Raw genomic sequence first — 105053 nt, forward strand, 5'->3', positions numbered from 1 at the left:
AAAGATTTTTGAAAGTGTTTTAATTTTGGAGAGCTAAAATGCCTTGATCAGGTTGGTGAATAGCTTTCTTTACCGAAGCAACAGAGTAAAAGCCATCAGAGTTGAGGACCCAAGTAGGTGTGTCTCTGCCATTTTCGCAAAAACTGGCATTTAGAGAGTTTTTTAGCTCGGCCCACAGAGGAGATTCCCAATCCCTCAACTGTCTTCTTGGTTTTAGATCCCAATCCATGAAAGTTGAGTTCCACATGTCTTTTATGGAGCTGTCCTGGTTTGTAGAGAGAGCAAATAATCTGCGGTAGTGTAACGAAAGAGGACTATTTTGATGCCAGTGGCTGTGCCAAAAGGAGAAGTTTCTTCCATTTCTAATTTTCCAGGAAACCTGCCTTTGAAACCAATTTCAGGCCTTTGTAGATGGAGAACCATGGGGAACGGCTGCTGCTGTGATTGCATACACAAGGAATGTCTCCTTGAGTTTGGCTACTATATTTTGCATTTATGATTTTCTTCCACAGGGGGGTGTCTTCATGAATGTATCTCCATAGCCATTTTGTTAGAAGAGCAAAATTTGTATCTTTCATACGACTAATGTCCAGCCCCCCTTTCTCTTTTGGAGAGGTGATCTTTGCCCAACTAACCAAGTGTAGTTTGTGGGCCTCGGTTCGGCTCTTCCAGAAGAAGTTCCTCCAAGATTTCTCAATGCTTTTGTAGATTGATGCAGGGGCTTTGAACACTGATAATTGATAAGTAGGAAGACTGACCAAAGTAGATTTAATCAAGGTGATTTTCCCACCTTTGGATAACATAGAGTATTTCCAGCTGGCGAGTTTTTTGTTGATTTTTTCATCAATGTTCTTCCAGAAAGCCTTTGTTATTGGTTTACCTCCGATATTTATAGGGGAGATGGTGGACTTGTTCAGATTGATATTTAAATCCGAAGCTAGCTGGAAAAGATTGACGATATTTTTTAAATTTTGTAGGGAGGGCTCATCATCTTCTACAAAAAGCAGAATATCATCTGCAAAAAGTAAGTGAGTGAGGTTAATGTTGTCTTTCATTCTCACCCCTTTGATGTTCTCACAAATTGAATCCAGCATCCTGCTTATATAGTCCATTGCTAGGACAAAAATAAAAGGGGAGATTGGGTCTCCTGGTCTGCCATTGATGATAATAGAGTACTGAACACTACTGATACAAGCTTTTATCCATCTCCTCCATTTAATGGGATAGCCCTTTTTCATAAGCACAAAGTCTATGAATCTCCAATTTAGCTTATCAAAGGCCTTTTCAATATCCAGCTTAATAACAAAGCCTTTAATTTTCTTTACTCTCCAATAGTTAATAGCTTCATTTGCAACTAAGATAGCATCAATGATTTGTCTTCCTTTTACAAAGGCCATTTGATTCTTTACCACCGTTAAAGGAAGAGTTTCTTTAAGTCTTTCAGCAATGACTTTGGCAATAATCTTGTAAATGGAAGTCGTTAGACTAATAGGTCTGTAATCCACTGGCACCACACATTTTTCTTTCTTAGCAATCAGGGCAATATTTGTTACATTCACTGCTTTATTGATGATACAGTTGATGTAGAAGTCTTTGAATATATTACAAATATCATCCTTGAGGTCATACCAAGTTGCTTTGAAGAATTCCATAGTAAAGCCGTCTGGGCCCGAGCTTTTATTGTTTGAGAAAGCAACAAGGGCTGAATGTATTTCCTCCTCCGAGAAAAATGAGCATAAGTTTTGAGCTTGGGATGAGGGTATAGGGGACCAAAATTGAGATTTTCAATAAGCCAGAGGTTGTCCACACCACCTTCATTGTAGATTCCTTCAAAATGGTCTAAGAAGGCTTTGACAATGTTTTCATTTGTAGTACAAGGGATTTCATCATCTGAATTAATATTTGAAATGATACTCATTCGTTGTCTAGCAGAGCAAATTCTGTGAAAGAAGGAAGTGTTTTCATCTCCTTCAGTGTTCCAAAGTCTCTTGCTTTTTTGGTGCCATACGTGTGCTTCTTTGAAGTCATACATAAGGATCTCAGCTTTTATTTTTGTTCTGCGAAGGCTAAGCTCTTCAGATAAATTTCCTTCAGCTTCTACTCTGTCAATGTTATCAACTTCTTTGACCCAAACTCTCTTTTCTTCATCATTGTAACGGTTATTCCTTTTTTGTTCATCCCTTATAATGATGGATAAATTTTTTAGCTTCTTCATGATAGAGAAGCCTGGATGTCCATCCTGTCTCAAATTATTCCACCAACTTCTAAAGTTGTTTTTAAACCACGACTCTTTTAAATGTACATTTATAAGCCTGAAAGGTAGAGGGCCCCAACTAATCGTGGATGATTCAAGGATGATCGGGAAGTGGTCTGATGTAACTCTGGAGAGTGTTTTTGAATAGTGGGCAGTGAATAAGTTTTCCCAACCCACTGTATATAAGAATCTGTCAATTCTGGAGAGAATCGGCTGAGCTCTGAGGTTTGACCATGTATATTTTGCATTTGAGAGGGGTGGGTCAATAAGATTGCTGTCAGAGATGAAGTTGTTAAATTTCCTCATACTGTAGTGTCTGAGATTTTGGGCAGATGTCTCAAAGGAGAATCTCACTACATTAAAATCTCCCGCTAAAAGCCAGATAGGAGAACATTTATTTTTGAGGTCCAGAAGTTCCGCCCAAAAGGAATTTCTGTTTCTGCCACCAGCAGGCCCGTATATAGCCGACAACCACCAGGCCGAACACGGAGGCTCATCAGGGATGTTTATTTTTATGGATAAAGAGAAGGAACCTTCAATGAAGTCAGAAACATTGAATCTGAGATCGTCCCACATGATAATGATGCCCCCCGAATTACCATTTCCACTTAAAGAAACACCACTTTACACTTACCGAATTACTATGATAATGATGCCTCCACAATGATTTAACAATTTTTTTTGTAACAACAGTAAGTTTAGTCTCAACTAAAATCACAAAGTCAGGAAGATAGTGGGAAAGAAGATTTTTTATTTGAACTCTTTTTGAGGGAGAGTTTAACCCTCTAGTATTCCAGCTTACAATTTTCATTTAAACAAAGTATTCCCCTTTTCAAAATCCCCTGCTGGAGAGCTTCCCTTGAAAACATTTGAGGCCGTATTGATGTTATTGTCCCAGTCCACCGGAGCTAATTTGAAGTTATTGGTCTTTAACCAATCAATCAATTTTTCCTTGAATTTTTCTTCATCAGTTTTCTCTTCCCCCTCTTCTTCTTCAGTTTTTTCTTCATTCTCAGAAATTAGTAGCTGCTCGATACTATCTTTAATGAGATCAGAATGTGTTGGTGATGTGGGCGATTGAGAGATGGATAATTGATCTGGGCTAGATAAGAATTCGTCTGAGAAGGGAGATAAAGGCCCAAGGTCCACTGTGAGACTGATGGAATTATACCCCTTTTCATCGCCAATGGGCTGAATTTTTAGCCCACTTCCTTTTGTCTTTTTCTCCTTTTGAGTAACGGGCTTGGAGTTTGGGCTCTTTATTCTATAAATCTTTTTGCCTTTCCCTTTGTTTTCTTTTTCGAACTTCTTCATTAGTTTTTTCTTTGGGCTTTCTAGTGGGCTTTTTAACTTCAGAAGGGTCTGTGGGGCACTCTTTGGGTCATAAAGCAGCGTTTTGGACTTCGGTGAGTCGAACGAGACTTTTCTTTTGCCTCTCTTTTGCCTCTCTTTTGCCCAGCTGACTTTGAAATTTCCCTTTTATAAAAAATTTCCCTCCTTTTTGGCTAATCACTGTCAGCTCCTCATCTTCTATCTCCATCTTTCTTTTCTCACTTGAGTCGCTGTCGCCGTCATAATTTAAAAAATCCATCATTGCGCCCAATTTTTTATTATTTTCAGGAATTGGACCGTTTCCCTTCTTTTTCCAATCTTCCTTTCCGATCACCATCAACACTGCTTTTTCCGGCGAGATTGCGAGATTATCTTCAAAGAAGTATTGTTCACTGTTCAAATTAAATTCATCAAATCTTCTAGCCGCCTCTCTAGTAAAAGTACCATGGATACTAGGATTTCTTTCCAGATGCCATTTCCCTTTTGTTTTGACTATTACTTGAGTAATGAAGCTACGTTCTTCTTTGTCAAACAGTTTGATGAACGCCGGGATGAACCCCGAGTAGTTATCTTTAACTCTAATAGAAGCTTCTATGAGATCAGTGAGCTCCCTAGTTTCTTTTGCCACTTCCATGAAACCACCACAGGCATCTCCAATTTGAATAAAACTTTCTAAATTCCAAGCATGCAGGGGCACACCTCGCACCTTAATCCATCCACCATAACTTGGAATAACTTTCGGCGATGCATGAGCTTTCTGGTTCCATTCTTCGAACTTGACATAAAAACGACCCACTGTAGTCCAACCTTTATTTTTACATATCAAGTTTGCTTGCTCAACGTTTTTGAAACATATTAAAGCTTTATCAGTGTGAAAAGGCTTGTACCTTACAGTGGTGTCAAGTTGTTCATTAAGCTTCTCCACTATTTTCTCCCAATCGTCATGGAAAAATCTTCTAGTAAGGACAACTGTTCTTTCCCACTCAAAAGAGAAGTTTGTGAGGATTTTTCCTGTTTTCTTAGTTTTTGTGGACCATGAGTCTGTTTCCTCGTCAGATGAGCTACCTTTGATAACCGCTTCAGCATAGGATCTCCTCTTTGTATCGTCCCCTGACTCAGAGCTGGAGAATCTGTCTTTCAATTTGGTACTCAGCAGAGTTTTGTAATTTGCTTTTGTGGAAGCATCCTTCTTACCATATAAGAGACTGACAAATTGTGCCCATCCTGACTTTTTTGACCCTTCAGGGACTAGAATACAGCATTTCCTCCCTCTGTCGTCCACTCGATAAATCTCAGCAATGTAACCTTTTCTGTTGTATGTTTTTTGGACCCATAGGCAATATTCCTCAAATCTCTTTTCCAAGAAGAATTATGGTCGTCCGAGGAGTATCCAACAGAGTTTTGAAAGACGATTTAAGCCATTCCAAAGATTCCGTAGTGACAGCAATAGAGAAAGATTTGTATGGTCCCACCTCCGTAATAATTAAGCAACTTTAAATCTCGTGATCGATTGTCCAAAGATAGGACAAAAGCTTTTTTTTCAACGGTGCAAGAACGAGGGAGCAGTCGCAGTGAAGCCATGCTGCAAATGGAAGCAAGCAAGAGTAGGAAACAAAGAGTGAGTGGGAAGACTACTGTAAATGTACCTTAATAGCCTCCGATAATCGAAATCTTCGCGGGAGTATCAGCTGGAATAAATTTGGTTGTTGAGCAGAGTAAATTTCGAGTAAATTTCTTCAAGGGCAAAGGTTTTCCATGGCACTTGTTTGTGTTTCTCTGAAGTTTGGGAGCCGTAAACGCCGCCGGCTTGAGGAGTTGAGAGAGAAGCTCTGCCATCTCTCTAAAGGGCAATTTTTGGATTAAATTTTAGTTTACAAGTAAGTAAAAATTAACAGCCAAATATTATATAAATAAAACAATATAAATAAGAGACAGCAGAAATAACAAACCTAAATCAGTATAATAAACAAAGTCATTTTAGTTTTAAAATGGCTATCTGACACAATGGTACGATGCTCTCCAATTCCTGGTTGGTCTCAAGTTTTCTTCCTTCTCCATGTACAGTTTAGTCTTTAATTTTTCAAATTTGCATTTAATTAGTTTGTGAACTTTAAAAGGGTAAAAACTTTTAATTCGTGCGTATTAAATTGTGCTTACTTCAGTTGTGGAACACTAGGTACTTGGCCAAAGCTTAAACATTTCGAGTACTCTTCACTACCTCCTCTCTTTCCAATATAAAACTATCCTCATCAGTAACTCCATGAGAAAGTCCTTCAACATTTGCTATTGCACCAAAACCACATTTCCTCTTCCATTTTGGCCAACTAACCACTACGAAGTAGATGACTGGATTACTGGATTAATGATAATCGTGTCTTAGGTACACGACTTTACAACACCATTTTTTAGATTTTCTGTGGCTAGTTTTTCCATTATTTAAAAAAATATACCCTAACCCTATCCTTCAGCTTTCACCTGCACTTCACAGATTGACAGGAAAAATAAAGAAATGAAAAATAAATAATTTGGGTGAACTATAATTTATTTAATATTACTTAGAAGAAATGATTAAAAATTGTGTTATGAAAAAAATTAGTAGAGTTTATAATCACGTGGTGGAATCACAGGTGTGTGAGTGACAGCCTTTTATGTCAAAGAAAACATATCAAATGTGAAAACAAATTCAAATACACATAACATTCTCGAAATGGAAACAAAATATATAATTTATTCTATAGTTTAACATATTATATATAATATATAATATATATCAAACTCCAATAAATATATTATTATTGGCATGGATGGAGAGATAGCAGCAGCACGTGGTATCAGTTTGAGTTTGCTTGCGGTGTGTGATTAATTATTATTATTATTATTTCAATAAGTAAGATAAACTTCAAGAGCTCCTCAAAATTAGTAAATATCAACATATACTCTCAGTTTTAGGAATTAAATTTATATCAACTACCCATTCGTTAAGCTTACTTTGACGATTTTCCGAGAGAGAAAGTATATACAAACCTATCCAAATTCCAAATTAATGAACTTGAAAAGCTAGTTTTTTCTAACAATAGTGATGGTGTTATAGGTGATCATGGACCGAAATGTGTAATTGTCACAAAACACAAATATAAGAACGACAAAGTTACGAAGAGACCAGTATGATATATGCCAAAAATGGCAACATTTAAGAACTAACATGGGCCTAGGAAAGGGGGTTGGTTTGGGGGTTTCCAAAGCCAGTGATCAGTTCGACCTCCTGGGGTTGTAGTTACCAAATACCTAACTTTGCAGAGTTTATAGAAATGTTCTACCTCAACATATCAGTCGTTTTAGGCCCATTTGTTTAGTATTCAGTTTTGCATGAAAATAGAAATCCCTTGTATATAGAAATGAGAACGCTTCCAGGTAACATAAGTTGAAAACTATAAAATTAAACAAACATGGAAATTGGATATTTGTGTCAATTTTCATGCTTAAATCGTTCCAACCATACGAACAGGAAAAGTTCAAACCAAATAGAAAAAAGAAAGAGATGATTTATGGAGTAAGATGAGGCAAGATTGTTGGGGTGGCAATGCAATGGTGATAATTATGGCCATTGATTCATTCAAGCTCGAACAAACTCCTTCAAGGTGGGTGTGAGGTGATTGAATTTTGGTCGGCTGTCATTTTCAAATTACCAAATTAGGTAGGGATTGAATGTGAATGGAGATTTTCAATTACCATAAATGCAATGCCACACTAGCGTGGTCCAAACAAACTACATGGCCTTTTGTTCATAACTTTCATGAACTGCAACATTTTAGTCACGGTGATTATTTAATCTACGTAAACTGAGACTAGTTTAGATTGATTTAAGAAAACAATGTACTTAAAAAAACTTAAAAACTATTTCAATTGTTTGTCAAAAGACTCTAATTCCAAATACACTCTAAACGTCCTGTTTCTGATGCTGTAGTTGAGTTTACACAGTTAGAATTTTGAAAATTGCTTCGATACCTAAACTTCAAATACATTTATTTAATTTCATCGAGTCTTTAATGTTTGTTATTTAAATGCAGACAAAGGTACCCATTCCTTTTGTGACACGAATAGCTTTGTTAGGTTAAATTAAATACCCATTTATTAGTTCCTTTTATGTCACGCAATTTCTTAAATTAATTAAAGAATTTTTCGTATATTTGATAAAATAAATTTTAAAAATTGGATTCATGTCGCATACTAATTATTACTTTTAAAAATTATTATAAAAAAAGTTATCAGAAAAGTAAAGTTATAGATACACGTACATCATATACTACTAATATACACTTGATACACTACTAATATACTCAAAGTTTTGATGTCTTTAAATTGCACTATTGATATACATTTGATACACTACTGATGTATACTTCATATAAAAATAAAATTGTCTATTTCGGTTAAGGTATATGGATTATTACAATTACAAAAAGAATAATAGAAGCACCAACCAATGAATTATCATAAAACTAAAATGTTTTACCGGGCTGTAAGTTAGTGGTATGCTTCCATTTGACCATTGTATCTATATACATTAGGATCCGATTCATGGATCTCTTGGTTTGAGAAATCAAAATAAGTTGGTTGAACTATTTTTCTAGCCCTTATTCATATTTTATTATAGTTCTATGATTCATAATATCATTTTTTATTATTGGATCTCTTTGAATTCCATTTTTCAAGTTGGGGTCGAATCTATTCGTTAAAAAGAACAGAGTCAATACATTTCTTATGTACCGAAAGGTGTTATGTTGGATTTGTATGTTAATGACCAAATAAGTTATAATTTATAAAAAAAAAAATTATACTAATTTCTTTTATAAAAATCAAAATTAACAAATAAGTTATTTCATCATTTTTAATATAAAGTTAAAAATTTCATATTATTAACCTTCGTGTAATACTTTTATGCATATATTCACAATCCACTCCCTAATCATAAAACAAAGGGTTTTTTTAATAAGAAGAAGAACCAGATGGATTGCAGAAAGAAGGAGAAGAAGAAGAACCAGATGGATTGCAGAAAGAAGGAGAAGAAGAAGAACCAGATGGATTGCAGAAAGAAGGAGAAGAAGAAGAACCAGATGGATTGCAGAAACCATATCATATTGCATCCAAATATTTAATTTTCATTTTATCAAGATGAGATAAGATATGTGTGGACCACGACAATCCAATTTACTTTGGTACAAAAATGGATATACTTTTTTTTTTTTTTTTTTTTTGGTAAGAGATAGTAGGGTTTGATTGGTTTGAATGACCCTACATTACATAAATAAAAAATGAAACCCTTCTTCCGTCTATAAATAGTGTTAAGGCAAAGCCACCCTCTTACGTAGAAACCTAAAGAGAGAGAAGTCCAAAGGGAAGAAAAGTGAGAAGAAATTAACAATGGAGATGAGTAAGAACACAGTTGGGTTTTTTAAGTGGAAAGTGATGATTATGATAGTACTGCTCTTGGGGACTTCAATTTCAGCCAACAACATGGTGGACGCAAATGCAATGGAAGTTGAAGAAGGGAATGGAATTTTTATGTTGCCAAGAAAAATGATGAAAAATGGATTACTCATATTTCAATATGGAGTTTGTCCTCTCATTTATATGCCATGTAAACAAGACTCCGACTGCTTGAAAGATTGTGTTTGCAAACAAACAGGTATATGCGGTGGAAAATATTGGTGACCTCAATCATATCATCTATTATATGCTTCCTTTCCTATTACAATTGCAGTTCCTTTTTTTTCTCTCTTTGTAAACTATGTGATGGCAGTTTTTACCCTTTCTTTCCATATGAATAAATATTAATCGAGTGTCATGTTTGTATGAGTCTAGTGAACGGTAAATTTGTTTGATTGTGGTTGGTCGACCTAATGCCTAAAAAACAAAATAATTGTGTGTCACAATGCAATGCCCTGCCACACATAGATGTTATGTATTCTAATGCTCGAGTTAGTATCAAGTTTATGTGTGTACGTATAAACTTTTTGTATGTTGAATCTTTTAAGTATGAAAATCAAAAGGTAGTTTTTCTAACAATAGTGATGGTGTTTATATGTGATCATGGACCGAAATGTGTGTAATTGTCACAAAACACAAACATAAGAAGGACAAAATTATGAAGAGAGTATGATACATGCCAAAAATGGAAACATTTAAGGACTAACAACAAAATCAGACCAAATAGGAAAAGGAAAGAGATGATTTAAGGAGTAAGATGAGGCAAGACGATTGTTGGGGGTGGCAATGCAATGGTGATAATTATGGCCATTAATTCATTGAAGCTCGAACAAACACCTCCAAGCTGGGTGAGAGGTGATTGAATTTGTCTGCTATGTGACTTTCAAATAACAAAAAGGGGGTAGGGATTGAATTTGAATGGAGATTATGAATTACCATAAATGCATGCCACACCAGTGGTAATAACAATGCAGGGGTCCTCATCATCTTTTCTTTTTTCTTTTTTCATTACAAACAATAAATATTGATAATGAAAAAGACATATCTCTTAATATTCAAATTCACCAAGTTTTTTACATATAGTATACCCTTTGAAGAAACGAAAGGTTCTTTTTAGTTTAAATAGAACGAGATTAAAGAAACGAAAGGGAGAAGAAAGGAGATGAACGTCAATATATAGTAACAATAAATCTAAAACATAAGCAAATATATAGAAAAGATAACATTTTTCTAAAAAATAATAAGAACACAAGGAAAAAGGAAATAAGAAACACAATAATTATTTTTTCTTATACCCCTTTTCTTTCTCTTTACGTTGTCTCCAAGAGAGAAGTAAATAAAACAAAGTAATCCTTGCATGCGTTTGATCCTCTGAGAACAATATTTTCGTTATCGATCTTTAATTTAACTACTGATACAACTTGACCCGTCTGCTTGTGACTATGAAAAGATTTTGGCACTTCAAATTTTGCCTAAAATTTCTGCATTTGAACGATAAGGGTACTTTTTCAAATTCTTCACATTTTAATGGTACTTTGTTTTAAAAAAAAAAAATAATAAGTTCACAAATGTTTTGATATAAAATACTAACCATTTTCTTCCAAAACTAACCTAACAGTGAATGTATTCTTTGATTCTTCTGAAAATTTAAGGATGTTCTTACAACTTATCGAAAGTTGAGCAAAAGTATAAAGTTTTTTTCATAAAAATATATATGTACTCTCTCTCCGATCTATAATAGGAGGAAGCTAAGATAAAGCACAGCCACCACTATTAGAGTCATGAAAATTAAAGATAATAATACCTAATCTTCAGAGATAAAAAAAAAAAAGGCATAGAAAAAAATGAAGTAGGAAAGTTGGGTGAAAATAAAGTTCATACAAGTGTCATTTATTGATAGTCGATTTTTGCGGTTCAGTCTTATTCCATAGGTTCCCGAGCGGTATTCAGTTTGGTACATTAATATTGTGGACAAGAGATTAATGGAAGGTCAGTCGATTACCACTTAGTTAAACCTATTTTAGCAAACGATTCATGAAACACAACTATATTATATTATTAAATAACTAATTGTCAAATTAAATGTTCAATAATTGGTTATATAGTACAATAATAATATTAAATTTTTGTCTACATGTCTATATTTCTAACGATATTCTTCACACATTTCCATTTTCCATAGATTTAAAGTCAACATAAAAAGTGAATTGATATTTTAGTTAGAAAAAATCATGAAACACAAAATAAACACAAAAAATCACTAATATATAATTAACGGACAAGTCAACTTGTTTGAAAATCATATATAAAATGCTCATTTATTAATTCAAATCTACTTTGATTTTTTTAAAATCTAACATTTCTATCAAAATTTTCATTAAATTCACACTTCGACATTTTCTATCGACGTAAACGTGACAAACTTTTGTATTAGTACAAGAACTAAGGAAAAAAGTTTTCACATTTGATGGCAATATTTAGAAACTTATATATATGAAGATGAATTTCCAATAAATTAAGCAGCATTGAATGAAAAATAAAAGCTAATTTAATGAAGTTGGTTTGGATTGGTTAATATAATAAATGAAACAAAGTTACCCAACTAAAGAGACAATACGTTTTTTGTATGTTGAATCTTTCAAGTATGAAAATCAAAACCAAGTTGGTTTGGTTCACATTTATCCAAAACAAAATACCAAATTCTTTTGGGATGTTTTAAAAGAAATCAAACAAAAGTTGAAAAATCACTCAAAGATGATTTGTGATTCATGTCGTCGTTCTCAAAATGAAGATCTAAATTTCTCAAATTTTGAATACTCAAGATTTGGAAAGTTCATATATGAATAAACTTTTCAATACCTAGAGTCTATACGATCAAAGTTTGAATATCCCAAGAATATAACTCTTTCTTTAAGTTTTAAAGGTCAATTTTCCAAGAAAATTATCAACAAGTCCAAAGGTCGATCAGTCACGAAGATCAATAAAAGCTAAAGATTGATTTTGGATATCGAAGTTTTCCTTTCTTAAGAGAAAACATAGAAAAAATTCATGTCGTATATTAGATGATATTGTACTCAGTAAATTAAAGAAATTAACATAGTAATACAAAATTTAAATTTCTAAGAAAATCTAGTCGGACATAAAAGTACTTCAACTAAAACCAAATGTATTTTAAGATATATACCAAAATTTGTATTTTGTTTTTACAAAATGGACTACTTTCAAATTTAAAATTTTATCACAATTCAAACGTGATTTTAATAGTATGAAATGAAAACCCTACCACGAAAAGAAATAAATAGAAGTGTACAACAAAGTTCATAATGTTGTAGGTACGAAAAGAAATTAATGGAGTACTAATAATTTGGTGAATAGAAGACAATTCAGTAGCGACGTGGTATCACTGTCCATATATGGCATTTATTAATTGGTGCTACTGCTAACTGCTAGTTGGCATCTATATATATTTCTCTCTTTTATAATTTCACCCACTCTACCTATAACTTAATTAGGGTTTAAATTTTGGTGTTGGATTAGATTAGATTCACAAATTTTGTTTGCAAAGTCTTCTATAATTTAGTAAAACTAATTTATAAGTGAGTAAATTTGAAATTTCATGCATTTATGTACTTGAGGAAGAAATTGAAAAATAAAAAAACCATACGACACGTTTGGTTCGTGATCCAAAAATGTTCTGTTCGATTTTTAAATTTGAAATTTGAATTTAAAATTCAAAATTTGTGTTTAGTTGTGAATTTGAAAATACAATAGTATATATAAATATATTTTGAAAAGAAACAGCGAAAGTCGGAAACCTAGAACTTCTCAAGGAAGCCTAAGCTAGAAACATGAAAATGCAATATTATATTTCATGTTCATGATTTCTCAAAGCAAGATCTAAAAACAAAGAAAAGGACGATTTAATGATTTTGAAAATGAGTTATTTTGCGTAATTTTAAAAAACAAGCATGCCAAACATGTGCTTAATTTTTTTTTTATTTTTTTTTTTTTTGTATCTTTTGTTTTTGAAAACGTAAAAATTAAAATGAATCACAAACCAAACGGGGCTTTAATGATTTATTGAGGTTGAAGCTTTAGTAAGAAAATAAACGAGAAAAAATCTAGAAATAAAGTTGAAAAATCACTCAACATGACTCGTGATTTATGTCACCACATGGTGTTTGAGATGACACAAAGTGGTCAACGTCCTCAAAAGCTTAAGATAATGAATAAGGGTAAATTTAATATAATATATAATACTTTTTTTACTCGATTTTATAGACTTTAGTACCGTATGAAGCGGAAGTGTTGAGTGTGCTATGGGGTATCCACCTAGTAAAGATGCTCGAACATATACCCAACTGACCCATCCTATCCATTTTTTAAAAGAATACTTTAACACCGTAATAGATGAACATTAAGAGAGTTTTATAATTAATTGAAACAATAATATATTCATATTTGTTTTAAAAATTGTGAGGTCCAGATCTTTCCAACATATTATCCTGATGAATAATACTTTTTCTTATATCATCCCTTTCTTGCTCACACCATTGTACAATCAGTATCCCTCACACCTATAAAAACAAACACTTTGAACTAAAGGATCTACATCATACTCAAAATAAAAAGATAATAACAATAATTATATAATATATATGAAGATGAGAAAGAAGATTGGTTTGTTAGCAATGGCGATATTGGTGGTGCTGATGGCCATGTCAGCTCAAGCAGCCTCCTCCGAAGTTGGGGAGGTGATTGAACTCCCGTCCGATGAGGTGACGAAGGAGGTCGTGACTACAGATATGGAGATGTGGCCGAGAAAAATGATGAAAGACGAAGGAGGAAAGGGCCGAGAAAATGCATGCTTGCTTATAGGCAATGCATGCAGCAGCGATGCAAATTGCTTACCTGGGTGCACCTGTAGAACCACTCTAATACTAAAACTCGGCTTTTGTTCTCCATTTTGATTATGAACATCAACTTATGTATGTTTTTCTCAATCACTAATTAAGTATTACCAATGTATGCTTTGTCTAAGTTATTGCGATAATTGTATCCATTTTCTATGTTCCCATGTGTTTTCAAGAATAAAGTGGAGCCTTTTCTCTCTTCAAACTTCAAACCCTAAATAATTACCAACTTAACCCAAAATAATAATAACAATAAATAAAATAATTGCAAATTTAATAATTAGATTCAAAAAATTAGCGTATATAACAATATTTTTTAAAAATTGTAAATATAACAAAATCTGTTAGAGTTTGTATATTTTCAAACTTGCAATAACGACGAGTTGATCATAAATATTTTTTTTATAAACTATAAAAATTAATTATATAATAAAAGTTTAAACAAATTAAATTCAAATGTTCTTGGAAGAGATTATATTGTTATAAATTCCAAAATAGAGATATTAAATTATTATTTATTAAAGTATTACATATTAATTTGAAAATATAAGAACTAAATGATTACCATGGAAAAGTTTTTGAAGGATCAAAAAGTGGTTTTTAAACTTCCAAATTATTGTAATATTTTGATGATATACTTAATAGTAAATGGTTTTTTTCTTTTTGAAAATTATTATAAATGTTAAAATTGTTGAAAATATTTACAAAATAAAGTAAAATTTTAAATTTTATCAATAGATTTCTATCTATATCAATCCGTATCACTATCCGATCCATCTGCGTCTATCAATGATAAATTGAAGTTTTGCTATAATTTATAAATATTTTAGTTCATTTTACTATATTTGAAAAAGTCCAGATTTTTTTAACGTATAGCAAAAAAAAAAAAAAAAGAGAGAAAAAAAAAAGAAAAGAGCTTAAAATAGCTATAATATTGGTAGAAAATAAAGTTAAATATAAAATTCCAAAATAAATAAATGAAGTTAAATATCCCTAGCTTGTATACTCTTTCATTATTTTTATATATTAATATGGTAATCAATGATATAATTACCAAACAATGTACTAAAAAGAACTAATACAAACAATTTCAACACTTAATTCCCTCTCAACATTCAAAAAATAAAGGCATTCCCAATAGCATTCAAAAACAACATTTCTTATAGCAATCCATTCAACATTAATTCCCTCTCAACATTTAATTTTTTGAAGATGGAAGTCTAAAATTCTAAAGCCCTCAAATTTTGAAAAATCGAGATCAAAACCTATCAACGACGTCTAGAAGTGTCATATTAATAACCATGTTTTGAAGACCCTAAACTCCTATAATCAAAGTTTGAATATATATCGAGAATGATGAAAATGTTAAGGAGATATCCACCTAGTATAGATGTCCGAATATACCTAATTGACCAGAATATATTCTATTTCAGAAAATATATATATATATATAAAAGAACGCAACTCTCTCTAAAAGTTGTGTAAGAGATTTTAAGAGAAATAAATAGAATCAACCTTTTTTTTCTTTTTTTGTCTTTTCAAAAGAAATTAATGGAGTAATTAATACTTTACTAAATAGAAAACAATTGAATAACCATATGGCATTTATTGCTGTGGTTGTTTGTTAGCGTCCATACTTATCTCTTTTATAATTTCACCCACTCTATAACTTTGGATTTAAATCTTTCTTCCCATTCAACTTTTTAGTGTAATATCATATTTATCAAATTTTAACTCAATCTCAATTCACTTATTTTGAAGTTGGATGAAGGTTCTAAAATCTTTTAATTTTACTTTATATTTGGAAAAGAATCTACTTTCTTTTTTATCCCAAACTTGATTAAATTAGCATCCAAACTTGATTAAATTAGCATAGCAATATATTCTTATGTAAGATTGTTGGATCGGTAATCGTCTCTACATTTTGAAAAGTATGTTTATTTAACGATTTCCTCAAACTTACACTCATTTCCATCTACCACCACTTTTTCAAAAGTATTATTGTTTATGGCTCACAAGGATTAGAATACAAGGTTAATTTCTATACCACATTGAATTGATCATCGATGATAAAAGCTTAAGCTAATTGGTAAAAGAAAAATCTTAAGAGTACGAGTACTGTTTCAAGCGGGATAAAAAGGTCGACAATAAATATGGATCCAAAGGGAAATGGTTGATTCACACCTAACTATCTAACTACACTTAAACATAAGCTTCAGCTTTAAATTGACCAGCCGGGAAAGGGGGTGCTTTCACACCTAAACTAAAAAACCTAAGAACTTAAAACGATGCAATTGGAAATTTACAAAATGCATAAAATATCCCTAAATTGCTAATGGATTTTGTAATAAACATAGTGGTATATACATTGATGCTTATTATTTTTTGTGTTTCGTAGACTTTTAAATAAAATGTTGGTTTATCTCTTGTTTTGATATCAAAACAATGGAGATGTGAAAATATGTATATCCATATGTCAATGAAAATTCAAAACCCTATAATTTGGAATAGCTTTGAGTTAAATTAAGCCCTTTTAAGACACATTTTTTTCAATAATTTTTTTATCCTATATTGTTTAAAAAAGTGTTCACAAAAATACAACAATTTCTTCTATTAATTTAAAATGTGTGTTTGCTTTTCTTACTACCTATTTTAAATTATTTCTTGTAATTAGTAATCTATTTTTTCATGTGATTCTTGAAAATTAGTTTCTAAATTAATCTAGATTTTAATAAAATATAAAATAAACATTTTTTTATTTTTTAAAATATTTTTTCCAAAAATTGTGTACGGTACACTTAAAAAAAATATCAAAATTTGAAAACTTAAAAAGCCTAGTCCTCAATAATGTGCTTTTTTTTCTCTCTCTCTAAGAATTCAACTTTTCTATCATAAGAAAGATCAAAATCAATGTAAGAACGTAAAGAGTATGAAATAGACTTAATTTAAAATATATATATATATATATATATATATATCATATATGGTTTCCTAAACATTGGTCCTAGTAATGTCAGTTGTGTTGGTGATAAACGTTATACATAGTTATTTATTTTAAATCTTTTCAATGTAGAAATTCTCAAAAACATATAGCTCTTTCTATGTTAGATTGTACTGATGGGGTCTTATTATTGAATACTCTTGAGTTTTTGTAGACTTTAATACCGTAACAGATGAACGTATGAAGTTTTTTATAATTAATTGAAAAAGTATAGTGTTCATATTTGTTTTAAAAATTGTGAGGTGTAAATCTTTCCAACATTATCCTGATGATGATACTTGTTCTTATACCCCTTTCCTGTTCACACCATATTATATAATCACTATCCCCCCCCCCCCCCCCCTATAAAAACCAACCCTTTGAACTAAAGGATCCATATACTCAAAAAGGAAAAAAAAAAGATCATATATGATGGAGATCATGAGCAAGAAGGTTGGTTTTTTAGCAATGGCGGTCCTGATGCTCATGGCCATTTCAGCTGGAGCCACCTCCTCCGAAGTTGATGAGGTGATTGAACTCCCGTCCGATGAGGCGAACATGGTTGTGGCAACGAATATGGAGATGTGGTCGAGAAAAATGATGAAAGAAGGAGACCGAAAGGGATCGGGAAATGGACTGTGCTTGATTGTGGGCACTCCATGCAACAGCGATGAAAACTGCTTTTCTGGGTGCAGGTGCAAAACCACTCCAATATTAAAACTGGGAATATGTAGTCCCTTTTGATTATCAATTTATGTATGTTTTTCTTAATTATAACTAAGTCCTCATTACCAATTATGTGCCTTTGTCGAAGTTATTAGAATAACTTTGTACTCGTTGTTTTCTATGTTCCCATGTTTTTCAAGAATAAAGTGGAGGTTTTTCCCTCTCAGTATTAAATTTGTTTATAAACACATTGTATTAAATTTAAAACTCAAGAATTGTTAGGAACTTACAAAAGAAAAAAAAATGTGACGCATCCTTCAAAAGTTGTCTCAATCATTTATGATCTCAAATAGGATAGCATTATTGATCTTAACACTCACATCAACCTTCAGACCCACATAAGGAAATTTGTTACCACAAAAAAGAGCTCGTACAGAGAAGGAGAGAAGGAGAGAAGGAGAGGATGGAGGTGAGTGTTTTAATGTAAAGCAAAGACAAAGACAAAGACAAAGAGGATGTATTAAAATATAGTTTAAATTAATCGATCAAAAATGGATTTTGAAAGTCAAACCATCAAGTAAGTGACGAGTGATTGAGCTACTTCGTTTAAGTTGTTAATCCCACTTTGTTATTAATGCTAAGTGTCAAAATTAATAATGTTATTAATTTTAGCTATAATTAGATTAGGGTTAACTTGATTAATGGTTAATGATGATTATCATAGTGGAATTTGCTGAAATTTCCTTCATAGTCCCAACTCTCTCTCAACTCAAACTTCTCCAAAATTTAACACAAGTTTATCCTACATTCAAGAGTTCTAAGTTCTAAGTCTTAAGAACAGTGGAGAAGATCTTGATGTTGATCCTTTCTGTTTTGTGATCAATCTCAACAAGAAACTCGTGGTGAATTATTGAGCTTCAAAAGTATGAACACTGAAACTCTATTTTTGTAAAAATTTTAAAATATGTTTAATCCTTAATTAAAATTAGCTTAATTAGGATGATATTAGATCCAAACATACTCTTTCACTAGAAGCGTCGTCGCTGATCACTGTGCAAGTGTCGTTGAACGTCTACATGTTGAAAGGGAAATAACGTAAAACGTCGTGGATTATATTTCTCATTCCTATAGAAGAAGATGAAGACGATCAAGAAGAAACGTCATTGTTGAAGGAACAGTAGAAAAAACGCAGAAGGAGCTGAAGCTGCAAAATGTGAGAGGAAAATGAAAAAAAAAAACAAAAAAAAACAAAAAAATTGTTTGAGATTGAAAAAATGGTTTTCAATTAGGTTTTATAATTTCGATTTGCAGCCTCACTAAAAATGTACATTTAATGTCAGTCTAAAATTGACACTACAGATTCATGTTTTATTTTTTCACCCCGATGATGTATTGTACAAAGGCCTAACTTTTGTTGCAGTGACAGTGTTACCTTCTTGTGATGCTCTTATGAAGAAGCATATGTAAGAATATTTGTCACACTCATGGCTAAGAGAGGAACACCTAGTGGCACATTTGAAGAGTAGTACACTATGTAATGAAAATCTATTAAAGAAAGAGATATTTCATCTAAGGATGAGTAGGAAATAGTAAATATTATCATAACAAAGAGAAATATGAAGTAGTAATATTGTAGTTAATTAATATTATCGTTGTTGAGTTTTATGTACTAATTTAAAACTCGTGATTTGTGAATGTCTTAAATTATTTTATATTCGATTAAAATTGTTATTGAGGTATTGTTCAAATAAATAACCTTGTTTTATTTAGATAAGATTCGTACCTAGGTATCCACCCTAACGCATCGTAATCACAAATCAAACAATTATATATAGGAAAACTATAGCAAATAATACAATAAAAAATGAAAATATAGCACAACTTTAAAATATTTTTAAATATAGCAATTATTGACTAGTCAATTTGTAAATTTTTTTAAAATTTTAAGTTTCCTTCTAGTGCACACATTTTCATCACTGACAACAGTTATTATGATATATATATAAAACACATTTCTCAAAATGAAAGCTATCTTTAAAAGCAGTTATTCATTGATAGTAGCCACTGATGATAACAATCGGTAACACATTTCATTTCCCAAATTGAAAGTTATTGTTGATATCGACAATCACCGATAACAACTATATCAAATATAGAAATTGATAGCATATTTCTCAAGTTGAGAGTTATCGTTGATACCGGCTATAAGTGATATTAAGAGTAAGGAGGACATCCCTCTCTAAACAACTTCAAACAAGTTCTTGCAAATTTCGAAAATACTAGTTTGTTATGGTATTTATCTTAGTTTTTGTTTGCATATATTTCATAGGGCAACAAATTCAAAAGAAGAAAAAATAAATCTTCCCAAATTTGGTAAACATTTTTGTAACCCAAATATATAAGATTTGTTGCAAATTTTGGAATAGTTGGCCCACCCCTTGATATCATTATTTTGCTACATCTTTTTTGAACTTTTTTCACAAATACACACACACATATTATTGAAATTTTTTTAATCTTAGTAAATTATTTTATGAAAGTTGAGTTGTACAAAAACAACTTCAATTTTAAAATTTAAAATAAATATTTTAAATTATATATATATATATATATTTTGTCTAATTTAAATCCTTTTTCTAATAAGTCCATAGAGTTCATTTATGTACCTATTAAGTGAAAATTCAAACTATATATGTTAAACTATATCAGTTTATTATACACAAAAATCAAAATTTAGAGCCATGTTTATGAACCATATATATCAAGTGCAATTATACCAACACTAATATACTAGTTTTCATTAAAATTCTGCAGCTAAGTATATTTGGATGAAAGTAGTACTAAGTTGAGTGATCATTTGGAAAATCCATATTCCACATGCATCTAGAAAATTGAAATTGAAGTTCATGTGAAAGTTTTGTGTAATTGCAGGTCTCTATCATCAAGTTATGGATTCGTATGAAAAACGTTTTCATGGTCAGCAAATACCATAACTCTAGTTAATTATATACCTCTCCACATGATCAAACTAAAATTCCATAAATACAAGAAAGAACTAAAAAGAAAACCCATCTTTCAAACCCAAACCATCCACTCCACAGTATAGCCAAAGAAAAAGAGAGAGAGAGAGAGAGAGATGAGCAAGAAGGCGCTTGTCGTGTTAGCAATGGCGTTCGTGCTACTCGTAGCTAATTCAGTCAGAGCCACAGACATTATCACCATTGATGAGGTGATTGAAGAAGTCAATTCCGATGAGGTCAACAGAGCTGGTTTAGAGAAGATATTTGCCCCAAGAAAATTAAAGTTGAAAAATGGAGGGCCTAGGCTTGGAGTATGTCTGCTTGTAGGCAAGCCATGCATGAGTGATGCAGATTGTCCTTCTGGGTGCTATTGCAAACCTGTTCCACTACTAGATATTGGGTACTGTGGCTTTCTTTGATTGTTAATAATTTATGAAGATGATGATGATGATGTCCCTCAAGAATAAAACGGAGGAGCCCTATGTTTATGAAGATGTGAAGAAATAAGAATAAATAATATGGTTGAGGCCAAGTTGGGATCTCTCTCTTATGTGTGAGATTCTATGGTAATCTCTTTTTCTGTGGGATTTAATTTTGTATTGCTTGTGATTAATACTACAAATGTTTTGGGATTTCTGTATGAGACGTTCTTATTTTAGGATCTATGGTTGAAGTTTGTCATATTCAAAAGTTAATCGGTTTCGATTCTTAAGGGATGCATGTAAACTAGAACTGTTAAATTGAGATATTCCAACCAGGTTGAAACATAGATGCATGGGACAAGAAAATCAAAAGTTTAAACGAAGATTTTGTGCGGATGGTTTATTTTGAGGAACCCAAATGAAAAATGACCTACTCCTAGATTTTCAAATTTACTAGAAAATCAAAAGTTTAAATAGTAACCTCGCTTTTCTCTGTTTTTTTTTTTTCTATTTTTGTAATGAACTTTCATAGATCAAGGACTCTTGACTGATAAGCGTGTAATCATATCTTTTGCTAGATATATGATGCAGGAAAATAAACTACATGCCATTGGCCGCTCCTTAGTTGTCGACCAATAATTTGTACATACAAAACAAAAACTTTCCAAATTCAAGAACTAATATTTCTCAAATAATAGAAAGTTGAGCATCCTCAAGCACAAACCTAGGTATAATTTATCCACCTGACTCGTCTAGAAATACAAATGTGAAAAACATTTATCAACACCGAAGACCTAGTTAATGACCTCGCCACATAAAAAGAAAAGAATTAGCACACTGCGGTCCTACAAGTTCGAACTACAAAGAAAAAAGAAGTGCCAACAAACAAGAAGTGATAATGGAGATGATGAGGAAGAAGCTCATTGTCTTAGCAATGGCAGTCTGCGTGCTGCGGCCACCTCCGTTCAAACTGATGGCTTCAGTTTGAATGAGGGCAACCGAGTTGATTCAAACATGATATTCGTCCAAAGAAAAATGTTAAAAGATGGAGAACTTGGGCTTGGAGCGATGATGGAGACTGTCTCCTGGTTGCCGTTGCAATCCTATTGTGAAAATGTGTAGATTCTCTGGATGTTAATATAATGCATGATAATGAAGTAAAAGATAGCGCAAGTTTGTGTGAAAAAATAATAATAATATGGTAGAAACCAAGTTTGGGATCCCTTTTACGTGTGTGATCCTATGGTGAATCTCTTTTACTGAGTCTGTACTTGCTCAAAAGAAAAAAAAGGAAAATTTGCTTTCATCCCTACTCTATTAGCCCTACACTGATATTTGATTGTTTGAACGTTCCCAAATGGAATAACCACAAATTATCATCACTGGGACGCATTTATGTGAACTGTCAAAAGATGTAATATTGTGTTCTTCAAGCCTAATAACATCTTTCCAGGCTAGTTTTCCAACTGCCCAATGGAAATGAGCCTTGCACATGAAAGAACAGTGAACTCAAAGTCAACCAACGTTCTAATGAAATACTAATTTGGGTTGTAGAATACGGCAATTCAATTACATTGAGATGTACCAAACAAGAAGCAAGAGAACAAAAAGGAGATGATGTCATAGAAAAACATAACAAAAGCTACGTCATTTCAAATGCACTAGGCTTGAGAATATTTTTGTCAAATGCGTATTCACTAAAGACTCAATAAAATCAGATGGCATCGTTGGCCAATTCCAATCTACGAAGAAAGAAGAGCTTCAACCTTGGCAATTTGATCCTCTTCATTCTTTGGGGTTGGACTCCGGTTAGCTTCGTGAAACAGGTCATGCTTCCATTTCTCTACACGGGTACCACTGGTTCGATATCCTTGCCGCCCACCGAATCTGTCCCTTCCCCTGTAATTTCCACCACCACTTCCATTGCCATATCTTTCTCTCACTGGATAGCCGACTCTCTTCATTTCATCCCTTTTGGAAGCCATGTCTCCATTGGCATGCTTATTATTAAGTTTTTCAGAATAGCGGGTGTCGCGGCCTCTTTCTTCTCTTCGTTCCCTTCCCTCCTGAATCTGGTGCATATCACTTGATTTCTTACTCTCTGGTACCATTGCCACTTTCTCACCATCTTCATTGTCTACTGTAATCTTCTTCTCCCTAAATGCAGGCCTTTTCCGAGCAGGAGTAAGTGCATCAACCTCCAGTTTCGACGACCCTTCATGGTGCCTATCCTCTCTCGCAGCTTGTGATTTCTCATCTCTTTGCTGTGACTTATAAGTTATTGTCTTCCTATCAATATCCTTATCTGGATCCTTTGAATCCTTCCACCAACCACGCTCTAAGAGGGAAAAACAAGGCAAAACCAGATACAAAATCATTAGAGAATCAAGAATGGAAAGGTTGAACAGATACTCTAAATTTTCTCATGCAAGACTATTCTTAAATAAGAACATGATCTCTGGAAGATTGTATGTTGAAACGTTGACATGTCAATGCCTTCATTACCAATGATTTACTACAGAAACAGGCACATGCATTTACTACAGAAACAATAGTTTCTTTCTTTTTTTTCAGAAGGATATTTTATTCATAATATGAAAGAGGATGGAGATACATCTGAGATCCCAAAATGGAGTTGCAAAGAAGTCACAACACTGTAATTATTAAGGAGAGGAAGCCATTTACACCAATACATAGCCATAGGTAGAACAGTAATTAGAAAATATCCAAAAGTAGATCTGGTCCCATTAAGCTACAAAAATATAATATCTATAGTTGCTCCAAACATTTAGAATAATATTTATGAAAGTCAAAATAATTATAATAATCATATGAATAATAACTTTAATAATACATGCATAATAGTTATGATTAGTGATGTTACAAAGAGTAGACTAAAACATCATGGCGTTGCACAAGAGAAAAATAAGAGAACTCAAAAAAAGTTGGAATTATGGCTTAAAAGGAAGTAACGAAACCCACCACTAGTTGTACTCCGACCAAAGCTTCGACCAACTTGCCCGGCATTACTGCGTTCATCGTGCTGTTATAAGACATGCACAGGCAAGCCTAAGAAGTTATATACACGGATGCACTCGAAGGCAGGGCTGAACAAGATTCCAATTACATCAGCCCAGCAAAATGTTGGGTAATCTCAGTTGCAACAAAGAATCGAAAAAGGAGAAGGGAGGAGCAAGAAATGCAGAGAAGTGGAGAGAACTATTACTGAGCCGAGCAATTTAATTTACCAATATTGATGATGAAATTCCACAGCTATCTAAATTAAGATCTCAAAGAAAATAGAAATATATGTTTGACCCAACAAACGTGCCCTTCATAAGCCATAAAACCATGTCACAACATACTTTGAAAGTGAGAGTGTCGCTGGAGCACCTTACCTTGCACCTCACTGAGGTGACCCACCTGAAATTGCATGCCTTAATCTCTATTAAGTTATTTTATCAAGGAAGAAAATGCTCTGGCTGAGATGCCTACTTTAACAATCTCTTCAAAGAAAAAAAAAATCTCTCGTTTCATTTCAAGAAAACATTGACTACGGTCCATACCTAGTATTGTATCCTACATCGTTAAATGAAATATTAAGTAGACTATAAATTTAGTGAAATTCAAAGGAAATCCTCATACGGATTCATTTATATCTGCAAGGATAAAACACTAGCTCCAGGTAGACCCAGTCAGAGAATTTTTATGCCCATATCTTGCAGGGACTCGATGGTTCATATGAAAAGCTGTGAATATTTAAATTACAGCTAGATTCAAAATAAAAACACAAAACATTTGAAGCTTCCAGCCTTATTTTTTATCAAACACGGTATAAGTAAAAAATATAAAAAAAAAAAATCTGATACTAAGTTGGGATTGAGATGACAGATTAAAGAATGGAAAAGCATATCAATAATGACCTTTAAGATTCTGCCAATAATTCTTGAGATCAAGCCATGAAATTTGGATAAATAGTGGACAAGAACAACCCAAACTGAAGTCATGTTAGTTTCCAAAAACAAAATAAGAAAGAAAATAGCAAGATTAATTGGAAGAAATCTTCAATGTAGCACAAACCTGAAAATAAGATCTTGATCGTGGCACTTCATTGGGATTCACTGAATGTTTAGTCCCTCCATCTCTCCCATCACTGTTCCTGTTTGCTCCTGTGCCAGCTCCACCTTCTGGTTTAGACTCAAGTGCTAATGAAGACTCATGCGGTATCATGTCTTGCCCCACAAGACGAAGCTCATGTTTCTGATCCCGATCTTTATTATCTTCAACAAGAGAACTAGAGTTTCTAGATAACTTCTCCTCTAATGTTTTCCTGTCCCTCTTTGACCTCTTGGGACTAGTAACAATGCATCACGTATTTATGCCATATTAGAGTTCCATGATTAAACATCGCATAATAAATGCATGGATTACTTATTCTATCTTAAATATTATTTTGATTCAATTAGACGATAAAGAATGGAGTCATCTTGTTGCATATCAGCAACATCTTTAAGAGTGACTTACGGGCACACTCTAACTCCTAGACCACTTATCTTTAAGAAGTGAGCCCTAACTCTTGTATAACCCCATCACTCAACTTGTGATGCTTGGGGACATATTTCCATAGTGGCTTAAATTCATCTTCAACATTACAAAGCAACCGAATAAATAGGAGTTGATCCATTCTCGCTAAATGAAGAAGAAATCATCCTAACATTTTAATTTAAATAATGTGAGTCAAAGAATATATCAAATAATCAAGAAGAAAGTTATATTTTGATTAAAAATAAAAGAATTAAATATATATACATATATATGTTGTGTTCTGTTAAAAAAATTAGAATAATAATAATAATGTTTCTTCAATTGTTTTAGTTTGGTGTGGGATATAAGTCAATTTGTTTAGAGAGGGAGAGGAAATAAACCTCCCTGTATTTGTCATCTCTCTCCTTCGATTCTCTGTTACAATTCCAGTCAAAGAAATTCTCTACTCTCCTTAAACCAGTTGTTTTGAAGAATTTATGGAAACTAACTTGATTTTCTCTGTTTCTATGTGCACAATTTTAACCAAACAAAAGCAACTATCCCTCTATTTATTTCATCAACTCTTTCTAGGGTGGAGGCACTTGATTCCTCCCTCTATCTGCAATCTCAAAGGAAGAAATGTTTTAGATAGAAATTAGGCTTGTCATTTGCCTATGCCTAATGGAAAGTAGATGTGTGTGATTTGATATAAGTGGTGTCTTTCTATTCTCTTCCTTTCAGCAAAATAAACAATAAAAAGTGGGGTGCTTCTATCTCCGGTTGGATACAACTGTATTTGGACATGACTGAAATTACCAAAGAAAAAAAATAAAAATTAGGATCGTAGATTTGGTGTGTCAAAGACATGTCCATCACTTGTCCAAACGTATCCCCATGTGTCCATGTTTCCTAGCTAAGAACAAACATTACGCTTGCAAATAAAATTTTCTATCTCAAATTCAGAGTTTTTTATAAATGTCTCTCACGTCATTAGCGAAACATAATGGAACAAGGGCTCAAAGAGGGTCCAATCAACATAAGATGGGAACTTATAGTACATAGTTTCATCTTCAAAAAAAAAAAAAAAAAAAAAAAAACTCCATGAACTATCGTCCTGACAAACAAAAAGAACTAACGAACGGATACTATTTATAGCTAAAAGTTACAAATTTTTAAAAAGAAACTCTCACACCATAGTGAGAAAACAGTGAACCAAGAGCTGAAAGACACTCCAACCCTCATTAAGAAGGAATTAGTAATTCACTATTCGTCCTCCCAAACCAGAAGCTTCATAAAATTGCTAATTCCTCGAGACCCATGTAAACATATACCACATCAACCAACTATATAACAAACCGACAGTCAAATTGAACGACTTTACTTTTCAAACAATGTTCACTTAATGAACACTGTTCAACCATCCCGATTACGATGACATCAAAACAATCATCATCAACAAATTATACTGGAGCAAAACTCCGGCAGTGGTAACGCAATAACAATCCATTTAAAGTGAACAAAGTGGTAATAAGTCAGTAAACTTAGAGACAAGGGGATGCAATCAGAGAAAAAGAGAAGAGGGTACCTGGGTTCTCTATCAAATCGGGAACGGTGGCGCTTGGAATCGGATTCCCGAGCTTCACGACGTGACATTTGGTTTGCGCCGTTGAGGTATTTGTGTGAATGAAAAAAAGAAAGAGAGGGAAGTTAGGGCTTCGTCTCGCGGGAAGGTGAAGAAGTGATATCATATCATTACCGTAATCCTCAATTTGGCTATTGCTTGGCATCTTCTCCACTTCCCTTTTTCTCTCTTATTTTTTGTTTCTCTTTTTTATTAAAATATATTTTTTCTTTTTTATTAAAATATATATTTTTCTTTTTACTTTAATCTTTCTAATTTTCAATTTTTCTAAGGATACGTCCATTTCATATATGAATTTTAAAAATATAAATTTTTACCTAATTCTTTAATTTCAAGTTTCTAAAAGTTAATTTAAAGACTCTAAAATAAATTTTGTTTGATGTTTAAAAATAATTATATGATATTTAAATAGAAAAAATAGTTTTAGAGATATATGTTTTTTATAAATTATTCTTTTTATTTAAAATATCATATAATTATTTAAAATAAAAATCCTTTAATAGATTTAATCTTAAATTTGAGAACTAAAAATGTACCATTTTAAATTTTTGGAGTTTTAATATACATATTGCTCAAAACTTTGAAACCAAGAAATAATTTAAAAAAAAAAAGAAAACTATTATTGGTTTTACTTTCCACCAATCTCAAAATTAATTCATGAACAATTAATTTATGTTTATTCGTACACTAACATTTTCTTTATGAATTGTGAAAAAGTAAATTTGACATGTTTCTTCTTCTTTGCATGAAAATGGGCATTATTATTGTTTAATTAATTTCAATAAAAAAAATTTAATTTTTAAAAGCTAAATTTAAGATTTTGTGAAAATATATATATATATTCAAATTCATTTTTTCTACTCTATTTTAGATGGTTTTTATGCAGATGAATTTCTTTTCAAAATAATTTATTTCTTAATTAAATTGCTCGAAAATGCAATCCAAAACACACTCTAAATCTAGATCAAAAGTTCATTTTACCTTTAGATTTACCTCAATAATTAGTTCTATTTTTTCTCAAGTATTATTAGTTCTTTCAATAAACAATTTATTTACGATCCAACAATAAAACAAGCTCCTCTTTAATTAGTTACGAGAGGGGTGGGTTGGAGCAGAGTCAAAATGCACTCCCCGTCCTTATTCTTTCTCATGGGGAGAGTTGTATTTTCGATCCATCCTCTCCTCATTCCCTTTTTAGGGAGCCAAGGTCGAGGTTGAGAATTGCCTCATACTTACATTAAGTTATATTGTTATTGTTACTTTACTCACACAACTTTTTTTTTCTAATATAGCATCAATTACTACAAGTTTAACCACAATTTTTTAACTTATGCTATGTATCATCGTTATTCTCGAACTGACTTTTAAAAACAAAAAACAAAAAAAAAACAAAAAATTTTGAGATTTTTTTCATTAAAAAATATAAAAATTAACAAGATAGCTAATGTGTAAAAGTTGGAAGACATACGGGGTCATGATTTACCATATCAAACATGTCAAAATCAATTGTATCGATTATTTTAAGAATATCTCTCAAAATAAAATCAATAACAACAAAATCATTTCAACTAAACAACATCAATCATACTAAACAAATAAAATCGAAAAACTCAACTAACCCATTAACAGTACCATTTCTAACATAAGTGTGAACTATGCATACCAATCATATATCTTACTTACAAATAAACAAAATTTGCAAATCAATAGTTGGTGTTTGCCAGCTAAAAATATTACTTCCAAACAAAAGAAAAAAAGAGAACAAGTGAGGATTAGTTTTGTGGGTGAGATGATGGAGATTTAAACCTTGTGCACCATTTAAGTAGAAGAGACTCAATGGGAGCATCCATTCTAGTCCCAATCCCTCCCCACACCACCATGTCTCCAATGTCTTTTAACTTTGAACCACTCACTTCATACATACTCTTGAACCCAATCCTTGTGTAGAATCTAACCAGCTGCCAAGATGTGTCCAATCTTCAATGTCATCACATTTGTTTTGTTTTTACTTTGAAATAACTTTCACAAATTTCTTCTAAACTCACCTAAAAAATTGCTTAATTTCTAACTAGAATGGTAAGGACTGTTTTCCTTGAAAATTATTAAGCATGGCATTCTTCAATCAAATTCTATCCACAAAGATGTAAAAAGTAAAATGAAAGAGATAAGAAAGAAACCTTGGAATGGTAAAGATCGGAGTCATTAATGGCCAATAACTCCGCCGTTTTGCAACCACAATCATACCCATACCGAATCGCAACAGCGCCGATGAACAATCCAAGTCCAAAGATGGATTTCTCCATTCCCAAGCTTTCTCTGTTCAATCGAATCGAATCAAGATGAAGAATCTTCCCTCCCAACCACACTCTCACCAAACCTTCCGCCTTCCCGATCTCTCGCTCCGTTTCCAAGCTTTTCGCTGTTATTCGGAAAAACGGCCCCAGTGTTTGCAGACGGAGGCTCAGATTCTGAGACTCCCCCGCGGCCACAATCTCTGCCATCGTCGGAATGTTATTTTCATTTTGCCCTCTTGTAGTGATTAGGGATTTTGATGGAAGTGGTAACTGTGAATTAGGGTATTTGGATGAGGATGAGGCGTGGATTTTAGTTAGGGTTCTGTGAATTGGGGAAATTTTATGGGGGATTCGAGGAATTGTGATTGTGAATAACTCCATTAATGGCGGGAGTTTTGAAGGTATTGAATGTAGTGAGGAAGCATGGAGATGCAAATTGGGGAAATTCCATCTTTCATCCAACTTAATGCAACACTACCTCTTACAACCCAATCATAGACTTTGACCGATGAAAATTTTTAAATAGGAAGTTTAAATTATTAGTTCATAGGGTTTAATATTTGATTTCATCTAAACTACGATTGGTGTTTCAAATTTGTACAACTTTGATTGCATTTTCTTAAAACTCTAAACCCCTTTATAATTTACCTTTTTATTTGTGCATGTTAACCTCTTATATTGCACTAATGAGAGACATCACAACTACAAATTTGTAAAAATGATCCTTAGAGAAAAGAATAAAATGCATTCTCCCAAGGTTTATCTTGAATCATATTTTCAAAAAATCTAAAAATATATACAAAAAAAAAAAAAAAAAAAAAAAGAAGAAGAAGAAGAAGAAGAAAAGACAGAAGGTGGAAGAGAGTCAAATGAAGTGATTTTTTTTTTTTTAAATTTTAAATAAAACATAAGAAGAAAAGAAAAAGTTTTATTATTACACAAGATCTACGTATTTTTATTTAAAACAAGTGGTCCAAGATAAGAATAGATGAATACAAATTTAAACTTAAACAATTTCTTAAAAATTATATCCACCACAAACATATCAAATTTAAAAAGGATAATTACATATACTTACCAAAATGGAATTTTACCATAATATTCTTCCTCAAACAATATCTAAAATTCAAATTAGCCATTAAAATATAGAAGTTCCCACATGTTCTAAATTCCAAATTGAATATCAAGTTGGTATATTCCTAAATAATCATAAATGTTAATTTTTTTTTTGGTTAGGTCAGTCAGACTCAACAATATTATAATACATTATTTTAATTATTTAACAATTTTAAAACTTCACGTCGTGTCGGGACAACTCGCACCCATTTTAATGCGTTGTCTTTCGTCGGGCTTTAAACGGTGTCGTTCTTCACTTCTTCTTCTTCTTCTTCTTCTTCTTCTTCTCCGGACGGCTCGCTGTTCCACAGCCTTCGGCTCCGGGTCCGCATTCTTCTTCTACGGTACATTAATTTCAGGGAAGAAGAAGAAGAAGAAGAAGAATCTAAGTCAAAGGTTCAAAACAAGGGCTCATCGCGAAAAAGGCTCGTGATTCTTGTTTTTCTTCTTTTTTTTTTTTCCCACCGGTCATTAATTATTATGGCGGACAAGAACATGAGAGGCTCTCCGCCATTCTACAAATTATGGCATCTCATTTCCCCTTGATTTCATCACTTCATTTCTTTTTTAGTTTTTCTATTTATTTTTCAGTCAATGGTGTTTCCCTTTTGAGATGTGTGTGAGATATGGTTTCGATTGGGAGAATTTCGTTGCCGGGTTCTGTACCGCCGTCGCTTCACCACCAATGCTCTCCGCCGTCGGCGATTGGTTTCGCAAGGTTTCCCGATAGAATTAGCTTCAGATCGTCGGTGGTTTTGCGGGATGAAGTTGAGAAGAAGGGTTCGAGGGTGGTGATTGTTAATGGGAAGGTCGATGGTTTGGGTAAGAGTGAATGTGAGACTGAGTTTGATACTGCCTTGGGCAATGGACGTGCTGGGAACTCGGGTATTGCTTCAATTTTGATGTCTTTTGATATAATCTTGAATCTTGATTCGGGGACTTTGATTTTGGTTGAATCGGAATATCTGTTATTTTTAGTTCTTGAAATTTTTAATGATAGTGAGATATGGGAACTTCTCTTTGAACCATCTCATTGAAGTTTCTGGTGTTTTGATCTGTCTTGTTTGATTCGTTAGATAGTGGAAATAAGATAATTGGAAGGGCAAGAACCTTACTGTTAGTATTTATGTAGATATTAGTTATATTGTCGTTGACATTTTCAGTATTTCTCTACACGTTTACAATTTGATGTTGAACTCTTTGATTTATTGGAATGCTGATTTTATTGCAGAATGTTTGAATTGTTTCTATGTTGGCATAAGTTTATATTGTGATGTCCAATTTTTCTTCATCATCTTATGAGTTTATCTTCTGTAGTTTAAGCTGTTCAGATTACTAAGATGCTTTTCAATCAGGAAAAAATCATGGTGTGTTATCCACGGTAGGAAATTCTACTAATATCAAGTGGCATGAATGTTCAGTTGGAAAGAATGAAAAACAGAGCCTTCTCAAACAGAAAGGATGCGTGATATGGTTCACAGGCCTCAGTGGCTCAGGTTTGTCATTAAACCTTTTGTCTTTTGCTTTTAGAGATTAATGGTTTTTGACTTATTATGTAATAATCATGGTTTAGAGAACCTATAGTTTAGATTGTCCTCAAATGAAACCTACAGTTTGGATTATAGACCAAACTCAACAATGGAACATTTGATTTTGATTTTTGAGGTCATTCTTTTAAAAGATTTCGTGAAAAGGATAGAAAATAATTTGGCCTGAAATATTTAAGTTGGGTTTGGGACTTTTTGGACCTGGACCAATTTTTCTAAATATGCTTAGCTAATTTGCAGGGAAGAGCACTGTGGCCTGTGCCTTGAGTCAAAGCTTATGCAAAATGGGAAAGTTAGCTTATATCCTCGATGGGGACAATGTGAGGCATGGCCTGAATCGCGACCTTGGTTTTAAAGCAGAAGATCGTGCTGAGAATATAAGGAGGGTCGGTAAGTTTGATAATCATTTAGAATAACACTCTGGCCTGTTCTGTTAATGATTTCTAATTAGTATACCTCTTCCATAAATTAGGTGAGGTTGCAAAACTGTTTGCAGACGCTGGAGTTATTTGCATTGCTAGTTTGATATCCCCATATCGAAGGGATCGAGATGCCTGTCGTGCCATTTTGCCTGATGGATACTTTATTGAGGTATCTCTTCATTTTTGCGTACAATAGATTTTGAGCTGGTTTCTTACCTTGCATCTGAAATATATTTTACAAAAATTTGCTAAAAATATGTAGGTGTTCATGGATGTTCCTCTTGAAGTTTGTGAAGCAAGAGATGCAAAAGGACTGTATAAGCTTGCGCGGGCAGGGAAGATCAAAGGTCACTGCAACTTGTTATCATCTTCCTTAGATTTACTTGATGATCTTAATAATTGTCACTTATTTTGTAGTGTGATTTGAGTATTACTTTTAACCTTATTTTGGCCCCTAAGTTTCAACTCAAAGACATTTTCAAATAAACCATGCTCAGAAATCAGAATTATCATTTTTCATTTATCAACTGAACAATATCATATTTTTGCAGGCTTTACTGGTATCGATGATCCGTACGAAGTACCATTGAATTGTGAGGTAATTCCAAATTCTGGAGGAAAATGACAACATTTCTTTAAACATTCTTTCAATAGATTAATGCTTATACTACATTGGGAGTAAATCTTTTTGCAACATATGCTGACGGTTAGTTAATTAATGAAGAACTTGTGGACATAACTGGTTGTATTATGAATGAGACATTGTGTTTTGAACCTGATTGGGAGACCCTTTTGAACTTTTTGGGTTTCAGATAGTCTTGAAACACACTGGAGGTTCACCATCTGAGATGGCAGAGAAAGTACTGAATTACCTAGAGCAGAAAGGCTTCCTCCAGGCTTAGCTCAAAACTTTATGAGAAAAGGGGGCTTTTAACAACTTAAGTTTTGGTTGAAATTTATATTCTATTTTAGAGAAAATCCACTTAACTAAAGCTTTGGCTAGGCATATTTGTTCTGTGACATCTAATTTGCTTCTTCTTTGGTCACTTCTTTTTCTGCATACAGATAGGATTGACGGTTTGTGAGGATACATAATTTTTTTTGCTTTTTTTTCCCCTTTTGATCTCTGTAATGTAATATAGGGTTGAATGTTCTATACAAAAAGTATATCAAATATTTTTGTGGAAACCAAGAAGTCAATCACAATCACACTCTCTTTTTCTAGTGTATATATAGGAAAGGAGTGCATCAAACCTACCTTATTTCGATGAAATGAGTATGGTTTAATAACAATGGAAATTGTCATGTTCTTATATAAATGGAAATCTACCTTGTTTGAACAAAAAAGGAGCTTGATGAAAGAAAGTGAGAGAACTTATTAGTGAGTGTGAGTAGAGATCCAATTAGAGAGTGTAGGCATTAGTGGCAATTATTGAAACGTACGTATAAAAGAAACTAGTGGAGATTATTAGGTGGGCGATATCTATGTGTAAAGGAAAAAAATTAGTGAGGAAGTGCGTGTAGAGAGCAATTCATAAAAGAAGAAGGTTTTTATAATTTTCTACTAAATGAATGTTATAGGCATTGTGACAAGTGCCAAACAAAAACAAATAAGTAAATTGTTTTAGCTAAATTTTGAAAATTAAGTTCATAATTATGACTTTTACATGTGAAGTATCTTTCTCCAAACCTAATCATTTAAACTTAATAGACCACTAGAGATCTATAAGAGTTATAATCCCTCACCACACGTGTTCAAGATATAATATAGGTTTAGGATGGTTTGAGCCTCTGTCAGCTTTAGGTTCTTTACACAATATATATATATAATTAACGTGGTATCAATACTATTAGCTAACCTTCAAACCTAGGTTCAAGCTCTACTTCTTACGTTTTTTTTTTTTCCAATTTAATAGTTTTAAAAGCGTCATTGAATCTTAACGGCCTAGTAAAGCTCCTCCTCCTCTACCTCTTTCTCAAGCTTGTGGACCATCCAACACCCCATAGCTCCAAAAGAGACTCCACATATCTAGAAGATACAAAAGCTAAGGTGTTGTTGGGCCAACTTACATTTCCAAAGCACATGGGGTATTACATGACTAACTTGTCGTTGGATACCAAGTGTCATTTTTCAAAATAAAGATAATGATGGTTGGAAACAATATATGTCATGCTCATGTAATAATATACATTATTAGCTACTAAAAATGAATAAGAATTTGGGGAGTTATTGGACTATTGATTATTCCTTCACATCACTCACTCTTAAACAATGATCCTTTGTACTAACTTTTCCAACCAAAAGATAAAGTTTGGTTTTGAGTAATTTGGTATAGTGCTTTGAGTTGGATGTCACCTTCATCACCTATATCTTCCCTCAAACATGAATGGTTAATGCATATCTCATTCTCATCTCCAATTACAACCCTAAACCCCATCTTTTAACTTCCACTATATATACACACATATATATATATATGTATTTGCACCTACTCCATATATATTTTAACAAAATTATTTTATTATTTCTATGTTCCAAATAATAATACCACTAACTATTTCATACATCATATATACTAGAAAGGGTTTAAAACTTAAAGCACTTTTTAGTTGTCCAATGATTAAATTTTAAGTCAGCATAAGCATCGAGAGAGATTCTCATTTTAAAATCTATCTTTGTTATCATGTAATTTATTATAAATTTCTTAGTAATCTTCTCGCTTTCTTTATTATAATATTTATTTAATTTTTTTATCTAATATAAAATAGCATGTACCTAGATACAAACTAATCTATTATATCTCACCTGTTATTAATTATATATATTGCATACTATAATAATCTTTAACTATAATGTTTCACATACTATAATAAAAATAAAAATAACAAATATTTTTTAGATAATTACTCATTATTATTATATATTAAGAGCAATTTTTTTTAAAATAATTACTCATTATTATATATTGTTAATTGGATTATGATATTTTTTTTATGTTTTAATATATATTTAATAATTAATCATTTAAAGAAAAAAAGGTTTGGAGGATAATTAATTAAAATCACTAAACATAATAGATTTTGAGTAACAAAATAGTGTCTCAATTAAATAATTACTTAAGACATCCTTGAAAAATTAGGATGAGATCAAGATTTAAAATGTTGGATGGAAATTTTCAAGATCTCAATCATATGGTAATATCAATAAAATGCAAAAAAGTATTTATAAAATTAACATTATAGCAATTACATAAGTAATATGCTTAATTGTTTACTTCTATAATATATAATTATCTATTGCATTTTGGTTGATTTTTTTATATTTTTTATGAATTCATTTGAGAATTGATATTTAAGATGTCGTATCAAATCTCTATAAATACGTGGAAAGGACATAACAAACATCTAACATGTCACACAAATTTAATGTATCATAAATGGAGTAAATTACTAGAACTTACGCATCTCTTTCTCAAAATTTCAGTACGATTTGTCATAATTGAGTGGATAACATATAAATTATCATCTAAAATAGTTTGATCTCTAACCCATATAATTGTTGAATTTACAGAAAAAAAATATGTTTTCTTTTAGTTTTAACATGGAGTGAGAATTCTATACGAAAACATCTTAGGTGGAGTACACACAAATCTATGCCAATTGAGAAAGTTCCAAAAGGGTTATAAATATTTTTTATCAACATTGATAATTGAAGTATAAATTTCAATAAATTAGAAAATAAAGTTGTCTTATATAGCATGGGATAACAAATATATACTATTTCCTTTAAAATCTATATTACACCAAAAAACTGAATTTCATATAATTCTATATAATACAAATTAAACCTTTTCATAAACAAGTATGGTTGGAACATTATATATATTATTAAAAATTACCATGCATGATATCATACAAATAACAAATGTAAATGGACAAAATTACTACAATTTAAGAAAACCCAAAGGGAGAAAAATTAAGAAAAGTCTTTTAAAATAGCAACAACCTTAAAACAATTTAGAATATATATATATATATATATATATATATATATATATATATATATATATATATATATGAGAGCAAAGAAAATACAGTAATAGTTAAAAAAAAAGTCAACTACTTTCCATAACAATGTTTATGAAATCCAAAAATCAATACAAGTTTTTGTTCTATAAATATATAACACATGGAGAATTAGTTCATTAGGAAGTGACAAGAAAAACAAAGAAACAACTTTATTGTTGTTCTTCAGTTATTTTCTTCTCAAGATATCTTTGGGTTTTTCTTCTTCTTTTTTCTGTTTTCTGAAAGATATGAACATTTTCAAATTCTTTTTGCTTCCATTAATTTTGATATTTTCAGGTTTTTTTTTTCTTTCACTTATCTCTTTATCTATAGTGTGGTATAATTATATACTTTTAATGTAAAAAAATATATCTTTCTTAATGCAGGGAAATTTATTATCACCATCCAAGGTGTCTCATATGATTATTCTGCCACAACTCAGGCAAGTGTAACTTAAAGAGATTTTCAATATCAATTAGTTTAGTTTAGGATATAGATTCAAAACATAAAATGAGTAATAATATGGTATAAATATATATAAAACAGTGTTTGGGAAAGCCAAGAAGGGTTCATGATGGGGGAGGGATGATAGTGAATCCAGAGTTCAACAATGGAATTGAAGGTTGGAAAGTGTTTGGAGGAGGAAAGATAAAGGAAGGATGGTTGAAGCATGGGAATCTCATCAACACCTTCATCGTAGCTCACAATAGGACTTCCCCAAGGGATACTTTTCATCAACTGCTTCATCTCCAACAGCATTACCTCTATACTTTCTCCGGTATATACCCTCTTCTTTGCAATCAATTCACCAACATTTCGTTTATCTTACCTTATCAGTTTTAAGTGTTTTTGACAAACTGATTGCTTCTGCTTTTTAACTATATAGCTATAGCTAAAAAGTGGCTCTATAAGATTTTCTTAGGTCAAATGTATACATATGGTTGATTACAATTCAAAACAATCTTTCGAAGAGCCAAGGGCTTTTTATTATGAAACAAATTAGAAATTAGATTCTTGTTTAAACAATTGTTTTAATTTTTAAACGTTTTCGATATTAGGTTTACTATAAACTATTGTATGTTTTATTACGTCAGTATAATTATTATTTTGTAATATTATATAATTTATAATACATTACATACTACATATTTTAATTAAAAAGTAATTAGAGTTTGTATATCAAGACATACTATATTTTTAATATAATAGATTTTGAAATTCAAAATTCGATGTAAAAATGTTGCTTTCAAATCTTTTATTGTTTGGATCAAAAAAACTTGGAAACAATTTGCGAGAAACAAAATCAAAACTGGTTGTCAAGTATATGTTTATTGAATTTGTTAAATCTGAAAAAATATAAAACATAATTCAAATTATCAACTAGACGGTCTAGAAATGTGTCCTTTTCGTTGAAGTAATATTGTTAGGTGTTTTAGCTAAAGTATTTCTGTATCAATACTTTATCATTTGTCTCTATTTATACTTTTTTTTCACTAATTATTCTTTAAACATGTTTTTAACTTTTTACTCACTTTTCCTGCAAAATCCATCCCATTATACGTTCAGACTAGTTAAAGTTAGAATCTCAAATTTACTTATATAGTAATTTTAACAACCTTAAGTACGTAGTAATTTTAACAATCGAATAAGTTTGAATATTCAAGTCTTTCAAAGGCCCGATTATTCTAATCCACCGAAGACTTTGAAAATTTGCAGCTTGGGTTCGATTAAGTGAGGGAAATGCACCTGTGGCTGTTGTATTCAGAAATAGTAAAGGGGGTCAGATTCTTCATGGTGGTGAAACCATGGCCAAACATGGATGCTGGAGTTTGCTCAAAGGTGGCATCGTCTCTAATTTTACAGGCCAAGCGGAGGTTATTTTTGAGGTGAATAACTTTTGATGTTACCAACTTGGTTTCATATAGGACACTGCATGGTTGGTTTGGTTCTAATTCTTTTTGAGTAGGTTGCAACATTCAACCAAGTCTCTTTACGTTCTCACTAACTTTGTTTTGCGTTTATTTATTTAGAGTACAAATACAGCAGTGGAAATCTGGGTTGATAATGTCTCACTACACCCATTTACAAAGGAGCAATGGCGATCCCACCAAGACGAAAGCATTAACAAGGTAATATAAAGCAAAGAAAATTAATGTGGAAAAGTTCAACTTTATGTATGAAAGCAAAAAAAAAAAAAAAAAAAAAAAAAAAGAAATTCAAATATCGAGTATAACATGTATATGGAATGATGGAACCAAGTTTTGCAGGTGAGGAAAAGCAAGGTGAGGTTGCAAATAACTCAACCAGACAACAGTAAACTAGCAGGTGCAAAAGTCCTCATTGACCAGAAAAAACCAAACTTCCCATTTGGGGCAGGAATGAACTATCACATTCTCCTTAGTAAAGAATACCAACAGTGGTTTGCATCAAGATTTGCCTATGCCACTTTCACCAATGAACTTAAGTGGTATAGCACTGAGAAAGTACAAGGCCAAGAGAACTACACCGTCCCTGATGCAATGCTTGAGTTTTCCCAACAACATGGTATTTCAGTAAGAGGACACAACATTTTCTGGGACAGTCCAAAATACCAGCCAGAATGGGTTAAGTCACTCTCCCCTCAAGATTTAAAGGAAGCAGCCGATAGAAGAATCAACTCCGTGGTTAAGAGATATTCTGGAAAGTTTATCCATTGGGACGTCGTGAACGAAAACGTGCACTTCAGATTCTTTGAGGACAAACTTGGTGAAAATGCCTCTGCAGAGTACTTCAACATAGCACATAAACTCGACAACAAAACACTTCTTTTCATGAATGAATACAATACCATGGAACACGATTACGAAAAGACATCAACCCCAGCTAACTTCAGAAAGAAACTCCTCGAAATCCTGTCGTATCCCGGGAATGAAAACATCCCAGCAGGAATCGGCTTGCAGGGCAACTTCGGCCCTGCTGCACCCAACTTGCCATACCTGAGATCCGCTTTGGACCTTCTAGGATCAACAGGCTACCCCATATGGATCACAGAAGTGTTTGTTCAAGAAACTCCAAATCAGGCACAATACTACGAGGAAGTTCTGAGAGAAGGGTACTCACATCCTGCAGTGAAGGGGATAATCACATTTGCTGGCCCAGTATCCGCAGGTTTCACTACTCTACCGCTTGTGGATATGAATTTCAAGAACACACCAGCAGGAGATGTTGTGGATAAGCTTTTGGGTGAATGGAAATCTCCCAGCTTTGAAATTACAGCCGACGATGAAGGTTTTGTTGATGCTTCGTTGTTCCATGGAGATTACAATGTGAGGGTGCAACACCCTCGAACCAATTCCTCCATTTCTGTAAGTATCAAAGTGACTGAAGAAGCCGCTCATCGAACCTTGAATCTCCAACTCCCTCATAACTGACCCAACCTCGTTTATGTATTAACAAATGAATACATGATTGCGTTATATTAAATAACATTAAAGTTAATTAAGGTTATAAAGATGAAATTATGAAAAATTTAATGAAAAGGTTTCAATGAGGTTTTTTTTTTTTTTTTTTTTTTAATATAATTTAATTATTCGTTACTTTAATTTGGGCCGGCGGAATGTGACATTTAGTGAGGCCATAAAATTGGGCCTGAGATATTGAAAGGCCCACGAACACAGCACCGTAATCAAGATGGTGCTCTTAAGCTTTATCCGTACACCACGATTATCTCCCGGCTGTTTGGTTGTCGAGAAAATGATGGAAAATGTTTCCGAATAAATTATAAGCTCATAGAAGAAAGTGAAGCGCTTTTAATATATTCTTAGATAACCCATGCAAGCTTCAACCATTGGATGTGATGTCTGAAGGATTGGGATAAAAAATAGCCAGGTGAAGTTGCTTAGTTTCTCTATGTTTAATTGCTTTCGCATGAATTTCCCTTGAGTTGCCATAGTTTATTAAATTTAGCTTCAGGATGAGTGTGGTGTGGCAGTCGGTGGTTTATACTTTATGCACCTTTGTGTTTCTGATTGTAGAGTTTTGGGTTCTATCCAGATTAGTTGTCGATCCAGTTATCTTGTTTTTTTCAAATCTTGCGTACATGTTGTGCACTGTGACCCAGTCTTTAAAATGTAGTTCAAGAAGAAATAATTGTAACAAAATTGTTATGGTGTTCCAAGCATTGAACTTGGATTCTCTAACCCCTTGAGCAAGAGTTGTATTATCCTTCTGTTTCAAACCATTATTGTGGTTGTCTATTAACTATTAGAAACCTTTTCTTTTGTAATAGCTAATTTTGGATGTCTTTTGTAAGGTGCCTCTTTTTTATGGTATTCTTTAAGCTGGCCGTTTCTATTCTGAAATAGTTTGTTTTATTTTAAAAGAAAAAACATCTATATTTTGAGTCTCTTATCAAGATTTTTCAGAAACAAATGATTGTGCTTTCCAGTTTTCTCTTCCTCTTTCTAGAATCTTGTTGTTTCAGTTTTCTTCCTAAATTGTTCTTTGCTTGAAAGAGTTGAATGTTAAAGTCTGGGCTGCTTACGTTGAATTAACTGTAAGTGTATATCTGGCAGACGTGACTCATGTTCATACTTCATACACCTTGGTGAAAGACATTTCAAGGAATGTTTCTAATTCTAGATTGTTGAACTTTCATATGGTGCACTAGATGTGTCCAATTTAGTCATAGAATACGTGGTGGGCCACCTTTAAAGCCAGTTACAATTACAAGGTGGCACCTACTTCTTTGATGCCTATTTTTGTAAGTAAAATGCAGTTGGTTGTTCCTTTTGATGTGTATTACTGAGTTGTAAGGAGCATACTTTTTGACTCGAAGGATCTAATTACTGGAAAAAACAGTTGGGGCATTTTACTTAGAGTTTTGAATAATCTTGTGAGACCTGAACTCTGTCAGTGATCTTTTACCTTACTGGTAGTTGTAGGTCGCTAGTGGGGTTTTATGCATTGGCTTTTGAGGATTTGATAAAAACACATGAACGTACCAAATTATGTTTTTAGTTTGGCAAGTTAAATCATCTTCTTTAACTGTTAAAAGTAGTGCCAGCAGTTGGTTGAAACTGAGGCTAAAAAAAGGCATTTCAAGAATTGTATTTGGGATCTCTTTCACCCAAAGCAAACTCATACCGCTAGATCAAATGTCCAGCCGAACTTCTAGAAGTACAATTATTTTATAAGCGGGAAATTTTGCTCCATATAGTATTTTTGTCAGAATGTTGATACATAACTAGTGAAATTCTCAAGTTCAGCGGTAGTTGGCATGTGGTCCTTCTCTTGAGGTCAGGCTTCGAGTACATTTTTTTGGATAGAAGCAACTGCTTTCATTAAGAAAGAAAATGAAATAATATAAGAGAAACAATAAAACCAGCCCTCAAAACCCCTCTAGGGAAAAGGGTCTCCAACTAAGTAATTTGCTACCTAGAGAACAATAACAAAAAGTCTTCTAGACCAAAGCCCAAGGAGACGCATGGAATCTCACAAGGATTAGAAATCATCAAGGTCCCTCTCCAACTTGCTAATGTGAGAGGGATCCATTAACAATCGGAAAAAGGAATTAAAAAAAAAAAAAAAAACCCTTAAGATGGTTAGGCTTCCAAATGTGGATATCCGTCCTACAGGCCCAAAATTGAATTCTTTAAGTAAGGACAACAAAGAGGCAGCCAACCTCCGACGTTTCCCTAGTGGACAAGGAATGACAGAAACCAAAGAAAAAAAGACACTAAGCTCCTAGGTCAAACCAAAAAATCAGAAACAAGGCGGTTTTCATAGGAAGAATGATGATGCATGCAAACGAGGAAATGTAGAACAGAGGGGTTTAACCTCTACCCCCTGTTCTCCCAGAAATAAGTATTTGTGCCTTCCTCTACGACACAAAGAACATGAAAGGAGAAGGAAGGGACTCAAGAGAAATATCTTTACCAAATTCCTGAATTTAACCTTAAACCCTTTTAGACAACCATTCAAAGGAATGGGGGTCATATCTGCCAACTATAATCCTCTGCCACAAAGATCATTACTCTTTTAGGCTTGAAGTATACTCTATAAAGGTAATGATCTAGGAGGAATTGGAGATGAGTAGAATTATTTTCTCATTTCTCCTGGCAAAACATGTGCTAAACCAACCTTTATATTCTGTCAACCTTTATATTCTGTCACACCAAGGAGTGTTTTTGTAATTGGAAATTAGTGTCCCCACGCATTAGAGAGCAAGAGGATCTTCTCTTAAAGAAAAAGGTTACTGAAAAAGAAAGGAGAGAAAGTAAACCACAAGTATAATCTGATATAAGGATAGTTGGGAATCATTAATGCTGCCTTAAATTTTAGACCAACTGAATCTAATTTGTAGTTGTTTTATAGCCTGATAATCAGCTGAATTTTGGGAGGGCAGTAACAGAGCATAATCTCATAAGCGGCTATCCACAATTTTTTTTTGAACCCTAAAAAGGGTGAAATTGATTGAACGTTAAGAAATTGGAAAGGTTATCCAATGAGACTGTTAATAATCATTGGATGCAGACTAAAAAATATGCATGCCTCCTTATATAATCATGGAATACAAATTTGATATACTTTTGTAGTTTCTCACTCACACCAAAAGTGAACCATATCATTGGAGCATTTTTTTTCTTTTGTAATTTAAGTTGCATCATCTTGATATTGGATCTTCGAGGCAATTGGCTAATGTGTAGTAGATGGGTTTGCATTTTCTACAGTGGTTGGTTGATCTTTGGGCATACACACATCAATGGCTTAGTGTACATAACAAAGTTGCTTTCTAGTGGTTGATGAAATGAGGTTGGTTGCACGCTACCTCCCTTGATTTCTGATTTTATTGTGTTCATTATTATGAAACGAACTATCAAATTTTCTTATCCAAAATATGTAGTATACATGATAGATGAGCTTCCACCTGGAAATCTGGCCAACTACTTATTCGCACTCATCCTCCATAATTTGGTATCTATGCATTTACACTTCTTGTTTTCTATTTAGTTCGTCTTTTTTTGAGTTCTGCTTGACATTCTTCTCTTGGACTTAGTTAAAACATCAAACTTGAGACCTCTTGAACCCAGAGCAAGAATCATACCACCTAGACCAAATGCCCCACTGTTGTAACTTCATTTAATATTTGTTGTTGTTGCTAAAATTATTGATGCTGGGGCCGTGGTACAATTGACAAATGTGTAGCTGGTGGATCTGTTTTTGCAATGGCGGTTGGAAAGCTTAATAGTAGAATACAAAAGCAATATGGTTGAAATGAAACTTATGAATAGAAAGTCAACGACCTCATGCCACAATAATAGGCATCCAAGAAAAATGAATTCAGAACCTCCCGAGAGTCCTACGTATTCTTTTTTCTTTTATTAGGTTGTTCACTACGTACTTAGCCGGAACTATGAAAATTTTGGGATCTCATGAATAATTTAATGGAGTTTAGAAGTTTAAGTTTGAAAATGACAGAAAAAAAGGAAGGGGCATTCCGAGAATCGAACTCGGGACCTCTCGCACCCAAAGCGAGAATCATACCACTAGACCAAATGCCCTATCTGTACATTAGAAATTCATTGATGTATTTTTATTTATCGTGGTACAATTGACTTGTAGCTGGTGGAGCTGCTTTCTCAATGGTGTTTGGTAAGGTTATTGGTAATTACAAGAAGTTTTTGGTTGAAATGAAACTTATGAATAGAAAGTCAACAACTTCATGCCACATGAGGATCCAAAAAAGAAAAATAATAAAATAATTCAGAACCACATGTACGGCTGTACTAAATAGTTTCCCCCTCCCTCCCCTGCTAACTACGAAATTGAGGATCTACGATCAGATTAACTGTTCTGTCCTTTTCTATGTCAGATACAGAGTTCATTTTGTAATCAAGGCATATGGAGATGTTGATTTGATCCTTGCATTGTATGCTTGTCAATGATTTTGTGTACTTGGCAAAGTTTCTGTTGAATGGCTGATGAACTAAGTTAGGATGCTTGATTATCTCCCTGAATTATCTTGTGCTTGTCTCTTTGAAACTAATGATCAAAGTTCCCTATCACAGTTATTAAAAAAAAAAAAAAAAAAGCTCCTTATCGTAATTCTAAAGTTTGCATGACAGAATACAAATGAACTTCCAGGCGGGATTCTTTCTAGCTGCATTCTCAAGCAATCACCCTGCATAGTTCATATCTATTATCCGGCTGGCTGCATTCAAGCATTCAGCCTTCGTATCTATTATCAGGTATCCATATACACTCTTAACCTTTTATTTAGGTTTGCTTACATTCTTCTCTTTGAACGTTAAAAATTATAAAGATTTGACGAATAATTAAATGGCATTTGGAATTTTTCAATTTGAAAGTGGTAAAAAGTTGGATAAGGGAAATACTCTACTTAATTGTTTACCTTACATTTATTATTCTTTACTGTAATTTAAAAGGTACTTTCTTAATGTTGGGTCCGTTGTACAATTAACTAATGTTTGCTTTTTGGTTGAAATGAAAGTTATGAAAAGAAAGTAAATGGGCACACGCCCCTTAAAGCATTCCCAATTTTACCCCCCTACAAATACAGTTTTTCACCATTTTTTTTCTAGCTTTCACTTCTCAATTAAGACTTATCAAGATTTAGATCTGATCTTGTGCAACACACATAGATAACTCGGTGTATTTTGAGAAGTTACTTTTAATGATTGATTCTTTTTCTTTTTTAGCGAAAGAAAAAAAGAAACTGGGGCATTCCGAGAATTGAACTCGGGACCTCTCGCACCCTAAGCGAGAATCATACCACTAGACCAAATGCCCTGCTTGAATATTTAATTTTTTTTATTTGTTATCCCAAGGAGCTATTTTTTAGTGGTGATATGTGAGCTTAGAGGTAAAATAATAGTGGGCCTATAGCGTTTATTTCAAGTAGACAGTCATTCTTGAGGCGTAGGAAATAAACGTAAGTAAAAATTTTGTATTACTTATTCCCAAAATATTTTGAAAAGAGTGTACAACAGAAAAACAAAAGAAAATTTTGGTTTATTGAAAATTATGAGTAGAAAATCATTAATCACGTGCCAGAGGTATCCCCTAAAACTTGAACTCAAAAGCTCTAGTCCCTCATCAAATTGAGAATCTTCCACCAGATCAAATGCCCAATTTGTGCATCTAACAAGAATAATATTTCAAATTTAAATCAAAAGTTAAGATGTATAACTAAGCTTTGTGCTCTAGCAGTTATGAACACTAAATTATCTAGTGCTCGTCTCTCTTAAACTTGTGATGAATTTTTAAATAGTAAAAATGTAATTGGGGGCATTCCGAGAATCGAACTCGGGACCTCTCGCACCCAAAGCGAGAATCATACCACTAGACCAAATGCCCTGTTTGAACATCATAGGTCCATTGACTTTTCTTTATTATAATCTGTATAATATCTCATTGATGGTAGATCCATGGACCATGGTATAGTTGACTAATGTGTAGTTTTTGTTTTAAATGAAAATTATGAATATCAAGTCAATGAGAATGTCTGATGAGATATTTTAAGAATTGATCTCGCAAGTTATTAATATCTCATCAGACCCAGAGAAAGAGGGTTATTAAGATGTAGTCCTGATCTTGTGTTGTATGCACATTATTGACTTGATAGTGAATGCTTAGCATTTCGTAAAGCTTTGTTTTGAATGGTGGATGAGATTAGGGGTAGGATACTAGGCGTCCCTCCCTGGTTTGTGTATGAAATAAACTTGTGCAGTTGTGCTAGCTTTGTTTCTCTTAACCATGTTAGAGTTTGCATGCGTATCTGAATTTTAATGTTATATGTAATAATATAGATGCGCTTCCACAGGTGGGGGGTTCTGACTACTACTTCAAGCATTCATCCTTTATTGCTTGGTATCTATCTATCCAACAAATACACTCCTTTTTTACTTGCATTCTTTCTCTTGGACTATGATATTGCTACTTATATTCTATAATTCTTCTCCCATTATTTGGCTTTTTAGGTGGAGGGTCAAATTTGCGATTTTGAAAAAAGTATGTGTTCACCCACTGGAACTCGAAGAATGGACTAATTATTTGAAATCTATTGGTACACACTTTGTCTGTCATTTTTCTCTATAACTATGAATTTATTGCCTTTTCCCTTCCAACCATAAGGAAAAAATCATGAAGGTGTATGAATGAATGAATTTTACTTTTCAAAAAAAGAGAGAGAGAGAGAGAGAGAAGAAAAGTATGATTGAATTGAGTTGGAAGCTTTGAGCATTGGTGAAAAAAACATTTGGGGGGCATTCCGAGAATCGAACTCGGGACCTCTCGCACCCGAAGCGAGAATCATACCACTAGACCAAATGCCCTCTTGCCAACAAGAATTCATTTCTCCTTTTTATTTGACAAGATTTTGAAGTGGTTGGAAAAGAAATATTCTGGGGGCATTCCGAGAATCGAACTCGGGACCTCTCGCACCCAAAGCGAGAATCATACCACTAGACCAAATGCCCAATTTTGATAATGAGATTGTGAATCAGTTTATTATTATGTTTTTGTTTATTGTTTTGTTGTCTCACCCTCCTCTCTCTTTCAACCTTCTCTTTCTCTTCTATTTGTCTGTCTCTCTCTCTCGTTTTCTCATTCTTCACTCTCTCGTTCTTGGTCTTCTCTCTCACACTATGGAGAAAAGGAAAATAGAGAATGGTTGGTGAAAATAGAGGATGGAAAAACGAGAGAAAAAAAAAAGAATCATTCTTTTTAACTTTGGTTATATAAACAAAAGGAAAAATATCTGAAGTTTGAAAAAGTAAGGGAAATTTTCATTTTGGAGTTTGAGATCAAAGCCACATTTAGTATTGAATTTTGCAATCGTAAAAAAGCAATTGTATAAGATCATCCCATTTGTCTACGTTGTTTGGTAAAATAACTTTTTTTATTAATCTATCTAGAATCACTCTTAAATTTGTTCTAATGTATTAAAGCTATTTGATAGAGATTTTAGATTTTAGATTTACTAAATATTTTGTATCTTCTCTGCCCATCCCAAATTTCTCATTTTATTAATTTATTCTCTCATTTATTTCAAATTAAATTTTAATTGGTTCAATTTGTTCTACAAAAATAATTAGATTGAAAGCAGAATTGCTTATAAATCAAATCATATATATATATATATATATATTTTCGAATAACTATATTATAACAAATTATTGATGAAATATGAATATAGATTATAATTGAAAGGACAATCTTACTCTTACGCTTCTTTATAACCAAATTACACATCAAATATTAATTTATTGAACTTCATAAGTAGTTTTTAAGAGCACAGATAACAACCTCAAACTAGGTTTGAGTCTTCTAATCAATTATTTTCAGAGGTGAGCATTGATTGGGTCAGATCGGACGACAACCAACGCCGATATTGTATGATCAGATTGGATTCCGTTGGCTTTTGAGTGTGTGAACATCGGCAGACCAAATATTGGGTGGGAGTAGTCTGTTACGGAGGGAGAATGAAAGAGAAATAAGAAGAAGAAAAAGACGAGTCGGGCTTTCGGCTTGCTGTGCTTACCTCTCTGATTGAGAATAGTTTAGATAAAACATGGTACGAGGTTTAAAAATTGGAATACGAAGAAGAAAAAGGAATTATTCCATGGGGCATTCCGAGAATCGAACTCGGGACCTCTCGCACCCAAAGCGAGAATCATACCACTAGACCAAATGCCCTGTGACCCTTTTATCTTATTATATATTTAGCATAGCTTTCTCTATATTATTTTTGAGGAGCTCTCATGAAGATTGTGAAGAATAAAATTTGAAAATAGAAAGAGAAAAAGAAAACACAATGGGGCATTCCGAGAATTGAACTCGGGACCTCTCGCACCCTAAGCGAGAATCATACCACTAGACCAAATGCCCTTTTTATTAAAGGTTACAACAACAACAAGATAGCTTCTTTTACTAGTTTACGAAGATGTATTTGTGACATATGTTAGCTTCTTTTAGATTCTTTTTATAATAATTCCATATTGTATTATTATCATTATATAAATATCATATTCAAATTTCATTGTTTAATGGTCAATATAATGAACATGTTTCAGTCTCGAACGTTTTCATTGAAATTATAATGGTTCGATTGATTATTAATTCCTCTACTAAAAAAATTGAATAATTTCATTTGAACTTAGAAATATGTAGTTAAAACATTCCCCATGGCAGTGACTTCAAAGTTTTCCAGTGAAAGAACCCAATCAATCCCCTTTGGGGAGTGAGTATCAATTGGGGGATCGATTCGTCACAAAAATCGGCACCAAAACCAACCTAAATGGTTTTAAAAATTATCTGTAAATGTTGGTGCTTTGAGGGAAAATCCAAATAGTTTTCATGTAAAAGGAGCAATCTAACAATTTCTCCAAAACGTGAAATTGAAAGGAAAAAGGGACACCCCTTGAAACTTTTTGTTAAAACCCAATTCCATTTATTTCCCCATCCTTTTTCCTTGTTTAAATTAATACCACTTCCAAGCTTTCAGACAAATAGAAATAAACAATGGCAATAATTCACTAACATCAGAGAGAGCATATATAAAAAGCCCACAGATTTACCTGCACTACAAACAATTAACATTTTTTACATTCAACTACAACTAACTAATTAACCAAACCCACAGAATTTTCCTAGCTCTTCTGCTTAGATATGATATGACCCTGTTCCTCGACTTGCCCAAAAAACGGTGGGAGAGAGTTTGGTTATAATGCTAATCATCGATAGCAAGCCCAAAACATGTCCATCCATTTACTCAACAGCTCCATAACTCTTCTAATCAGTTTTGGCTTTCCATCAAACCCGGATCATCTGCTGACAAGGGAAAAAGACTACGGCTTATATAAAAATTTCTAAATATAAGATGTTTTTGACATGCTTATTAACAAACCAAAAAAAAAAAAAAAAAACTTAAGTCACATAATAATATGATGGAGCAAAAGTAGAGCTAAGATGACAACAATACTGCTGAGACTGAGAGAATCCCAGACCATAGTCTTTATGTGAGAAAGATTCTACCGTTCTCTAACTAAGAACCTAATCGTTTTTAGCACAACACTGACTCAATTAGTAAAGACTATGCAGGTCCTATCAATTATCACATCCCTCTGTATAATCATGAATTCATGACAAAACAGATCAAACTTAATGACTCATAAACCCAATGGAATTATGTAACAAAGAAGTAGATACTAATGCAACTTCAGAATAAATAATATAGTAATAGAGTTGTTACCATCTTCGGGAGATTTCTTCCTTTCAGTGTCTTCATTGCAGCTTCTGCAAATGATTGGGCAGCTTCTGCATCAGCCTCAGCTGCCTCGGCTTCCCTAGCTGCCTCTTCAGCTTCTGCAATTGCTGCTTCTGCTTCAGCAACTGCTCGGGCAGCAGCTGCCGCTGCCTCTTGGGAAGTCATGGTTCTCATCTTTGCTAATTCGAGGTCGATTTGAGCTTTCGCAAGAATACACATTTCATCCTTGTCAGCTCTTACAGTAGCTCTTTGCTGGTCTTCCAACAATAACATAGAGCTCCTTCTCTCTGAAGGCGCCACAGAAGGAAGCCTATATTTTCGTTTAACCTGGACAAAAAGAAACTCAACTAAAACCTGAAAACCTTGGGAAGGTGTGATATTCTTAGTCTATCAATAGAATACAATAAGAAAGAACTGAATCGGCCTATCAAAGGAGGTCATAAAGGAGTTTTCCACTCTTTTCTTTTAAGAAATCAACAATGAAATTCTTACCTTGACCAGTTTACGACTAGCCGTTAAGAACTTCAATTTTGATGATAACAGCCTCTTGAAGTCTGGAGGTGCCCAGTATTGATCCTATCAACAGAAGGAAAAAAGAAACTAACTCAACAACAGCAGCAATTACAACAAACTGGAATAGTATAGCAATTATACAGAGCTAAAATTGGGGAGAAAAGGGGCAGCACGTATGTGAAACCTTACTGAAAGGCAGAGAGTTCAATTTCAGGAAATATAGTAATAATATTAAGGTCTTCACAACAGAAGGGAACCAAACAGTTGTTCTAATAGATACAAACATATATGCATTTCATAGATAAAGTGAAAATTTACAAAGGGAAGCCCCTCCAAAAGGCAAAGGAGTGCAACAAACTTCTCAAGTGGCCATAAATGATTCAAAGAGTGTAAATATAAAAAGAATAGGGTGAAGAGCTTGAAAAGAGGAAACAAATACTAGAACATCCACTGCCACAAGTATTTCAGAACGAAACCAGACATTCTACCAATTTTTCTGAAAAATGTACAGTTTCACTTGAATCAATCAGTTAATAGGAGACTAACAACTCGTTGAGTTAAATAAACTGATAATAAGGCTTGGAAATCATACAGAAGTCATATAATCAATAAAACTGCTCCTACCACTGTTAATCCAACAATTAATAATTACCAATTGATAAGTGTCTTTTTCCTCCTTGCTTTCAGAGAGAGAGAGAGAGGGATATGTATTCGTACCATTATGGATATTAATCCATAATACAAAAAGTCCAATATGAAAGTGCATAGAATGAACGACTATAAAGATAATTCCAAAAGCATCAGCCAAGATAAATACTAAGAAATGCATTTTTTTTCTTTTTTCTTTTTTCAATCAATAATTACTCTTTGCATTAACTAAAATGGAAAATAATATTCAAATGCAGGCAAGAAGAGAACCCAGCCTCAAGTATTTTCCACATTAACCATTTCAAATTCTTGACTGCTATTTGTGTTCCTAACACGAGTCACTAACAATTAAGAAAAAACAAGTAAATTAAATTTTAAACTAAAAGGGAAGAAACTGTAAACACTTATTCAAGTAAAGAAACAAAATCTAAATACGTAAAAGACCAAAATCAATAGGTTTCACCAAACAACCATCTCCCTTCATTTTCTCCTTGAATTGATGAGAAATTGAAGGAAGAGCTTCAACACAAGTCCAATAACTTTAATGAGTGAAAGAAAAACTACCTCTATATACGAGGTAATCTTTGTCTTATTAGAGCCACCGGGTTCCCTCAGCGTAGTAATGGCCTCAATTATAAGATTGTCCAGCCTGTAAAATAATAAATAAACAAATTTTTTATAAGATTAAATAAATAAACAAATTAAACCTCTATTGGCTACCAAATGGGTAACACATAAATGCATATTTCAGATATTAAAATATATTACACCTTTCTCAAAGCAGATTGTTGCATTTCCTATCAGTAAATCATTGGGTTTTTTTTTTTTTCCTATATTGTAGGTTGCGGTAATTTCAAACTAAAATGTTGAGGATTTGACCTTTTTTCCCACCTATGGCAATCATATCTTGCATCCCTTTCTATTCTTTCTGCTTCTTTTTCTTCTTCTTCTTCTTCCTCCTCCTCCTCTTCCTTTCTGTTCAAAGTGGGAATAAGATACACTAGGTCAGAAAAGAAAAGAAACAAATGAGCAGCCAAAACTCTTTTGACATTTAAAATAACTTCCTTTTCACACTTAAAAGAAATTCCATGAAGGAACCTAGATTTCAAAACAAAGAAAGAACAAAATAATTTCTCATTATTTATACAACACAAACATCTAATAAGGACGAGTTATTGGTGGGTGGGGGGTGCGGGTGAACAATAACGTGATAATGATGCCCCAACTTGAAGAACCTAGATTATTATTCAAGAGGTAAAAATGCGATGAAGTCCCTAAACTTAAATTACCCAATAATTTGGAAATAACAAAGGTGTGATAAAAAAATATATATATATTGAACAACTAAAACAATGCTCAACGGTTTTTTTATTGCTACAGTGCTTACTATTTACTTATCAAACTAAAATAGTTTACAAAAAACACATTCTATTATGATCCAAACTAAAATAATCTACACCCCAAACACAAACTATTATAACACAACTATAATAACTAACTCCTTGCCCCAAATATTCAAATCCCACCTCGACAATGTCGAACTGAAAAATCCTATATGGCCATATCTACTAAGCTAAGTGAGAAAACAAAAAACAAAGTGTTCTATGAAAGCTCAATTACAAAATTATAAAGAACCTGTCCACAGGTATAAGAACCAAGACAGAAGGAACGAAAAATGATAAAAGATTTGACCAACCTTACATTAGATCGCTTTGGACCGGTTATCTGCTTGATATCCAAGGAAAGGGAAACAGACTTGGCTTCTGCCAATTCGTCTTCACTTTGGGCAGCAACACTTGGAGCCACAGCATTCTCGTCTTTTCTAGGAGCATGTAATCTCTTAAGTGCCAACCTGGCCTTCTCTCGAGATCCCCAGCCATTAGCCATGACACTCATATTTCTCCACTTGTCCTTTTTAAATATTGACGACATGAATCAATCTATATTTCAATATAAATTTCTTGGGCAAAATAATTCCTTGTTCGACGTATAAGAAGAAATACCAGAAGTTTGCATAAAATATGTTCTGGTCTTCGCAATAGTGAGCGCAAGACTACTAACCTTGAGATCAACATTTGAACGAAGATAGAGTACACTGCTGAATTCAGGATCCTTAAGTATCGTCCGCCACTTTCCTGCTCCATGCTTAACAACTCCAGCCTTCAGAGCTGCTTCTTCTTCACTAGTCCATTTCTGCTTCGGAGCACCCATCAAAAGCAGCAAAAAGAAGGCTCACGCTCAAGGCCAACTAGGATTTTTTTTTTCACGTCAGAAATATTCGTGGAGAACGTAAAAGAAACAGATTTGTTTACATGTCCAAAACCCTCCAATGTCAAATGTGAAGAATAACACACTATGACATCAAAGTTGAATATAACACGAATTGGAAAAGGAGAACATCCAAAACCTAGCCAAAATCTCAAAGATATATAAATACAAATAAATTAAAAAACCAACCTAAGCATAAGTCAACAAAGTAAGGCACATGAACCTTCACCAAAAAGGTCGAAGGTTCAATCCCCCACCTGGAGGTGGTTGAATAAAAAAGAAAAACAATAAAATGCGTTCTTAGAAGATAAGAAATCCATCTGCGTTTAAGCCAAAGCATAAGGAAGTGAAGTAGAGTATGTCTTAGAGTTCATAAGGTCAAAACCACATTTAATAAGAAGGAACATCGGTGCAAACAAACTGACCACGCCATTGGATGGCCAAATGTCCCAATTGAACGGGAATGAAAACTCCCACTTCATTCACATTCCGTATAATCCAATCCTGCCGTAACCCTAACACCTTCCTTTCAATCCATTTGACAATTTCAAACATCAAGTAATCCCTTTCATCTTCAACGATTACAATATATACCCATATCGAAAAACGAAGCAAATCGAATTGAAAAACCAAAAAGGCTAAGGGCAAACCCTAATATTCAAATTAAAGTCATACGATCGGGGTGAGCAGGTAATGTTAAATTGAAAGAACCCTATTGTTACAATATCAAATTATGATGTGATAAAATCAAAGGAAAAAAGATTAAAAATCAAAACTCAAAATCTAAGGAGAAAGATGAGATACCTCCAGAGGGAATTATGATGTGAGTTAGGATTTTGGAGGCTCGAACATTCAAAATTCGGTTGAAATTTGCAGCACAAGGAAGAAAAAAATGGAGGTGTCAAAATTATGATTCTCTCCGCGGCTCTTTGAGATTTGGAAATTTATATATATATTTCGTGAGACTTTCTTTCTTAATAATATATTTTTTGGAGGAAAAACCAATTTTAATCAGGCACGCATTCTGCCTCCCGGGATCCTCATTTTGTTCTTCAAACTACTTTTTTATTATTATTATTTATTATACATTATATATTTTTTGGTAGTGTAATAATCAAGTTCTTATTTACTCACAACCAGTTATGAATCAGTAATCGGTTTGGACAGATGATAGACAATTTTTTTTTTAATGTTTTATGAGTATTTATAAAAGATGTCGGAGATACTAGAACATATGTTGAAAGGAATTGTTGTGTCTACCCTAAAAGCAATTACGAAGCGACCGTGGTACTAGTGCTGGTTCGTTGGAATATGGACTAAAATCATAAAAGTGCTTAGAACAGTAAAAAGAACGACAATAGAAGGAAATAAAGATAGGAAGAATCATATATGTTCGTTGTAAAATGGCATATTAGATTTGACGAAGGAGAAGAAACAAAATGCTAGGGTTATGTGTAAGGAGTCAAAAAAATAATCTCAACAATTAATAACAAGCCTTTTAAGTTTTTGTTTATCTTTAATATAAGAAAAAAAAAATTGAACACCCAATTGGCACCTGTATGTTCACGAGACAAGAGGTAACAAGTTCAAATCCCCGTCCTCAATCTGTATACATCGTTTTTATAATCCCACAAAAATCTTTAGAGCATATTCAACCTAAATTATAAGGCTTACAAATTTTAAAATACATTTTTGGGTCAAGTCATGGGTCATGAAATTTTGACCTATCTAGTTGCATGCTCCACAACAAAACCTAGTTGCCACATACTCCACGTCGGAAACCCATGACGATGGAAACCTATCCACGAACGTTGTGCACCACAGTGAAAGTGTTTGGGGAGAAAGAAAGAGGGTTTGGAGAAGTGTGAGAAAGAAAAGAGACGGAAGCGACTGAAATAATTAAATTTCGTTCAAAACAAAATAAATAGTTAAAACAATGTCGATTTAAAACTGACACTGTACATAGTCTTCAATGTTGACTTAAAACAAAAATTAAACATCTACTTTTAAAAAAATTCGACATATTCATGCGTTTCTACTTTTTCAATAGAAATAAAATACCCGATTTCTACTTTTTTGTCTCCCTACTTTGTTCTCTGTTCTCGTTCCATTAGTCCACATAACACTTATAATGGTTTTCTTTTAATTTTATCTCAAATATTAGAAAAGCAATTCAAATTTTCGAAACCAAGAAATAAAATGAACTATCAAACAACAATTTATTTCTTAGAAAAAGAAAAGACAGATAACAAGAAATAGAAAGCGTAAAGCCCCTAAATGCTACCGCCAATAAAAAGTAACATTAATAACAACATTAATTTCTTTCTTTCAGAGAAAGAAAATTATCCCCTTTTCCATTCCATCGGCCAGAAATTTTCATTTTTTTTTTCTATTGACTAATGAATAAGTATTTCGACAATAAAAATGCACTACTCATGAGATTTCTATTCAATTTCAATCCTCTTTCATTTTTAAAATATATGGTATTAGATCAATCTGAATGAAACAGAAAGCAAAAATGATAAAAATTTATAATAAAGAAACAAACCATATCAACAATATCACAATATTTCATTGAACTTTCATAGTATTTTTTGAGATTAAAAAAAAGAAAAGTATAAAGACTAAATTACTTATCTAGAAATATACAAACAAAATGGTTAAAAAGGAAGGTGGCGGTAGTGTTGAAATTCATATGAGTGGGACATGAGAGGCCAGCAATTGAGACTTTTGCTGTGGAGCCACCAATGTAACATTCAATCCACAATACCCTCCACCGACGGGTCGCGCACGGCCAAAAGTGCTTCTAACCACCAAATACCAATATACAATTTTTATTTTCATTTTCTTTTGTCTGTTCGCTATCAAAATAAACATTTAAGATTAGTTAATTAAATGTTATGTTTTCGGGAAAGAGTATGTAGAGATTAAAGTTGATTCTATTTTTAAAGAATAACCAAGCCAATGAAATCGATTTTGGTCTCCTTTTTTTCTACTTCCAATTTTCTTTCACTTTGCTTAGAATGGGTATCTTTTACTAGTTCAGAACTCAAAATTGGGACTAAATATTTCTATTTTTCCCAACATACATACCCTATAATAATTTGTACCTCACTTTTCTTACTTCCCGTCAACCTTCCAATATTTTCTTCCTATGTATACTCTTCTTTGGTTTGGTTTCAATTGATTTTTCTAGTTAAAAAGATCGACTGAACCAATATCTGTGCTTCCATGAAGCATGAAACAGAAAAAAAGAGGGATTATTTTTTATAAGAAGGAAGGGTTAAAACCATAGGTGAATAACAGAGATGATTCAAGAGAATGCCATTAATGAATGGAGCAGACAAATATTGGGTCGAGACCCAAAAAAGAGAGTAAGAGAGGGAGAGATGGTGGTTATTTATATAAGAAAAATTTAAAAGAGAAGGAAGAAACAACAAACACTAGACTACATAATAATTAATAAACGCAAGGAATTTTAAAAAAGCTTCACAACGAAGGCCCAAATCATTGACAAATCCAATACTGTTCCAAATATTTTGTTCATTTTAATTTTTTTTTTCTTTAGGGGAAATGTCCGAAAGGCACAGCCACATTACAAATTGGTTCTCTTCAAAAGCAGGCGTCAAGCAAGCAGCAACAGCACAACGCAGCCAAACTGCACAGTTTCCAATACCATAACTCAATTTCAGTACACTTTTATCCTAAATTAATATTCATTAAAAAGCTAAATCAAACCTATAAAAAAGCACTCCTTCCATATAAAAAATTGCAACACTACATATGTAATATGATATTATTAGAGTGTTAGAGGAATATTGAAGGTGTATTAGTAATTAATTCTGAAAGTTTTTTACGCTTGTTGGTTTGGTTATAAGAGCGAATAGGGATGAAGGAAGATAGACAATATTTTTGGGTATGAATTAGGGCTTTAAGAATGGGAGGGTCTGAATTACCTCAAGCACATGTTTATCTTGACTTTACTTTAGAATTAAGTCCTAGCATGGAATTCTTCTTGAAAGACTCAATGGTCCTCTCGGCTTTGCTTTTAGATTCACTTAAGATTTCATCCTCACTTACATATATACCATGAATTTTTCCCATTCCTAACTGGATGTCAGACTTTGAGGTAGTACGAAAATTAATCCATCATAGATCACTATCATACCACTTCAAGGTCTTAATTTCTCTACATCCGAATAGATTTCCACTTCCATGATAGTTTGGAAATGATGTAAACATGATATTAAAACTTTTTCTTTTTGAGAATGAAAAGGAATATTTTCAGAATAAATGAAAAAGACGAGGATTATTTTCTTTAATCTAGCTTAATATTAACAATGATGATGGTAAATGAATGGATTACAAGATTTTCTCCAGAATGTTATAACGTTCGCAATTTGATAAATCGATTAAATCCTTCATATTTACTAATTAGGACACCAATCCATCCCTAACAGATTGTTAAACCCAGCCCTAAAACCATAGAATTGTTCCAAATTACAAATAAGACCTAAATTCTTTGTTGTAATTTACTTGTTTTCCTAAATTGAAAGGACAGGAATCTCTAACATTGATCTGAAAACCATAAAATATTAATAAATACTAGTTTCTTTAAAATCTAAATTAATTGCAATTATCTTTTTTAGTGTGCTTAGTGCATTTTGCAATAACCAAAAAAGATAAACGATATGAGTAATAAAATCGAGAAGGTCAGGTGGTCTCTTCCAATTTTTTAAAATATTTTTTAGAATTTAAAAAAAAGGCTGTAATATAGAAATGAATTAGGGGTCAATTTGGGAATTCATCGGGGCGATACTTCCAAGAAGAAAGTCTCCGATGAAAAAACGAGACTGCACGCTTTACCAGACGATGCAGCAATTAACTCGTTCGTAACTCAGTTTCCGATACCAAATCGTCGGAATGCGACTAAGTTCAAGCCCGATTTCAACCACGTCATGAACAGGTAAAGAAAGAGAAATCAAGAAAGAGAGAGTGAAAATTTTACCAGCCTTCCAAGCAACCAGGACCGCTACTTTGCTGTTGAGGAGGAGGTTGAGCGTATTGAGGAGCGTAAGGCGGAGGATATCCCTGCGGCGGATAAGCACCTGGAGGAGGATACCCCTGCGGCGGATATCCAGGCGGCGGATAAGCATCCTTCGGATAACCTTCTGGTGGATAACCTTGAAATAAAAAAAAAAAAAAAAAAACCACCAAAACCATAAATCAACACACAGATCTACGATCGCACACCACAAAACCCTCCGATCCAACACCAAAATCACATAAAAAACAACGATTTAACATACCTTGAGGAGGAGGAACTCCAATCGGAGGCTGACCTTGATTATAATAACTCATCCTTAATCCTTCCTCTTGAAATCAAGAACAGATCTCAGTCCCCAAGACAACAAAATCGAAATCCAATCCCACCACCCAACCTGCCGGAATTCGGAGAAACGAAAAAGAAAAGTGAAGAGAAGAGAAGAGAAGAAGAAAGAGTCAATGGTGGAGAAGACAGCGAAGGTGTAGAAATGACAGAGAAGAAGAGTGGGGATATGAAGGATTTATATATATAATCCGAAAACGGAGTTGAGATTACCGAGAGAGAAGGTTTGTGTTTGTTTGCGGCTAATACGGGAAGGTTTATCTCTAACCCTCTTTTTCTTTTTATATAATATATATATATAAATTTTGAGGGAGTTTACCAAAAGTACAGATTTTGACACGTAATGACATCATTAGTTGAAGATGGTGACGATTGACGGTCCAGATTTATTTTGCTTAAATGGAAATAAAGTTGGGAGAAGCGTGGGAAACGCGTACAAGGATGTAGGATCTGCTCTCTACACTTCCACTCGCTCGTTTTGACCAATTATTATTTTTCTCTTCTTTTTATTCCTTTATAAATATTTTTCTATTTACTATAAAACATTATTATTATTCAGTGCTTTTTTGGTAAATATATCTATTTGGTATGTAGTTTTTACTTTTTATTCTGTCATTTAAATTGATTCTTCGAATAATTTATTCTCTATTCAAATTTTTAAGTTTTAAATTTTCAAAACGGAAAATTGTATTAAATAAGATACCCTCCAGTTTTTTTATTGATAAAATTTTAATTTATAGGTTAATTATTTCTTAAATATTAGCTAAAGAATCAATAAAATGTGTGAAAATTATGAACTCATCTTGGGGAACTGTTAAATATATTTCAATTTATAAGTATATATGAAAATAATGATAATTTATAATTATATACTAATCATTATGGTTTGATTAGTGTTAAAAAATGATTCATAGGTTGAATCTAGAAATAAAATTTTAACCATTTCCATTTAGAATTAGAATAAGAATATTTGGTTGACACTCTTAAAAGCATAATAATATTTTTGAAATTCTTAAAATGTTTGAAGGATTTTTTTTTTATCTAAATACATAAATGGGGACATTTTTTTTTCTTTTGTAATTTAATGCTAACACCAAATAGATTTTCTTTTTCTTCTGACACAAACATCATCAATTTGATTACAACAACTCACCTTCAATTACCTTAAGAAGGAAGGAAAAGGAAAAAGAAGAAAATTCCCAAGCATGGGACAAACAGAAACTAATAATACATACACAATTGAGGAATATTAATAAAAACTATAGTCTATTCGTTAAAATTTATGACAATAATTGAGGAATATTAATAAATATTCTACCCAGATCCCTTTTTATATATATATATATATATATAATTTTGACTTCTTCTATTATTACTATTATTACCTTTTTTTTTTTTTTAATAAAGTACAAAAAAACTCAACTAATTAAATTTATAAGAGTTAAAATACAAGTATGATGATTAACGAGTTAAATTCAAATTTTTTTTGCTTTAAAATGGTTGAAGCAAAATTCAAAAAAAGAAAAGAAAAGATTTATTTAATTGATGTGATGAAGGTTAGATACTTTAATTGGTTGTAGGGAAAGTCCTCAACTTAATAACGTAATAAGAAAAGGTTGGGAAAAGGGCAAGAAGTTTCTGGGAAGGCAGGCCGCACGTGCGACGCTTTTTTCTTTTTGTCTATTTTATCCATAAATAAATAAAAATATTTATTAATTAATAACAACAAATTTGAGAATGGAAAAGTGGCCCCCACTCCAACTACTCGTTGCCCAAAGCCACATTAACTTTTTTTATGTTTTTCTTTTTTGTAAATGCTTCAATTTCTATTTTATTCCCCAATTTTTTTACATTATCATTCAATTACTTATTTCATTTTCAAACTTTTAAAGGCTTGAATTTTTATTTTTTTTCGAATTTTGATTCTAATACCTTTTTGTAGGACTTTTTTTTTTCTAATCTTTATTTAAAGTTAGCAAATTAAAATAAAGGAATATTCCTTCCAATTTGCATTTTAAAAATTTCCATTCCTCACTTCCCACCAACTAAGCTTTTCCTTTTGTAATTTAACCAGACAAGAAGTGAGTCTTGTGAATAGCGAATGAAAAAGGTTGCATGTGAGTGGAAATTAAAGAGAAATATGATGAAATATATCAAATTCATTTTGGGAGAAAATTTATTTTTAAAAAATCCAGCTAATTTTTTTCCTTTCTAAAATATCAACAACTCAATCATTTTTATAAGATTAATTTTTAGAATTTATAAACGAAATGATACACATAATTATTTTAAACTCGCAAATAAACAAACTAAAAATATAACATTTTCATGAATTTTGTTACTCTTTTTGTGAGAAAAAAGGTTGTGGGATTTATTTTTAGATTACAAGAAAGTGTGTATTATATAAGGTGTTTCTTTATAAGAAAAGAAAACCCATGTAATGCTACTGTTTATAGAAAATTTGGCAACGCTAAGATATATATATAGGTACAAGACACATGGAGGGTAAGAGAGCTGTTTTAGAGCACTAAGCATTATTGGGGATCTATTTCGTAGTATATACAATCTTTGCACAGGTTTTGGAGAGGACGTACGTCCATCAGAGAACAAAAGCAAAGGCCACAATTTGTCTTGAACTTGCTACAATTTTAGGCACTACATGAATCCCAATTGGATGAAGAAGAAGAAGAAGAATGTTGGGGAGGTTGCTCTATGGCTGGGAGGTCCAAACAAAATGGGTTTTGGTGGAATCTGTAACCCATCAGTTAACACTGCCCCCTTCCAACACTGCAACTACATCGGTCATGCATGGACGGCCTGTCATCGGGCAATGTTTGAATACATTGCAAGAGCCCCACAACCATTAACATTTTTCGTACTATTTCTTCTTCTTCTTCCTTAGTGTTGTCCCACCAACCTCCACTATCTATTTCACTTTGCGTAACATTGTTATATATCCAATCGGGGAAATGTATTTCTTTACTGCTGATTTGCTTCACTCCTTCGTTATCTTTGGGATTCTTTCTTGCTCCAAACCATTTCAAGAACCGACATTCCATAGCTACAAACGTCAAACTAATGAGAAACCTTAATTGCCAAAGTTTCTGAACATTGCTTAGGGTGAAATGAATAATCCTACAGTCCCTTTTACGGCCTGTCATCGTCAGTACATAACTTTCTTTGGCCTTGCATTTGCTAAGAATGTTGTGTGGTTTAATGTCAAAATGCAAATTCGTCAGCCTCCATGCAAGTAGGTACTCTAAGAAATCCAATTATTCCTTAAGTTTATTGGCTACACTATTTTTCTTTTTCTTGTGGACAACTTGTATTTCAAATTGCCTTTCTCATGTCCTTTCTCTCTTTTGTACTTGATTGACTTCTGCCCTCCAAAATAGACAAAAGTGGCTTCAAGTTCTCTCTTTTAATCGAGGGGGATTATATTCTTGTCAAAGGAAGTGAGGAAAACAGTGGAAACTATTGTTTTCCTATCCAATAAGTATTTTTACATTAATTTTCATTGTTGATTCTTTTATGGGACACTTTTGCAATCATGAATGACTAAATAAAATAGAAAAAACGAGAGATCAAAATGACACAAGGGAAGATATTATGATTTAGGATCATTTTATATGTATATGAATATGATTGGAGCTAGGTGACAATGTGACAGCCAAACTTCCACTAAGCTTTGGCTTACCTAAAGAATAATGGGAATGTGGACCTAACTTTTCCATTTCATTATTTGGTCACCTTGATTTCACATATAATTAATTAAATCAACCACATGCATGGAATTTAATCCATAAATATTTACCCAAAAATACATTATTTCCTGACCTTGATTTCATATATAAATAAATTGCAATTTTTATTATTTAGTATATATATTTTACTAATTTCTTCCCGTTCAATTATTTGTGGACTCTTGTATCAAATTAGTATTAGAACATTATTATATACATCATAAATTTTCATTTATTACACAACTGTATTAATTAAGCTTTTTCATTCTTGAAGGTGTTTTAGCCAAAGCGTTATATTCAAATGTTGATCATTACTCTGACCAATTTCACGGCTGTTCATAGCAAAGTTGTAATTTTCCTATACTACCTTGATATATAAAACCAATCTTAGTCAAGCATGAGAAAACAAAAGTTAAGGCAGAGAAAATCAATCTCCAATCCTCCAACGAAATCATCTATATATATATATCACGTCTCGACTTAGCAGTGAAACTATATATGTGTATATATATATATATGTGTGTATATATAGTTGTGTTGTGAAAAGAACTGTCTTGAAAGCAAATTTGACAGGTGGGAAGAAAGGGCTAACTATGATCTAAGTACTTTTGGAGGTCTGTGGAAGAGCTTCCATTTATGTAATGTCTACCCACATTCTTCAATCTTGGTGGGACAAGCAAAGCAACTTTCTCAAGTGAAAACATATGTGTATGGGCCATGGGCCTTAATAGTGGTCTCGACACATTCCCAACGAATGAACAAAAATATATCGAGATTATTTGAGACTTTATTTCTAAATTTTATTCTCTTCCAGTTTCAAATATATACAAGAATATCAATTAATTGTATATCATTTCTTGTTTTGATCTTTTCTAATGTTTTACATGATATATGTGTTGAACTATGTCCTAACTTTTGATGTAAAACATTAGGGCATAACTGAAAAGCATATCTTATAATAGCTCGAATTCAAGGCAGAATCAAAACACAAGCACAACCAAAAGAACCAAGTGAAGAACAACAGCAACAACAAAAACATTCAAATCACACACACATAACTTAAAGAAAAAACTTCAAACCACACCAACTTACTAACCACTTAGGCAGCAGGATGCAAAGGTAGTTGCATAATTGGACAATCTTTCTTTGTGTTGGACAAGAAGACATGGAGTTGGTATTTTCTTCTTCTTCTTCTTCTTCTTCTTCTTCTTCTTCTTTAACTGTGTTTAAACGTTAATTAGAAGTGGATTAATAAAACTAATTAGTGTACATTTTGTTGATCAAGAAAGTTAATTAACAATGCTTGGCTTTCTTGGTTTAGGTTTGGTCGTTGATCCATGCCATGGCTTCTTTTGACTTTGGAAGAAGGAGGTAAGTTGAAGGAGACTTCTTAAACTTAAAATTTCCTATCTAATCCAATACTATTAAAATTTCTCAATAAGAACAAATTTTAGCTCCTTAAGGTAGAGATGAGGGTTACTAGAGGTAATTATTATATAGTTTTTGTTATTAGAAAATTGATTAAGGCCAGTAATTAAAAAAAAATGATAGTTGAAATAAATTGATATAATACAAAAAGGCAATACAATTAGTTGGCAATTAAAAAGTTGGAATGAATTAAATCCATGGTTGGTGCAACTTCCATCAACAATTCTCCAACCTCCCTTTTACTAAGAATTGCACTTCTCAATTACTCCCTCAAAGTGAAACAACAATGAGACAAAGTCTAAGTTTACATTACTTCTGTCACATATTGCTCTTGTGAATTTTAGATATAGAATTATATAATACTCATATATTTATGTTTATAATCAATTAAAATGTTTAAAAGAGTGAGTAAGTTTAAAATGTTTGATGAAGAATAATAAAATTTCTTTAATACAAAGTCATCTCCTTTTCCTCTTCTCTTTACACTTCCAAAACAATCAATTAATGAATGCCAATTGTCCCATACAAGAAATAAAGATAACAAAAACAAAACCCAAAGTTAAATTACTTTTAGTTAGAAAATTATCTTAAATATCACGATTTAATTATAATATAAAAATCGTTATCAAGATGTTATTACACATCGAACATCTATATTTCGTTTACACAATTATTTAGAAAAATAATTTAATCCTTAAAAAATTTCAAATGAAGATTTGCATGGATTTCTTAGTTGAAAGTCCCAAATTATTTAGAATGAATGAAAAGAACTCGTAAAAATTATAAAATAAATCTACTAGATATACATAATTAAAAAAATAAAATTCAAATAAGTACACTGGTTTTAAATTATAAAATTTAAAAAATTCAATAGACACTAAAATAAAAAACATAAATATAATTTGAAACTAATGATTAGAAATAGAGAGTCAATTAATTGAAAAGAAGTTCCAAAATGAGAAGAAGTAAAACAAATATTTATTTTTTGTAAATATTTTGTTTGTTTGTTAGTTTTATTTATTTATTTATTTTATAAGAAAGAAAAATAAAAGAGAAGCAAAAGCCCGCCGTCGGTTTCCATGCGGAGTCTCTGGCTGTGTATGGTGTCGTCAGTGCCATCGTTTGCAGGAACCTCAAATTCATACCAACACAAACCCAACCAAAAAGCAACAAACCCAACTCCCTTTCTCTTCCTTTTTCCTTCTCCATTTCCCACCTCATTTCTCTCTCTCCATCACCATTCTCATTCACACACCACAGAGTTTTCACAGAGCATAGAGTAATGGCCGCCGGAGGAACCCAGAAATCTGACGAGTTTCAACCTCATCCCATCAAAGAGCAACTTCCCGGCATCGATTTCTGCGTTTCCAGCTCCCCCCCTTGGCGTACTTCATCCCTCTTCTCTCTCTCTCTCTCTCTCTTCTGCTCTGTTACGCTCTGTTTTTAGTTCGTCTCTAACTCTTTATCTCTCTCTGTGATTCTTCATCTTTTCTTCGTTTCCCGCGTTTTCTTCTCTAATAGCTTACACCCTGTTTGTTATTTTGATGTGAGCAATATTCTGTACGATCATCATCATCTTTTTTCCAATTCTGCTCTGTGCTTTTAGCCTTTTTTTTTGGCTGGCCTGAAACGTAACAATTAGGAAATGCGCGGAAAGTTCTCCGGCGATTGCGATAACCCTTTACTTATTTTGTTGGGTAGCGAAGAATAAGTGGGAAAGTGACAAAGAGTTGTTTATCTTCGCAATCGATTGGGAAATATCTTGATCGCTCCCTGTAAAACTATGGTTTCCGTGTTTTCGTGGATTCCAAACAATGGGGATTTGTTTTCCCTTTTAAGTCTTTCTCTGTTTTTCTTCATTTCTCTTGTAATACAGAGCTTGGTTTTGTTTACTATGTTTGATTGTTCATATAAATCTGCTGTAAATTATAAATGAAAATGGGAGCTAATTTAAGTTGGTAATAACTGCAGCGGAAGTCATACTTCTGGGATTCCAACACTACTTTGTGATGCTTGGAACTACTGTTGCACTCTCTACTATAATCGTTCCTTTGATGGGTGGTGGAAATGTAAGAATATTTTCCCAGAAAACTTTTCAGTTTTCCCAAAACATCTGTCCTTCATCCATTTTCTCTTCAACCGAACAGTTTTCTCATATTCTTCATAGGTGGAGAAGGCTGAAATGATAAACACTTTGTTATTTGTTGCGGGTATCAATACTTTATTACAAACTTGGTTCGGCACCCGGTTGCCTGTAGTGATTGGTGGGTCGTATGCCTTCATCATTCCGGCTATCTCGGTAGCTTTGTCTCGAAGATTTAATTTCTATATTGATCCTCATCAGGTGACTTTTATTTTTGGGAGAAAAATGCCTCGAGATTGCTTTTTGTTTCACTTTTGTTTTTTATTGAAGATTTTGTTTCTTTCTTTCTATTTCTCTAGAGGTTTAGAGAATCGATGAAGGCTCTTCAAGGAGCATTGATTGTTGCGTCTTTCCTGCCAATGATCATTGGTTTTTTGGGATTGTGGAGGATTGTCGCAAGGTATGATACTGAGTAGAAGAGATTGCAATCAATTGATTTGGGGTTTTTTTTCGTGAAGGCTTCAAATGAACAACAATATGTGTGAATTGTGTGCAATGCAGGTTTCTTAGCCCTTTATCTGCAGTTCCTCTTGTCACCCTCACTGGACTAGGTCTCTATGCACTGGGTTTTCCTCAAGTAAGAGAGATTGATACTTCTCTGCCATGATGATAATTGACAACACCCTTAAACGAATGATCTTTATTTGAAAAAAAGTAAAATGTTAGATGAAACAAGAGGGTCTAATCTTTAAACCAAGCGAGGGAGGAGAGTTGTTTAGATACAAACAAATTTCCCCGGAAAATAACAAAGCGTTGTTACCTGATTTCTGTTGGTGGTTGCAGCTTGCTAACTGTGTTGAAATTGGTCTTCCAGAGTTGGTCATAGTGGTTTTATTATCTCAGGTGGGTAGTTTAATTGTCCCTTGGACTTCCTAGTTTTCCGTTAAGCCAAGTTCTTGTTTCTTATTACTTAACAATGAGATATTACAACCCACTAATATTTAACCAATATACTGCAGTACGTTCCGCCCCTGATGCAAGGCAAACGAGCCTTATTTGATCGATTTGCAGTTATTTTGTCAGTTGCAATAGTTTGGGCATATGCAGAGATATTGACTGCAGCTGGTGCATACAAAAATAAAGCTCCAAGTACTCAATTTAGTTGCCGCACTGATCGTTCTGGGCTCATAAGTGCTGCCTCCTGGTATGCTAATTAACTTGCTGGATTCTGGATTCTTAATTGTTAATGGCTGAGAGTTTTAGCTTCTGTCTTTTCCAAATCCACTCCTGAAAACAGTGAACTTCTGCGTGTGAACAATACTGATTTGGACATCAAATCTTCCTGTTTCTTTTAAATTTTCTTTCTACTTGGCCTAAATTTATGTTAATAAGTAATTTCTACTTTCAGTTTAAGGTTTGTTGGGCGCAAATCTTGTTTTCCATTTACCTTCAACGGTACTCATTTAATACAGGGTAAAGGTTCCTTATCCATTTCAATGGGGGCGTCCTAGTTTTGATGCTGGAGATATTTTTTCTATGATGGCTTCTGCCTTTGTTGCTCTCATTGAGGTTAATTTATTTCCAACACTTTTCTTTGACCAGCTATTTTGATGATGGAACATTATCACGGCCTACGTGATATTCTTCTAAAATCAATACTTCAGTTTTGGAACAAGCTTTAGCTATCACATTGATATTCTCTTTCTGCTGTTTGTTAGTCTACAGGAACATTCATTACAGCTGCAAGATATGGGAGTGCCACACATATACCCCCATCTGTACTCAGCCGAGGCGTCGGTTGGCTGGTAGTTTAACAATCCTTTAATTCCTCTAATCAATTCCCTTTTTTGCTGCACGTCTTTCTGCTAGAATGAACTACTGTTTGTTCCATGTATGTACAGGGAGTAGGGACTTTTCTGGATGGTATATTTGGCACTGGCGTTGGATCCACCGCATCAGTGTAAGAAAAAACCTTACTAAGTTGCTAGTAGCTATTTTGGACAGACCTTGAAAAAATGCACTCCTTCCCTATTGCTCAATATAATGTCTAAAGCAACCCCTCTGCTCTCATATTAATGAGTACTTTGATGAGCTTTCGTTGAACCAATGAAAGAATAGAAATGATCCATATAGAGACTAACTACAAAACAACGAACGAGACAACAAATGGCTATAATTGTTTAGAAAAAAAGCGAAGGACAATCACAAAACTTAGGGTTACCGACTCCCTAGAGAAGTTATTGAGCTTCATTGTGGAACACTCTTCTTCCTAAAGGTTCTCGACCCCTTTAAAAGCTTTCCTATTTCTCTCAAGCCAACCGTTCCATAAAACAGTAACAAAGTGGAAATGTAGTTGATGATTGCTAGCATAAAGCTGATATTGATGATTGCTAGCATAGAGCTGGCGAATGTAGTTGCCCTTTCACAGATTTGAGTGGGATATCACCTGAATCTGATTCAACATATTTTTGATATGATATGGGAACTCCAAATGTTTCATACTCTTCAATTTGTATTTTCAAGTGCCCATCTAAGAAGTACAAAAACTGACCTGCAACATGACATCGACAAAGCAACACGTTAAATATATTTTGAAGTATACACAAGTTTAACAAAAGGAAGAAAAAATAGAAATGAAAAGAAAAAAAAAAACAGAAGGAAAAATAACAGAAGTGGCAAAAGAAAAGAAAAAATAGTAAGAGAAGTCACAGCAATCGCCTGCTGTCATGAGTTTTGAGTTGAAGTCGAAGCGAAGAAAAATTGGGTAGCAGAGTGGTTTGTTTGTTTTTTAAAGGCAGATTGTGGGATAAGTAACTTAAGTTTTGAGGGTAAAGGGTGTTAGTGAGGAGAAAGTGTGTAAAACCCTATAGTTTTGTAAAAGTTGGGCTGAATAGTTAATTTTAATGGGCTTACACGGCCTTTTAAATGGGCTGCTGACAGTGGGTAAAATAATAGATGCACCAAATGGTGCGTTGTACGTGTCAGTGTGTCGGTGTTCGACTAGGCCAGCACTTTGTCATTCCAAGAGGGTTGGTGCTTTATAGGCGACCACCAACTACTTTGCATTTTGAATGCGTTGCTCTCTCTTTTTTATTAAATTTCAAGTTCAGTTTTCAAACTTTATGATTTGTGTCAAACTGGTTCTTAATTTTTAAAAAAGTTTTTTCAATCTCACGTAGAATTTCTATTAGCGAACTCATTGGACACCAATTTCATGTCTTTTTTAAAATGAAATTTAATTTTATGTCGATTTTATTATTATTTTTTTAAAGTTTCAAATATATTGGTCTTTCAAACTTAAAACTTTAGTTTTATAGTTTATGAATCTATTTAATTTTCTAGAAGTTTACGAAGCTATGAAAAATGAACTATTGCCAGTTCATATACTGAACCTGTAAATTATGTTTTGGCAAGCAACATTCGGATTTAGATTTCAAATTGATTACAATCCTTTCTCTACAGTGAAAATGCTGGTTTGTTGGGTTTGACCCGAGTTGGAAGCCGGAGGGCTGTTCAAGTTTCTGCTGGGTTCATGCTTTTCTTCTCCGTGCTTGGTAATCTTTGAACTAAAACTACCAACTTCCGTGCTCAGACAATATTTACTGCATTGGTTACTTTGCAATTATGCTTTCCAAGATCTTAAACTACCAATTAAATGATTTTCAACTTAATCTTTGGTATTACTTTTCTAATTTTATTCACTTAAGAGTTTTTCAAGTTTATTTTCTCCATGATAACAGGCAAATTTGGTGCTGTCCTTGCTTCTGTTCCCTTACCATTAATGGCAGCTTTGTACTGTGTCCTTTTTGCCTACATAGGTAAGTTATTTTCTATTGTAAAATCTTCAATGTTCTGTGATCAATCTTGTTCAGAAAACCCCAAAAGAATCAAAATGTAACAAATAGTAGACTGCCAGCTATAGATTAGGAAGGAGTAGATTTTGTCTTCTCGTTGTTTTTCAAAACTGTGTTTATTCCTTTTCTTTTCACCTTTTTTTTTAAAGAAGTTTGAACTCTTAGCCAAGTAAAAACTAAAAAAAAAAAAAAAAAACAGAACTACTTCAATATAATAGGTAAAATTTTAAAAATGTTACTTTAAATTAGCTCACAAGATAAAGAAACCTACAAGCTGGTAAACTTAATTTTCAAAAACAGAAAAATAACAATAGGGTAGGGTGGTTAATTATCAGACTGGGACATACTTAGTAATGGACTTGAAATCCTCTTATATTATATTCAATTTGTAATCATGAAAACATTTCTAGTCAAAGCCAAAACCACCTGCTGCTACAAACCATTAAAACAACCCAGACTACCGAAATAGAATGGTGAATAACTTCATTCTGCACACACTGACATTATTTATAACAGCTGTTAATGCTTATTGCAAATTATCTATATATCAATGGACTATAAATTCTCAGCTACTCCAACAACTGTTGAGTTTGAGTGAGCTACCACAAAAGTACAAATAATTGAATGAGACAAAGTTCAACTGAGCTTTGTCATCTTTATTCAAGCCATCATAACTTAATAACCTTAATCTCCTAAACCAAAATTTGATGTGGCTATGGATTCAGTTTGAGTAAAATACTAACGAGACCACCAAACAGTACAAAGATAAGAACATGAACCAATTCCCTATAGCATGTCTGTTCTAAATGACAATTTCAAAAGAAACTTACAAACTCTTCTTTTTCTGATTATGCCCAAAAGGGAGGACTTGAAGCTTTTTCATGCATGACTTTTTTCGTTTTGGCACTTGATTTTGAACTTTTAATATAAACTTTAATGCAAAAATCTTCTGGAAACAAACATTGCCCCATGAATGGCTATAAAGGAAAGTCAGGACGGTGGGGGCAAATGCTTTCCAGTTTGGTGGCGTACGGAAAATGTTAGTTTAGCCAATTCATCTCGTCCTACAGAGAATTAAACTCTAGGCTTTTATTGTGATATCTCATTGAACAAACAGCTTCTGCCGGTCTCGGGTTCCTTCAGTTCTGCAACCTCAACAGCTTTCGGTCAAAGTTCGTACTTGGATTCTCTCTGTTCTTGGGCCTCTCTGTGCCCCAGTACTTCAATGAGTATCTTTTCATTTCTGGACATGGTCCTGTCCACACTAAAGCCAGATGGGTGAGCTCAAATTTACTCTAAACTTGATCAACAGAAACAACTAACATTGTTGTTAATCTCTGATTAGCAGATGAGTATGCTGTCTGAATTCCTTAAGTGTCAATGGTTTTTTGTTTGTCTGTTTTGCAATTGTAGTTCAACAACATTGTGCAAGTGATATTTTCTTCCCCAGCAACTGTGGCTGCTGTGGTTGCCTTCTTCTTGGACATCACATTGATGAGGAACCACACCGCAACTCGCCGAGACAGTGGGCGGCATTGGTGGGGGAAGTTTTATTCCTTCAATCTAGATACGAGAAGCGAAGAGTTTTACTCCCTTCCTTGGAACCTCAATAGGTTCTTCCCCTCATTTTAACTTCAAAATATTTGCTATAGATGTGAACTTAATCAAAGGGATGGAAAAGAAAAGGAAAAAAAAAAAAAAGAAGAAGGGAAGAGTGGAGGAAATATTTGACATTGTTTTGAGTTATTTGGATACTTGAAAGAGTAGAAGACGTTAAAGAATATATATCAAATATGTATAGGAACAAATAACACTATGATTTGGTTGGTATTTGACAGCTTTTGACGGCTGTCTTTACATTGTTATTATATATTATACAATACAGGTAAAAATTCTTCACACCTGAATCTTCATTTCTGTGGCCTAAAATAGAGAATTATATTGTTGAAATAAATTGTTTCTGTTTACCCTTTTCTTTTCTTTTCTTTTTTTCTTTTTCTTTTCTTCCACTAATTGACTTTAATATGAAGGAAGAGAAACAAAAAGCATTTGAGAATTTCTCTTTTATTAACAACAAATGGGAAATATCAAATATGTTTATTAATATTTGAAGATAGCAAGAGAGAGACAAAAAGGTTAGCATATAGGATTTTATTATCTAATTATACTATTGCCTTAGATTTGGCTTTTCTCTTTTTCCTCTTTTTTCCTTTTTTTTTTCTTCTTTAATATAATAAATTAAAAATATTTGTAATAGAATAGAAATGAAAAAAAAAAGATTGAGAAAAAAGAAATAGAAAATGTGGTCAAATAATTATAATTAATAATTATGTCCCAAGTCAAAGTTGTATTAATCTCATCTGACATATCCGGACGTTTCAGCCATTCTTTGCTTTGCTTTACCATCTCCTTCTCCACTTAAATATTTCAAACACTTTCTTCATAAAATCAAATAATAACATTAATAACAATAATAAATTATAAGAAGATTGGCGGACCCTTTTTTAAAATGTATTCAATTTTTTATATTAAATGTCTAAAAGTTAAATTTGAATGAAGAAAAAAATAAACTCTCTATAAAATATAGCAAAAAAGAAAATAAATATTATTATTTGGAACTAAATCTATGTTTTTCTTAAGGAAAGGAATAATTTTAATTTCTTGACAAAAATTTAAAATTCATCATTATAAATCCAACAATTTTGAAAGTAGCTTTTAAAAGTACTTTAATTTAGTAAGACTTAAACTTCACTCAATCAGTACACAATTTCTTTTTACACCAATTTTACTAAACTTTAATGAGAATATAATATATATATATATATATATATATATATATATATATGAAAACCAAGAATTAATCACATAAGAAGTAAGTTGAAATGGTGTAATCCAAATAGCACAGAGAAAAATGAACATTTTTGCTATATCCCCAAATGGGTTTGAAAACCAAAATTAAAATTAAAATCTATAAAATCAAACAAACATCTAAAATGAAATGATGAAAGTTAAATATGTTCATGCTACATTGAGAAATTAGAATTGATTCTCCAACACTTTGCAAAAGTTTACACATTTGGTGTCTTATTATTAATGGGTTTGTCTTTTTCCCCCAATTGAATTGAAATATATTTTTGAGAAAAAAAAATAAATGAAGTGAAGGGGCTATTAAGCAATTTTGCTAAAACATAGAATATTATATTATTGTCAAAGTTACATTGGTGTTTTCCTATTTGATCTCACAACATAATGTCTTCAACACCATATAAAGTCGTCTACCCTAAACATGGAAACTTGCCATTTTTCATATAATGGCCAAAAATCTTTGTCAATGGTTGAACCCTCTGAAATCATTCTCATTCTGTTTTGTATTAAAGCTTAAATTCAAAACAAAACTTAACCAACATTATTTCTATGGTAAAAAAGAAGAGGAGAATATTGTTTAGTGATAGGAACTTAAAATCGGTATTAGCTATAATTTGGTAATCCATGAAGCATGAGAGAACACATGTCTAAAAGGGGAAAGTTGGAATCTCGAAGCTTAGGTCGAGCAATAGAGCTAGTAAATACATATCAACATAAAAATAATCTAGATCGATTGGTCTAGCATAATATCATATTGAGCGTCATAAATAACTTTGACATTGTTGACATTACATATAACCAAAGGTGAGTGTTAGTAGAAGAGACTATAAATATAGCCTCATGTGACACCCCCAAAGTGGAAAAAATTATTCTTCAAATGAGAGTCTTGACCTTACTTTTTAGGTGCTTAACTTAATTCTTATACTTACATTAAATTATGATTGGTCTAGCACCACACCGTATTAAGGATTTCTCAAACAAGTCAGCTTGAAAAACAAGATTAGACTAAGATAAGTGGATCTAAGGTCAAGCCCACTAGAGACTTACATTGCAACGTCAAGCAAAAATATGACTCATTCAGTGTATGAGCTCCTCAACTTTATGCTTGTTATATAGTACATATAAAACTGAACATTGAATTAATATCATTTAATCGACCTAGATTTAGGTTTAAGTTTCATTATTTAGATTATTTTTACTGAATTCTAAATTTCTCAACAAAATTTCTAGATTTTCCACTTAGTACAAATGATATTCAAGTATCACGATATTTAATACTTACGTTTTTATATTACTTCGTCGTAGTCCAAACTTTTTGCACAGAAAAACCATTGTGGTATCTTAAGTATTTTGGACATAACTTCCATACATCAAATTCATCATTTGTAGTTTTCAGCCATAGATTATAAGTTTTTGTATATGAAATATCATTAAAAAAAAATGGTCTCAACTTTTGTACAATGTGCCTAAAACAAACTTTTGCTAAATATGATATGAAAGTTCAATTACCAAAAATCAAAAACAATTTCTTTAAAACGTAATTTTGGATATCAAAATAGATTATATATTCAAATTATTTTTCACTAACTATAAAATAATGAAGTCGTTTAGTACAATTTCTTTTTAAGGGTTATAAAACGGTGCATAATAAAAGGTGTTGTGTCCCACATTGGAAAAACCATGTTAGATAGTATGGGGTTCCATCTCAAAACCAAATGGCAATGAGAGGAGTAAGCCATCTACCTTATAAGGGGTGTGAGTCCTCTTGGTTTTTCCAATGTGGGACTCAACAACATATCAACATTTCCCCTCAAGATGGTGCCTCTTTTGGTTCACCTATCTTGGATCAAATACCCGTTTGGGTTTAATGGCTCTGATACCATTTGATCGCCAAAAGAGGCACCATCTTGAGGGGGAATGTTGAGATGTTGTTGAGTCCCACATTGGAAAAACCAAGGGGACTCACACTCCTTATAAGGTAGATGGCTTACTTCTCTTATTGTCAATTGGTTTTGAGATGAAACCCCATACTATCTAACAGAAGGATACCACACATTCCCAACTCATTGAAAAATTTCTTCATAACATGAAGTAGAGAGCCAAAATTAATCAATTTTGTTTTTTTGGATTCTGATTTTGAACCATATTAATATGTCCTCATGCAATTAATTTTCTTTCCAATATGTGTGTATATCTCTATATATACTGTCACATCACTTCTAACTACAATAAGGTTGTAAGACATCAAATTTGTGAATTCAAAATAAAAATTATTTCACTTGACAGGTGTAGTATAGCAAACCCATCTTATTTTTATATGGCATTGAATGTATTATGGAATTTTTAGCACATTATCTAATCGTCTAATTAACAATTAGTTTGAAAAAAAATATATACAAAGTTCACAGAGTCAATAATAAGATATAGAAAGTAAAATAATTCTTACCATAAAGAAGTTAGTTTATGTCAACGTACGTAACATAAATTTGTACTATCGATCATCTTGAAATTTAATGATTTGATCATCTACCCACGTTTGTTAAAAATTATATATAATTGTATAAATTTTATACAAATATATATATATATATATACTATGATCACTTAAGAGATTTAAACCATAAACATTTTCCTCGCTTATATTTATAACTGAACTAAATTTACTTTGATCCTTGTTATCGAATATTTAGGACGCTAAATTTGTTTTAAAGTATTGGAATTTAAAATTACTTCATTAATAATGTTTATCAACATATATGAGTATTTTAGTATTTTTATAAATTTTTTCTAACCATTCTACTCTTTCAAATAATTTTTTTTATTACATGTAACGAAAACTAAACAAAATTATTATTATAATAAAACATAATCAAATATCCACTTCAGTGAAAAATTATTATAACAATGAATTATTTTCTATTATTTTATTTTTACTATGGTGGAAGGTTCTATGATATATATATATATATATATATATATATATATATACATACATACATACATATACATATACACACACTTTGTCCTAAGCTAAAAAAATCTGTTTATTTATTTTGACGGTGTTGACTTTTAAAACAAAAAGTTTAGATGTAATTTAAAAACTTAATTGTGAGTGGCTACCGACAAATTACTCCATTTTCCAATCAAAATCACTATTTCTTTTTTTCTCTATTTTAATAGAATCAAAAAACATTTTTGATAGATATAAATAAAATAAATATAATGCACCTAATTTTAGAAGCAAACAACTCCTCCTTTCTCAATTAAGGCCAACAAAATTCTTTTGTTTCCAAAATAATAATAATTATAATAATAATTATAATAATAATAATAATAATAATAATAATAATAATAATAATAATTTTTAGATTATGATCGTCAAAAAATCAATTCTTTACGTCCGATTTTTTATTTTATCAAATCAGATCAAAGCTTAACTTTGATAAAAACAATCAAATATATATAGGTTAATATTTTTTTAATGACGTCTCAAATATTAATTGAAAAGAACCTATAATGAATAGGCTTTATTATGATGATGAACACTTCTAAAAATTAATTAAGACCGAAATGTTATAGGATGATACATATAAGTTGTGTTGTAAGATTAAGTTGACCATGTTGATTATTTCTTTGTTTGTTAAAAAATGAAAAAAAAAAAAAGAAGATAATATTTATAAAAAGAAATTTATGCCATGAAAAAAATTATAAAGTGCAATCCAAAGAAAACAGGTTTTTATTTTAATAAAAGATCTCTCATTGTTGTCTCACTCAATACCTTTTTTGTAATAATAATAATCAATTAATTAACAAGAATTAAAAATAAAAATAAAAATAAAAAGAGAGAGAGATAGAGAGTGAGTGAGTGAGTGAGTGAGTGCAAACTACTGAGTATGTTTCATCCAAACCCATAAATCCAGCAATGGCCTTCACTCCCAACAATCCCACCGCCACTCTCCATCGCCCTTTTCACGTTCAATGCCTTCTCCTCCGCCCCTCCCCTCCTAACCTCTTCCTTCCTCAATGTCTCTCTCTCCCCACCACCATTCCCCCGCTTCTTCCTCCTCTTCCTCTTCCTCTTCCTCATCCTCATCCTCATCCTCCCACTTCCTCTGTTCCTACGCCCCCGACTTTCCCATCTCCGATGACTCCCCCATTTCCACTCTTCTTCAATCCGAGCTCCACCACATGCCCCGCATCGACTACCTCCGCCGCTGCCGTGACCACTCCATCGACGTCACCGCCCGTCAAGACTCCATCAACTGGATCTTGAAGGTACTGCCTACTCCAATTTCATATCCACCTTTCTTCGCCATTGTTCTTCTTGTACTCTTTTTCTTTTTCTTTTTCCTTTTTTATCAATGGATTAGGGTTTTGCAGGTTCATTCCCACTACAATTTCAAACCGGTGACTGCGATTCTCTCCGTTAATTACTTTGATCGCTTCCTCTCCTCCAATATTCTTCCAGTTAAGATACTTTTTCGATTTCCCCCTATTAATGTCCTCGATTGTCCTAGAATCGATTCAGAATTTGGAGGCTGATGATTTTAGTGGTTTTTTTTTTGTCATATATAATTTGCAGCGGCGAAATGGATGGGCGTTTCAGCTTCTATCGGTGGCGTGTTTGTCATTAGCGGCGAAAATGGAAGAACCTGAGGTTCCGTTGCTTTTGGACCTTCAAATCTTTGAACCTAAGTACGTCTTCGAGCCAAAAACCGTCCAGAGAATGGAGCTTTGGGTTATGTCTATTCTCAATTGGAGATTACGCGCCGTCACGCCTTTCGATTTTCTCCACCACTTCATCTCCGATCTTCCTACGTCTTCTTCCGCCGCGGAGAGCGGTCGTGGAGACAGCGATGATTCTCATCGCTTATTCTCATCCTCTTCCGATCTTATTCTCAGCACCACACGCGGTAACTGAAAACGATTCTGTTATCACATTTAAAATTTTTGTCTTCTTTCTTTTTGTAATTCGATTTATTTGGTTTTGATTGTTTTTTCTTGCTGATTTGGAATGATTTTCAGTGATCGATTTCTTGGAGTTTCCGCCGTCCACCATTGCTGCCGCCGCCGTTCTCTGTGCCGCAGGTGAACGGTTGGGTTCCCCGGTGGTTTGTACCCATTTTCTTGCGGCAAACAGAATCGTAAGTATTATCAATTCAATATCTCTTGGGGTTGATGGATAAAACAAAGATCCATTTTTATAAGATTTGTTTAAAATTCTTCACTTCAAATTTATGAATTTTATGGTTCAAGATCTTGGTCAAGTAGTCTTTGTTTAAAACACTTAATCAACTTAGAATTTAATTTATCTTAATTAAGGAAATACCCAAAATAATAAAGGCTTCATTTTAAAAAACAAACCTTTCACCTTCTCAAATCACTTTTCATTAACATTTCCAAAACTACTCTTATGAAAATTTTAGAACATAAATTTTGATTGGACAACGTGACATTTTTCTCATTTTTATCTAAAATAATTTTTTTAATGTATTTATACTCCAAGTAGAGACAAAAGCCCAAGAGTAATGTTACATCTTGGAAAAATAATAGAAATGTTTTTTAAAACAAATGTTAAAAGTTAAAAGGGTATTTTTTGTCATGAAGCCATAAAAATCATACTACAACACACTTCTTTTATCATAATACATCAATTGAGTTCAAATCATAAATCTTGATTTAAATTGAGTTGTGTTTAATAATAATAATAATAATAGGGTGAAATTAAAACCAAAATGAAGTTTAACCATTTACTAGTGATTTAATTTATATATTGAAATGGGAAGAAGTGGAAAAATGAAAAGGAAGTAACGTTTGGGGTTGGGAGTTAAAAATATTTTATATATATATTTTTTATTGGGAATAGGAAAATGTGAAAAGCTGTCACCAACTAATGGAGGAGTACGTGATTGACACGTGTACAGCAGAGCTCCGAAAACAGCGGAGGATCGGAGAAGAGCAGCCGGCTCCACCGAGTCCAGTCGGGGTTCTCGACGCGGCTGCTTGCGGTAGCTGTGACACACGCTTGGACCATCCTGGCTCCACCAGCCACGAACCCCCAGCCGAGCCCTCCCCCTCAAAGAGGATACGCTCCTCTGCCCCGGATGTACAGCACCAGTAGATAAGCCCTACTTCGTGTCATTTTGTTATAGGGGACAGAGAGAGAGAGAAAGATATTTTTATTTTTTAAAATAATTGTTTTTATTTTTATTTTTATTTTATTTTACTTTTTAAAATCTGTGGTCTTTCTTTCGCCCTCTCCCTCTTTCTTTTTTCTTCGGTCGCCATTCTCTTTGTCGTTGACCATTAAAATCCAACGGTTGAGATTGCATGGAGGTGCATCTCAAAAAAGAAGAAGAGAGGATTTTTTTTTTTTTTTTTTTCTTTCAGTTATTTGTAAAAGAAGAAAAGGGGGTTTATAGAATAGAATATGTATGAATTTTGGGGGTAAGATGGGGAAATAAGAGGGAGGTTTAAGTAATGATAGGAAAAGTGTTTTAAAGTCAATAATTTATGAATTATTCGATGCTGCGATTTTATGATCCCCATGCATGAACAAGAACAGCCATTGGATTTAGATTATAAATGAGTGGCCCTTTGGGAACTATTTTCACCATTTTCCTTTTCTTTTACCATTTTACCCTTTTCCTTTTTTGGTCCACGTGGTGGGTGTCTTGTAAATCCATGTATATCATAATTTGCCTCCTTTTTCTCCCCCGCCCCCCCCCCCCCCTATTTCTTTTTTGTATTTATATTTGGTTCTAATGTTTGTATTACATTTTATATTTTCATTCATATTCTTACATCTGGAAAAACTTTAAATATCAAATACAATAGAAACCTCTAGACTATCTATATATATGTATATAGATTAATAATGAAAGTTGGAAGAAAGAAACTAAAAAGCATGACATTTAAAAGTCTAAAAATGAAAATATAGTAATGTGAAAAGGTGACAAAAGAATTAATCTCTAAATTATTTTTGAGGAAAAAAGTTATTTTAGTTTCAATAAATTGTCATATTAAATGAAGGGAATGCAATGGGTGGTTGCAATTGCAATGCAATATTACAATTTTTGATGATTAAACTTTGATCGTTTCAAAGTTCGAAAGCAACCAATTTTACACTCGATTCATTTGTCTTTGCTTCAACTGTTTAATAAGACATTTATTACACAAAATCTATTGAGTTGACATAATATATTGATAGATTGACATAGCAGTGAGTTTAAACTTCAAAATTTAATGGTTTAAAGTGTCTCCAAAATTTGTGTTACATATGATCTGGAAATTTATTGTCATTTTTTTTACTACAATTTATACCTACATTGACTACAACATTTCTTACAAAGTTTATGCTAAGATATGTACAAACTAAAGAAATAGAAATAAAGTCCACAACCATCACATTTACTAAAATTGACAGTGTTTAATTAACCATATTCTTACACGAAGCACACTAGCCTTAGAGACTATTTATTTAACTAAATACTTGCCATTTAATTACTTCACTAGAAAATGCTATTAATGATACTTAAATTATTGCAGGTAACGAAGGAAACTCAATCACTAAAAACACAAATTATTCAATAATTAATTGAACAAATTTAGTAATCATCAATTGACACACACATGATAAATATCATATAAATGTAGTCAACTTGTAATGAACCAAGAAAAGGACAGAAAAATCCAACATCTTAGACAATAAATATAAAAATTAAAAGCTAAATTATATATATAAGAAGAGAGAGAGAGAGAGAGAGACATACAATAATTGGAATTGATTAAAGGAAGAGAAGGGGGTTGTGAAACATATTTGTAAACTGAAGGGAAGAAAAGGAAATAGAAATAAGAGAAAAGGATGAGTGATGAGGTAGGCGTGAGGTGGGAAGAGGCACGTAGGCAGAAAGTTGAAAAGAGTTTTGGAGGGAAAGGAAGAGAGTGGATGGGTGTGGGAGACAGATAGGATGGGCGAATGAGAAAGTTACACGTGGTAAAGTTGGTGTAAAGAGAAACTAATAAGGTAAGGTAAGGGGAGGGATTGTGAGGCAAAGATTTGATTTGATGGGGTAATAGAGAGAGAGAGAGAGAGTATAGGAGTAGGCAGAGGGAACAAGACATGTCACATCAATTTGGGGTTCTAAGGGAACGACAACAACAATAACCTAAATTCATGTCCTTCCCCTTCTTCTTCTTCTTCTTTTTTCACACCAACTTTCTTTTTTTCAAAAAAGTAAATTATATTTCACCTTAACTTTATCCATTTAGTTTCTAAACTTCGAAAATTATTTTACGCCTTGTATGATGAAACATAAGTCCATTGTTAGCTCTTAACTTTTAGTGGTAGTTTATGTCTTGAGACAAATTATAATAGTTAGTGTTTCTAATTTTATAATTTAGATTTAAATTCTTTAGTATTTTGTTCTATTTTAATCTCTAAACTTAGTCAACACTATTGGAATTCCTTTAACTATTTAACAGAATAATGAGTAGGTTTCTATGCGTAGATGATTAGATTGTCAAATAAGATAATCGCTCCTAAAAAATATATATATATATAAAATAACATTGTTTATAAACTTAGAAGGTTTATTCTATTTATTATTATTATTAATGATTTTTTTGTAGTACTTAGAAAATATGTTAATATTTATATAAAGTAAAGGTAAGTTGAAGCTCAAAATATCAAAGATATGGTAAACAATGTCAATTTGTTTTTGGCATGTAGCCTAAACAAAATCTTATTTTTATTTTCAATAAGATTCAATAGTAATTAAAAAGAAAAATTAAGAATGTATATAAATATTAATAATGAATATACAACCCTATGTTATGACTTGTACTCTTCTACTTAGCTTTTAAGAAGTAGCCAAAATAGTTTTCAAAAATATATATATATGTTTCTTTTTTTTTTTTTTTTCTATTTAGAAAAAGTATTATCATGATCTTAATCTTATAGGAACCATATTTGGTATGTCTTCTAATTATTATTAACGTGATTTGAAATGGTAAGTTCATAATAATCTATGGAATAATTACTAAATTATATTAAACTATATATGGGTGTAATGTTTAGGGTAACTTTTCTTATTCTTAAAATGAAACCTATTTTAATTGAGGGTTTGAAAAATTGGCTTTCTCCGTAGAAATGAATTTGAAAATTTAATGAGGTTTTTTTTTTTTGGTCTAAATTAATTGATAGACTGCTTAGAGACTTAATAATTTTATAAAATACAATATCTACCCGATAAATTACTGAAAATTATTACAACAAAAAATACTTATAAATATGTTGACTATTATTAGGTTAAGTGTGAGTAGCCAAACATTTAAATATGACACATTTAGAGGCACATGTTCTAAGGAAAAAGTGTACAATTTCTCACAAATGTTTGACCTAAAAAGAAGAAATAAATAGTCATAAAGAAAAAACCAAACAATAAATAAATATGTTCCTCCCCCCTTTTTTCTTTGGTAGAACAGTGACTAATTATAATAACTCTGTCTTTTCTAAGAAACCTTTGATTATAATACCTTTAAAGTGATTAAAGAAAGCTGATAAAAATTATTTTTAGGCTAGGAACTAAATCCCATATTGAAAAACTTAGCAATGTTTAATGACAATTCTTTTCTTTTAAAAAAAATTGAATTACTTATTTGAAGGAAAAAAGAATACAAGTAATTGATTCTTATTTGTTTTTTTTTTTTTTTAATTATAAAAGTTGAGTGAACTCATGCATGGATAGTTGAATTGCTTAATAAATTGAGAGAGACAAAAAGATTTGAAGGAAAAAAATACCAAAGTGAAAAAAAGTATTGGAAAGAGAAGTTAAAAAGAGGTAAGAGTTGGGAAGAAAACATTTAGTCAAAGAATGAAAAAGATGTTAGAAAGAAAGAAATTAAAAGTTTAATTTAAAAGAGGGAAAATTTATGTTTAAAAGAGAACATTTGTTTGGGAAGAGAAAAGTTTGAAAGGGACAACAACAATTTTAGAAATACATAGGAGAAAATGAGAAAATTTAGAGGGGAAAGAAATTGTAGACCAACTAATAAGTTTGAGAGTTAAAAAGATGTAGACATCTATTTTCTATTTTTCTTTTTTTAGTAATTAGAATAGACCGAAGTTTTAGAGTAGAAAAATTAACGTGTTATGGACAAATTTGGCTGCTTAAGATGACTCAATAGAACCCATGAGACATGGTTACTTAAAGAATCCTAAAAAATTCTAAGAGAGCTTAGAGAGACTCTCATGACATAAGCTTAAGGACCCATGGGGAATTCATAAGAGAGGTTAGAGACCTTTGTGGAACCATAATGTCAAATAAGCTTGAGAGCATAGGAGAGAAATTAGGAACCTATGAAAGAGTTCGAGAGGATCTTCATTCGCTGGAGAGAGTTCAATAGAACTATTGAGGTAAAATTAGCTTCAATGAGACCCATGAAATAAGCTTAAAAAAGGCTAGAAGAGAGCTAAAGAAAACCATTAGTTTGTTGTTTGTGTGTCTCAACTCAATATGAGACACCATTAGTATTCATCATTTGCGACAACCTACTTGTCATTTTGTATATGAATAGATGTTTTTAATGAGTTTGTAAATGACACATATTGGCTAAAATTTCAAATAAATTAAAGTTAGTAGAGAGAATTTCTTTTTCTTTAATTTTCTTAATTAATTTATTTATTTATTTATTTATATATTTGATTTTATTTTATTTATTAGAATATTATATTTTCAGTTGTTTTCACAACAAAATGCTCACATTTGTAATTAATGTGCATTTATACATTAGGGTGGCTGTAGACCATAGTGCAGTGATAAAAATTGGAAGAAGTGTCACCATCTTTATTAGAGGCTTTTAAACTAAAATAAAATTGTAGCCTACACCACACCAATATATCTTCACAAATTAAATGTGCTGAATTTTGAATTATTTGATCACAAGGTTTTACTTTAATTTTGAATCAATTTAAAGTATTCATAATCATCGAGTATTTACCCTTTTTTTTTCTCCCTTTCAAACCTTCTTTTACCGATTTTTGTTTCCATCTACGAAGGAAATAGTTTTAGAATTCTTGGATAAACACTCCTAAAAGGAAAGAAAGGTCATTTTGAGAAGTTTATACGTCGAGAAATATTTTATATGCATGTATATATATATATGTATAAGTTACGTACCAAAATTTTATTTATTTTCTAGAATTTATGATTTATAACATCGTCAAACATAAAGTTCTTTATCAACAACTTTTCTTTGTGGATGTAAGAAATTTGTGGAAACCTAGATTTGCTTCTTGCCTATTGAAGTTAAAAGACTCTTTTTTTTTTTTTTTTTTGGTTGTAGATCGCTTTATTTTGTTGTTCACTAGTCCTTGGAGAAGCACTTTTATAACAAAATGATCAATATCCATTTAATTTGAGGCATGGGGTTGGAATGAATAGATCGAGAAGACTAGTTAATTAAATTTGTTGAATTTAATGACATGAGATTTTTCTAGTGTCGTAAAAGTGACGAAGACTTAGATGGTAGTTGATAAATTATGTGTAATGTGCTTGTGACTAGTGATCAAATTGCAAAGGTCGTTGTCTATAATGAGGAACGATAGTTTCATTGAAGGTCCTCAAATCCATTACACAATGAAGAAGATGGTGGAGATAATATTAAGAAAACAAATGTTTATTTTTTAGAAAGAGCAAGCGACAGAGTGAGAGAGAGCTACAAAGCGAGAAAGAGCGAGTGAGTGAAATAGCGAGAGAGTGAGTGATTTTGAGAGATGAAGACGAACAACAACTAGACTAGGGCAAGATCAACATTGAGTTTTGGACGAAATGAGGTAGGGGCAAAACTACTTATCATGGGACATCACTTTATTTATGTAGGTATGCCCTATAATCGTTGCAAATATCCCATCTATTCACTTCCAATGTTAGCTTTTATTCGTCAAAATGGAATTTGGATATTGGGTTGAAAATTGCATTGACCCATTTTCTGATAGGCCTAGGCCCAAACTCAAACTTCGGGAATTGGGCCGTTCATAGCCGTAATGGATGGTCCAACTCATTTGCATTCAATTTACAATGGGCCGCCATACATTCCAATATAAATGGGCTCATATCTCCATTTAGCCTATTCTTATATATATATATATATTTAAAATTGTATTCTATACTATAAATATACACTTCAAACTTTGAAACAAAATTTAGGGAGTGATTGAGTCATTTAGTGGAGTTGATAGGTGATGGGTAAATATGTTGAAGTTCATAAATTTGTATTTGAGAGTTATAAAAATGAATTTCATAATTTTTTAAGAAGTTAGTCAACAAATTAAAATAAAAAGAAATATTTAGTTTATGGATAATCATAAAAAGTATAAAAAGAAATGAAAAGATAACTACAATATATATGCAAGTTCAACAATATTTATTATTGAAGTTAATTTGAGTTTAGCTTAAATGTTATGGATACGTTAAGAGATCCCGAGTTTAAATGTAGTCTCACACGTGAAAAGTCATAGAACATACATGAAAGGTGAAAAACTTGAAAGTGGGTCGGGCCGAGTGGAGTAAAAGAAGAAGAAGAAGAAGAAGAAGAAGAAGAAGAAAAAGGGAACCAATTTAAAAGCGGAGTGGAGGGGGGGGGGGGGGGGGGGGATGATTTGGGCAATGAACCGTCGGTGGTATGAAACGCTTAATTGTACGGAAGTCCGTACAACGTACCGTTTTAATGGGACAGTTCCAGTAGACGACAAAAACAAATGACTAGGATAGAATTTGTGTTTTTAATTTTTGTGAAAAAATTGGTGGTGGTCCCCAGGGGATGGAGCATTTGATTTGTATGACAGTGCGTCCACCACACCCCCTATCTTGCTCCCATTATTTTTACACCCTTACCTCCCATTCATAAAATATCCTCTCTCTCTCTCTCTCTCTCTCTCTCTCTCTCATTACCCTCTTTTTAATCTATACTCTTACCTTAATCTCAAATTATATTTCTAAATTTCACACTGATTACAAAGTTCACTTTTGCAATTTTAATGATTGGTTAGTTTTATTTAGTCAAACATTCATAATTTTACATTGATTAGAAAAGAGCAAAAGAAAATTGACCTTAAGTCAAAATTGAGGAAATTACATGCATTAAATTTATCCCTTTAAACACAATAATATGAAAGGACAATATGAGAGTCAAAAGAATTAAAATCAGATCAATTATATATGACCCTACAAGATTTAAATGAAAGGTGTGTGTAATACATTTTTGGATGAAAGCTCTATTAATTCAACCCCCCTCTTGCATGAGCTTCTTATTCATGGCTCTATAATAATGAGGGATCCAAGAGAGAAAAATAAAAAGAAAAAAGAAAATTAGAATTATATATTAATTATATTGCACATGGTATCTACCTAGCTCTATATAAAGTTATATATATATATATATATATGCCAAGTTTATATTTAAGCCCCTCCTTATTTATTAATAGCAACATGGTCTTAATCTAGGGCTAAACCCTCTATATAGAATTGTTTTAATGCTAAATTAAAACAATAGCCTTTGAAAATGGCTTTGTTTTTCACATTACTATCCTAAGGATTTGGTCTATGGATAAGTTTGGTGAGACTAGTTGCCCACTTTTTGACCATCACATGCATTATATTTAATTTCTTCACAATCTATAAAAAAAAAAAAAAACATTTTTTAATCTCTCTTTTTTCAATCATTTGAATGTATTTTTTTCTTTTTAAGTTTTTATCAAGTTAATAGGTATGATTAAAAAATCAAGTAATTAATCCTTGTCTTTCGCTTGATAATATTTAGCGTAGGACTCTAGTTACTATTTTAGAGAATTCTTTTGAGAAACGTTTTTTTTTATAAAGTTGAATATACGTATATATGCAATGAACCAAGACAACGTGACTCACACTATCACGATCGAAATAGCTTCTACAACTTGAAAAACAAAATCACATTAAACGACTAAGCATGTTATTCTACAAGACTTCAAATTTATGAAGAACTCTACTTTGTACTTTCACATGTGTTGGTCCCTTTATTTTATCCTTCTTCTTTCAAACTTACATTTTCGATATATACATATATATAGATCTCAATTATTTTATAAAGAATTGAAATATACAATCTTTGAACAGTCAAGATGACGTTATTATCAACAATAAATATTAATAATTCAAATAGTGTGTATGTCAAATTTCTCTATTTAAAAAAGAAAGAAAGAAAAAATGTAGATGTGACAAAAAGAATAGGTGTAAGATATAGACAAATTTAGAAATTACACTTGTTCTTCTTTTAAAATAGAATGGAAAAAAGAAAACATTGGAATTAGGACCCATGTTTCACAATTGTATTATTATTATTATTATTATTATTATTATTATTATTATTATTTAAAATTTTAATTTAAGAAAAGAAAAATATAAAAAATGGGGGAATTAAGAAAAAATGAAAAATAGAGAGAAAGTTGAAAATCGTGTGCACGTGGGAGCATGTGTGTGAATATTTGGGGAATTCAGAAATAGAAAAAAGGGACACGTGGAGACATGTGTGTGTGTGTGTGTGAGTGAGCGAGTGGTTAGAGGCAAAACTACAGGTGAGCGTATTTCTTGAAAAGGGTTAAGAGAGAGATGAGTGTGTAAGTAAGTGTATGTGATTTTGTTTTTCTTTTTTTAAATATAGAGATTAGTATCGAGAGATTTTGAGAATGTGATTGCATGTGAACCAAACAATTATATTTTTCCAATTCTAATTCAAACCCCATTCCTCTAATTTAACCATACCTCACGTCTTTTAATATATCATTCAGTTTGTAGGTTATACTTGGACTTTTACATGTAACTTGTTTTGTTGATTTGGTTCGTGAAGTTTTTAATTGTTTGTTTCTATATATAACAAGCATTTGACGAGTTTGAATTTTGAACGTAATTAATTGATCGATTAGGGATGTATAGTTTTGAAGTTTACTTCCAGTGAAAATCTTAATGTTTTGTTTGATTATTATATTTAGGTTTCATACTTAATTGTGTTTGTTTTCTTATGGTCTAGGTTCCCGTTTTCTAAGGGGAATAAAAAATAAACGATAAAACGGACAAACTATTTATATTTTATGATAAAATGAAACTGTAAAAAGCTTTTAACCTTTAGGTTTTTTTTGTACTATAAAACATAAATAGTTTGTATTTTTTTTATTATTTTGGAAAAACATTTTTTTTTTTTAATTTTTTTTTTCTGATTTTGAAAATACCATTAAAATGTCGAACATAAAAGATAAAAAACTAAATGATTTTGTACTGTAAGCCTCAAAATCAAAATCAAAGATGGGATCCTCATCCTCTCCATGTTTGTAAAAAGGAAATTAAGAAAAGAAAGATTGTTCATTAGGTAAAGTAGTGAGGGGGAAGGAGATTTGATTTGTGTATGGATCAGAAAAACCCAAAATCCATTCTAATTCTGAACACAAAAACCAAAAGAATCCCTTTCTCCCATGGAATTTTCAGGACAGTACCGCACGTTTCCAGATATCTTCTTTTCTTTTTTATAATCTTTAACCCTAAACCTCAACTTCATTACCCCACCATCACCATGAATTCAGACACCAAGTGTCTTGATTGTACTGTAGAAACAACAACAATAACAACAACGACGTTTTTGATTTAATGCCTCGCTGTCTTCCATGTGAATTTTTTTACTTTCTCTCTGTTAACACTTCAACATTCATTCATCATCTTACATTATACTATAAACCCACCACACCCAACTCCCACTTTTCATTTTGATTCATTCATTTCACTACACTCACATACACAATCTCAAAGTCAGGACAAAACCCACTTTGCTTCCTTGCTTCCCTTTCTCAAAATCTTATTCTAGGGCTGACTGATCTGTTTGTGCAATCTTCGTTTTTTTTTCTTCTTCAATTGGCTTCTTGCACACCACCTGTTTGATAATTTTCCTGAGTCAGATTTTTTTATTTTATTTTATTTTATTTTATTTTATTTTATTTTTGTGGAATATGGATTTGTTGGGTTCTGAGAGTAGCAGTGGGTGTGAGTCTGGTTGGACTCTGTATTTGGAGCAATCTTTTCTTTCGAATGGTGCCTCTCATCACATTGTTGCCCAAGAGGGTGGTTTTTGTACCGAGGGATATTGGAAACCTGAAGGTACTGAAGAAGAAGATGAAGAAGAGGAGGAGGTTGTTGAGGATCTTTCTATGGTTTCTGATGCATCTTCTGGGCCTCCACATTTCATTGAAGATGAAGCTTGTTCCCATGAAGATGATGCCCATTTTTCTGATGTATCTAAATCAGCTACATTGGGGAAGAGAAAGGGGAAGAAGCAGAGAATTAAAGAATATCAATGTCAGAAGGAACCTTCTTCTTTCCTAGATGACACTGCTAGTTCTCCTGCTCTCAACTTCACTGCTGTAAGTTCTTTTAGACCACTTTTTAGCCTCGTTCTACAATGATTATTATTCTGTTTTGACCAATTAGGTACTCATTAAAGTTAGCTTCTTTCAAATCTTCAGAATAATTTCACCAATCAAGCTTCAATGGAAAGCTTCTTGGGGTTATCTCAAACTAATCATTTTGAGGTAATTAAGTCTGTTAGTTAGTCTGTTCTTTTCTCTCCAATGCATTGCATATTAATAGACATTGTTTGTTGCTTGTTGATGCAGGAAAGATCAGCATTTACAGAGCATTTTGGGTTCCTTCAATCTTCTCTATCAGGAAATAGGTTGCAAAAGAACCAGTTAAGCTATTGGTTGTGTTTTTGGCACTTATAAAAAGCCCAATTCATGATGGTTGATTTTGATTGTTTTAAACTGATTGGTTTGATTTTGCTTCCTTGGACAGATTGTTTGAAGGTAAAAGAGGGATAGGGATGAGATGATGAGAAGAGATGAGATGGGTGTCTTTGTTTTGTTCGTTACTTTTCTTCTGAAGCTGTTAATTAATGTAGTTTTGCTGCGCTGAAATATTGTGAAAAGTTTGTCAAATGTAGTGGAAAATGGATCTTGAAGAGATGGGTTTTGTTTCTTTTTCTTTTTGTAACTGTCAATGCAATGGGAACCAACCTCAGACCAAAAAGGTTGGAAAATGGAATTTATTCTTTTGGAAATTCAATTTCTTAATCAATCAACAGTGTAAGTTTTTTCAACATCGGTGATTTGGTTCTATCGGACAAATTCTAAGCTGCGATATTTTGTATTATTTTCTCTACTTTCTATTAATATTTAGAACTTGTTTTTGTTTTTCAATTTTTACTGAGAATTCAAATATTGCTTTAACAAAATTGAAACAAGCATAAATTAGTTTTTAAAAACAGAAAAATAAGAACGAATGATTACCAAATCAGGGCTTGGTTTTTGGTGTGGGAAAAAAGAAAAGTAACCAATTAATCTATTATACAGGTAGATTCTTGCATTTTTTTACCAAAGATTTTTTGATGTACATAAATTAATTGAATGGATCCTTATTAGTTGTGTAAAGGAAGGGTGTTTCCAAAATTGTTTGTGCCAAAAAATTGATGGGTAGAAAAAGGAAGTTTGAAAAAGAAAGGGTTACTTTCATAAAAGAAATGGAAAACAGCAAAGCAAACTTATGAGCAGATTTATGAATCACTTCTACTTCCATGAGAGACTCAATAATACAATGACCAATTTTACTTTTTCTTTCAATATTCATTATTTTAGTGATTGGTCCTCACTCTATGAAACAGGACAAAATTAGAAGAACCAAAAACTGCCCAAAACTTTTAAGATTTGATTAGGTGGGATTTTATCAAATCCACAACAAAACTCAATAAATCAAATTTTGGTATTAAAAGAAGGACAAGGACAAAACAAAACCAACTTCAAATTCAGCCCATGTTGTAGCCTAACAAAAACATACTAAAATGCCTTGTTTGAAAAGGTCTCTTTGGACTCCGGTCGAACTCGTGATGTTTGGAACCTGCCTGTAGGAATGACTTAGAGTTGACTCCATTCAATTTGATTATCTATGGTGTTGTTTAATTGGTATTGACATTTGAGATCAATTTCCAAACCTGTAATTAAAAATATGCAAACTAAGTGACGAGTGGAGGGATGCGCAATCCAATTACATCATATCGTTGTCGTTACTATTATTGTTACTTATTCATAAGAAAAAAGTAATGATTTATTATTACTGCTATTAATTGTGTGACCTACAAAACTAAAAGTGAGAGTAAATATGACAAAATTCATGATTTTACATAAATGTGATCAAATGCGATCAATTATACGTTCGATTATGACCCGTCCATTACAATTGATCTACGAATAGAATCCTATTTACCGTAACACCCATTTTTATTATAAATCGGTAAAGGTGCCCTCAAATCAAATGTTGAAATGGGTAATGGGAATTTTGGTAAAAAGAAATATATGAAAAGAGAGAGTGCGTGTGTGTGTTGTTGTTGAGATGTTCTTAAGAACATGCCCATTTTGTTAATCCATGAGTCTCATATTCAATTATTTTCTTACTGTTTCATTGATTTCCTTCATTTTCCTTTTTTAAAAAAGAAAATGAAATTTTTGCTTCACCCAAAACTGTCTGCCATGATTTGCTTTTTTATCATGTCATCCAAAAATAAATAAATGTATTGAATTGATGTTCTTGATTTGTTTAATTAGACAGAAAAATGGTCTGATTTCTTCTACAAAACACTGCCAAAGACAATAAACAATAAACAATAAACAATTAGGCAATTTGGGAATTTAGGATGTCAAAATTCTAATGCTGCCCACATGTCCTTTTCTTTTTTATTGCACATTCAGTTCTTCCATGTAGAAAGAGAAAAAATAAAATAAAATAAATCAATGAAATTGTTGGATAAAATAGAAAGCTTTTTAATTTAAGAAAGGTATGGGAAAATCAGGCTTTGCCTTCCCAACCACAACCAAAACAAAACTCTTCAATTCCCTTTGTAAACCTATTGGGAGTTTATTGTTATTGTTATCATTTATTTCTATTTTTCATTGTTTCTTTTCACTTCAAATGTTCCCATTTCTCTTTGCAAAGCCTATCACTCTATGCCTTTCTCATCATTTCTTCATCTTCTCTCTTTCTTCTTTTCACATGTTTTCTCTTTTTAATAATTTCCTTTTTAGAAGACATTTGACTCAAACTTTGGATTTTACTACAACTTCATTTTCACCAATTATTGCTAAGAGGCCCAATGGGTTGGTTATGGTTTCCCTTTGGCCCAATCTTCTGGTGGACTCTTCAAGTCAGGCCCATCTCATCTTGGTCGACTTTGAATTTTTTTTTTTTTTTTTTTTTGAATTTTTCTCAACTTTCTATATTTATCTTCTGGATTAGATTCCTTTATTCCTAAACTTAATAAGTTCTTAAATTCAATTCCATGTTAATTAGATCACTCAATTTTTTAGTTTGTGACAAATGGTATGTCGTTAAGTTATTCAAATACGCATAACAAATAGCTACTTACTAAACGCAAAATTAAAAGTTTGAAGTCTCGTTAGACATAAAATTATTTATGTCTACTATTAAATATAATATTTTGAAAAAAATAACATTTTGATTCTTAGGTTTCAATATGTTACATATTTAATTAGTCCATAAATTTTAAGTTTTATTTTAATTTAGTCTATATATTTCAATAGATTATAATTTTAACCTTGAAATTTAAGTTTTATTTCAATTCGGTCTCTAAAATTTAAAAATGTTTTACATTTTAACATTGGTTTTCCATTAAACACTCACTTTAGTTATTAGCATTAACAATTCTCAATTAGTTTTTATAGCGAAACACAAGAAAACATAATTAATAATAAATCTTTTAAATTAATTAATAGACGTTAATATTTAACACAAAATGAAGGTTCAAGTGTTGATCTTTAAACTCATTTTGCCATGCTTTCAAATTTGGAAAAATTAATATAAATTTGGGTTTGTTTTAAGTTCATTTAATGTAATAAGAATGCAAAAATTCCAAGTCAAAGCCTAAACTAATAAAATTATATTTGTTATATAAAGCACAACTATATATGTGTGTATATATATATATATATATATTTCTTGTGTTTTACATTACACTTGGTTTTGAGATTTGATTTGGATGGGTGCTGTTTTTGATAAATTGTAAATTATTATTTGAAATTGTATTTTCAAATTCATTCTATTTATGTAAAGGCTAAGAATAACGAATATATAGAAAGTCAGAAACAAATATTAAATTTAGAGAAATTATACGATTAGTCAATCCCTAAAATTTAAGGCGTGCGGTCAATAATATGTTTTTCCACACTTTTAAAAAGAATTCAATATAAAAATTTTAGAACTATTCCTATTCCCTTTGTATCTAATAAATCTGCGTATAATCTATGTTATAAATATTACAAATTTAAATGAAGTATAGAATTGAAATCTTTATCCTAATTCCTATGTACTTAATTTGCATAGACCAATAGGATGGTTAATTTCAAAATATATATACGTGTCACAGATTTTGAAGATACCATAAAAAAAGGGTGAATCAATATCAAAAACTGAATTAGGGATGATACTTATAATTTAATCATAGATTGACAATCCTTTTTAATGTATTTAGATGAACAAGAGCATAGTTAAATCCACCTAAAAATATGTATTAACTATTGAATATATCCAAAGTTTGAATTGATCACCCTATACATAATAATGGGGAGACTTTTTACCACCACATGATTCAAGATGGTCCACACTTGATGATAAGCCAAGAACAATATTGCAACAATTAATTTATTTTGGAATAGTATCGTGTCGTTTAAGCACATGATAGAAGCATCACTAAATTTCAAATTCAATACAAAAAAGAGGAACAGAATCACCTACTTTAGAGCTCAATAATTAATTGACTTTGGAGATGAAAGAGTGCGTAATAAAATAAAAATAAAAATAAAAATAAAAATAATGTGTGTGTTTGAGTTTGACAATTATTTAATTAGAGTTATGAAGAATGGAGAGTGGCGTAATTGGGCGGGCCGCCGTCCATGTCGTTCGTCCTTCCTTAATTGCAATTCATTTTCCCAATCACAAACCCCTTACACTTTTGTTTCTTTTTATTCAACAAACTCATTTCATTCAAATTCCCTTCCGGAAAACACATCTCACTTCATTTCAAATCAATCCAGGCAATGAATTGGTAAGCGAGTCACAAGATAGAACACCCAAGACCAAATTGGTAATACTTCATACTGTGTGATTCATAATTAATTACAAAGTTTCCGAAACGGTTCCATATCGAGATGGTTTAAATACTATTTTTTAAAGGAATACTAATTACAAGAACCAAAACGAACCCGATTGATTGAGAGTACACTGTCCCAAAACTAAAAGTAGACTAAAATAATATTTAAACCGATCTGATCTGAGTATCACACAGAATCGGAAGGTACATAATGATGAAGGGAGAAAGGAAAACTAAGATTGGACACAATTGATTTGAGAAGGCGAAGATGAGATAAGAGAGAGAACAAAAATAGGAAGTGATGATGAAAAGAAAAGAAAAGACCTGAATGAGTGAGTGAGTTTGGGCTAAGAAATTGTACGTTTGCCAGGACGATCCGCGACTTTCAGGGTTTTATCGATCAACAAACGAGCTTTTCGGCTACGGATCTCAACTTTAACGCTGGAGCTTTTGTCCATCTTGATATATGGCTTCTTGGATTTCTTCAATGCTTTCACCTTGGATTTAATAGATTCCACTAAATTCCCCAGCTGATTGGCCATTGAAGTAAAGAGCGATTAAAAAATGAAGGAAGAGATTGAATAATGGGTTTGGTTTTGGTTTAGGAGTAATGTGTTTTGATTTATTGGGTAGCAGCGAAGAGGCTCTTCTTGGGGTTCCATTTATAGAAGAAGAAGAAGAAGAAACAAACACTAAGCACGCATTAAGTGTGTCCCTATTTTTATTGAATTTTCTAATTACAATTGCCCTCCTTTTAACCACTATATTACGACTTTGCCACTCCTCCTAATATATCGGACACGGAGACTTTGAATTTCGGAACCAATTGTAGATCAACGCCTTAATCCTTATCATAATTATATATTTAACCAAAACTCAATTACTAATACAACATAACAATACAATACATATGTAACCTTCAAAATTATCAAACTAACTTCCTAATAACTTAACTATCTTCACACAAATTCCTCATATTTGAAGAAATTAAATAACTACTTAACACTTGGAAACCATTACATCAAATAGGGAAGACAATTGCTCCTCCAATGCTTCACGTGGGAGAAGGAAACATAGATAATCACATGTGCATTTGACATCACCTTTATTATTAATGAAAAAGAGGCATTTATGAGCACTTTATTATTAATGAAAAGAGACATTTTGAGAATTCATCTAGACATCCTTAATCAAACTAATCACGTTACACTTAACTATGATATGGTGAATATTACGTTTAAAAAAGAAGACACTACATCTTCGTATTAATAAGGGGCGATAGTCGGTTCGTTTTTGACGGTTTTGGGGCCAACTAATAACCAAACCAAAACCAATCAATTTTATAGGAAAAGATCCAAACCAATGTTCGGTTTAGTTTTGATCGATTTATTATAAGTTTGATTCTCGGTTTTTGGCCATGGTTGTTTTTTCTTAAATTTTATTTTCATTTCTAGTTTATTTTAAATCGATACTTTTGCTAATTTAAATTTAAATTTGGTCCTTTTTTAATTCTTTTTTAAGTTGAAAATTGATATTTTTACTTTTTTTCTGGCCACTTTCCGAAATAAAAAATCTATAAGTTGCTGACATGAACTTAGTTTAAGTGATACTTGTATTTATTCAAGGGCAAGAGATCTTGGATTCAAATTTCTCATCTCTTGTTGTATTGCAATATCTCTTATAAAAACAATCGCATAAATTGAGATGAAATTCAAAAGATTGGATAAACACAATCTTAAAAGTATTATTATTTTATTTTAGAGAAATATAAAAAAAGAGTTGAATTTATGGTGTGAAATGAAAAATAGATTCCCATTTAAAGAAAAGATGAAATATAAATGAGGAGATGGCGTAATAAAGTATCTCCCTATTTTAGTGACATGCTATATCATGTCATTCTTAAGACTTATACATTCGTGAACATTTGGAAAACTTACAATAATTTCATGACATAACCATACTTATTTTCTTTCCATATATATATATATGTATATTCAATTTTACAAAGACTCCTAACGTCTTAGAAAAAAGTTACATTTTTAGTCTTTAAGGTTTTAAAAATATGTATTTAGTTTTTGAGTTTTAAATACTATATGACACGAGGACTAAAAAAATACATTTTTTAAATTTTCAATACCAAAAGTATATATTTTTCAAAAATTTAAAGACTAAAAATGTAATTTTTCCAAAATTAGTACTATGTAACATACGAATGATTGGATATTAAATTTTGTTCATCAATCAACTTAACCTTTTGAATCAATATGTCTTTTTTGATATTCTAAAAATTTTAGAAGTTAGAAAAAGAAAGGATATGGTTCATAGAATTAATTTTAAATTATGACAACCACTCCATCAAGGCCTAAAGTTTGTCTTATCTCTCCTTCTAACACCATGGGTTGTTCATACATGTTGATCATGTACCACATTTTTTATTTCTCTGTCATCCTCTTTTGCGTCTCAAATCATTTCAAGAAAAAAAAGGGAGTTAAAACATCGAATAAAATTCAATAGAACCGAGACCAACTTGTTTTAAATTGAACACACCTAATCTAGATTAAAACAGTACGCACCCTAAATCTATACTATTTGAATACCTACTATTATAATTATCTTTATGCTCGAATAAAATGTTAGATGTACATATCCCATTAGAAGGAAAAATGAGTTTTTGCTTTGAAATAGTTTGAATTTTATGTAGCCATTATGTAACATCATAATAACATGTGTAATATGTTTAAATATGCTTCACTTTTTGATATATAATTTGTACGGGCTGACTTAAATAATTGACATTTTTTTATCAATTAAAAGTAAAATTTAAAATTGTAAAAAGATGAAGGGATAAATGAAAAGTTACTTTAAAAAATAGATTTTAATTTCTTTTCACTTTTTTTCTTCAATCATTTGAAAATTTCACTTTTGTCATCAATTTTTTTAAAGTATTTTAAAATTATTATTTTCAAACTTGTCCAACTTAAACATAATTTAATAAATAATATATTATCAAAATTAAATCAAATCTATCCATTCTTATATATATACAACAATTGTGGAGTTAAAAGATCAAACTTCCTAACTCTAAGATGAAAAATTATATTGATTATCTTTGATCTAAGCTCACTTTACCTATGTAGACTTTAAATTAAAGAAAAGAAAATGGAAACTCAGAAAGATATATAACGGAAAGATAGAATTGCACTTTCACATGTGGTATGAGGGCAAATTGTGCATACACGTAGATTATTAGGGGAACAAACTATAATTGAATTGGTTACCATATTGAAATAAATATAAAAAAAAGTACAATTTTCCAAAACAAAGTCTTTTTTACCCTCTTTTGTTTTGAATGTGGGATCGTATTCGTGGCAAGGTCCATGACACAAAAAAGTGATCTAAGGGTCGTGATTGGAGCTCCAAGGGTGGACTAAGGTGGCACCCAACTCTTTTAAAAAATTGCAAGGTTATAGCCTACTAAAAAATGACCAAATTTTGGCTGGTCTCAAAAAGTCCTATAAATTCACAACTACATAATAAGTAGTCTCATTTTGAAAAATGTTAGAAGTTTTTTCCCAAAAAAAATTGATAAGTGAAACCCAAGACTTAGTTTTTATTATGGGTTCCAAACTAGTCTTCCAACAGTTTTTTATTATTTGTTTTAATTTGGTTTTGTACCTCGAACGAGAAATCCTAGGGGAATGTCACCGACTCCATCGGCAATGACTCAACACTCATGATTCTCTAGTTGGATATTTTTTGCTGATAAGTGTGTGACTGTATCTATATGACAAGGTCTATGGTATAAAAAAATGAACTAAGGGTCGGGATTGGTACACCTTAGTGGTGTACTAAGATAGCACCAAAAAAGTTTGAAAAATAATTTTGCAAGGAGTTAAGCTAATAGTGTGTTCTGTATTTTCAATTTCTTTACAAATAAGTTTATCTTTCCTCGGACAAACAGACCCCAAAACATAGGTAATATTTTGCGAAACTAGGTAACAAATGTTTGTGTTGTGTTTGTATTTTAGTTTTGTGCATATACTCCCAATGTTATAGGTAATGATGCAACACCAATCTAAACAAAGATATTATGACAATAGATAAGCTTCAAATTTCAATAAAACAATGAAAATTTGAACTTGAAACTGATTGCTAATACATTGCATGCTAGTTGAGTTGTGTTCAATTAGAAGAAATATATACAAATACAAAAGAAAGATCGGGAAGTAAATGTAAACCTCTATGTGGTTCAGCCATTGTTGAAGAACTAAAGAAACTAGATGATCAAAAATTTGATTCCCCAAGAATTCATAAGCCACCATTAAACAGACAACAAAAACAATATGTATAGATATATATATATATATATACCTGACTGAGCCTTTCCCTTTCTAGATCTTCTTCTTCCCACATTTCCAAAACAGATACGGTTTATGCATTCAATTCCCTTAAAATTCTCCTGAGCATATTCACAAACACCTTGAGAGCATTCAAATTCAATCACTCCCATGCCCGCCCTCAGTTCCATCTCCTTCAAATCCGCCTCCCAATTCGCAGATTTTATCCCAAATCTCCTTCGCAACCGGCACGACCGACAGCCTCGGTTGCCTAAACAGAGCGAAATTCTTCATCCCTTCCATCCCCTTCTTCATCTCTTTCAAATCCACCGGTTCCCTCATCTCTCCAACTGCCTCCACGTCAACGACAACTTCATCCTCCACCGATGAGTACCACTCCCTTGCGACCGCGACCACGCCCACGACACGGCGGGCCTTGGCGCCCGAGTGGTAGAAGAAACAGCGGTCGCCGAGTTTCATGGACTTAAGATGCTTCTGAGCTTGCTTGTTCTTAACGCCGTCCCACTTTGATCGTCCGTCGTTGGCGGCTTGGTCCGCCCACGACCACTCTGCTGGCTCCGTCTTGAGAAGCCAATACTGCCTTTTGTCTCCGGCGACGGGGTTGGCCATTGTTTTCTCCGAACGAATGACTGCGTTCCGCTTGTGACAGTTAAGTGGGAGAGGAAGAAGAGATGTTGACGTCGGTGAAGTTGCCGGCGGGAAAATGGTGGTTATATTGGCGCCTAAATTGATGGCCCTCCTCATTTATTTATACACAGTACTTAAAATTTTTAGTATCCGTCCTTACTAATAGTTTGATAGGACAAGATGTCCCGTCCAATTTCCCCACTCTAAAAACAAATCAGTTCATACCATTTTCATATACTCACAGCTTTTTTTGGGCGTAGTTGCAAAGTTCGCAAATAGATTGACAAAAGTTTTTAAAAAATCATATTTAAAGTACAATTTATTCGAATTAACGATGAAGCATATTACTCTTAAACCTTATTGCAAATATCGATTTATCACTGATAGATCATAAAAAACTATTAGTGATAGAAGTATATCACCAATAAACTTTATCATGTTTGCAGTTTTTCAAAAGTGTTGCGATACTTTTGATCATTGATATGTTTGGTGGACTAGAAATTAATATGTTTTCTAATTGTTGTACGATAATCTACAGAATGTGTTTGAAATCTTAATTATCGTTGAAATTTTAGTATGTTAATTGATTGATGCCATGTAGTGATAGCACTAAATTTTTTAATATATTTGCTATGTGCTCGTATCTTAATATGACTGATGTCCAGTATCATAGCTTGTTGATATACTCAAAATTTAATATGTTTGTGTTTATTGATGTCATATAATTTGTTGATGAACTCGAAATATATGGTTTTATTAATTGATATTTGGTAGAATATTGATTGCACGTTAAAATTTAATATAGTAGATACATTTGAAATGTTGATTGATTGATGTTAGATATATTGTCGATACTTTCATGTGTAACTTCAAGTACTTACTGATTGATATTGTATATGCTCGATCTTATATTTGATATGTACTATATAGATATACTTGAAATATCTTGCGTATAATAAAATGAAACACATGTTTACTTCTAAATAACTTGTAGATCGTTGCTATCTCACCTATAAGATGGAACATATATGTGTTTCTCTAATTCTTCACAACTTAATATAACACATTTCTCGCTCAAATGCACATCCCTTTGTAATCTATACTTTAATATTGAACTCATTCCTTTTAATGCTAACGTATAGTTTTAATATGAATCCAAATTATTTGAATTTTATCCAAAGTGAATTAAATTTCTCATACATTATATCTTATATATATAATTATAATTAGAAAAAAGTCTCACGGCCAATTTGGACATCCCAAACTCTTTCAAAATTCTTTTGTTCTTGTTTTGAGCTAGCCGTGTGAGTTAATGAACCTACAATTACAATTATGAGTGCTAATGATTCAATATTAATTAATTAAAATCTTCGATTAAATTAATCAACACTTATTATGACTTTGAGACACTCCCATTAGAGATTTATAGTTCTGTTATAAGACTGGATCGTGAATAATTAGAGATATAAGTACCATATAGGTTGATGCAATTAATGACTATCAATTTTTCCAAAAATGAAGAGAAAAATACAAAAGAATGTCTTGTCTTTTGTCACCATTTTTCATTTTAATTTTCCCTCAAAATCTATTTATTAAAAACTGGTGAGAATGTACAATTGGGACAAAAGTGAAAACTAAATAATATCTCATGGCTTCTGGCTATCTGTGTAGATATAATCAACATGAGCTGCAACAGTTTTCCTCATCAAGCAATAATCTTCTCCAATTTCATCACAACTCTCCTCCTCCAAAACATCATCCACAACCTTCAAAAACAAAAACACTTCTATTCTTTTAAGAAACATATATTATTAATGAATGAACAAGCTGAGGAATTGGGTGATAAATTTCATACCCCATCTCGAGAAGTACCGAGAAAAGCGTTTGAAAAACCGGGAACCGGCCGAGCAGCTACGGGGGTGGTTGAGGAGGAGGAAAAGAAGAGGAAGAGGAAGAGAAAAGGGTAGATGGAGGTGAAAAGTTTGGAGGCCATATGAGAAAGAGAGAGAGAGAGAGAGAGAGAGAGATTGGGAAGAGGAAGGACTGTGGATGAATATAAAGGGAGTTTGGGAGGGCAAAATTGGAAGTTGAAAGGTAAAAGTAACAAGCATGGATTTTAATCTTATTGACATGAAGGTCATTATTATTATTGTTGTTGTTATTATTGTTTTTCGACATTGTTGTATTTAATAATAATTTCTAATGTTCTAAAGTTAAATATAAAGTTTTGTGGAAAGAAATAATAATGAGGTGAGGATTAAAGGAAGAACGAACGCGTTTGTCAACGGCTATTCTCGTGACCGAAGTGTCGGACCATGCTTGGCTTCATTGTACACACCCTCACATGCCATAATCGATGTGTCGTCCCATTTTCTGTCTCTATTTTTTTCTTCTTTTTATATAATATATTGTTATTAAACTATTTTTTTTTTATTTTCAAAAAATTAAAAATACTAATTTTGAATCCTAACTAATTAATCGATCTATTAAAATTATACAAGATTTTCATATTTAATTCCACGACATAATTTTTGTTCATCAGATTTTGATATCATTTCTTATATACAACCAAATATTGTTATCTTTCGTTCTTAGACATCCTATTTTCAAACATCTTAAGCATTTATAAAATCTTAAATCAAACAGGTCGTAAAAGTATTATCTATTGCAATTACTTGTATATTCATTAAAATCATATAGATCTTTGAATTTAAAAACTGTCAAATAGGTCTCTAAGTATTTGATTATGCATCCTGATAGATGTGTTTAACAATTTTCAACTTATACAAATTGGTTAGATGTAAAATCCTCACATAGCAAGATGATGAATTTTAAAAGAATGTTAAACTAGTCCACAACCTTTTATCGACAAAATCGATAGCTCAAAACTTTTTTAGAAATAAAAAGAAGCCTTTGGGATGAAGGTTTTGATGATTTATTTACTTCAATTAAAATTTTGAAACAAAGCGGTGGATTTCTATGATATATATACAAAAAGATATTGAAATATAATTGTGCAGTTAACATGTTAATGTTGGATTGGGCCTCAAAGGTCACCAAACGAGTTGTGTAAAGAAAACATAGAAAAGACTAAATTTGTAATCTTTCATTTAAAATAAAATTGTAACAACTTCAAGCTTGTTGGTCTTAGCTACAATATTACACCAAATTCATGAGTTCAAATGCTTTTGCCATTACTTCAAACCATGCTATCAAGCAATTTATTTTATCAAGTCTAATTTGTTAACTCGGGTTTCTAAACATAAATATCACAATTTATTTCTCTTTTAGAGTTCTGTTTTACTATGTAAAACTATGTATAATTCAACGGATTAAAAGGGACAATTATTAGGTACATTCTATGTTGCATAGATATCATCCAACCCTATTATAAGATAGTAAAAAATAATAATAATTTCATATTTTAAAAATAAACTGTGATGTGATAGATTTTAATCATATTATTGAATCAAGATAGGTGCAGTCTGGCAACAAAGTTTTTTTTTTTTTTTTTTTTCCATTTCATATTAGAGTTCGGTTGTGGAGAGATCTATTATAAGGTGCATCTGAAGAAAAACTAAGAAAACACAATGATAAAATGATTACAAAATAGGCATGCCTCTGTTATATAGGCATCCAAAAATTGCAAAACATAGTGTTGTTTCAATGATTCTTCTTATGTGGGTGTAGGTCCTGTAAAATGATTTTGATTTTCCTAATAATGATCTCTCTTTTTTGAGGATGTAGTGGAAAATGTCAGCTTGGGAACTATAGCCACCACTTACTATTATTGGTAATATCTTCATTTAATCATCCAAACCTTGCAAGTTTCTTTCTCATCATGACTTCAACTAGGATGAAGGAATTCAAGCATCCAAATTTCAAGGGGACAAGTAATGTCTTGACACACGATAAAATCTTACGCGTTAATTCGACATACATATAAAATGTGTAACTCAACCCACCAAATCTAGCTAATCCAACGTTCTTTCATCTCATAACTAAAGAATCAACTTGAACAATTATGATTTAACCTGACTCCGAAAAAACAAACAAGGAATAAAACTTAGACAAGTTCTTGCCGGCCATACTTCTCACAAAACTATGATGACTTTTTACACAATAGAAAGGAAGTCACAACTTAACATCTCTAGCGAAACTATTCGCCAAACGCGTGCATTTGTAAGCCCATGCTAAAATTTCAAAAGAAAGACTTTCTGTATAAACCACTAACTTTGTAAACTATCATATTCAAAAGCCAGATCCAAAAAATTCAAGAATTCATGTTTTCATAATAAATGCGGTATGTGAGAGAGCTATGGACCATTACTTTTTTCTGAATGACAAATAATTAAAATTTGTGGGCAAGAAAGAAAAGAAAGAAGTAGAAGCAATAAAAGGCATTAAGGGGGGAGAGATGAAAAGTATGATTATGTGGTCAACTCTATGTGATATTTGGCTCTTACCAATGTGCAAAAATCAGCCGTTCATATTTCATTCATATCTCTTCTTTATTTCCATTGTTCTTCACGGGCTTCTCTTCACAACTCTAACAGTCGCAAATACAGTTAGATCTCTACAGTGTTTATACCACATAAGATTTTATGGCTGATATCTCTAAAAGATCTAAGAGTTCGATATTTCTGATAATATGGGTAAGGCTCAAAAATTCATCATTAAAATAAAGATGCAACAACAATTTTAGAAGCTTACTATAACCAAAAAAAAAAAAAAAAAGTGGGGCTAGTCACCTTTTGAGATATAATCAATAGTGCCATTTGAATCTCTATGGCTCGTTTCATTCCTTTGGGAGTACTTCCACAAATATGATTTTAGTACTCTTCACTTCAACCTCAAACACAACAAACTTATTTCAGACTCCACAATATACAACTAACTTGCCTTCTTTTTCTTCTGTTTTGAAAGTTTATATTTGAACTTCTTTTTCTTTTAAGCAACAATTCCACGAAGCGTATGAAATTTACAAAAAAGGATAAAATAAAGGCTCGGCAAAAGGGGTAGTTAAAGACTTCTCTAGTTGGACAAAAGAGAAGAAAAACAACACTATCAAAGAAAACTGGATACTCCGTTTCAATTTTCAATTTTATCAAATGTCCTCCAGTTTCTTCAAATCCATACCGACCACGAAAATGTACAAGCGAAATTCTAACACATGATTTCCTTTTCCTTGAAGGAGTGGCCCAAAATGAGAAGAGAATATGGATCATTTGAGAGCACCACCGATCAGCTACAGGCTATTTGTCAATTGTTCCGGTAACTTTGAACATGAGAATACTAAATGAAAATGTGAGATTGAGTATCCACTCTTTTTCCAAAGGATACTGCAACTTGGGGAGAAAGCCATGGAAGGGAGACTACAGGAACCAACCCCTTAATGGGACGGGGAATCTCCATTTAGACGGGAAATGGGGGAGAGAGTTGGGAAAGAAGTTTCCCCACGACCTAAATGGGGATGACCTCTCCCTGCTCCATTTATTTTTAATATTATTATTCTTTATAGTACACATATAACTTAATGCATGTATAGATAATAAAATAACTTCCTATGACATTTTTTTGCTTCTTTGAAGAGGTTCAAGATTTTGTCAGGACTCAGGAGTGATTAGCGAAAAATTAACTATTTAATTGAAAACTTTACTAAAGAAATTTAATCGAGTTTTTCTTAAGAGAATAAACAAAGAATAACTCCCTGTGGGGAAACCAATCCCCACAATTCTCCACGAAGATTCACTGTCCTGATCACAAAATTAAACAGAAAATTTTGTGGCAATGGAAAATGAAATGGGAGCAAAAAGCGGGCAAGCCATCCCCATCTCAACTCTGTGGACATCTCTACCAAGAGTTACACAACCATGTGAGAAAGCTCCCAAATGAAAGAATTTCTTTGGGTATTATTCACCATGCCAAATAGCTTACTTAGAAAGATGGGGTTGCCGTTACTCAGCCAATACAAGACTTTTGAGCAAGACTTTGGGAAAAAAGAAAAATAAATACAAAACTAAACCTTATTAGCCTCATGAAGCCAAACCCAAATGGTCGTCGGAAGTCAAGCAAGTGTTTGATTATAGGAG

The 105053-nt window shown here is 32.3% G+C and overlaps 13 protein-coding genes, 2 long non-coding RNA genes and 7 other non-coding genes across 35 annotated transcripts; 6 read left to right on the plus strand and 16 right to left on the minus strand.

Annotated features, from left to right (window-relative positions):
- Positions 1–362: 362 nt before the first annotated feature.
- Positions 363–2830, minus strand: LOC127150413 (uncharacterized). The gene is made up of 2 exons (XM_051088139.1): positions 1630–2830; positions 363–1558 (listed from the first exon to the last, which is right to left on the minus strand). Exons 1-2 carry the CDS (start codon positions 2828–2830, stop codon positions 363–365), a joined length of 2397 nt encoding a protein of 798 aa, XP_050944096.1.
- A 19748-nt stretch (positions 2831–22578) lies between these two features.
- On the minus strand, positions 22579–27382 carry LOC103494816 (uncharacterized). The gene is made up of 4 exons (XM_008456177.3): positions 27184–27382; positions 25155–25428; positions 24057–24117; positions 22579–23412 (listed from the first exon to the last, which is right to left on the minus strand). The coding sequence occupies exons 1-4, from the start codon at positions 27249–27251 to the stop codon at positions 22817–22819; spliced, it is 999 nt and encodes a 332-aa protein (XP_008454399.2). The 5' UTR covers positions 27252–27382; the 3' UTR covers positions 22579–22816.
- A 1492-nt stretch (positions 27383–28874) lies between these two features.
- LOC103494815 (uncharacterized) lies at positions 28875–30043 on the minus strand. 2 transcript variants are annotated; one of them, XM_051087468.1, is made up of 2 exons: positions 29418–30043; positions 28875–29217 (listed from the first exon to the last, which is right to left on the minus strand). In XM_051087468.1, exons 1-2 carry the CDS (start codon positions 29913–29915, stop codon positions 29191–29193), a joined length of 525 nt encoding a protein of 174 aa, XP_050943425.1. In that variant the 5' UTR covers positions 29916–30043; the 3' UTR covers positions 28875–29190. The 2 variants fall into 2 exon arrangements, with proteins under 2 accessions (XP_050943425.1, XP_008454398.2); XM_008456176.3 differs by having other exon boundaries at positions 28875–29198; positions 29418–30037.
- An 806-nt stretch (positions 30044–30849) lies between these two features.
- On the plus strand, positions 30850–33807 carry LOC103494812 (adenylyl-sulfate kinase 3). The gene is made up of 8 exons (XM_008456175.3): positions 30850–31075; positions 31242–31535; positions 32006–32146; positions 32438–32587; positions 32670–32788; positions 32882–32966; positions 33171–33217; positions 33432–33807. Exons 2-8 carry the CDS (start codon positions 31277–31279, stop codon positions 33519–33521), a joined length of 891 nt encoding a protein of 296 aa, XP_008454397.1. The 5' UTR covers positions 30850–31075; positions 31242–31276; the 3' UTR covers positions 33522–33807.
- Positions 33808–36840: 3033 nt separating this feature from the next.
- Positions 36841–40199, plus strand: LOC103494817 (endo-1,4-beta-xylanase 5-like). Its single transcript, XM_008456179.3, has 6 exons — positions 36841–36984; positions 37074–37129; positions 37234–37465; positions 38404–38573; positions 38718–38816; positions 38955–40199. Exons 1-6 carry the CDS (start codon positions 36936–36938, stop codon positions 40095–40097), a joined length of 1749 nt encoding a protein of 582 aa, XP_008454401.2. The 5' UTR covers positions 36841–36935; the 3' UTR covers positions 40098–40199.
- Positions 40200–40397: 198 nt separating this feature from the next.
- LOC103494818 (uncharacterized) lies at positions 40398–47223 on the plus strand. Of its 5 annotated transcripts, XR_001763239.2 has the most exons (7): positions 40398–40554; positions 41241–41398; positions 43398–43479; positions 43571–43641; positions 44793–44915; positions 46511–46557; positions 46668–47223. It is a non-coding gene; the product is annotated as an uncharacterized LOC103494818 (long non-coding RNA). The 5 variants fall into 5 exon arrangements; XR_007822324.1 differs by lacking the exon at positions 43571–43641 and having other exon boundaries at positions 41241–41428; XR_007822323.1 differs by lacking the exon at positions 43571–43641.
- TRNAP-UGG (transfer RNA proline (anticodon UGG)) lies at positions 44157–44228 on the minus strand. The gene has a single exon. It is a non-coding gene; the product is annotated as a tRNA-Pro (tRNA).
- Positions 45406–45477, minus strand: TRNAP-AGG (transfer RNA proline (anticodon AGG)). The gene has a single exon. It is a non-coding gene; the product is annotated as a tRNA-Pro (tRNA).
- Positions 45973–46044, minus strand: TRNAP-UGG (transfer RNA proline (anticodon UGG)). Its single transcript has one exon. It is a non-coding gene; the product is annotated as a tRNA-Pro (tRNA).
- TRNAP-CGG (transfer RNA proline (anticodon CGG)) lies at positions 46950–47021 on the minus strand. The gene has a single exon. It is a non-coding gene; the product is annotated as a tRNA-Pro (tRNA).
- TRNAP-UGG (transfer RNA proline (anticodon UGG)) lies at positions 47094–47165 on the minus strand. The gene has a single exon. It is a non-coding gene; the product is annotated as a tRNA-Pro (tRNA).
- A 1089-nt stretch (positions 47224–48312) lies between the features above and the next one.
- TRNAP-UGG (transfer RNA proline (anticodon UGG)) lies at positions 48313–48384 on the minus strand. Its single transcript has one exon. It is a non-coding gene; the product is annotated as a tRNA-Pro (tRNA).
- Positions 48385–48504: 120 nt separating this feature from the next.
- On the minus strand, positions 48505–48576 carry TRNAP-AGG (transfer RNA proline (anticodon AGG)). Its single transcript has one exon. It is a non-coding gene; the product is annotated as a tRNA-Pro (tRNA).
- Positions 48577–49203: 627 nt separating this feature from the next.
- On the minus strand, positions 49204–54433 carry LOC103494819 (telomere repeat-binding factor 1). Of its 8 annotated transcripts, none has more exons than XM_008456181.3 (8): positions 54188–54433; positions 53177–53363; positions 52812–53026; positions 51995–52090; positions 51680–51764; positions 50447–50530; positions 49940–50281; positions 49204–49515 (listed from the first exon to the last, which is right to left on the minus strand). In XM_008456181.3, exons 2-8 carry the CDS (start codon positions 53324–53326, stop codon positions 49501–49503), a joined length of 987 nt encoding a protein of 328 aa, XP_008454403.2. In that variant the 5' UTR covers positions 53327–53363; positions 54188–54433; the 3' UTR covers positions 49204–49500. The 8 variants fall into 8 exon arrangements, with proteins under 8 accessions (XP_008454403.2, XP_050943430.1, XP_050943429.1 ...); XM_051087473.1 differs by having other exon boundaries at positions 52007–52090; positions 54188–54404; XM_051087472.1 differs by having other exon boundaries at positions 49204–49535; positions 52007–52090; positions 54188–54383.
- Positions 54434–56692: 2259 nt separating this feature from the next.
- Positions 56693–59042, minus strand: LOC103494821 (cysteine-rich and transmembrane domain-containing protein WIH2-like). The gene is made up of 3 exons (XM_008456186.3): positions 58693–59042; positions 58392–58566; positions 56693–57041 (listed from the first exon to the last, which is right to left on the minus strand). The coding sequence occupies exons 1-3, from the start codon at positions 58742–58744 to the stop codon at positions 56996–56998; spliced, it is 273 nt and encodes a 90-aa protein (XP_008454408.1). The 5' UTR covers positions 58745–59042; the 3' UTR covers positions 56693–56995.
- Positions 59043–65005: 5963 nt separating this feature from the next.
- Positions 65006–71779, plus strand: LOC103494822 (nucleobase-ascorbate transporter 4). Its single transcript, XM_008456187.3, has 14 exons — positions 65006–65328; positions 65915–66012; positions 66111–66287; positions 66386–66486; positions 66588–66663; positions 66870–66929; positions 67046–67230; positions 67499–67595; positions 67745–67831; positions 67928–67986; positions 69489–69580; positions 69767–69844; positions 70998–71158; positions 71294–71779. Exons 1-14 carry the CDS (start codon positions 65226–65228, stop codon positions 71510–71512), a joined length of 1593 nt encoding a protein of 530 aa, XP_008454409.2. The 5' UTR covers positions 65006–65225; the 3' UTR covers positions 71513–71779.
- LOC127150202 (uncharacterized) lies at positions 68110–68804 on the minus strand. The gene is made up of 2 exons (XR_007822325.1): positions 68736–68804; positions 68110–68577 (listed from the first exon to the last, which is right to left on the minus strand). It is a non-coding gene; the product is annotated as an uncharacterized LOC127150202 (long non-coding RNA).
- A 4836-nt stretch (positions 71780–76615) lies between the features above and the next one.
- Positions 76616–79537, plus strand: LOC103494823 (cyclin-D4-2-like). Its single transcript, XM_008456188.3, has 5 exons — positions 76616–77020; positions 77126–77212; positions 77328–77658; positions 77771–77889; positions 78612–79537. The coding sequence occupies exons 1-5, from the start codon at positions 76769–76771 to the stop codon at positions 78864–78866; spliced, it is 1044 nt and encodes a 347-aa protein (XP_008454410.2). The 5' UTR covers positions 76616–76768; the 3' UTR covers positions 78867–79537.
- An 8530-nt stretch (positions 79538–88067) lies between these two features.
- On the plus strand, positions 88068–89920 carry LOC103494824 (protein SOB FIVE-LIKE 5). Of its 2 annotated transcripts, none has more exons than XM_008456191.3 (4): positions 88068–89186; positions 89289–89354; positions 89439–89524; positions 89617–89920. In XM_008456191.3, coding segments are annotated over exons 1-4 (564 nt in total). In that variant the 5' UTR covers positions 88068–88775; the 3' UTR covers positions 89618–89920. The 2 variants fall into 2 exon arrangements, with proteins under 2 accessions (XP_008454413.2, XP_008454412.2); XM_008456190.3 differs by having other exon boundaries at positions 89439–89512.
- A 4030-nt stretch (positions 89921–93950) lies between these two features.
- LOC103494825 (uncharacterized) lies at positions 93951–94655 on the minus strand. Its single transcript, XM_008456192.3, has one exon. It carries the CDS (start codon positions 94516–94518, stop codon positions 94324–94326), a length of 195 nt encoding a protein of 64 aa, XP_008454414.1. The 5' UTR covers positions 94519–94655; the 3' UTR covers positions 93951–94323.
- Positions 94656–98073: 3418 nt separating this feature from the next.
- On the minus strand, positions 98074–99219 carry LOC103494826 (uncharacterized). The gene is made up of 2 exons (XM_051087476.1): positions 98388–99219; positions 98074–98357 (listed from the first exon to the last, which is right to left on the minus strand). The coding sequence occupies exon 1, from the start codon at positions 99076–99078 to the stop codon at positions 98473–98475; it is 606 nt and encodes a 201-aa protein (XP_050943433.1). The 5' UTR covers positions 99079–99219; the 3' UTR covers positions 98074–98357; positions 98388–98472.
- Positions 99220–100477: 1258 nt separating this feature from the next.
- Positions 100478–101372, minus strand: LOC127150203 (phytosulfokines-like). The gene is made up of 2 exons (XM_051087477.1): positions 100817–101372; positions 100478–100727 (listed from the first exon to the last, which is right to left on the minus strand). The coding sequence occupies exons 1-2, from the start codon at positions 100952–100954 to the stop codon at positions 100608–100610; spliced, it is 258 nt and encodes an 85-aa protein (XP_050943434.1). The 5' UTR covers positions 100955–101372; the 3' UTR covers positions 100478–100607.
- Between the last annotated feature and the right edge of the window lie 3681 nt (positions 101373–105053).

This window comes from Cucumis melo, chromosome 7 (assembly GCF_025177605.1).
Source record: "Cucumis melo cultivar AY chromosome 7, USDA_Cmelo_AY_1.0, whole genome shotgun sequence".
NCBI classification, from domain to species: Eukaryota; Viridiplantae; Streptophyta; class Magnoliopsida; order Cucurbitales; family Cucurbitaceae; genus Cucumis; species Cucumis melo.

Coding starts and splice junctions, on each gene's coding strand:
- LOC127150413 (XM_051088139.1), bottom strand. CDS start 2,830: ATGTGGGACGATCTCAGATTCAATGTTTCTGACTTCATTGAAGGTTCC. Junction 1,559..1,629: donor GAATTCTTCAAAGCAACTTG/GTATGACCTCAA, acceptor TCAATAAAGCAG/TGAATGTAACAAATATTGCC.
- LOC103494821 (XM_008456186.3), bottom strand. CDS start 58,744: ATGAGTTATTATAATCAAGGTCAGCCTCCGATTGGAGTTCCTCCTCCT. Junction 58,567..58,692: donor TGGAGTTCCTCCTCCTCAAG/GTATGTTAAATC, acceptor TTTTATTTCAAG/GTTATCCACCAGAAGGTTAT. Junction 57,042..58,391: donor CCTGGTTGCTTGGAAGGCTG/GTAAAATTTTCA, acceptor GAAACTGTGCAG/TTTGGCTGCGTTGTGCTGTT.
- LOC103494815 (XM_008456176.3), bottom strand. CDS start 29,915: ATGGAGTTATTCACAATCACAATTCCTCGAATCCCCCATAAAATTTCC. Junction 29,199..29,417: donor CCGATCTTTACCATTCCAAG/GTTTCTTTCTTA, acceptor ACATCTTGGCAG/CTGGTTAGATTCTACACAAG.
- LOC103494822 (XM_008456187.3), top strand. CDS start 65,226: ATGGCCGCCGGAGGAACCCAGAAATCTGACGAGTTTCAACCTCATCCC. Junction 66,288..66,385: donor TCTATATTGATCCTCATCAG/GTGACTTTTATT, acceptor CTATTTCTCTAG/AGGTTTAGAGAATCGATGAA. Junction 67,832..67,927: donor GCCGAGGCGTCGGTTGGCTG/GTAGTTTAACAA, acceptor ATGTATGTACAG/GGAGTAGGGACTTTTCTGGA.
- LOC103494817 (XM_008456179.3), top strand. CDS start 36,936: ATGAACATTTTCAAATTCTTTTTGCTTCCATTAATTTTGATATTTTCA. Junction 38,574..38,717: donor AAGCGGAGGTTATTTTTGAG/GTGAATAACTTT, acceptor TTATTTATTTAG/AGTACAAATACAGCAGTGGA. Junction 38,817..38,954: donor AAGACGAAAGCATTAACAAG/GTAATATAAAGC, acceptor CAAGTTTTGCAG/GTGAGGAAAAGCAAGGTGAG.
- LOC103494819 (XM_051087470.1), bottom strand. CDS start 53,326: ATGGGTGCTCCGAAGCAGAAATGGACTAGTGAAGAAGAAGCAGCTCTG. Junction 52,091..52,811: donor CCAAAGCGATCTAATGTAAG/GTTGGTCAAATC, acceptor CACTTTGAACAG/AAAGGAAGAGGAGGAGGAGG. Junction 50,531..51,679: donor AGATTACCTCGTATATAGAG/GTAGTTTTTCTT, acceptor TTCTGTTGATAG/GATCAATACTGGGCACCTCC.
- LOC103494823 (XM_008456188.3), top strand. CDS start 76,769: ATGTCTCTCTCTCCCCACCACCATTCCCCCGCTTCTTCCTCCTCTTCC. Junction 77,021..77,125: donor CCATCAACTGGATCTTGAAG/GTACTGCCTACT, acceptor AGGGTTTTGCAG/GTTCATTCCCACTACAATTT. Junction 77,890..78,611: donor TTCTTGCGGCAAACAGAATC/GTAAGTATTATC, acceptor TATTGGGAATAG/GAAAATGTGAAAAGCTGTCA.
- LOC103494812 (XM_008456175.3), top strand. CDS start 31,277: ATGGTTTCGATTGGGAGAATTTCGTTGCCGGGTTCTGTACCGCCGTCG. Junction 32,588..32,669: donor TGAGAATATAAGGAGGGTCG/GTAAGTTTGATA, acceptor TCCATAAATTAG/GTGAGGTTGCAAAACTGTTT. Junction 32,967..33,170: donor GCGGGCAGGGAAGATCAAAG/GTCACTGCAACT, acceptor ATATTTTTGCAG/GCTTTACTGGTATCGATGAT.
- LOC103494824 (XM_008456190.3), top strand. CDS start 88,776: ATGGATTTGTTGGGTTCTGAGAGTAGCAGTGGGTGTGAGTCTGGTTGG. Junction 89,187..89,288: donor CTGCTCTCAACTTCACTGCT/GTAAGTTCTTTT, acceptor TCAAATCTTCAG/AATAATTTCACCAATCAAGC. Junction 89,513..89,616: donor AATAGGTTGCAAAAGAACCA/GTTAAGCTATTG, acceptor TTCCTTGGACAG/ATTGTTTGAAGGTAAAAGAG.
- LOC127150203 (XM_051087477.1), bottom strand. CDS start 100,954: ATGGCCTCCAAACTTTTCACCTCCATCTACCCTTTTCTCTTCCTCTTC. Junction 100,728..100,816: donor TCGGTACTTCTCGAGATGGG/GTATGAAATTTA, acceptor TTGTTTTTGAAG/GTTGTGGATGATGTTTTGGA.
- LOC103494816 (XM_008456177.3), bottom strand. CDS start 27,251: ATGTCACGTCGTGAAGCTCGGGAATCCGATTCCAAGCGCCACCGTTCC. Junction 24,118..25,154: donor GATCAAGATCTTATTTTCAG/GTTTGTGCTACA, acceptor GTCTTATAACAG/CACGATGAACGCAGTAATGC. Junction 23,413..24,056: donor TGGTCGGAGTACAACTAGTG/GTGGGTTTCGTT, acceptor TTTCCCTCTTAG/AGCGTGGTTGGTGGAAGGAT.
- LOC103494826 (XM_051087476.1), bottom strand. CDS start 99,078: ATGAGGAGGGCCATCAATTTAGGCGCCAATATAACCACCATTTTCCCG.
- LOC103494825 (XM_008456192.3), bottom strand. CDS start 94,518: ATGGCCAATCAGCTGGGGAATTTAGTGGAATCTATTAAATCCAAGGTG.